This window comes from Spodoptera frugiperda, chromosome 31, assembly GCF_023101765.2.
Source record: "Spodoptera frugiperda isolate SF20-4 chromosome 31, AGI-APGP_CSIRO_Sfru_2.0, whole genome shotgun sequence".
NCBI classification, from domain to species: domain Eukaryota; kingdom Metazoa; phylum Arthropoda; class Insecta; order Lepidoptera; family Noctuidae; genus Spodoptera; species Spodoptera frugiperda.
The window spans coordinates 3,076,413-3,198,308 of record NC_064242.1 but is presented as its reverse complement, the minus strand read 5'-3'; the positions used below and the strand labels follow the sequence as shown (position 1 = coordinate 3,198,308).

At 36.7% G+C, this 121,896-nt stretch overlaps 11 protein-coding genes across 11 annotated transcripts; 1 reads left to right on the top strand and 10 right to left on the bottom strand.

Annotated features, from left to right (window-relative positions):
* Nucleotides 1-2,151: 2,151 nt before the first annotated feature.
* On the bottom strand, nt 2,152-4,132 carry LOC118276021 (peroxisomal catalase 1-like). The gene is made up of 2 exons (XM_035594149.2): nt 4,013-4,132; nt 2,152-3,717 (listed from the first exon to the last, which is right to left on the bottom strand). The coding sequence occupies exons 1-2, from the start codon at nt 4,130-4,132 to the stop codon at nt 2,152-2,154; spliced, it is 1,686 nt and encodes a 561-aa protein (XP_035450042.2).
* A 1,013-nt stretch (nt 4,133-5,145) lies between these two features.
* LOC118276022 (catalase-like) lies at nt 5,146-7,445 on the bottom strand. Its single transcript, XM_035594150.2, has 2 exons — nt 7,326-7,445; nt 5,146-6,923 (listed from the first exon to the last, which is right to left on the bottom strand). Exons 1-2 carry the CDS (start codon nt 7,443-7,445, stop codon nt 5,358-5,360), a joined length of 1,686 nt encoding a protein of 561 aa, XP_035450043.2. The 3' UTR covers nt 5,146-5,357.
* A 2,762-nt stretch (nt 7,446-10,207) lies between these two features.
* LOC118276023 (catalase-like) lies at nt 10,208-12,098 on the bottom strand. Its single transcript, XM_035594152.2, has 2 exons — nt 11,979-12,098; nt 10,208-11,776 (listed from the first exon to the last, which is right to left on the bottom strand). The coding sequence occupies exons 1-2, from the start codon at nt 12,096-12,098 to the stop codon at nt 10,208-10,210; spliced, it is 1,689 nt and encodes a 562-aa protein (XP_035450045.2).
* Nucleotides 12,099-16,546: 4,448 nt separating this feature from the next.
* On the bottom strand, nt 16,547-18,436 carry LOC118276024 (peroxisomal catalase 1-like). The gene is made up of 2 exons (XM_035594153.2): nt 18,317-18,436; nt 16,547-18,112 (listed from the first exon to the last, which is right to left on the bottom strand). The coding sequence occupies exons 1-2, from the start codon at nt 18,434-18,436 to the stop codon at nt 16,547-16,549; spliced, it is 1,686 nt and encodes a 561-aa protein (XP_035450046.2).
* A 7,101-nt stretch (nt 18,437-25,537) lies between these two features.
* Nucleotides 25,538-27,434, bottom strand: LOC118276025 (peroxisomal catalase 1-like). The gene is made up of 2 exons (XM_035594154.2): nt 27,315-27,434; nt 25,538-27,103 (listed from the first exon to the last, which is right to left on the bottom strand). The coding sequence occupies exons 1-2, from the start codon at nt 27,432-27,434 to the stop codon at nt 25,538-25,540; spliced, it is 1,686 nt and encodes a 561-aa protein (XP_035450047.2).
* An 852-nt stretch (nt 27,435-28,286) lies between these two features.
* Nucleotides 28,287-31,422, bottom strand: LOC118276026 (catalase-like). Its single transcript, XM_035594155.2, has 2 exons — nt 31,291-31,422; nt 28,287-29,813 (listed from the first exon to the last, which is right to left on the bottom strand). The coding sequence occupies exons 1-2, from the start codon at nt 31,420-31,422 to the stop codon at nt 28,287-28,289; spliced, it is 1,659 nt and encodes a 552-aa protein (XP_035450048.2).
* Nucleotides 31,423-35,774: 4,352 nt separating this feature from the next.
* Nucleotides 35,775-38,147, bottom strand: LOC118276027 (peroxisomal catalase 1-like). The gene is made up of 2 exons (XM_035594156.2): nt 37,955-38,147; nt 35,775-37,760 (listed from the first exon to the last, which is right to left on the bottom strand). The coding sequence occupies exons 1-2, from the start codon at nt 38,099-38,101 to the stop codon at nt 36,219-36,221; spliced, it is 1,689 nt and encodes a 562-aa protein (XP_035450049.2). The 5' UTR covers nt 38,102-38,147; the 3' UTR covers nt 35,775-36,218.
* Nucleotides 38,148-40,792: 2,645 nt separating this feature from the next.
* LOC118276028 (catalase-like) lies at nt 40,793-43,248 on the bottom strand. Its single transcript, XM_035594157.2, has 2 exons — nt 43,129-43,248; nt 40,793-42,307 (listed from the first exon to the last, which is right to left on the bottom strand). The coding sequence occupies exons 1-2, from the start codon at nt 43,246-43,248 to the stop codon at nt 40,793-40,795; spliced, it is 1,635 nt and encodes a 544-aa protein (XP_035450050.2).
* A 2,823-nt stretch (nt 43,249-46,071) lies between these two features.
* Nucleotides 46,072-48,017, bottom strand: LOC118276029 (catalase-like). The gene is made up of 2 exons (XM_035594158.2): nt 47,834-48,017; nt 46,072-47,580 (listed from the first exon to the last, which is right to left on the bottom strand). Exons 1-2 carry the CDS (start codon nt 47,951-47,953, stop codon nt 46,072-46,074), a joined length of 1,629 nt encoding a protein of 542 aa, XP_035450051.2. The 5' UTR covers nt 47,954-48,017.
* A 1,483-nt stretch (nt 48,018-49,500) lies between these two features.
* Nucleotides 49,501-51,439, bottom strand: LOC118276031 (peroxisomal catalase 1-like). Its single transcript, XM_035594159.2, has 2 exons — nt 51,320-51,439; nt 49,501-51,009 (listed from the first exon to the last, which is right to left on the bottom strand). The coding sequence occupies exons 1-2, from the start codon at nt 51,437-51,439 to the stop codon at nt 49,501-49,503; spliced, it is 1,629 nt and encodes a 542-aa protein (XP_035450052.2).
* A 42,217-nt stretch (nt 51,440-93,656) lies between these two features.
* On the top strand, nt 93,657-95,752 carry LOC118276032 (catalase-like). The gene is made up of 2 exons (XM_035594160.2): nt 93,657-93,785; nt 94,214-95,752. The coding sequence occupies exons 1-2, from the start codon at nt 93,657-93,659 to the stop codon at nt 95,750-95,752; spliced, it is 1,668 nt and encodes a 555-aa protein (XP_035450053.2).
* The last annotated feature ends 26,144 nt before the right edge of the window (nt 95,753-121,896 follow it).

Here is a 121,896-nt window from a genome sequence, read left to right as displayed (position 1 = left end):
TTGGACACAAGTCTTCCTAACTTACAATGGAATAGTAGTTAGGATTACGGCTTAACTTTAGTGAACATCCAATTTCCAATGGAGTATATCCACAGACTACTCATCCATAGCGATTGGTCTTGAGCTTCACGCTTCACCTCACTGCATGTCATTCCGATGCTAACTATATGTATGTACCAACACAATGCAATGCCAGGCACGATGGTTAACGGCGATGCTTCCTTTACCCCGAAGATTCCAATCCAAATCACAACACAATACACATTTGCACGCAAACATTCAAGCAGGATGTTTGCAAAGCATATGGTGTTGTACTTGTAATCCCATCATTAATTGCGAAGCTGGATTTGATGGTTGATTGGTATCTTGTGATATTTTGCAGATAGCACGTTGATAATTACTGAGCGTATTTCGGTTTTTCGAAAATTTCTAAGTGGTAGCACTGAGTCTGAAAATGTGCTTAGTATATGGCAATAGGCTCACTCCCCCATTACTATGATAATTTGATATTTTTATCCAAAGATTTTGAGTTTGATTGTATGGATAAGTTTCAATCACTAAATATTGATTTGAATATTATTAGGTATAGATTTTGAATGAAACGACACCTTCTATTACACTAGAAAAATAATTCAAGTAAGAACCTAATAAATGGCGCGCTTGGCATAGTATTTTTGCGTCCATACATAATCAAGAAAATCTTACATCACACAACTAGAGCCGATTGAATTTTCTGATGAACAAACCTACAACAGCAGCCCATCAGACACGATGAACATTGTTTCTGAACAGGTCTGAGTGAAAAAAGAGTCCTCTCCAAATTACTTTACTCCATATAGTTTTACTTTACTCCATTCCAAATTACTTTATTCCATATAGCAAGGCAAGTTAAGGTGTATTTTATTCTATAAAAAAATATAGGTCTTAAAACATTGACGCTTAAATCAACAAAATGTATCGAACTAGGTATTTAATTATTGTAGTACCAATTATTCATTATGACAGATTTATGAAAATCAAAGAAATTAATTACTATAATTACATTAAAGTTATGCATGCATTTTGCTCAATTAGTAAGCTATAGTACTACTTAATAAAGCTGAATAGTTTGCTTGTTTGTTTGCACTTAGGTTCGAAATGAATAATTCTTTTTATGTTAGATAGTCCATTTGTTATGTTGTATTAAAAATTAAGTGAGTGAAACCACGCAGGAGTAGCTAGTAGTACGGTACAAAATATTATGTTATAGCTTGGTCGAAATAGACATTAATTCCCAACAGGCAGCTATAAGTCAGTAAAATTGATCGAAATACAATCACAAACAAAATGTAAAAATTATCTCATGTGCAAAAACGGTTTTTCACGATTTTCAGCGAAGTGGTAGACATGATGACCATATTATAACTAGGACAAACAAAAATGGTAGACCAGATATTTATTTACAAAAATGTTTCTATTCTAAGAATAGAAATATATTCGTTACAAACAAACAAAACATTTGTTTGTAATGATAGGTATAAACAAGTAGGTAATTGAATAAATTAACCATGTTTTGCAATAATAAACTTGAATTAATTGTTTTGCTAATCTTCTTACAAATTGAGTCATGATTTATTGGCCATAACTACATCGTATTTTAATAATTAACTGAAAAATTGTTCAATTATCTGTCAATTACGTACAAAAATTTGCAACTTTGTCTTGTAAGAGTAAGGAGTTAAAATAAGGCCCTATGGTACAGCACGTCTGCCAAATAACAATCTATTCCTTGGGCCTTGAAGATGCCCATCCGCCTATCGCCCATCTTTTGGGAAACCAACTCTAGCACAGTATTCCACTCACACTGATTCGCTTCGTCGTTCACGACGTTTTAACATAATTATGTTTGCCACCGAAAAGTCAGCACCGGCTTACCCACCGCTAAAAGGGCTACTGTGTGTGTAAAGGGCTTAATTTAACTTCTCTGCTTCGGAAGATTTCGACATTTAGTCCATGAACTTTATAAAAAAATACGAAATGACTGTTTGAAATTACCGAAAAAGGTCTTGGTATATCCTAAAAAATTAATGAAATAAGAGAAGAAGAAAAATAGATTTAATTTCATTTATTCAAAATTGAAAATGAAATCATTAACACTTGCAGTTTAAAATATTAATAATGTTCATATGAATGATGTTCATGGTGAAAACCTAGACGATAAACACTTTTTGTGTCGTTGTGTTTAGGAGGACCGTCAGCGGTTGGGTAATTCCTCTTAGGTGTCACAGGCACAGGTGTTGTCGCTGCTTGCTGAGCCGCCGCTGCTGCAACTGCTATTTCATAAGCAGCCCTAGTACGTTTAGCCAAATCTTCATCAATCAAATGCAACATTTTAAACGCTTTTTGAATCACCGGTGGTGTGACTGGTGCAAGGGTCATGGCAAGATTGGTAATAAATCTTTGTCTGTGAGCCTCATCTTCCAGAATATGGTTATAAAAATACCATGCTGGTTCCAAATCAACAGCATTACCTTCCAACACCTGCAACTTCTTCCACGGCCTGTGCTCATCCACATATGGAACTGGTCCATGGAATGAATTAGGATAATAGTTGGGAGCGTTCTTCATGTTAAGCCTGGTTGGTGGTGTCCCATCTCGTATATACGTCTTCTGGTACAATGGCATGTTTACCAAAATCTTGTTATTGTTTCTTCCCACACGATAATTTTGAGTGTCCCTGTAAAATACTCTTCTACCGCGGAACAAAGAATCCACCGGCCCAGGAATACCAGGCACTAAATGACCGGGATTATATACCGCTTGTTCCACATCTCTGAACTGATTTTCAACATTTTTGTTTAGTACCAACCTCCCTATAGGTACAGTGTGAAACGTGCCATTTTTCCACAGTCTTGTGACATCGAATGGATTATAATCCAGTTTTTGTATATCATGTGCCGTCATCACATCCATCTCTAGTTTCCATGCAGGATAGTCTCCTGAATCAATTGCGTTATATAAATCTCTGGTAAAGTAATCCAGGTCTACAGCTTGAATGGCGGCCGCTTGAGGTGTCGTGAGTGGTGTGAAACCCTGTTCAGTTCTGAAATTGAATCTCACATAATGCGTCTCTCCATGTTTATTTGCAAGCTCAAAAGTATGAATGGGGAAAGCATCCATCATTCTGTATCCATTCGGAATACCATAATCAGACAATGACCAAAATAAGAAGTGAATACCCGTTGGCCTTAATACTACCCTGTCATAAACGGTCGTGAAGTCAATCAAACCAGTCTGAGGATTTCTCTTTAGTGCATGTGCTACATCTAAAAACGCCAATGGGTCTCTATATAGGTAGACAGGTATGGATAAACATAAGATATCTAGGTTTCCCTCTTTCGTGTAAAATTTGACGGACAGTCCCCTCGGTTCTCTACCAAGATCAGTGCCTCCCATGTTTTGTAATGCAGGTGAGAATCTGACGACCAGCGGTGTTTTCTTCCCCTCTCCATTAAACACATCAGCGTATGTATACTTAGAGACATCGTGCGTAACTTCGAAGTAGCCGAAAGCTCCTGTACCCTTGGCGTGTACCACACGTTCTGGTATTCTCTCGCCATCATTTGTGGAGAAATTGTCTATAAACAGCTGGTTGTTAAATTGATCAGAGTTAATTGACACGGTGTCACGAATATCAACTGGATCTCCTGCGTTTTTGGTCCAAAGTCCTATTGGGTGCTGAAAATGACGTGTAACAAGGTCAGTTATTGTTATGCAATTTGGATTTTCTTCAACGTTATAATTCAAGGCTCTCACTGTAAAAGCTGTCGGGGCTTGAAACTTGTACAGCAATCTTCACTGATAATTTATTTGCGCAAGCCAACAAGCCAAATTATTATTTTCAGTTATAAATTTTAAATCACCTTTTGGTACACGTTAAATAATATTATTAATTCTTACTATTTTTAAATGTCTGTATTGATGTTCAACATTTAAAAATACAAAATTGTGTATAAACCAAATTTTTACTCACAGGGTGTTCCTTCTTGAAATCCAATAGCTGCCTTTGGGCGGGTTGATATGTGACATTTACGTAATCATCACTTTTCACATGTATTATTATAAAAAGCAAATACACTAGAATCGACTTCATTGTGGTATCGATTATTAGTACCTGTCGTTCAAACTGACGACTAATATTTTGCTTTTATACCGATTTTTAGTCATTAATAATATACCTAATTACCAAATGAATCCGTTGTAGTAATAAATTATCATTATTACAAATAAGTAGGTACAACCGCTGTTTTTTCCTACCGGGAGCGTCGAACAAAAATATTGAAATCATGTAATTGACAGGAAGTATGATTTACATATTATATAACTGATTTATTATATGGTTCTTCATATACCTATCTGTAAATAGAATTTCATACTTTTATATTTAGCTTGAGTTCTTGTTTGTTTGATTGTGTCATATTTAACCCCTTCCTGACGTCGTATCGACCTGATATTTGGTACAAACTCTTAATTTTGAAGACCTTACAATATGACTTTATTAAAACGTTTATCATAAAAATATATAGTTAGTTAAAAATAAATAGTAAATAGCAGTAATTATAGTAGTAAAGATATAATTATTATATGCATGTGCAACAAGAATGGGTCGGGTCGCCCAGTAAAATACCACTCTCTCATAGGATATCCGAGAAAAGTATGTTGGGATTTATATTTTGAATCCAGTTTGTTATATTAATAAAAAAATAAAATAAAAAAATGAATAATAATAATATAATAATTTATAAATGAGAGTTCGGAATATCTAAGCAATTAATTTTCTCACAATAAAGAAGTTTTATTAGTCGCACTATCATTCAGGGTCACACTTTTGGAAACTTTCAGAAAATAGCAATTATTCGTTCGTACATTAGAAATGTGCTCCCCGAAAATAATGGTTAAAAAATAATTCATGAATTTCCAGCATCACGAACAATTTTTTTACGCAATGAAGAAAAGTAAATTGTATATACTAAGAAATAAAATACTATACAATGCACACTAGTTTATAAAATCGATTGAAGCAGTAAAACAATAAAATATTTAATCAATAAAAATATAGATTTGCATTTTTTTTATAATCACAGCAGCAACTAATAGAACTTTTTACATACAAACAATATAAAAAATTCTTCTCATTCCAATGATTTGTTAGTTTATTGCTGATTTTACATGATCGGGTACCAGTCGTCTTTTACACTATCCGACAAATGTCGGATATCAGGAGCCGACACTGACAAGTTGAGATTAAAAAAAAGCTGATTGTGTAGTTTCTCGAAAAAAGCCGATAAATTGAATGTTAGCATGCTATCAAATGTCATTTAATGGTGATAGTCATGCTCATGATGAATACCCAATCGGTAAACACTTTTTGTGTCGTTATGTTTAGGAGGTCCTTCCGCGGATGGGGTATTCCTCTTGGGTGTTACAGTCGCATCAGTTGCTCTGGCTGCTTGTTGAGCCGCCGACGCTGCTGCAACCCCTACTTCATAAACAGCCCTAGTACGTTTAGCTAAATCTTCATCAATCAAATGTAAAATTTTAAACGCTCTTTGTACCACCGGTGGTGTGACTGGCACGAGACTCCCGCCAAGATTGGTAATAAATCTCTCTCTGTGAGCCTCATCTTCAAGAATATAGTTGTAAAAATACCATGCTGGTTCCAAATCGACAGCATTATTTTCTAATACATGCAACTTCTTCCACGGTCTGTGCTCATCCACATATGGAACTGGTCCATGGAATGAATTAGGATAATAATTGGGAACGTTCCTCATGTTAAGTTTAGTCGGTGGTCTCCCATCTCGTACATACGTCTTCTCGTACAGTGGCATGTTTACTAAAATCTTATCATGGTTTCTTCCCAGACGGTAATTTTGAGCATCGTTATAGAACATTCTTCTACCATGGAACAAAAAGTCCACCGGCCCAGGAATACCAGGCACTAAATTTGCGGGATTATATGCGGCTTCTTCGACATCCCTAAAGTGATTCCCAACATGTTTATTTAATACCAAGCGCCCAATCGGCACGGTGTGGAACGTGCCATTCTTCCACAGTCTTGAGACATCGAATGGATTGTAATCTAGTTTTTGTATATCATGTGCCGTCATCACATCCATCTCTAGTTTCCATGCAGGATAGTCTCCTGAACCAATTGCGTTATATAAATCTCTGGTAAAGTAATCCAGGTCTACAGCTTGAATGGCGGCCGCTTGCGGTGTTGTCAGTGCTGAGAAACCTTGTTCAGTTCTGAAATTGAATCTTACATAGTGGGTCTCTCCATGTTCGTTTGAAAGCTCATAAGTATGAATGGGGAAAGCATCCATCTTTCTGTATCCATCTGGAATACCATAATCAGACAATAACCAAAAGAAGAAATGAATCCCTGCTGGTTTTAATGTTAATATGTCATAAAGACTCGTGAAGTCCATCAAACCAGTCTGAGGATTTTTTTTAAGTGCATGTATTACATCTATAAACGATAAAGGATCGTTATATAGATAGACGGGTACTGATAAAGATAGAAGATCTAAGTTGCCGTCTTTTGTGTATAATTTTACTGACATTGCTTTCAGTTCTCTGAAGACTTCACTGCCCCCTAAGCTCTGAATTGCTGTTGAGAATCTAACAACCACCGGTGTTTTCTTTCCCACTTCATTGAACACATCAGCATATGTATATTTGGAGACATCGTGCTTAACTTCGAAGTAGCCAAAGGCTCCTGTACCCTTGGCGTGTACCACACGTTCTGGTATTCTCTCGCCATCAAACGTCGATAATGAGTCTATAAACAGCTGATTGTCGAATTGATCGGAGTTAATCGTTATGGTGTCACGAATTTCCACTGGATCTCCTGCGTTTTTGGTCCACAATCCTATCGGGTGCTGAAAATAAAATTAAAACCATGTAGCCAGACCACGTATACTCTTATGTATCTTACATCTTTAGAAGTTATTGTTAAAGTAAAAAAAAATGTTACGGGATACAAGCGTACTCATAGGCAAAATGATATCTGTCACTGTACCGGTTACTGTATCAAATTTTATTGAAATCGGGTCATTAGTTTGAGCGCCTCAAAAAGGCACCAGACCTCCACAGATGGGGCCCGGTAGAAATAAAATTACTTTACATAAGTAAGTAAGAGTTTGACACTCTTTCTTGCCTTGTCATTGGATGATTCTGATGATGACTGTTAGACAAATAGATGTTTTCACATTTATAAATTAAGGAGATTATTATTACGTCAAAAATTCAGAATACGAAAAGTAAAGGTATGTTCTACTTACTAGATGTTCCTTCTTGAAATCATATAGTTGCCTTTGAGCGGGTTGATATGTGACGTTTACGTAATCATCACTCCTCACGTGTATTATCAGAAAGAAGAGATGCGCTACAATCGTCCTCATGGTGATTTGTTTGCACCTATCTTCAGAACTTTGGTCTTCATATTCTTTTATACTTACCGGTAAGTAAATAATTGCCTATAAATCCATTATGATGATTATGATGAACAATATTAGAACATAGAGCCGCAGAAACTTTTTTTTCGTTAGGCCTCCATTAGTCCATTAGGTAATACATGCCTCATTTCTTGCACGGTTCTCTACATATTTTTTTTATAAAATTACTTTTTTTAAATTATTTAGTTCAAAAGTACATATATTATGTACTTACACATTTTGACATTTATTTATTTATTTAAGAACAAAAGAAAGAGAAAGAAATACATTGAGTTAAGAACGATACAAAGCAATAAGAAGTTGACAAAGCTCATATTTTATTTACAACATCACATCATATCACATCAACAACCTAGTAGTGGCCACTGCTGACCAAACCACGTAGTCATTTTTTGAGCTAAAATCGTCAAATGATTCCTACTACCCTGGTTAAAGTAAAAGGGAGCATCAGACTCTTCCTGGCTAAAAACCACCCTGTTCCAATTTCTTTTTCGAGCTGGAGCCCAAATAACCTCTGCTGTTGTCCGCAGATAGCCTGGTCTTCTGACAGGACATTTTTTTTTTCAGGACAAAATTTCAATACAAAATACAATGAATCCTAAAAATATGGCGCGTAAATCAATAAGTCATCAATAATAATCGAGGAACTTACTTAAATCTATTTTGTTGTATATGTATAATATACAACAATACAGGTTAATTGCATTTAAGCTATGCCTGTGGCGTTGTTCAAGTAATATAATAAGATCTACTTATTTATATCAGGATGAAAGACTCTAATAAGAATAAGGCTGTTATCTGGGAAAGTCCATTACAAATGTGGCTAGGGGCTTAAAATGTTTTTTTTTTTAACGTATTGTTTAGTCTTTATACGGTTAATACTGGTAAAATAATTTATAATGATTCTTAATATCACTTAAACCACCTTTGTAAAAAGAAATTATTATAAATCAACCATAACGTAAAAACAGTCCACAGCGTCTTCATTTTCTTCTGTCTTTGCTACTGCAATTGACGCTACCTTTCTGTGTTGTGTAAGAATGAGTTTCACATTCATTTTTTTCCTGCAACATAGGGTGAAATTGAACATATGTACGTAGTATTGAATAGCTTAGACTTTTAATCGTTTCAGTTGTTTTAAGGCTATTGATTACAAACAAACATACAAAAATATTGTATTTACCGTGTTAGCTATTGGTAGCTAATCGATTAATGAAGTTAAAACTATTGTGTTCTATTTGTAAGTTAATTAAATACAAAGTAAATTAAGAAGCATTTTCAATTAATCAAATGCACTTGAAATTATTTTAAGTTTTTTGTCAGTCCATCCGTTTAGAACTAAGCACTTAAGGAAATTATAGATTTGCATGTAAAAACAAGGAGAATAGGAACTCGAATATTCGTTCATACCTACTTTGTTGTCGATTGGCTGGTAAAAACGCATCTGGCAGGTACATTTAAGTATCATGATATGACTATGAAATGACATGACACTAAAAATCACATCTAACTCACGTAAATTAATGGAAACACAGCAATAATGCCAAACTTATGGGCGGCTGCCCATAAGCTTTTTTTTAAGGGGAGAGGGAGTGTCAGACCATTACTGACTAAAAACCACCCCGTTCCTACTCCTGATTTTTGAGCCGGAGCTCCCGTAAACCCGTTAGGTAGTCCGCAGCTCCGGAGTTGCCCATAAGCTTGGCATTACGTTACTTTAGCTGCATTCTATATGCAGAAACATGATAATATTTACGTAAGTTGAAAACGACCCGAATGCAGTTAATTAGAAGTCGGTCCAGTTTGTTGAGCAGATTTGCATTCAGGTCGTAGCAACAGATATCAGCGTAATTAATAATGGAGAAAATAAAGCTCTGCGCCACAAAGTTAGAAACAGAAGACGGATATATTTTTTTTTTTTGATTCTGCAAAATCACCGCCTTGGCCGAGGCGAGAGGGAGTGTCCGACTCTTACTGACTAAAAACCACCCCGTTCCTTCTCCTGCTTTCCCAGAGCCGGAGCTCCGCTAACCCGCCAGACAGTCCGAAACTCCCATATTCGGTAAGCACCTATGTCAGGCGGTAGATGAGAACATCTCTCAAGCACTTCCTCAAACAGGAGACTTACCGCTGCAATGACAACAAGCCCAGAGCTGGTGATTTTAATAATAAATATGATAAATACGAATGTTTGTGACTTTGTGTTTGTGTGTACGGTATGTCTTTTACTCAATTGCTGAAAGGATTGAGATAAAATTTGGAACAGGGTAGATTATTGGCCAAACCAATGTTTTCATTTGCAAAGAAAAAATATAGAAAAAAATGATTAGAAGAATTTCGGCGTTGATAATCTAATACTATTTTAATTAACAGTACGCAAAAGCGTACAGTTCATTCTACTAATTTATAATGTGTAGCTGTCAAACATAACATTAAAAAAAACCAAAACAAAATGTGCGCGGAAAACGATGAAATAAAATAAAGGCCACATAGAGACACAAATAAGTATATTAATGATATGAATAAAGCTATATAACGGAGGATAGAACACAAATCAAAAACGAGAGAACATAAATAATACAGCAATTTGTCTATTCTTCACCTGTGCAAGCAAAAATTTTACTTAGTTGTATTTCAAAACAATAAAATCATTAACATTGCATAGATTTAATAATAGCAAACAGCAGTGTTTGCTATTATTAAATCTATCAATGATGATCCATGAAGACATGTTCTTGATGAATACCCAATCGATAAATACTTTTTGTGTCGTTATGTTTAGGTGGACCTTCCGCAGTTGGGTAATTCCGCTTAGGACTTGGATCAGTTGCTTTGGCTGCTGCTTGTTGAGCCGCTGACACTGCTGCAACCGCTACTTCATAAGCAGCCCTAGTACGTTTAGCCAAATCTTCATCAATCAAGTGTAAAATCTTAAAAACTCTTTGTATCACCGGTGGTGTAACTGGCACGAGACTCGCGGCAAGATTGGCAATAAACCTCTGTTTGTGAGCTTCGTCTTCCAGAATATAGTTATAGAAATACCATAAGGGTTCCAAATCAACAGCATTACTTTCTAATACATGCAACTTCTTCCACGGTCTGTGCTCATCCACATATGGAACTGGTCCATGGAATGAATTAGGATAATAGTTGGGAGCGTTCTTCATGTTAAGTTTAGTCGGTGGTCTCCCATCTCGTACATACGACTTCTCGTACAGTGGCATGTTTACCAAAATCTTATTATTGTTTCTTCCCAGACGATAATTTTGAGTGTCCCTATAGAATATTCTTCTACCGCGAAACAAAAAGTCTACCGGCCCAGGAATACCAGGCACTAAATGGCCGGGATTATATGCCGCTTGTTCGACATCTCTGAACTGATTTTCAACATTTTTGTTTAGTACCAACCTCCCTATAGGTACAGTGTGAAACGTGCCATTCTTCCACAGTCTTGTGACATCGAATGGATTATAATCCAGTTTTTGTATATCATGTGCCGTCATCACATCCATCTCTAGTTTCCATGCAGGATAGTCTCCTGAATCAATTGCGTTATATAAATCTCTGGTAAAGTAATCCAGGTCTACAGCTTGAATGGCGGCCGCTTGCGGTGTTGTGAGTGCTGAAAAACCCTGTTCAGTTCTGAAATTGAACCTCACATAATGCGTCTCTCCATGTATATTTGAAAGTTCAAAAGTATGAATGGGAAAAGCATCCATTTTTCTGTATCCATCCGGAACGCCATAATCAGATAACATCCAAAAGAACTGGTGAAGATTTGAAGGTTTTAATGTTATAATATCATAAAAGCTCGTGAAGTCCCTCAAATTTGTTTGAGGATTTCTCTTAGTACCATGTGCCAGACTTGGTAATTCCCCTGGGTCTCTATATAGGTAGACAGGTAGTGATGCACATAAAATATCCAGGTTGCCGTCTTCCGTATAAAATTTTATCGCCATTCCCTTAACTTCTCTGGCGAGTTCACTACCTCCCGCGTTTTGTAATACACTTGAGAATCTGACGACCAACGGTGTTTTCTTCCCCACTTCATTGAACACATCAGCGTATGTATACTTGGAGACATCGTGCGTGACTTCGAAGTAGCCGAAGGCTCCTGTACCCTTGGCGTGTACCACACGTTCAGGTATTCTCTCGCCATCAAACGTCGATAATGAGTCTATTAACAGTTGGTTGTCGAATTGATCGGAGTTAATCGTTATGGTGTCACGAATTTCCACTGGATCTCCTGCGTTTTTGGTCCACAGTCCTATTGGGTGCTGAAAACAAATTAATATCATATAATCAGATTTTATACTCGCTTATAATAATAATGATAGCTAAATGTTACCTAAAACTGTTTACAATTTTTTTGAAATAGATTTTTTTATTTAGACGTGATAGCGTAATATCATTTTAAACGTATGTAGTTCTTTATTATATTATTGTTAAAATACAAAAGCAGGTACGTATGTTACTTACTGGATGTTCCTTCTTGAAATCATATAACTGCCTTTGGGCGGGTTGATATGTGACGTTTACGTATTCATCACTTTTCACGTATAATATCAGACAGAAGAGAAACGCTATAATCGTCTTCATGGTGGTATTGCCTGTTCTTGACTTAGAAACAAATGATTGAATTTTTCTTTTATATAGGCAAGTAAATAAACATAAATCACTCATGAGAAGTATAATGAACACTCTACAATAATGTAGTACGGCCTCAATCCTTTTTTTCAGTTATCGCTTCCATTAGTTACAATAACTTACCTACTCAATTCGGGGCATGGTTCTTTATGCTTTTAATAAGATGATTATGATCCACAATATAACATTTAACCTTCAATCAAGAGCATCTCACAGAATTTTTGGCAAGAAGGATTTAAGGGGTGCATATTATAAGATTTATTTATTGAAATTATATTTTAATGACCGTAAAGGTATTTAAAAGTTCCGTAGCAATCCGTGTCAGCATTTGCTCCGAGACTCATAAAATTGCTGCCTAAAGTGTTATAAGACTGATCACTTCTGTCAATCACCTTTTGAAATGTATCTGAACTTCTCAAGTAGACTAACATTCTTTGGATAGTTCTATAAGCACGCAGTAAGTCTATCTATCTATCGGGTAGACGTACTCTATCGTACTTATCGCGTCATCACTTACCATCAGGTAAGATAGCGGTCAAACATTGACCCATTAAACGTAAAAAAATAATCTTTTTGCATACTTTGAATGCAGGAACTATTGTAATATAGGAACAGGACAAATGTAAATAGTAAGGTTTAAAAGACGCAAAAAAATAAATAATAAAGGAGCATTTTTATTGCATACAAATTCAATTTACATCACAAATAACTATTAAAAACGAAACTAAATTAACCAATTATGACTAAGGAATTTCTTTAGTATTGTGTTTTGGATCCTCCTGAGATGTTGGAATATTTCTGGGGTAGTCAAGCGAAATGTATGCATAGATCAAAATAGGGAATAACACAGCTACTTCTTGGGCAACCAGCGCTACTTCAAAAGCAGCCTTGACACGAGTAGCTAAATCCTCATCAATTAAAAACAAAAGCTTCAGAATACATTGGATTTTTTTTTTTTGATTTATATTGAAGGCTGAGTCACCCTCGTCCGTAGGAGAGCACCCATAAAAATGAATCCCTACACGTGGCCTCTGGGTGGTGCTAACCAGGTGACACTTTGGTGGTAGGCTTCGGCCGACGGCATTATGACCACCCACCGAGCAAAACCGTATCGCCAAGCGGCCTAGCCGTGTTCCGCCACGATGCTCGGTGACGCCGTATGAGAGGATGGGTCGAAATGTTTGTTCCACTATGGGTAGACCAGTCTGGCGCGCGCTGGTGTGGCTGCCTCGGGTGGTCAATCGCGGAGGGTAGCGGGATCCGAGGCACGGTGCACCGCTGGCCGACCGCAGATAGTTGGGGGCCCAATTAACGTGCTAGCCACACGTGAAAGGCTGCCCCACCATCTAGCGAAAAATTCCATGGATACGCCATCGTGCCGGTTGGCGACCGGACGAGAGGGCCCGATGGACATTCATGGGGGGGCTCGGGCGTCCCCGCAGTCTCCAGGCTGGCCTCCCATTGATGTAGCTAACTCGGCTCTCGAAGGATCTCGGCGGATGTGGCGGTACAAGTCAGCAGATTGGGATGGGATGCGATCTTTCTTTGCATCCTATCCTTGGCGGCCTGTTTGCTTCTCATCCAGTGACCCGTCAGCTTGTGCGGATGCCGTAGCGGGGGTGCTGCGTCAGGGCATGGAATACTACATCCCATTCTCGGACGCAGCATCTTTCGGTGGCACTCGTCCATGGTGTGATGCCGACTGCGGACGTGCTGAGGCGCGAAAGCATGCGGCATACTTGGCATGGGCGGATGCCAGGTACCGTAAGGCTGGCGATACTCCTCAGAAGAAGAGAGCCTTCAACCGGGCTGCCAAGTCATGCAAAAAGGCATTGCGGATGGCTCGGTTCAACCACATTGGCCGAATAGGGAACAAACTGGCTTCCTACCCAGCGGGCAGTAAAGCGTTTTGGTCCCTGGCCAAGGCGGTTGAATCGAACTTCTGCCGCCCCTCACTGCCGCCTCTCCTGGGGTCTGACGGGACGCTGGCTCACACCGCAGTAGAGAAAGCGAACTTGTTTGCTTCTCTATTTGCGGAGTCTTCACGTCGTGATACTGGTGGCGCTATACCTCCTTCTCTACATAACGTATGCGAGACGAAAATGTCAAAAAATCGCATCCGACAGAAGGAAGTGTATAAGACGTTGCGTAATCTCGACGTGAACAAGGCCAGTGGACCCGACAGCATCCCAGCCGTGGTTTTAAAAACCTGTGCGTCAGAGTTGTCTCCAATCCTGACACGTCTGTTTCGCCTTTCCTTGGAGACGGGTCAAGTGCCGGTTGCATGGAAGATGGCCAACGTGCAGCCTGTGCCCAAAAAAGGTAGTCGTGCCGACCCTAATAATTACCGACCTATCTCGGTCACGTCCATACTCTGCAAGAGAATGGAACGTTACTGCACGTTATGGAACGTGTGCTTAACAACAGGCTCCTTACATACCTTGAAGGAAACGACCTCCTCAGCGATCGGCAGTATGGGTTTCGCCGCAACCGATCTACTGGAGACCTTCTTGTGTATGCCACTCACATTTGGAGCGAGGCCATCGAGAAGCACGGGGAGGCATTAGCGGTCTCGCTCGATATATCTAAGGCCTTTGACAGGGTGTGGCACGACAGCCTTATCGGCAAGCTTCCTGCATATGGACTTCCCGCTGATCTGTGCAGATGGATTGCAGACTTCCTGAGGGATCGGTCAATTCGAGTAGACATCGAATGCTTAAGCCCGGTATCTTTGGGTATGCAGATGACAGCACAGTTGTTGAAAGGTATGTGTCCGATGCGCGGACTAGCGGAACACAGATCCAGTCTCTAAGAGAATCCATGGTCGAACGGTTGAACTCGTCCTTGAAGGCGGTCTCCGATTGGGGTGACGCCAACTTGGTCAAGTTCAACGCTACCAAAACCCAGGCGTGTCTATTCTCTGCCAAACGGAGTCAATTTCCGCTGGCTCCTACTTTCCGAAATGTTCCAATATCGGATCATCTAGAGCTTCTTGACGTAACTCTATCGCCAACGCTAAACTTCGGCTCTTATATAGAGTCGAAGGCGCATCTGGCTGGTAGGAAGTTGGGTATTCTCTCGAAGGTGAGACGGTACTTCACACCGAAACAACGCTGAGCCTGTACCAAGCGCAGGTTCGGTCATGTATGAAGTACTGTTCTCACCTTTGGGAAAATACCAGGTGGATGCGCTCGAACACATTGAAAGTCGTGCCAAGAAGCTCATCAATGATAATGCGCTTGTGGAGGCCCGGCTTCAAAGCCTTGAACACAGGCGCAAGGTCGCAAGCCTTTCCGTTTTTTACCGGATACATTTCGGAGAGTGTGCGGGGGAATTGCACAACTTGATTCCTCCTAGTCCTTTTCATCATCGAACCACAAGACAATCGGCGAGGCGTCACCGATTCATGGTGGATATCCCAATCACACGCACGAAGCGCTTCGCTTCAAGCTTCCTTGTGCAAACTGCTAGGGAGTGGAACTCCTTGCCGGAGTCTGTGTTTCCTGATGGGTATAACCCGGGTGTCTTCAAAGCCCGAGTGAATAGGTTGCTTATGGGCAGACGTGCTCCACCGTAGGCCGCATCATCACTTACCATCAGGCGAGATAGCCGCCAAACGTCGGCCCATTTAACATTGAAAAAAAAAGTAGTCTTTGAACCACTGGTGGTGTTACTTGCGCCAGAGGTACGGCAACATTAGTAATAAATCTCAATCTCTGGTCTTCGTCGTTTATGATGTGGTTATAGAAATACCACAGTGGTTCCACATACACTGCATTATTTTCTAATACTTCTAACTTCTTCAACGGTCTGCGTTCGTCCACGTATGGAACTGGTCCATGGAATGAATTAGGATAGTAGTTGGGAGCGTTCTTCATGTTAAGGTTAGTCGGTGGTCTTCCATCACGTACATACGTCTTCTCGTACAATGGCATGTTTACTAAAATCTTTTTGTGATTTCTTCCGAGACGATAATTTTGAGTGTCCCTATAGAAAGTCTGTCTACCTCGGAATAAAAAGTCCACCGGCCCAGGAATACCAGGTACTCTAAATTTGCAAGACTAAGTATAGACTGCTTGTTCGACTTCCCAATCGATACAAACTGCAGTTTTCAAAATTAGTTAATAGCGTTAAGGCAAATAAAAATATTGTTGTCAGTCTCTTGTCAGCAAAAAATCCGGCGTTGATAATAATTAATCTAATACTAAAAAGCATACTTTTCATGTATGACAGAGCTACAAATTATTATTAGAAAAAAAAAACAAACCTAGACGTGCCAGGAAAATCAATACAGCAATTTGTTTATTCTACACCAGTGCCAAAAACAATTAAATTTAGTTGTATTTAAAAACAATAGAATCAATTACATTTCATAGATTTAATAAAAGCAAAAAGTGCTATCAATGATGATCCATAAAGACATGTTCTTGATGAATACCCAATCGATAAATACTTTTTGTGTCGTTATGTTTAGGGGGACCTTCCGCAGTTGGGTAATTCCTCTTAGGACTCGGATCAGTTGCTTTGGCTGCTGCTTGTTGAGCCGCCGCTGCTGCAACCGCTACATCATAAGCAGCCCTAGTACGTTTAGCCAAATCTTCATCAATCAAGTGTAAAATCTTAAAAACTCTTTGTATCACCGGTGGTGTAACTGGCGCGAGACTAGCGGCAAGATTGGTAATAAACCTCTGTTTGTGAGCTTCGTCTTCCAGAATATAGTTATAGAAATACCATAAGGGTTCCAAATCAACAGCATTACTTTCTAATACATGCAACTTCTTCCACGGTCTGTGCTCATCCACATATGGAACTGGTCCATGGAATGAATTAGGATAATAGTTGGGTGCGTTCTTCATGTTAAGTTTAGTCGGTGGTCTCCCATCTCGAACATACGATTTCTCGTACAATGGCATGTTTACCAAAATCTTATGATTGTTTCTTCCCAGACGATAATTTTGAGTGTCCCTATAGAATATTCTTCTACCGCGGAACATAAAGTCCACCGGCCCAGGAATACCAGGTACTAAATGACCGGGATTATATGCCGCTTGTTCCACATCTCTGAACTGATTTTCAACATTTTTGTTTAGTACCAACCTCCCTATAGGTACAGTGTGAAACGTGCCATTCTTCCACAGTCTTGTGACGTCGAATGGATTATAATCCAGTTTTTGTATATCATGTGCCGTCATCACATCCATCTCTAGTTTCCATGCAGGATAGTCTCCTGAATCAATTGCGTTATACAAATCTCTGGTAAAGTAATCCAGATCTGCAGCTTGAATGGCGGCCGCTTGAGGTGTTGTCAGTGCTGAAAAACCCTGTTCAGTTCGGAAATTGAACCTCACATAGTGCGTTTCTCCATGTATATTTGAAAGTTCAAAAGTATGAATGGCGAAAGCATCCATTTTTCTGTACCCATCTGGAATGCCATAATCAGATAACATCCAAAAGAACTGGTGAAGATTTAAAGGTTTTAATGTTATAATATCATAAAGGCTAGTAAAGTCCATCAAATTAGTCTGAGGATTTCTCTTTCCACCATGTACCACATTTGGAAATATCCCTGGATCTCTATATAGGTAAACGGGTACTGATAAACATAAAATATCCAAGTTTCCATCTTCCGTGTAAAATTTTATTGCCATTCCCTTAACTTCTCTGGCAAGATCAGTACCCCCCGCGTTTTGTAATGCAGTTGAGAATCTGACAACCAGTGGTGTTTTCTTCCCCACTTCATTGAACACATCAGCGTATGTATACTTGGAGACATCGTGCGTGACTTCGAAGTAGCCGAAGGCTCCTGTACCCTTGGCGTGTACCACACGTTCAGGTATTCTCTCGCCATCAAACGTCGATAACGAGTCTATAAGCAGCTGATTGTCGAATTGATCGGAATTAATCGTTATGGTGTCACGAATCTCCACTGGATCTCCTGCGTTTTTGGTCCACAGTCCTATTGGGTGCTGAAAACAAACCAATAGCATATAAGTGGGTCTTATACTCTTACATATTTGTACACTAATATTTTTAGTATCCCTTGGCTAAATGATAACTGACATTGTTGGTAATTTTATTGAAATAGATTTATTAATTTAGACGTGATTATTTATTATGTAGATATGAGGATGTTATGTTAAAATTCAAAAGTAGGTACGTGTGCTACTTACTGGATGCTCCTTCTTGAAATCGAATAACTGCCTTTGGGCGGGTTGATATGTGACATTTACATATTCATCACATTTCACTTGTATTATCAGACAGAAGAGAAACGCTATAATCGTCTTCATGGTGGTATTGCCTGTTCTTGACTTAGAAACAAATGATTGAATTTTTCTTTTATACCAGCTAGTAAATAAACATAAATCACTCATGAGAAGTATAATGAACACTCTACAATAATGTAGTACGGCCTCAATCCTTTTTTTCAGTTATCGCTTCCATTAGTTACAATAACTTACCTACTCAATTCGGGGCATGGTTCTCTATGCTTTTAATAAGATGATTATGATCCACAATATAAGATTTAACCTTCAATCAAGAGCAACTCACTGAAATTTTGGCAAGAAGTATATAAGGAGTACATAATATAAGATTTAATTGTTGAAATTATAATTGTAATGACCGTAAAGGTATTTAAAAAGTCCATAGCAATCCTTGTCAGCATATGCTCCGGGACTCATAAAATTGCTGCATAAAGTTTTATAAGAATGATTACTTCTGGCAATCACCTTTTGAAATATATCTCAACTTCTTAAGTATTCTAACATTCTATGGATAGTTCTATAATCGCAGTAAGTCTATCTATCTATCGGGTAGACGTACTCTATCGTACTTATCGCATCATCACTTACCCTCAGGTGGGATAGCGGTCAAAGGTTGACGTATTATTACCATTAAAAGTAAAAAAATAATCTTTTTGCATACTTTGAATTTAAGAACTATTAAAATAATAGTAACAAGACAAATTTAATTGGTAAGGTTTAAAAGACGCAAAAAAATAATAATAAAGCATTTTTATTGAATAAAATTTCAATTTACATCATAAGTAACTATTAAAAACGAAACTAAATTAACCAATAAATAAATGGATCCTCCTGAGATGTTGGAATATTTCTGGGGTAGTCAAGCGAAATGTATGCATAGATCAAAATAGGGAATAACACAGCTGCGTGTTGGGCAACCAGCGCTACTTCATACGCAGCCCTGATACGTGTCGCTAAATCCTCATCAATTAAAAACAAAAGCTTCAGAATACATTGGATTTTTTTTTTATTTATATTGGAGGCTGAGTCACCCTCGTCCGTAGGAGAGCACTCTGGGTGGTGCTAACCAGGTGACACTTTGGTGGTAGGCTTCGGCCGACGGCATTATGACCACCCACCGAGCAAAACCGTGTCGCCAAGCGGCCTAGCCGTGTTCCGCCACGATGCTCGGTGACGCCGTATGAGAGGATGGGTCGAAATGTTTGTTCCACTATGGGTAGACCGGTCTGGCGCGCGCTGGTGTGGCTGCATCGGGTGGCCAGTCGCGGAGGGTAACGGGATCTGAGGCACGGTGCACCGCTGGTCGACCGCAGATAGTTAGGGGCCCAATTAGTGTGCTAGCCACACGTAAAAGGCTGCCCCGCCATCTAGTGAAAAATTCCATGGATACGCCATCGTGTCGGTTGGCGACCGGACGAGAGGGCCCGATGGAAATTTATGGGGGGGCTCGGGCGTCCCCGCAGTCTCCAGGCTGGCCTCCCAATGATGTAGCTAACTGCAGTGCGCGTCTGGGGTCGCCTGTGTGGAGGAACATTTCACTGCCATCCTCTCAGCAACCTCACACTCCTTCCATGAAAACAAGAGCAAAGAAAAGGGTTAAACAGCGGCTGCACTCCTCTCCTCAAAGTGCACCTCTCTAATATCCGAGGCTTGCACTCCAATCTCAATGCGGTCCAACACCATCTAGAGACCGAGAACCCCACGCTCTTGTTTCTCTTGGAGACCCAGATCAGATGTCCGTCCGACGCTTCGTACCTAAACTACCCAGGTTTTACCCTGGAGCACAATTTTGTTGCCCATGCAGGCGTATGCCTGTACATCCAGGACGACGTCTGTTACCGGCGTCTCCGAGACTTTGAAGACCCCAGTTACTGTACATTGTGGATACTGGTGGACACAGGTATGGAGAAAATTCTCTATGCCTGTGTCTATCGGTCGCACAGCGGAGATTTGGAGAGGATCAGATTAGCGCAATACCTTGAGGAGGCGGCGGATACGGCTCGGCGGAGGTACCCTTCGGCCCAGTTCGTGTTACTGGGGGACTTTAACGCCCATCACCAGGAGTGGCTGTTCCCATACCAGTGCACTGACCATGCTGCGAGGGAGATGCGTAAGCTTGCGCTGACGCTTGGCCTGACTCAGCTGGTCCATGAGGCCACAAGGGTGCCTGATGTCGATACGCAAACTGCCAACTGCTTAGACCTTCTGCTGACAACTGATCCAGACAGCTACTCAGTGTCAGTTTCATCACCCCTGGGTAGCTCTGACCACTGTCTGGTGAAATCTGTATCCACACACTCCCCGCAGGATCCTAGTCCCAGAGGATCTCGGCGGATGTGGCGGTACAAGTCAGCAGATTGGGATGGGATGCGATCTTTCTTTGCATCCTATCCTTGGCGGCCTGTTTGCTTCTCATCCAGTGACCCGTCAGCTTGTGCGGATGCCGTAGCGGGGGTGCTGCGTCAGGGCATGGAATACTACATCCCATTTTTGGACGCAGCATCTTTCGGTGGCACTCGTCCATGGTTTGATGCCGACTGCGGACGTGCTGAGGCGCGAAAGCATGCGGCATACTTGGCATGGGCGGATGCCAGGCACCGTAAGGCTGGCGACACTCCTCAGAAGAAGAGAGCCTTCAACCGGGCTGCCAAGTCATGCAAAAAGGCATTGCGGATGGCTCGGTTCAACCACATTGGCCGAATAGGTCCCTGGCCAAGGCGGTTGAATCGAACTTCTGCCGCCCCTCACTGCCGCCTCTCCTGGGGTCTGACGGGACGCTGGCTCACACCGCAGTAGAGAAAGCGAACTTGTTTGCTTCTCTATTTGCGGAGTCTTCACGTCTTGATACTGGTGGCGCTATACCTCCTTCTCTACATAACGTATGCGAGACGAAAATGTCAAAAATTCGCATCCGACAGAAGGAGGTGTATAAGACGTTGCGTAATCTCGACGTGAACAAGGCCAGTGGACCCGACAGCATCCCAGCCGTGGTTTTAAAAACCTGTGCGTCAGAGTTGTCTCCAATCCTGACACGTCTGTTTCGCCTTTCCTTGGAGACGGGTCAAGTGCCGGTTGCATGGAAGATGGCCAACGTGCAGCCTGTGCCCAAAAAAGGTAGTCGTGCCGACCCTAATAATTACCGACCTATCTCGGTCACGTCCATACTCTGCAAGAGAATGGAACGTTACTGCACGTTATGGAACGTGTGCTTAACAACAGGCTCCTGGCATACCTTGAAGGTACCTCCTCAGCGATCGGCAGTATGGGTTTCGCCGCAACCGATCTACTGGGGACCTTCTTGCGTATGCCACTCACATTTGGAGCGAGGCCATCGAGAAGCACGGGGAGGCATTAGCGGTCTCGCTCGATATATCTAAGGCCTTTGACAGGGTGTGGCACGACAGCCTTATCGGCAAGCTTCCTGCATATGGACTTCCCGCTGATCTGTGCAGATGGATTGCAGACTTCCTGAGGGATCGGTCAATTCGAGTAGACATCGAATGCTTAAGCCCGGTATCTTTGGGTATGCAGATGACAGCACAGTTGTTGAAAGGTATGTGTCCGATGCGCGGACTAGCGGAACACAGATCCAGTCTCTAAGAGAATCCATGGTCGAACGGTTGAACTCGTCCTTGAAGGCGGTCTCCGATTGGGGTGACGCCAACTTGGTCAAGTTCAACGCTACCAAAACCCAGGCGTGTCTATTCTCTGCCAAACGGAGTCAATTTCCGCTGGCTCCTACTTTCCGAAATGTTCCAATATCGGATCATCTCAGCTTCTGGGCGTAACTTTATCGCCTACACTAAACTTCGGCTCTTATATAGAGTCGAAGGCGCATCTGGCTGGTAGGAAGTTGGGTATCCTCTGGTGGGTGAACGGTAATTCACAACGAAACAACTGCTGAGAATGTACCAAGCGCAGGTTCAGTCATGTATGAAGTACTGTTCTCACCTTTGGGACGGCTCGGCTAAATACCAGGTGGATGCGCTCGAACACGTTGAAAGTCGTACCAAGAAGCTCATCAATGATGATGCGCTTGTGGAGGCCCAGCTTCAAAGCCTTGAACACAGGCGCAAGGTCGCAAGCTTTTCCGTTTTTTACCGGATACATTTCGGAGAGTGTGCGGGGGAATTGCACAACTTGATTCCTCCTAGTCCTTTTCATCATCGAACCACAAGACAATCGGCGAGGCGTCACCGATTCATGGTGGATATCCCACCCACACGCACGAAGCGCTTCGCTTCAAGCTTCCTTGTGTGAACTGCTAGGGAGTGGAACTCCTTGCCGGAGTCTGTGTTTCCTGATGGGTATAACCTGGGTGAATAGGTTGCTTATGGGCAGACGTGCTCCACCGTAGGCCGCATCATCACTTACCATCAGGCGAGATAGCGGCCAAACGTCGGCCCATTTAACATAAAAAAAGTAGTATTTGAACAATTGGTGGTGTTACTTGCGCCAGAGGTACGGCATCATTAAGTCATAATAAATCTCAATCTTTGGTCCTCGTCTTTTATGATGTGGTTATAGAAATACCACAGTGATTCCAAATCAACAGTATTATTTTCTAATACTTCTAACTTCTTCCACGGTCTGCGCTCATCCACATATGGAACTGGTCCATGGAATGAATTAGGATAGTAGTTGGGAGAGTTCCTCATGTTAAGCCTGGTTGGTGGTCTCCCATCACGTACGTACGTCTTCTCGTACAATGGCATGTTTACCAAAATCTTGTTGTGATTTCTTCCGAGACGATAATTTTGAATGTCCCTATAGAATAATATCGGAAATATATCGGGTAGTACTTCTGACCCCACTAACTTTAGACCTATTTCAGTACTACCTACATTCAGTAAAATTTTTGAAAAAATTATTCTACATCAGTTGCAAAGATTCTTTAATAGAAATAAATTATTACATGGAAACCAGTTTGGTTTCACAAGGGGTCGTTCAACAACTGATGCCGGTGTTGAACTTCTTAATAACATTTATGATGCTTGGGAGGACTCGGCCGACGCATTGGGTATTTTTTGTGACTTATCCAAGGCGTTCGATTGTGTCTCTCATGAAACACTGATCAGGAAGCTATCCCATTATGGAATACGGGGCAGCTCTCTGGATCTTCTTATTTCATACTTGAGTGATAGGATTCAGAGAGTCGACATTAACGGAAAAGTTTCCTCCGGGTCTATTGTTAGGATGGGTGTTCCGCAGGGGTCAATTCTCGGCCCGTTTCTTTTTCTTATTTATATTAATGATTTACCTTACCTTGTGAAGGATAACCATGGGATAGTACTGTTTGCTGATGATACATCTTTATTGTTTAAACTCAAACGTGGACAATTAGTCAGTGATCATGTAAATAGTGCTCTCTCAAAAATAGTACGCTGGTTTAGTGCCAATAATTTATTACTTAATGAATCAAAAACTAAATGCATTAAATTCACAACACCAAATGTTAGACATGTGAAAACCAGCGTGCTAATCAAGGGCGAGGAGTTGGACCCTGTAGATTCAACTGTCTTTTTAGGTATAACTCTGGACGCTAAGCTACAGTGGGCTCCACACGTAGATAAGTTGTCGAAAAGGCTCAGCTCTGCAGCATATGCCGTTAAAAAAATTAGAAATTTAACCGATGTAAATACAGCGCGATTAGTATACTTTAGTTATTTTCATAGTATCATGTCATATGGTATCCTCCTGTGGGGAAATGCTGCTGACATTCAGTCTGTCTTTGTGCTGCAGAAAAGAGCCATTCGATCAATTTATAATCTTAGTCCGAGGCACTCTCTTAGGGAACTATTTAAAGAAATGAATATATTGACTGTTGCTTCTCAATACATTTATGAAAATGTAGTGTATGCTCACAAAAACATTAATTTATTCAAAAAGTATTGTGATATACATAATATAAACACTAGAAGTAAAAACAAATATATTGTTCCCACTACTAGACTTAAGAAAATAAGTGGTTCGTTCAGATGTCAATGCATACGCTTTTACAATAAAATTCCCAGCGATATTCAAAGTTTGAGCCTGAATAAATTTAAAAATGTTATTAAAGAAAAACTGTATAGTAAAGCTTTTTATAAAATTAAAGACTACTTAGATGATAGTCAGGCTTGGGAGTGAGCCGCTATAATGTCCACACAGGTCATGTTGACATGTTTGTAACACAAGTTACATTTTTATACAATTTGACATGATATACATTAATATCATTCGATATTTATTTATTTTTTACATATTGTTTTTAAAATTGTTAGTTTGAGGACCGTGCGAGAGTTTGCCTAGTCATTTCACTTTTAGTTAATTATATTCTGACAGTGTGAGCATTTGTGTGGCCTACCCAAATGTTCTTTTGGTTAGTATTGTTCGTCGAATCATTCAGCAACAGCCGTCAGCTGAGCTAATTGTAAACTGACACATGCGTGCTGCCATCTGAACAGGTCCGCTCAAACTGCTGTGGTTCTTTCCTCAAAAGACCACTACAGAATAAACTTGCACGGTTCTCCGACATCTCTAATTGATTTTGTCTGGACTTTAAAAGAGACTATGACCTCTGAGTTTGTTTCGGCATTTCTTCTCAGAGTAGTCAGATAGGAAATGCCGGCCTCATCTAGCTATTTGAAATATTGACGTGTAAAAGTGTTATTTTATAATCTATTTACAGAAATAAATATCATTTATCATTTATCATTTAGAAAGTCCGTCTACCTCGGAATAAAAAGTCCACCGGCCCAGGAATACCAGGTACTCTAAATTTGCAGGACTAAGTATAGACTGCTTGTTCGACTTCCCAATCGGTACAAACTGCAGTTTTCAAAATTAGTTAATAGCGTTAAGGTTATTCTTTGCTCTACCAGCAAATAAAAATATTGGTGTCAGTTTCTTGTCAGCAAAAAATCCGGCGTTGATAATAATTAATCTAATACTAAAAAGCGTACTTTTTATGTGCGACAGAGCTGCAAATTATTATTAAAAAAAAAACAAACCTAGACGTGCCAGGAAAATCAATACAGCAATTTGTTTATTCTACACCAGTGCCAAAAACAATTTAATTTAGTTGTATTTCAGAACAATAAAATCGATTACATTTTATAGATTTAATAAAAGCAAAAACTGCTATCAATGATGATCCATGAAGACATGTTCTTGATGAATGCCCAATCGATAAATACTTTTTGTGTCGTTATGTTTAGGGGGACCTTCTGCAGTTGGGTAATTCCGCTTAGGACTTGGATCAGTTGCTTTGGCTGCTGCTTGTTGAGCCGCCGCTGCTGCAACCGCTACTTCATAAGCAGCCCTAGTACGTTTAGCCAAATCTTCATCAATCAAGTGTAAAATCTTAAAAACTCTTTGTATCACCGGTGGTGTAACTGGCGCGAGACTAGCGGCAAGATTGGTAATAAACCTCTGTTTGTGAGCTTCGTCTTCCAGAATATAGTTATAGAAATACCATAAGGGTTCCAAATCAACAGCATTACTTTCTAATACATGCAACTTCTTCCACGGTCTGTGCTCATCCACATATGGAACTGGTCCATGGAATGAATTAGGATAGTAGTTGGGAGCGTTCTTCATGTTAAGTTTAGTCGGTGGTCTCCCATCTCGAACATACGACTTCTCGTACAGTGGCATGTTTATCAAAATCTTATTATTGTTTCTTCCCAGACGGTAATTTTGAGTGTCCCTATAGAATATTCTTCTACCGTGGAACATAAAGTCCACCGGCCCAGGAATACCAGGCACTAAATGACCGGGATTATATGCCGCTTGTTCGACATCTCGGAACTGATTTTCAACATTTTTGTTTAGTACCAACCTCCCTATAGGTACAGTGTGAAACGTGCCATTCTTCCACAGTCTTGTGACGTCGAATGGATTATAATCTAGTTTTTGTATATCATGTGCCGTCATCACATCCATCTCTAGTTTCCATGCAGGATAGTCTCCTGAATCAATTGCGTTATATAAATCTCTGGTAAAGTAATCCAAGTCTGCAGCTTGAATGGCCGCCGCTTGCGGTGTTGTCAATGCTGAAAAACCCTGTTCAGTTCTGAAATTGAATCTCACATAGTGCGTTTCTCCATGTACATTTGAAAGTTCAAAAGTATGAATGGCGAAACCATCTATTTTTCTGTATCCATCCGGAATGCCATAATCAGATAACATCCAAAAGAACTGGTGAAGATTTGAAGGTTTTAATGTTATAATATCATAAAGGCTCGTGAAGTCCATCAAATTAGTCTGAGGATTTCTCTTTGCACCATGTACCACATTTGGAAATATCCCTGGGTCTCTATATAGGTAAACGGGTACTGATAAACATAAAATATCCAAGTTTCCATCTTCCGTGTAAAATTTTATCGCCATTCCCTTAACTTCTCTGGCGAGATCAGAACCCCCCGCGTTTTGTAATGAAGTTGAGAATCTGACAACCAGTGGTGTTTTCTTCCCCACTTCATTGAACACGTCAGCATATGTATACTTGGAGACATCGTGCGTAACTTCGAAGTAGCCAAAGGCTCCTGTACCCTTGGCGTGTACCACGCGTTCAGGTATTCTCTCGCCATCAAACGTCGATAATGAGTCTATTAACAGTTGGTTGTCGAATTGATCGGAGTTAATCGTTATGGTGTCACGAATTTCCACTGGATCTCCTGCGTTTTTGGTCCACAGTCCTATTGGGTGCTGAAGACAAATTAATATCATATAATCAGATCTTATACTCGCATATTTGTTCAATAATAATAGCTAAATGTTATCTAAAACAGTTTACAATTTTTTTGAAATAGATTTTTTAATTTAGACGTGATAGCGTAATATTATTTTAAACGTATGTAGTTTCTATATTATATTAATTTTAACATAATATAAACAAATAGGTATGTGTTGTACTTACTGGATGCTCCTTTTTGAAATCGAATAACTGCCTTTGGGCGGGTTGATATGTGACGTTTACGTATTCATCACTATTCACGTATAATATCAGACAAAAGAGAAACGCTATAATCGTCTTCATGGTGGTATTGCCTGTTCCTATCTTCGAAACAAATGATTCAATTTTCTTTTATACCGGTAAGTAAATAAACATAAATCACTTATGAGAAGTATTACGATCACTCTAAAATAATGTAGTACGGCCGCAATTCTTTTTTTCAGTTATCGCTTCCATTAGTCAGAATAACTTACCTACTCAATTCGGGGCATGGTTCTCTATGTTTTTTTATGGGATAAGCCGGTAAACGTGCAGGCGGATCACCTGATGGATCAAGCAATCAAACAGCAAACATAAGAATGTTTGAACTGTCCATGAGCGGCGGCGTTACAAGTGCGTTGCCGGCCTTTTGAGGGTTAAGAATTTAAGGGTTTTGGGGAATCGGGGATTGGGCAGATTGGGAAGGGGGTAATTGGGCCTCCAGTAACCTCACCCAATTAATGAAACACAACGCAAGCGTTGTTTCACGTCGGTTTTATCACTCCGGTCAAGCCGGCTCATTCCTGCCGAAGAATTCATGCCGAAGGATTAAGTACATATAAGATTTACTAGTTAAAACAATAATGACCGCATAGGTCCTTAAAATTCCATAGCAATCCTTGTCGACATATGCTGTACTCCGGGACTCAAAAAATGACTACCTAAAGACATGCCTAGTCATTTCTGCCAACCAATTTTTGAAACATATCTCAACTTCTTAAGTAGGCTAATATTCTTTGGATGGAAGTCCATCTCTTTTTAGCATATTTTGAATGTAGGAACTATTGGAATATAGGATAGTAAATATACGAACAAGACAAACCTTATGGTATAAAAAAGAAAAAAATATTCTTATTAAATCATAAGTATTTATTAAAAACTAGTAATTAAAAACAATTATGACTTAGGAATTTCTGTGGTATTGTGTTTAGGAACCTCTTGAGTTGTTGGAATATTTCCTGGGTACTCAATCGAAGGTGTAGGGACTAACGTAGCTGCTTGTTGGGCAACCAGCGCTACTTCATACGCAGCCCTGATACGTGTCGCTAAATCCTCATCTATTAAAAACAAAAGCTTCAGAAGTCTTTGAACAACTGGTGGTGTTACTTGCGCTAGAGGTACGGCAACATTAGTAATAAATCTCAATCTCTGGTCTTCGTCTTTTATGATGTGGTTATAGAAATACCACAGTGGTTCCACATCCACAGCATTATTTTCTAATACTTCTAACTTCTTCAACGGTCTGCGTTCATCCACGTATGGAACTGGTCCATGGAATGAATTAGGATAGTAGTTGGGAGCGTTCCTCATGTTAAGCCTGGTTGGTGGTGTCCCATCTCGTACATACGTCTTCTCGTACAATGGCATGTTTACCAAAATCTTGTTGTGATTTCTTCCAAGACGATAATTTTGAGTGTCCCTATAGAACGTCCGTCTACCTCGGAATAAAAAGTCCACCGGCCCAGGAATACCAGGTACTAAATTTGCAGGACTATATGCTGCTTGTTCGACATCTTTAAACAAATTTTCTACATTTTTATTTAATACCAACTTCCCAATCGGTACCGTATGGAATGTGCCATTCTTCCACAGTCTTGTAACATCAAATGGATCAAAATCAACTTTCTGTATATCATGTCGAGTCATCACATCCATCTCTAGTCTCCACGAAGGATACTTTCCTGAATCAATCGCATTGTACAAATCTCTGTTATAGTAATCCAGATCTACAGCTTGAATGGCGGCGGCTTGAACGGACGTGAGTATTGCGACACCCTGCTCAGTTCGGAAATGGAATCTTACATAATGTGTCTCTCCATATTTATTTGCAATTTCGAAAGTATGTATCGGAAAATAATCCATTCGTCGATAGCCATCAGGAACACCAAAATCAGACATTACCCAAAAAGCGTTATGGGCTAGACTGGGCCTAAGTGTTAGCAAATCAACGGCGGATGTAAAATCCAACCTTATATTACTTTGGGGATTTACTTTGAAACCATGTAGCACTTCTCTGACAGTCATAGGATCTCTGAACTGAAAGACGGGTGTAGATAAACATAAAATGTCTAAGTTTCCTTCTTCTGTATAAAATTTCACCGCCAAACCTTTTGGTTCTCTGCTCACGTCACTACCTCCCACGGGTTGTAATGATGTTGAAAATCTGACGACTACCGGCGTTTTCTTACTTACTCCATTGAACACGTCAGCGTATGTATACTTGGAGACATCGTGCGTGACTTCGAAGTACCCAAAGGCTCCTGTACCCTTGGCGTGTACCACGCGTTCAGGTATTCTCTCCCCATCTAACGTCGATATTGTATCAATAAGCAATTGGTTGCTAAATTGATCGGAATTAATGGTAACTGTATCACGTATGTCAACTGGATCCCCGGCATTCTTGGTCCATAATCCTATCGAGTGCTGAAAATAGATACAAAAATTAAATATATTCTTTTTACCCGACTGCCAAGGAAGGGTTATGTTTTTCGCGCGTATCTTGTATGTATGAGCCTAATATTCTTTATTACCTCATTTCTTCGAAACGGCTTGATGGATTTCGACAATCAGGGTATCGTTGGATTCGTCTTAATTACCCAAGTGTTCTTAGATATGTGACGTAAAACAAAAACCAACATGGCGGCCGTGAGGCGCCCTAGATAGGAGTAAAAAAAAAAATTTTTTTATTTGCTACAATATGGGTATCCAATTAAAGAGCTCATCATGAGGATTCCAAAATGGTATATCACTGACATATAGAAAAAAAAATACTATGTGCAATTATGTTCTTTATTATCCAAACTAAATACTCGTATAGGTACTACGCGACGCGATTGACTAGCGGTGTCTGAACTTAAAAGTGAAAAGTGATAATAAAAGTACGTCTTAACTAAATTATTTACAATGAATTTATTTATAAATAAAGGACTAGCGACCCGCCCTCGCTTTGCTGAACGTTAAATAAGGAATCTATCTACATAGTCGTTTACCTATATCCCCATGCGACGCGTCAACTGTAAAGACCGTTTTTTGTCTAAAACTAGTAGAAATTTTGAAACAGTGTAAAGAGCAAATTTTATCTTCATTTAATGTAGAAAATTAATAGACTATTTAAAAGGATAAGGATTAATACTATTACGGACAAAAACCCCTCACAATAAAAGATCCAAAAAAAAAATTAAATAGTCCACACGACGAAAATTCTTTTAAAGAATTAGACCGTTTACGAAATTTGTAAATAGTAAATTTTACTGCCCTTAATCCTTCTTCTTTTTCTAATTCCTTTACTCTCTTTGTGTTACGCAATCAATCTAAAATAACTGGATCGACGTGTGTTATTTTTTTATTATCTTGGTATTGGAAGTAGTTCTCTCGTGTCGCGGGTGAAATCTTGAGAAACACATAGCCGTATTATAACTAACTAAAAAGTGTTAAATAAAAATAAATAAATTTAAAAAATTAAAAAACCCGACTGCATAAAAAACACTTTAAATAAAAACTGAAAAGTAAAAAACAAGCTTAGTCTAAAAGTGTAGATAGCAATGCTATTACCACAAAATTAAATAATTTCATAATCAATACACAAAAAATAATAATCTTATGCGAAACATAATTGAGTGTAACAGTCGGGACCCATTAAATAAACTAGACTGAAATCATTCAATATGGGTCCCGACTGTTGCACTCAATTATGTTTCGCATAAGATTATTATTTTTTGTGTATTGATTATGAAATTATTTAATTTTGTGGTAATAGCATTGCTATCTACACTTTTAGACTAAGCTTGTTTTTTACTTTTCAGTTTTTATTTAAAGTGTTTTTTATGCAGTCGGGTTTTTTATTTATAAAATCTGCCAGGTCTGAACCTGTTTCAGGATTGTAGAAAGCATGTTTACAAACCGGGTTTTTTATCTTAAAGTCCAATAACTGCCGGTGAACAGGTTGATACGTAACATTGTCAAATCTTTTCGAATCATCACTTTCTACAATACGTAATATCACACAAAATATACAAGCCACAATCGCCTTCATGATGTAACGAAGAAACTGGTGTATTATATTCGCGCACCGTATTAATAAAGCTATAGCAGATTATTATAATTGTCTATACACAATAAAATTACCAATTATTTATTGTATAAATAGATCATTAAACACGTTATGTATTGTGTAACTATTATAATTGCATTCTTAATACATGTATACTTGAAATTAAAGGTAATTATAGTGCTGTGTAAAGGCCTACTAAAAATAGTAGTAAAAAAAATATTTGCTAAAAAATATATGCACTATTATATTCTAGGTTCATCAGAGAGCGCTAGTACTTAGTTTCATCCAAACGTGTTGTCCGTTAGCCGGCTCATTCTACACTAACAATTAGAAGATGCTTGACGTAACGTACTAAAGACCTGCATCTTTGTTTATCTGTATAATAAAAGTATCATTAACACATGGAACGCTGTGGTGGTCACCGGTAACCGACATTAGCGGAGCATTTACTTTCTACAGTTTTCTATTGGCAGTCAAAGACTTAACCACATATTTTTGGAAATATTATAACTAGCAAGACTTCTGTGGCAGAACAAATTGAATATACTTTAAATGCTCTAATTTATCATTAGAATTTGAGACGGGATATCTACTTTGATCATGGCGCTTGCAACAGTGCCGAAATATCTGAAACTAATAGATATTATATTATAATGATAGTATTAGTTCCCATTTCAGTTTGAAAATGCTCAAGTTTAGTTTCATTAAAATCTAAAAGTGTAGATATATATTTTTTGTACAATGTTCTCTATAATTACCAAAAAGGATATCAATAACTTATATTAGTATATACTTTTTAATTACAAACAAATTACAAGCAAATTAATAACATAACTAAATGTAATACATGTAATTATTCATGTTCGAAATCTTTTCAGTAATTACATTATAATTATGATTTATATTCGAGTGTAATTAAATATTTGAAAATCATAAATTCAGTTATCCGTATATCCGTCCAGGACGTTGTTTATCATCGTTGTGTATATAAAATATCGTAAATATGGATTTGAATGTTTGTTTATAACTGCCTCGTTAGTCAAGTGGTAACAAAACGTAACCCCCGAGTGTACTGGAATTGAAGTTTTGTAACCATACAGGTCGGACTCTCTGATCCGGAGCTGCGGATTACCTAGCGGGTTTACCGGGGCTTCGGCTCGTAAAGCAGGTGTAGGAACGGCGTGGTTTTAAGTCAGGAAGAGAGTGACAATTCCCTCTCGCCTCGCCTATGGAGGGAGAAGTCATTGGATAAAAAACCACCCGTAAAAAAACAGGTCTCATTTCTAAACTCCTTGTTAAACATAATTGAAAATCCAGGTAATACTTTTAACTGCGGCTGCAAAAACCAGAAGAGTTATCATGACTCCGGTTTGCGGGAGCGGGAGTTAAAACCAAGGGGAGTCAGTAAGAATTTGACAGCCTCACCTTACCCAAAGCAGGAAAAGTATTATTTTGATATTGAACATGAGATCCCTAGCTTAGCAGTCGATCTTGCGATCATCTTAGACAGTTATTCATGTTCCTGGAACGCGCGGGATAACAGTGTCCCAATTAACCATGCTTACAGGAGTTGCAGCGGTTTTAGAAGGTTGAGACGGGCTTGTCTCATTAAAAAAATAGGCGATCTTGCGAACAGTAGCGAGGCAAGTAAATTTGACGAAACAACACGGAACTCTTATTGGTACACAATAAATCAATCAAATATAAAACACATTTTATGACCAAAGGAAATATAGGTTTCCAACATTTAGGTAATGTATACCAATGCATACTAAAAGCCATATTTCATTAAAATTAATTCTTAATGATAGGAAATTAGTACGCATTTAGCTGCTCCAGCTAATGCAACAATTGAACCTTGAATTTTAATTTATTGGTAGTAAATATATATATAGAGAGACAGTAAATCGTCAGTTGAGTATTGGTAATCAAGTTTACTGGTTTAATCAACCAGTCCTTTGAGCCAATATACGAGTATTATAATACTCAATATTAGGCTTGATACTGTCATGTAATGCCCCAAGTGTTGCAACCGTCCATAGGGCATGGTAACCACGGTACCATCGGGGACCACGTGCTGTTTTGCCACCGTCCTGGTAAAAAAAACAATGTCGAAATATACATCAAGTCCATCCACTGACATTTCTATTCACTTAGTCTATTTTTACATATGTAAATACTATTTTATTTAAACTACACCTGTTGCAATTAATTACCAATCGAAATCCCCAAAATTTTTGACGTCGACCTAAATCCAGTATAAAAAAAAAACTGTTTAACCAAACAACAAGATAACCATAACAAAGAACTATATTTGTGTCTTTACGTCTGTCGTAAATAAAAAATTAAAATGACAACTACATTCTAATCATCATTATGTAAGAAAAATTATTCAAATGGCCATGCTTCGGCACGAATAGGCCAGCTCGACCAGAGTGATACCAGGTCTCATAGAAAACCGACGTCAAACAACGCGTGCATTGTATTTCGTTGTGTGGGTGAGGTTACCAGAGGCCTAATTACTCCTCTTACCAATCTCCGATTCTCCAAAAACCCGTTAATTCCCAACAACAGGCGGGCAACGCACTTGTAATGCCTCTTTTCTCCATGAGCGGCAGCAATTGCTTACCATCAGCTGATCCGTCTGCTCGTTTACCGGCTTATACCATAAAAAAAAACATTTTTCCTTAAAAAGTTTTCGAGTTATGGACGAGGCCGAAAAACTAATAAACTTCAATTAGCTTATTCCTGACTTGGCAATCAAACCCATTACTCCCACACAGTAGCACTTTGCAAATAACCGACTTACGAAGCATAATTGAATGCCCTATTCATTTTTGTTGAGCAAACTACAAGTTGAACAGAACTAATATTAAATTTCAAAGCGCCTATGGCAATATTCATAGCATCACACCGATGACCGCTATGCTGAAAGTAATTCATCACTTCTGACATTGTAATCGAGCGTGATTGATTGGATCTGTGGAATACGCACACACCATCCATTTATTGTACATTATATTAGTTGTCTTACATAATAGATAGCCATAGTTAAATTTCAAGTAGTGATTTTAACTTTTCAAGTGCTCTCCGAGTTTAAATAACAATAAAATATCTTAATAAATAATCTTCTTTGATCGTTTCACTTTGGTTTCCACACGATGTTTTCCTTCATCGCTAGTCTGTGGTGTCTAAATAATGTTAGAGAGTACATATAACTCGGAAAATGTGTTGATGACCATCTAACTCTTGATACTTCTGAAAATGTGGGAAAGGGGATTTCTCAAGTTCCTTAATCAAGCGTATCTAGTCTTATAGACTATTAATAAAATTGGGGTTTCTGTTTGTAATATTGAAACAACCGATTTATACTACATGCATATGAGCATACGTACAATAAATACACCAACACAATATATTTTTAAAATTTTTGTCTGTCTGTTCTCCTTAATCTCTGAAATATTTTGACCGATTTTGACGGAACTTTATAGGCAGGTAGCTGATGTACTAAGGAGTAATTTAAGCTATTTTTATTAGTCACAAAGTACGTAATATATGCGAGCGAAGCCTCAGGACTAAGCTAAGCTAAGCTAAGTAAGTAGTATAATGGATAATACGTCGTTAATTTTATAACACCTGTGACCTAAACAATCGATGTCGAATGTCTCTGGTTTCTATTTCAGGAACAGTATTCGACGAACCGTAAATTGGCTTTATCGTCTTAGTTTTAAGGTCGAAATTTCAGTGGAAACCTACATATATGCATATTGACCCGAGTTGTATCGTGAGCAGAAATGGGTCAGGCGGGACGCTGTCTCACTCCAATACTTTTTAATTGATATACACGTCGATTGGGTGATCGATACTGGCTCAAACAAACATTGGGTCAACAGTTTGTGCCTAAAGCAAAAAAAAAGAAAAGTTTTATATGTAGAAATGTTCTGAATCTGTCTAATAATATTTTTACAAACATTGGGTCAACTGTTTGTGCCTGAAGTTAAAAAAGAAAAATTTTATATTATTATGAACAAATGTTCTGAATCTATCTAATAACAATATATCATGTACTCTAAAACCTCTCTTGGTGTGTAAAGATTGTTCTACAATAATTTCCGTAAACTTAAAACCTAAGGAAGCACATAAATAAATACCATATTTTCTAAAAAATATTTATTGTACTGTTTGCACATTGTATAAAGTTGCAGCATTGCAGGCCAACTTACTGCTAAAATGTGTACAATAGGCTTCTGAGACAATACAACAAGAGAGAACAAGGCAATAGATTTCTGAAAATGCCTTAAATTATTCTTTTCAAGAGAAGAATTTCATTGGCCAAGTAAGTTTACATTCAGTAAAAATAAATATGATTTGAAATAATAGCAAATATCATGGTTGCTACTCCGAGTATTCCTGGATTGCTTAATAATTTTGAGATCAATCAAATATAATAATAGGGATGATGACGAGGTATGAAAACTAAAAATCTATTTAGTCCGTCAGTTATGTAATGAAACAATTTTAGTCACGTATTTTCATATAAGGTTACAATACTTAGATAAAACCACAGAATAGAGACTTCTTTTTCTCTGTTCTGTGGATGAAACGAATCGAAGTTTAGGAGTGGAAGCAAATACGTAATTTCTGCGTATAAAGCGTACCTAGAAGTGACGTCTGCGAAAGTATTTGTTTCCATAAGCAAATAAAAAAAAACCTATCTAATGTTTTAAAATAATCTTCAAGACGGACATTGAAATAAAATTAAGTCATCTACCCTATCATTAAAGCTCTATTTTGTAAACACTTCCCATGTTGTCATGTTCTGGAGGTCCCTCAGACGTTATAAGGTTTCTTTTAGGTCTCGGTACAGCTGAAGCGGCTCGGGCTGCTGCCTGCTGCGCCATAGCTCGTGCAAGCAATATCTCATGAGTAACCGCCACGCGCATTCCCAAATCATTATCAACCTGGTGCAGCAGTTTCAGTGTCCTTTGCAACACTGGTGGTGTAACAGGAACAAGAGCTGCGGCCCAAGTATTTATAAACCGTTGTCTGTGAGCATCATCTTCTAGAATGAAGTTATAGAAGTACCATGCTGGTTCCAAATCCACAGCATTACTTTCTAATACTTGCAACTTCTTCCACGGTCGCTGCTCATCCACACATGGAAGTGGTCCATTAAATGAATTGGGGAAATAATTTGGAGCATTTTTCATGTTAAGCCTAGTTGGTGGTTTCCCATCACGTGCATACGTCTTCGAGTACAATGGCATGTTTACTAATATATTATTGTGGTTTCTTCCCAGACGGTAATTCTGAGTATCCCTATAGAACATTCTTCTACCACGGAACAAACCTTCCGGTGATCCCGTAATACCAGGTACTAAATGACCAGGATTGAATGCCGCTTGTTCGATATCTCTGAAGTTATTTTCAACATTTTTGTTCAGTACCATACGACCAATCGGAACGGTGAAGAATGTTCCATTCTTCCACAGTCTGGTAACATCAAACGGATCGTAATCGACTCTTTGTATATCGTGTGGTGTCATCACATCCATCTCTAGTTTCCATGCAGGGTATTCTCCTGAATTAATCGCGTTGTATAAATCTCTATTAAAGTATTCCAGGTCTTGACTTTGAAGAGCAGCTGCTTCCTCATTTGTAAGTATTGCAACGCCTTGCTCCGTTCTAAAGTTGAATCGCACGTAATGGGTCTCTCCATGCTTATTGGATACTTCATAAGTGTGAATGGGGAAAGCATCCATCTTCCTGTAGCCATCGGGTATGCCAAAATCAGACATCACCCAAAAGAAGCCATGAATAAAGGCAGGTCTTAATGTTATAAAATCAAAGACACTAGTCGGATTAAATAGGGTTGTTTGTGGATTTCTAGTGAATGCATGTAACAAATGTTTAAAGAATATTGGATCCCTATAAAAATAAACGGGTATAGATAAACATAATAGATCCAAGTTTCCTTCTTTCGTATAAAACTTTACTGACATGCCCCTGTGTTCTCTGGGAAAGTCAGTGCCCCCTAGACCCTGTAATGCATTTGAAAATCTTGCAACTAACGGTGTTTTCTTCCCAACTCCATTGAACACATCAGCTGATGTATACTTAGAGACATCGTGCGTGACTTCGAAGTAGCCAAAGGCTCCTGTACCTCTGGCATGTACTACTCGTTCAGGTATTCTCTCGCCATCAAATGTAGAGAAAGTGTCTATAAACAGCTGGTTGTTGAATACATCGGAGTTAATCGTTGTTGTGTCACGAATTTCAACTGGATCACCGGCATTTTTGGTCCACAATCCTATTGGATACTGAAATTTACAATAAAATACACATATGTAGAAAAAATCACTGCGAAAACGCTATTTTTATACCAGACTTCTTAATCCTAAATGACATTCTGTTTCACATTAAAAAATTATGCTTTATATGAAACTATTCCAATAAAATTGCTGTTTATTAATAAAAACTGACGAAAAACTGTACCATTTACTAATCTACTCACTGGATGTTCCTTTTTAAAGTCCAACAACTGTCTATGAGCGGGTTGATACGTCACATTAAGGTATTCATTACTTTCCACTAGTATTATCACACTAAACAGACACACTGCAATTGCCTTCATGATATTCATTGCGTTCTTTGTACTCATACAGCATTAAGTATGCTTTTATAGACGATTTGTAATTACAGATAATCACAAACGAATTATTTATAATACCAAAGCGCGATAAACGCGAATCGAGTGCTTATATGCCGTTTTTCTGTATTATCTGACATTGAACTGTTGCTTAAGCGTTTAATAAGAATGAACTACTAACATGGTTTACAGCTATAAATCAGCATCTACTGTTTTAATTACCCATCCCCACTATAATCTAAGTACGCATTAAATCAAATTTTCAACCAACGTTTAGTTCATGTATAGGTATTGGCATTGAATTTTAACTAGATAGAGTTAAGATTCAGTTCTGACAATGGCACTAACAAAGACTGTTTTTATTGATTTCTGTATAACCCAGATAACACAATACAGACTAGAGCTTAAAATCGCTGCGAATATGAAGTACAAGACCTTAATTTTGATTGCTGTACCAGATAGTTTTAACACGATGAAAACACGTTCCTTTTTCTTCTTTTAGATCAATATACTATGGTATAATATAATTGTATACGGATATCAATTCTGTACTTAAGTTCAACCTAATTATCATACCCCTTGTTCTGAACACCCCCATTTTCGAAGGAGGGGGGGGGGGAATCATCCAATCTCTTCTCGACTGACTCTTACTGACCCATTCAACAGATGGGGCTCAGTGGGGCTGATGATAGGTGAACAATAGGATGTCAGCAAAAGTCATATAGAAGGACCATTAAATAATCTTATATGATTTCCAATAATTCCACACATCTTCTAACACTTCAACTTCTAATTTCTGACAAGAAGTAAAAACCATTTAAAGACTCTACACCTTAAGGGAATTATAATGATTTAGGATAATAACCGGGACCCGGGAATCGAACTCTATCCGAGACCCCTTGCTCGGCAATCGCACTTGCGACAACTCGACCAACGAAGCAGTTGTATTTGCAGTTTATATTTGTCTCGAATAGTATCCAAATCTATCCTGTATTAAGTATTCTAATGCACCTCTGTCTACCCTGACGTAGCATATTTTATTATTATCGAGCGCTTTATTGGCAGAAACCACTAATTCCTCGATAATGCGGATACCGTTAATATTGTAACACCTGTGACCTGAACAATCGATGTCGAATGTCTCGGGTTTCTATTTCAGGAACAGTATTCGACAAACCGTAAAGACATTTTATCACCTGCGTTATAAGGTTGAAATTTCCGTGGAAACCTATATACATATTGACCTGGGATCGTGAGCAGAAATAGGTCAGGCGGGGACGCTGTCTCACTCCATTTCTTTTTAATTGATGTGTACACGAATAACTAGACAGAATCTTGGTTTAACCTGTGTATTATAGAAAAAAATATCAAAACTTTTAGCTCTTCTCTTTTAGTTTCTGCAGTAATCTCAGATCGCATTCCCAACCTAATTGAAACTAATTCAAGCCAAAAAGTAACTTTCATGCTACTTCATCATCAAGCCCCTAATGATAATCATACCTCATCAACATCATATCAGCCATAAAACGTCCACAACTGAACATACATACTTCCAGATAGGCCAGTTGTAAGTGACCTGCATCCAACGGCTACCTTTTTTTTTTTTTTTTTTTTTTGAGGGGGAAAATCATCCAATGACTTTTCTCGCCTTGGGCGAGGCGAGAGGGAGTGTCAGACTCTTACTGACTAAAAACCACCCCGTTCCTTCTCCTGCTTTTCGAGCCGGAGCCCCGGTAAACCTGCTAGGTAGTCCGCAGCTCCGGATCAGGCATCAGCCCTATTAGGCCCCATCTGTGGTGGTCTGATGGCTCTTTGAGGCGCGCGCGGAACGCGACGCGCCGCACGCACGGGTCTGGTTCTGTTCGGGCGGTGAGCTACCCTTGCTCGCCGTCCGCAGGCCCGCACTTACGGTGGCCGGAGATCGTCTCGGGATCCCCTACGCCTGATCCAACGGCTCCCTGCGATCAGACCTCATCTAGGTGTCATGTGTATGTGTATGTGAACTTGTATGTTTGTAAACGCACCCACGACACAGGAGAAAATCCTAGTGTGGGGCAACGTTTTAAAAAAAAAAAAGTGAAGTTCTCATCTGTACAGATATATCAAATTCAAACGCAAAATAGCTGCTGTTAACTGTTGAGGAAATTCCTTAGCTACTACATCATTATTCTTCTTATGACAAATACACCCACTTTATGTGTAAAGTAGTCAATACAAATCATTCAAACCCCAACATGGGGTAGTTATTGACAATAATTATTATCGAAATTACAGAAAACCGACGTGATTCATTGAGCGAGTTGTGTTAGCGGAGGCCCAATTACTCCCCTTCCCAATCCTCGATTCTCCAATAACCCTTAAATATCTATCGCTCAAAAGGCTGAAAACGCACTTGTAACGCCTCATATGTTTTGGGTGTCCATGGCCATCGGCGATTGCTTACCAGGTGATCCGTCTGCTCGGTTACAGACTTATACCACAAAAAAAAATCATGCTTCAAAAAATTTTATTAATCAGAATTACCACCAATTTACAATTTTTCTAATGAAAGATTCACAAAAAAAAAATACAATCATTATTGCAATTTATTTAATAATATGATACTTTAATTTAGGGTCTAAACATTATTTCTGTTAATACAATGAACAATAAAAGTCAGTTTTGTTACATAACAATAATTATTTTTTTCGAATTCATTGAAAATTACCGCGGGTCAGACATTTGTATAGGATGTCCTTCCGCAGACGGAACTCTTCGGAAGGACATAGTTTCAGCAGGAGTAGCATTAGCCAGTGCTTGCTGGGCAGCTAGGGCTACTTCATAACCAGCCTTGACTCGCTCACCCAGATCCTGGTCGATCAAGTGCAACAGTTTCATGGCTCTCTGAACAACTGGTGGAGTGACTGGCACAAGAGTCAAGACAATATTAGCTATAAACCTCAACCTGTGAGCTTCATCTTCCAAAATGTAATTGTAGAAATACCATGCTGGTTCTAAATCAAAAGCATTAGTTTCCAATACCTTCAACTTCTTCCACGGTCTGTGCTCATCCACATATGGAACTGGTCCATGGAATGAATTAGGATAATAGTTGGGAGCGTTCTTCATGTTAAGGTTAGTCGGTGGTGTCCCATCTCGTACGTACGTCTTCTCGTACAATGGCATGTTTACTGAAATCTTGTTGTGGTTTCTTCCCAGGCGATAGTTTTGAGTGTCCCTATAGTACATTCTTTCGCCACAGGATAAATAGTCTACTGGTCCAGGAATACCCGGTACTAAATTACCAGGATTATATGCTGCTTGTTCGACATCTCTAAAGTGATTTTTAACGTTCCTATTCAGTACCAATCGCCCAATTGGCACCGTGTAGAATGTACCATTCTTCCACAATGTTGTAACATCAAAAGGATTGTAATCAACTTTTTTTAAATCATGCAGCGACAGCACATCCATTTCAAGTTTCCATGAAGGGTACTGTCCTGAACCAATAGCGTTGTACAAATCTCGAGTAAAGTAATCTAAATCTAAAGATTGAATGGCGGCTGCTTCAGCAGTTGTTAAGTATGAGAAACCCAACTCAGTCCTGAAGTTGAACCGCACGTAATATTTCTCTCCGTGCTTACTCGCAAGTTCATAAGTGTGAACAGGGAAGGCGTCCATCTTTCTGTAGCCGTTCGGAATACCATAATCAGACATTAACCAAAAGAGAGAATGAGCAAAGATAGGTCTTAGTGTCACTATATCATAAAAACTTGTGAAATCATACATATTAGTTTGAGGATTTCTGTTAAATGCATGAGTTATGTCTCTCGACAACATAGGATCTCTAAATGCAAATACAGGAATTGAAATAGATAGAAGGTCTAAGTTTCCTTCTTGAGTGTAAAATTTTACTGCCATAGTTTTCAAATCTCTAGCAAGGTCAGAGCCTCCTTTATTTTGGAATCCCGATGCAAACCTGACGACTACCGGAGTTTTCTTGCCTACTCCATTGAAAACGTCAGCGTACGTATACTTTGAGACATCGTGTGTAACTTCGAAGTAGCCGAAGGCTCCAGTACCTTTGGCGGTAACCACTCGCTCTGGTATTCTTTCGCCAGCTACTGTCGATATTGTATCAATAAGCAATTGGTTGCTAAATTGGTCGGAGTTAATTGTTATTGTGTCACGTATGTCAACTGGCTCTCCGGCATTTTTGGTCCACAATCCTATCGGGCGCTGAAAATATTAAAAAGTCACAATAAAATAACAAATACTTTTTGACAATAAAATAATACAATTAATAACTTTCCGAGTTACACATCTGCAAGCACATTACTTATATCCTTACATTGGTAAGGGAATTTGCTATTAATAAATAGTATTAAGAGCATATTAAATTATCATATTATTTTGTTAACCTGAAGTATTTTTAGAAAATCATATTTTCGAAGGGCTAAACCATGAAGCAAGTACAAAGAGGAGATGCCAAAATGTGGTCGTGCAATGTGATACAAAAAATCAACCCTGCCCGATGATATTATAAAAAGGTATAGATAGAGGCCAAAAGCGTTAAGAAAATGGCAAATCAAAATGTGGACAAGTGGCCACGGTTTTTGGAGTATAGGAACGTTTTATCGAAAATAGATAGGGCGTGGTTTATACCGCCTAAAGGGAAACCCAGTTATCACATCTCCTTTTTGTATTTGCTTCATGGCTAAACGATACGATAGACTTGGTATAAATTAACCTGATTATGAAGGGATTCTACATAGTCATCGTATTGCTGAATTTGGTCAATCAAGCGATTGTTGCAAAACATGTATGAACCTATGAACCTCTATTTCCATTCCTCACGCCAATGAAGTAACCGTTAATTTTTTTGATAGGAGACAAATGAAAGTATTTTGGAATGATAAGAATAAATTACTGGACAAAATCAGAAAACAGTACCCAGAAGAAGTCGTGTTGTCAACAATAACTCGAAAATAAAGAAACACTTCGAGAGATGTAGGACAATTAGCTATTAAAATTAAGTATGACAATACACTTTTACTTACCGGATGGTGCTTCTTAAAGTCCAACAACTGCCTTTGAACTGGTTCATACGTAACATTGTAATATTCATTACTTTCCACTTGTATTACCACATAAAGTAAACACGCTATGATCGCCTTCATGTTGGATAACGATCTTGAGCAATATTTTCACAATACCAATTTATATACCAAATTAAAAGAATCCTAAAAGCTAATTAGTAGGTACTTAAATGAAGAAAATAAAATATAGCTAATAAAACCCATATTAGCTGTACAGGATGATGTAACCAATAAACAGTATGTAAACAAAAACGGTGCAGAATCTTAACTTGAAGCTTCAACTACTAACTTGACTTACCGCGAAATATTTTACTATTAATCTTCTAACCTTTTTTTGTTATGTAGATGGAGAAAGCCAATTGAGCAAGAGATAAATGTGTGTGTGTAACTATGTACCAGGTTTATCAAGATGCATATAAGTCACAAATCATAGGACACACTGTATCAGGCTGCGGACGTTCTTGCAGTTTACCAGAGCTCCGGCTCAAAGTAGGAGTAGAAACGGGGTGGTTTCAGTCAGCAAGAGCATGGCCCAGCGCAACACAGCTGACAAGTGATGTCTGCGTCTGACATCTAAGAGTCTGACACTCCCTCTCGCTTCACCCAAGGTCATTTGATGAGTTTTCCCCCCTCAAAAAAACAACACACACTGTTGAACATAGACTTATGGTTAGCACCTTAATGTCTTTCAGAACCCTTAGTACGAGTTTGCTTTACGGTTCAAGTAACTAGTTGAAACGAGCACGTTCAGAGCTCTGATTGGCCGGCTCGAATAAACCATCCAATCAGAGCGCTGAACAGATAAACCGATTGAAAGCAACCTGCATCGAACGGCTCCCTGTGCCCTTTATTAGACTTAGACCTAAACACCCTATACAAACAAGTTATGCAGTTAAAAATATAGCAATTTCACAAAGTTGCATTGACCTGAAAAATAATTATTGCTGTTAATTAGTTGTTAAATTTGTCGTAAATCAATTAATTAATGTTCAACTATCAACGATTGGAGAATTTAGTCGTCATTAACATACACACTACCTCGAATAACTAAAGGCAGTGTAAAGCTTTTTTTTTGAGGGGGGAAAATCAGCCTATATCTTCATTCATCAGGGAGTATCAGACTCTTACTGACTAAAAACCACCCCGTTCCTTCTCCTGCTTTTCGAGCCGGAGCCCCGGTAAACCCGCTAGGTAGTCCGCAGCTCCGGATCAGGCATCATCCCTACTGGGCCCCAGTTGTGGTTTTGTGTAAAGCTGACATGGTATATAAGATCGAATTAATATGGCAGTGGCTAGATGCGGAAATCTGTTGGGAAAGCATATGTCTATCAGTGAACAGTAATTAGATAAAACTTAATATAAAATGGACACTATTTATTCATCTATATTATGTCTACAGGGTGTCCCTGAAGTCGACATCCAATAGGCATCAGATGATCGGCAAGGTTCCAACTGTATGTGAAAGACTCCCTGTATGTGAAAGAATCTAATCCACTACTAAAATAAAAATGAATTGTTCAATGTGTTGCTGAGCGCAAATCTCGAGAACAGCTGAACTAATTCCACTAATTCTTTATTTTTCTCTATTAGCTTTGTTATTATTAAGAAAATATTCTTATGTGCTAGTATTAAAGGTACCTACGTATACATCTATATGATTTGTTATGTGATGCTCCTTGTTTGATTTAATAGCAATATTAACCTACGATGCGATAACTCGAAGTATTTCTTTAGGCAATGTTCATGGTTACATTTTTTTAAACATCTGGGCTACGTAGTGTACTGTCCTGCAGTTAGGTGAAGTGATGATATCCGCAAGGTAGTTGGTAGTGGTTGAATGAGAAGAGCTAAAGATCTTGTTCTCTGGTACAGCACAGAGCAATTTCCAGTTTTTACATCATAAACAAGCGGATCCCGTGAACTTTGCCACGCATTAAAAATTTTCTTGCGCATCTATATTTTTTATTCTTATAATTTTAAGTACCATTTCCAAATAATAACAAAGACAACAAAACAAGAATTTGTGAAATCGGTTCAGCTGTGTTCTAGATTAGCATTTAGTAATACATTTAGCGATATTTTTTTATACAATAGACAAAAAGGACGAATTACCCCCTCCCCAATTTTCCCAATACCCGAATCCCCGACCCTTAAATTCCTAACCCCCAAAAGGCCCGCACGCTCTTGTAACGCCTCTGGTGTTTCGGGTATCCATGGGCGGCGGCGATTGCTTACCATCAGGTGATCCATCTGCTCGTTTACCGACTCTCATTTAAAGAAAATCATCAGTAAAGTAATATATTGTATTACAGATTTAAATAATGTAGATATGTATTTGGCATCAATACAGAGAATTAATAAAGACAGTTTTGTAGTTGCTAAGCGTATTTTTTCCTGCATTATAGATTTAGAAGATAGAATGTGGTTTTCGTCAGCATTATTGTTCTGTTCACCAATCTGAATGAAATAATTCATCGTATTTAAAGGGGGTAATGGAGCCTCTGGTTACCTCACACAACGAATTGAGTCGTGGTTACTCCGGTCGAGCCGGCCCATTCATGCCGAAGCATGGCTCTCTCACACTTAAAATGTCACGTTTTGACATACAAAACATCATTATTTCCCTTTGACAATCCTATCCTATCTACCATAGCAGCATATTCGGTGCATATCATAACTAAAACATATTTAATTAATAAATATTTAGATGTCACTAAGAAAGTACCTAACAATAGAATAGTACATTTGGCATCCTTGAACGAAAACTTTTATTTGGTGGGCCAAAGTTCTATAGAATTTCTAGCATTGCCCTTTACACAATAAAAAATCAAGTACTTCTAAAACAATACATTTTTATTTTTTATACATAGCATTTTTCTAACTACATTTTGTTTACATTGAAAATTATTTTGAATCACGTTTAGGAAGACTTTGTGCCGACGGAACTCTTCTTGACGAAACAGCTGGAGGTGGAGTGGCCACAGCCGCTGCTTCCTGGGCAGCAATGGCTGCCTCATAACCAGTCCTGACACGCTCACTCAAATCATCATCGACCAAGTGGAAGAGTTTCATAACTCTCTGAACGACCGGTGGAGTGACTGGCACAAGAGTCATGACAATATTAGCTACAAATCTCTGCCTCTGAGCTTCATCTTCCAAAATATGATTGTAGAAATACGACATCGGTGCCAAATCTACAACATTATTTTCTAATACTTCTAACTTCTTCAATGGCCTCTTTTCATCCACGTATGGAACTGGTCCATGGAATGAATTAGGATAATAGTTGGGAGCGTTCTTCATGTTAAGGTTAGTCGGTGGTCTCCCATCTCGAACATACGTCTTCTCGTACAATGGCATGTTTACTAAAATCTTGTTGTGGTTTCTTCCCAAGCGATAGTTTTGAGTGTCCCTATAGACCATTCTTCTACCACGGAACAAAAAGTCTACTGGCCCAGGAATACCAGGTACTAAATTACCAGGGTCAAATGCAGCTTGTTCGATATCTCTAAAGTGATTTTTAACGTTCCTATTCAGTACCAATCGCCCAATTGGCACCGTGTAGAATGTACCATTTTTCCACAATGTTGTAACATCAAAAGGATTGTAATCAACTTTTTTTAAATCATGCAGCGACATGACATCCATCTCTAGTTTCCATGAAGGGTATTGTCCTGAACCAATAGCGTTGTACAAATCTCGAGTAAAGTAATCCAAATCTAAAGATTGAATGGCGGCTGCTTCAGCAGTTGTTAAGTTTGAGAAACCCAACTCAGTCCTGAAGTTGAACCGCACGTAATATTTCTCTCCGTGCTTACTCGCAAGTTCGTAAGTGTGAATGGGGAAGGCGTCCATCTTTCTGTAGCCGTTTGGAATACCATAATCAGACATTAACCAAAAGAGGGCCTGACCAAAGCTAGGTCTTAGTGTCACTAAATCATAAAAACTTGTGAAATCATACATATTAGTTTGAGGATTTCTCGTGAATGCATGATTCATGTCTCTCGTCATCATGGGATCTTTGAATGCAAATACAGGGATTGAAAGAGCTAGAATATCTAGGTTTCCTTCTTCAGTGTAAAATTTTATTGCCATAGTTTTCAAATCTCTAGCAAGTTCAGAGCCTCCTTTATTTTGAAATGCCGATGCAAACCTGACGATTACCGGAGTTTTCTTGCCTACTCCATTGAAAACGTCAGCGTACGTATACTTTGAGACATCGTGTGTGACTTCGAAGTAACCGAAGGCTCCAGTACCTTTGGCGGTAACCACTCGCTCTGGTATTCTTTCAGCATTTTTTGTCGACATTGTATCAATAAGCAATTGGTTGCTAAATAGATCAGAGTTAATTGTTATTGTGTCACGTATGTCAACTGGCTCTCCGGCATTTTTAGTCCATAATCCTATCGGGCGCTGAAAACAAAAAATAAAGTCACAATAAAATCACCATTTTCTTTTTTGGTTTCAAAAGTTAATGAAATCCAATTAACAACTTTCGTAGTTGCACATCATTAAGCACCTAACCGGCTTTTCTTAAATTGGTAAGAGATTTTTTGGAAATAAGAAACAGTGCCTAGTGGAGGCTACAGTAAGTCCAAAATAAAGAAACACTATATGAGATGAAAGATAATTAGGAATTAAAGAAATTCAATACAGTCTTACTTACCGGATGGTGGTTCTTAAAGTCCAACAATTGCCTTTGAACTGGTTGGTAGGTGACGTTGGTATATTCATTACTTTCCACGAGGATTACAACACAAAGCAAACAAGCTATGATCGCCTGCATTGTGGATCACGATCTTGTGCAATATGGTTACAAAACCGATTTTATATACCAAATTAAAGGAATCCTAAAAATCGTAATTAGTTAGAACAAAATCAAATATATTACTATATCCTATGCTAGATCTACAGGATGATGCAATCAACAAAGAAGCTTCAACTACCTGATTTAGCGCTCGTTTCACCACCTTCATATAATTTCCGGATAAACTTAGATGAAAGATGGTGCATACAAATTACGTTCTTAATACAAAGTTAACTGAAACATTTCGGCCATCCAGACATTAAGTACTAAATTTTGGTATTAAACTTCTTCTAAACATTTTTTTTTTTGTGGAAGTCAATCTCAAGACAGACTAGCCAATTGAGCAAGAGAGAAATGTCATAGTCCACAATAGTGTGCATTTGCGATAGAAAATTTCTATGTTCATCAAGATGCATTATCTTTTCCCTTTCTACCATTATCCAATAGGCCAGCAATTTATCTCCATCGAACCAACTTTAGGTGCTGAACCTAATAACATCCAGTTTATCAGGTAAAACAATAAGCCAGATCTGCTTCGGGTTTCCTATAGTACAATCTTTTAAAAGACAATAACCATCCACAGTTTTGCTGCGTCAGTCGTAATTGGAAAACGTGATAAAATACAGCTTCATTAGGTTAGTACGCTCGAAAAGATCTCCCATTTCTGAATCCCACATCATCATCAGTCATCAGTCACAGGATTCGACCAATGAAGATGGTCCGATTGGAAGCGACCGAAATCCAGCAATGTCCCTGTAAGACCTGAAGAGAACACCCTATACAAACAAATAATGTAAAGACATAAAATGTTGCAATTTCACAAAGTTGCATTGACCTGAAAAAAAAAAATTACTGGTTCAAATAGCTGTTATAAAACAATCGAAGTAATTATAGAAATAGTTTATAATGTTTAAATACAAAAAAAAATCTTATGAACATTTATAAAAATGGCCCTTTGTGAAACAACCATTACAACAATAAGAAATTGTGCAACGGCTGAATTCCATCATCCATGCTAATGCATCTATGGATTACGATCGATATTTGAGGATACAAGTAATTTAATTTTTTGTTTCTTTTTTTATTTATTATTAAAAAAACTTCCTACACTCTCATAACAAGATTTTTCCAAAATGTCTTCCCGCTCTAATTAAAATAAATTATTTCGAATTTGACTATGATATTATTTGTAACTAGCTTTTGCCAGTGATTTCGTCCGCGTAAAACACTGAGTTCTGATAGAATTTGGAATTAAAGATTTTTTTCCAAAAATTTATATATTTTCTAAATAAAAGCAGCCAAAATTACTCCTTAGTATATCAGCTACCTGCCAAATAAAGTACCGTCAATTTCGATCCGGCCATTTCAGAGATTAGCCGGAATAAACAGACAGACCGATGAACAAAAATTTTAAAAAATGTTTTGAGTAGGTTTTATTGTTTGGTACGGTGAACAACAACACAAAATCTACTTTAAATACTACTTTTGTATCGTAACGTTACATCAGATCATCAGAATCAGTGTAATCATTTCGTCTCTTTTTTAGGATTCGCCTGCGCAGAAGGAACTCTTCTTCCAGGAATAGGGGGAGGAGGAGCAGCCAATGCTGCTGCTTGCTGAGCAGCAAGTGCTACTTCATAAGCAGCCTTTACTCGAGTACCCAACTCTTTGTCCACCAAGAACAAGAGTTTGAAAACTCTTTGAATTACCGGCGGAGTAACGGGCAAGAGAGAGATGACTATATTGTCTATAAACCTCTGCCTGTGAGCTTCGTCTTCTAGAATAAAGTTGTAGAAATACCACATCGGTTCCAAATCCACAGCATTATTTTCTAATACTTGCAACTTCTTCCATGGCCTACTTTCATCCACAAATGGAACTGGTCCGTTAAAGGAATTAGCGTAATAGTTTGGAGCATTCTTCATGTTAAGTCTAGTCGGTGGTCTCCCATCTCGTACATACGTCTTCTCGTATAACGGCATATTTACTAAAATGTTATTGTGGTTTCTTCCCAGACGGTAATTTTGTGCATCTCTATAGAACGTTCTCCTTCCACGGAACAAATAGTCCACTGGTCCAGGAATACCAGGTACTAAATGTCCAGGATTAAAGGCAGCTTGTTCGATATCTCTGAAATGATTGTCAGGATTTTTGTTTAGAACCAACCGACCAATCGGCACGGTGATAAAAGTGCCATTCTTCCACAGTTTTGTGACGTCGAACGGATCATAATCAACTTTTTGTATTTCATGTGGCGTCATCACATCCATCTCTAGTTTCCATGCAGGGTATTCTCCTGAGTCAATCGCGTTGTACAAATCTCGAGTAAAGTAATCCAAATCTTGAGATTGAATGGCGGCCGCTTGAGCGGTTGTGAGTGGTTGGAAACCCAACTCAGATCTCAGGTTGAATCGTACGTAATGTGTTTCTCCGTGCTTATTTGAAATTTCAAAAGCATGAATGGCAAATGAGTCCATTCTCCTATAGCCATTCGGAAGTCCATAATCTGACATAATCCAAAAGAGATTATGACCAAGCTCTGGCCTTAGTGTTGTTATATCATAGACACTCGTGGAATCAGCCATATTAGTCTGAGGATTTCTCTGGAATGCATTTACTAGGTCCCTAAATACCATTGGATCTCTGAATGGAAAGACGGGCGTCGAAATAGTTAAAAGGTCGAAGTTTCCTTCTTTGGTATAAAATTTAATAGCCATAGTTTTGATTTCTCTGAGAAGTTCAGTTCCTCCCAAATTCTGTAACGCTGCTGCAAACCTGACGACCAATGGTGTTTTCTTCCCCACTCCATTGAACACATCAGCGTATGTATACTTGGAGACATCGTGCGTGACTTCGAAGTAACCAAAGGCTCCTGTACCCTTGGCAGTAGCTATTCGCTCTGGTATTCTTCTTCCATCAAACGTCGAGAATGTGTCGACAAACAATTGGTTGTTGAACTGATCGGAGTTAATTGTTATTGTGTCACGGATTTCCACTGGATCTCCGGCAAGTTTGGTCCATAGGCCTATGGGATGCTGAAAATAACAATACACGTTAACATAAAAATACAATCTGTTAATTGTCGATAAGCAGATGGGGGTATTTAAAGTCTTATTTAAGTTTTGTTTGTTATTTAAGAAATAGCTTCTTGTACTAGAGATTGAAATCAGAATTTGACAATAGACTCACGACCACTTCAGAAAGACACTGACAGAAGTATCAATTAAAACAATATTCGTTCTTAAAAACGTTTTTAACACATGAAACGCCGTGAAAGGCAAAGGTGACCGGATGATTTGCCTTCAACAGATTTTTGTTTGCAGTCAAAGCCTTAACTTAACCCACCGGGTGTTCCTTCTTAAAGTCCAACAACTGCCTTTGAACAGGTTCATACGTCACATTAAGGTATTCATCACTTTCCACTAATATTATCACACAAAACAGACACACTACAATCGCCTTCATGATGAATTGCGATCTCGTGCAATGATCCTAAGAAACTGGTTTATATAATTGATCAGAAATCATCGATAACCACTTCTAATTATCAGGCGAAAAACAAACAAATACGTTGTATCCTACGCACATACTCATACAGGATGATTGGATCGCATTATACCATGTAAGTTTCATAGTTTGACAAAGTAAGGATTTGAGTAATTAACGTAAGTCATATGATTAGCACCAGAAATATCAACTGTTGATGATTTTCCACCGCTTTTTTATGTACAAGTACCTACTCAAAAGCCCAGCAATACTTTAGCCGACCCGGGAATCAAACCTGAGACCCCTTGCCCGTCGTTTTTCAATGAAACAATCATAATATAATATCGCCATATAAATAACCACATAATATAACCAGACACCCTGTATGTCTACAAACAAACATTGGATTTTTACAAAATTGCGTTGACCTGAAACGGTAAGTATTCGGAATAATCATGTAAAAATAGAAACTGTCAGTCAGTAGGCATCATAATAATTTTGGGAATAATCCACGATCTTGGTGGATATATCATGAACTACAAGTAATTCAAAAGTGAAGCAAAGGAAGCGTCGGCGAAGTACTAATACCTCCTTAACTCTAATTTTTTCAAAGTTAATCGAATAGCAAGTAATCTATGAAAACCTAAGAAATGTATCTTTTTTTTCAGTTTATGTAAAATTTGACAATTAGAAGGTATTGGTGACCAGAACCAGACCCGTGCGTGAGGCGCGTGGCGTTCCGCGCGCACCTCAAAGACTCATCAGACCACCACAGATGGGGCCCAGTAGGGCAGATGAATTATTATAAAAAAAACTATAATATACTAACCGCAATCTTAAAATACGCCACCGTAGAAACAACATTTTCTCAAAATCAAACAATAACCTTTGATCCAATTTTTTACTTATGTTTCAATGTACGAAACTTTTAATAAAGACAACAATCACTTTGTACACATATCACATAAAAAGAAACATTAAAAAGATGGATGGACAGATGACGTTAAAACTTATTTTATTCACAGCCATTTGTAAAAGAGAGCTGTCCGTATGTTACTATATTATTTAGTGCATTAGCAATCATTGTATTACCAATGTTTCGTTTAATAACAAGGGCAGTTTAATATTAATAATGATTTATTGAATTCTGTCTAATAGTAAATTACTTCATATTATTTACTTTATTAACACCCGTGGCTTTACTCGCTTCCACTAATATTTTAATCGACCAACTATTCAATGCCCAAAATTATCTGGTAAATAAATGGAGAAAAATATTTTTCCAAAACCATAATATTTAATTAATGCATTTTTTAGCCGTTGCCCCACACTAGTAATCTCCTGTGTCGTGGGTGTGTTCACAATCATACAATTTGACACATGATAACCAGACCAAGAATAACAATTTGTGCATCACACAAATAGTAGCTTCGTGTAGAAATCGAACGACAACACATTACGCAGCAGCCGGTTACCCAGCCACTTCGCCAACCATGCTGTAAATTAAACACATTTTTTTAAATGGCGAAAATCATCCAATTGCTGCTCCCACCTTGGGTGAAGCGAGAGGAAATGTCACACTCTGACTAAAAACCACCCGTTCCCAGTCCTGCTTTACGATTCCCCGGTAACCCGCTAGAAGAAAACAAGAAGAATAATTTTTCAATAACTTAACATTCAATGACCCTAGACTGCAAACAACTATTACAACGCTCAAGCAGACAGGTAATTAAAAACAGTAATTAACACTTGATCGATTTATTGTTCCGAATTCTTGTAAAACAACGTAACAAAGTAACACTGTTTTAATTACAAAATATCGGAAATATCCGTCGTTTCCTTCCACTGCATAAATTCACGGCTATTCGACATAAAGTAGGCATATTGTAAGTACATACAGATATATTTAATGTGTAATATTACTATTTAGAAGAACATTTCACATAAGGAGTAACTAATAACATTTAATCTATACATACATATAAAATTGGGAGTGTCTGTTTGTGATATTGAATAATGATACATTTTTGTAATGTTTTCCCGTAACAATCTTTCTTCGGCTGTTATGACAATAACGTCACAGCTAATAACAGTGTAAACAAGGTTAAAAATACCTCATAATTACATCCTAAAAACTCCGGTTCTTAGAAGCTTAGTACAAATCTTAAATAAAGACCTCCCATCAAAATTTTAAAGCAAAGAATTAGCATTCAGAAACCCAATACTGTAAACGTTAATGCTTTGACTAAAATAGCACTGCTGCCATCTAAAATTTCAAAAGGCTCGTTGGATCACCAGCTGTCCAACTTAAGAAGAACTCCCTCCCTTCCCTTCTTTAAAGAAAATGTAATGTATCGGGGGGAAAATAATAAGTTCATGCGGTTCAACTTTAAATGGTTTACGTCACGTTTGTGTAGTCAAGACATAAAGACTGACTGCATTTACACCGTAGTGTAATTTTGGTGCATTTGATGCGATAGCGGCATACAACTAAAAGTATGATTTGGTGATAAGTAATCAGCAGCGCCTATGAACACATGAATTTAGTTCATTATTTGAACGTAAAAAGAACAGAGACTTGAGAAGAACGTAAAAATAACATTTGGGTCATCCTAAATGTCAGGCTAAAATTGGTAGCAGTAGACTATTTATAGACTGTTATATTCAAAGAGTATAATACTCTTTGAAGATGTAATCACAACTTAAAGCTTTTTCTATCATCGACTATTATAATATAGAGATTAAAAAAATACTACATACCTATTGTATAGTATTTTAGTTAGTTCTCAGCACACGAACGCCCACAAAAAATGATACGGTGTAACAGGTGGACCTTTTAACGAGGATTTTACAGCTACAAAATATCTGCGTCGAGTTTTGCGATGGCAATATAAATGCCAATCACACTGCGCTTTTATCTTTCAATTGTAAACATAACATTTTTATTTGAAACCGTATTTTTCGAGTACGTACCACAAACGGATACAAATGGCTTCTTTTTACGTAATTTATGCTGATATCGTAGTAATATTTTGGAGTTTTGATCATAGGTATATTTTAAAACAAGTAAGTGATGAGTGACGGGTAGCAACTACCTCCAAATAATCAGTGATCTAACTGCGAACCCCAAGCTGTTTGTTTGGAGTGGGGTTACAGAACGCACGACATTTTTTCGTGATGTCTATCTACTACTTAATTTTAACCGACTTCAAAAAATTGAGGTGTGTAATTTGACCTGTATGTATGTTTGTGTTAGTGAAGCGATTTTTAGCTTAGCATTTTTCAGACTTAGAAGAAGGTTTTAGGTATATGAGAGTTTAAAAAATTGAGGTTCACGCTTAACATTTTGAAGGTGGTTGCCTTTAAAACAAATGTTTTCTTTCTTGAATACGTACGTCATAACGTACTTAATATAATTACGGTATGAAAGTACGCAGCACCTCTAAATTCAACCCTCCGTATTTCTCTGTCAAAAATTAAGTCTATGAACGTGCACACGTCCATACATCAAGTTAAACATAACCAGTATAAACTAACCGTTGAATGTGCGAAGGGATCATACAAACTGAGACCAAGTTAAACTGGTTTTGTAATAGGTGATGTGGATGGTTTCCAAAGAACACCATAAGGAAAATTCACAAAATTTATGGGTTCTACCTTTTTATTGCTGCATAAAGTCCCAAGTTACAGCGTAGGTATTCTTACTTAATGACATTTTCTCTTTATTGTTTCGTTATAAAAGCGGGGTTATAAACGGAATCTATAAATGGGGAACATTTTGAACTCTATTGACTGGCGTTAAATTTTAAAATGGAATTTGCATAGCATACTACTTTTATTGTACTTAAATTGGGAATTGGAACCTCTTCTTTGACCGTAAATAAAAGTAAATATTTTTTGACTAGGTACTACTAACTAACTGCTAATTTCAATAACCGACCACAATCCAAAATCTTTAGATCGATCCTTATTTAAAAAAAAAACTCTATAAAACTAATGTCTAAAATCGATCTTAATCTAAAAATTTTGGATTGACGCTTTTTTAATGAAACAAGCCCGCCACAACCTCCCTTACTGCTGCAACTCATGTAAGCCAGGGTCTACAGTAGATACACCCATGAAAACCCCATTGAAATTGCTTATTAAAATCAGCAGTAAGTTAAAAATACGAAAGAGTTCAAAACACTGCATTTCAGTCCTTAAAGCTACTTTCTATTGGCGTATTAGTTCAGTAAAATTTTCCAGTAAAAAACACCTTATGGAAAAATAGAACTTTCAATAATTTCACGTCATTCAAGCCTGGCAAGACTATTGAATGTAATTATCAGTGAGTGACAGTTATTATGTTAGGAACAATATGAAGGCCTGAGGACGTGACTGGAAAACTTATGAAACTGGAAAATTATTGGACTAACACACCAGTCTTTGAAAACTGGAGTCGATAATGAGTTTTGTCATGTGAACAGTGTATGTACATATGCACACCCGAAATGGACACCAGAGGCGTTACAAGCGACCTGGAGTCGGGAATTGGGGAGATTGGGGATTGGGGGTAAGTAGGTAACCTTACTCATGATTATTTCTCGTCGGTTTTCTGTGAGGACGAGGCATGACTCTTCCACACTTAGTTGAACAAAAGACTAATTTACATAATCAATTTCCTAAACGAAACAGAAGTAGATCGACCACAATACATACATCTCCTAACAAAAATATCCACAAAATAAATGTACCATCGAAAAAGGGATCTCATCAATTCTTTCCAAAGGATATAAATTACCATTTAAACCTAGCAAGGAAGCTTGGCAAGAAAACTCCGTTCGTTCGCACCTCAGTATACGAAATACCGAATTCAGCTACTCGTATTGTCTTTCGCAAGCTTAGTATAAAGTTTTAGTAATAATGATAGCGAGTGGAATGTGCAGAAAATAAAGAGGGAATAGGGAGGTTGCTTACAGGTTGACATGATCTGTTATAGGGCGCAACATCGCTTACCAACAGGCTGTGACAGCCGTCAGATACTGGTCTTTAATCAGCACGCTTGCTTAGTGCGGATTGGTGACATCAAAATTATAATTAGAAATTAATAGCAAACTCAGCGAACTCTGTTTCGCCACCAATGATTTTCCGTTTTTCTGCTTTTCTCTTGATTTTTTGCCTGAAATTTCTTACCTATAGATCTAATGGATCCCGAGACCTTTCCAATGAATGCAAAACCGCAAAAGCGTTCTGGGGTTATAGCGTCAGGAAGGAAAACCTGACTTATTTCTATATTATGGATTATCCCAAGTTTCCTTATGGGGCTTTCCTTCAACATTTGTCAAGGGAGTCTAAATAATATTAGTAAGTACACAAAACTCGGAAAAAGTCACATTGCTACTTACCGTTAGTAGATTTCGAACCCGCATCTCATGCCTAAGAAGCGGGCATATTAAACCTCCGGCCACTACGACGCAATTCTCATGTAGCATCAAATATTCATTAAATCTCGTTCACTACGACCGCGCCTTTATCGTAGGCTTGTCTTTAAACTGGGTGGGCGGCGAGGGTGGAGCGCCCCGCTTATGACGTCACTCCAAGATCAAGGCCGACTGCGCCACACACATTTTTTTCTCTATTTCAGAAGCTAAGCACACGTACTACGCACTGGGTTTTGTTCTTTAGCATTTTTTGTGTGTATGGATAAATGTATTTAATTTGTAGTCACATCTTGAATTATATTTCAATATTGTATTTAAGCCCAGCACATATAAAATATCACGGAATTGAGGTCCATAAATATATAATTACTAGCAACCCAATGATTTTCCCTGTTTTCCTGCTTTTCTCTTGATTTTTTTTCAGAATTTTCTTTCCAAGGAATGCAAAACCAGGGAAATAGGTTCGTGCATTCTGGAGTTATAGCGTCAGGAAGAAAACCCCGAAAAATATTTTTATATTATAGATGTAACAGACCCATTACTTGATGGTATGTAATCAGCGCCGCCCATGTCACCAGGAGAGTTACAAGTAAATTGGCGTCCTATGAGAGGAAAATTAAGCCATCAGCCACTAGTATCCTCATTCACACGGTGATACATAATACAAGCGTTGTTTCTAGTCTTCATTGAAGTCGTAGTATCACTCCGATCAAGCCGATGATTCGTACCAAGACGAAGCATAGTTCTCCAATATTATAGGTATAAAAACCTCATGACAAGAAAATGTTCAATGGTGAAACCATTATAGGTAATTTTATCTAGGTCTTAAACTGTAGATCACTTTGAAACCTAAGTAGGACAAAGAAGTAAAGTTTGTTAGCTTACCTATAGTTAATGAGTGTTGGGTCTAGCGCTCTCTAAATTAGCCTGCCCTATACTTTGGCACTTCAGAGTTAATTACAGACTGACTATTTAAATAAAAGAGAGGGAAAACGTAATTTACATAAATTAAAGGAACTAGTGTTAAAGAAAATGTAGGTACTTATTTTCCATTTAGGACATTACATTTTGTGTTTATCTAGAGACATTATATTTTGTTAATCTATAAGATAAATATGATCTAGGAAGAAACATATTTATTTAATAAATATAAATGTTTTTCATAATGGTAGCCCGTAAACGAGGCGATGGATCACCTCAGGGTAAGCAATCGCCGCCGCCCATGGACACAAAAACACCAGACACGTTACAAGTGCGTCGCCGGCCTTTTGGGCGTTAGGAACTAAAGGATTGATGGGGAATCAGGGATTGGGAAAATTGGGAAGGGGGGTAATTGAGCCACAGTAATGTAAGAGCAATAATATTAAGTTGCCCATTTCATTAACCCTTCAATATCTTAAACATAATAATGCAAACATTTTATTTGTACTTCTATATTTTTTATACTATCAAGAAATCAGTTTATGCAAAAAATTGTAATATGATAGGTAAGCTTAAATTGGCCTTAACAACATAAGCGTAGAATAAACAAAATAACACGTAAAATTCTTTTTCATTCGACAGTACCATATTATTCTCGAAAATACGCCAAACCACACAAACACGAGAATATGAAACACCCACACGCAACACAAACCGTGTGGAAAGCGAGAGAAGTACCCAAGTGAACCGCTAGAGGGCGGTAGGGTGGAAATTTTACCACGTTTATCATAAAAGCTCTTTTATTACTCCTTTGACGGTGACTACACCTGTACTTAATGGTACAAAGACCCCACATTTATTTGGGTTTTTAACTCTAAATGTGACTGTAATTAGTAAATGTATGTATGTAATTAACAGAACCACTATTTATTAAGGGGCGAACATCAACCAATGGCTTGCCTTGGGCGAGGCGAGAGCGTCAGACTCTTACTGACTAAAAACCACCCCGTTCTTACTTCTGCTTTTTGAGCCGGAGACCCGGTAAACCTGCTAGGTACTCCGCAGCTCCGGAGTAATCCGCAGCTTCATAACAGAATAACTTGGGTATAGGTACCTAGTAATTTTATATCTGTCTTATGTCAGCTCAAGCTGTGGAGCAAATAGGCAAGGCCGTCTCTGTCTAGATTATGATGGGTACTGAATGATGCCTTTTGAAATATATAATACAGTTAATAATACAGTTAATGTAGTTAGATAAAACGCATCAAAGCGTAGAAGTGGGATCAAATATGTCATTCCTACGTAAAAAATGTACATAGAAGTTACGTCTCGCGATATTTCAAATCGATATATTATCTCCGAAAGTATTTGCTACCGTAAGAAAATAAAAAGTACGTGTCTATTGTTTTAAAATATTTTACAAGGCAATATTACAATATTTTACAATTTTTATTTTAATGTCAATTAAAATAAAAATCAGTCATCCACCCTATTCCAGACACTATGCTGTTGCTAATTCTAATCAATCATACATATAAAATTAGACTAAAAAAAAACACCCTAAAAATAAATCAGCATATTGACATCATTATAATTACAATCACGTTCAATCACAAACAAAGTAAATCTTTCTGGGGTCCAAAAAACATTTTGCGAACTGAATTAGCTTATTACACACTTAAATAACGCGATCCAGACCCTAGAGGTCACGGGGCGGGGACAAAGGGATTTATGGGGTCCAACTTTCAAATGGGTTTTAAAATGAACTTATTAATACAGAGATGTTTAATTTAAATGTAGATTTTTGGAACAATGTAGAGGAATGAAGGAGATTAAAACATGGTTTTAATATGTAAAAGTGAATGTATGGTTGTAGCTATATGTATGTTAATTGAGTTTATGAGTGAAGTTCATAGATAAAAACACCTGTTTCTCTTTATATAGACAACATAAGCAGCACATACATCACCAGGCATACTCTTAGACTATCACTACGAATTTCTTAAATAAAAATATGGCTAAAATAAGCACAAAATTGTCTTAACTAAGCGACAAGATCTTACAAAATTAATATGCCTGTATTAGGAATATTCCTGTGTCACAGGCGATAGGAGCTCTAAGAATATTCTAATTATAAGACATCGTATTTATAATATAAACTAAATAATATATAACAAGATAGATAGGTACGATTGATATTCCGGAGCTGCGAATTACCTAGCAGGTTTACCGGGGCTCCGGGTCGAAAAGCAATAGTAGGAACAGGGTGGTTTTGAGTCAGTAAAAGTCTGACACTCCCAGTCTCTATTAAAAATAAGATGATTTTCTTCCATCAAAAAAAATGGGCAAGATTGATATCTATAATCAAATCTCGATATCAAAAAACTTCTAATAAAAAGAGTACTCGTGTAAAACAATTAATTAAAACTAATATTAGCAGACAAGACATTAGGCATAAACTCATAATGATTCTTATCCCCCATTAAATCCAACGAAACAGCCATAACCACCCACATATTGTACAAACTAACAATATGAACGGTAATAAAAACTCACCGTGACCTTGGGATTTGACCGACGCCATAAAAAGTACTATAAATAAACAAAGCCATTAAAAATATCATGGGATGTAGTCCAAATGTTTTCACGCCGCTACTTAGAGCATCTATTAAAAAGTTTTCCATGTAAATTCCTGTAAATGTGAGACATTAAATCATACTGTCGCTATTTTCGCTTATAACGTACTGGAGTAATGTTTTTAAGATGAAATATTAGTTTTTTTTTTAAGACTATGAACAGAAGAAATGGTTTAGAAAACTTTACTTGTTTAGCAAAATTTATGAATGTGACGGAAGATAAAGAAGTATGTAAGGATAGTAGTATCTATGTAGTCCTACATGATTTCTATCTCATCATCAGCCTATAGCAGTCCACTGCTGGACATAGGCCTCCCCAATTGTTCGCCACTTTGCTCTATCACTAGCGACTGATTTCTATCTAATGAATAATAATAAATTCTTATGTTATCGGCTTACTCACGTAGTGTTTTGACGTCTCACGAAAGTTACAATAAAATAATAAAATGATTTATTTAAAGTGACCAAGACTCATAAAAAAGTTAGTAAAAGGAGATGGCTAAATGACTGACCCAGGCATACACCACAGATGGGGCCCAGTAGGGCTGATGCCTGATCCGGAGCTGCGGACTACCTAGCGGGTTTACCGGGGCTCCGGCTCGAAAAGCAGGAGAAGGAACGGGGTGGTTTTTAGTCAGTAAGAGTCTGACACTCCCTCTCGCCTCGCCCAAGGTGGGAGAAGTCATTGGATGATTTTCCCCCTCAAAAAAAAAAAAAAAAAAAAAAGGCATAATAACAAGAATACGAATTTCACGCTAACCCGTATCATTTAAATATTCACTTATGAATTATTTTGTGTTTAACTAATTCTTATAACTTGGTGAACAAAAATTAACAAAAAATAAGTTTCATAATTGATTTTTTTCTGTTGTGGTTTGACATGACAACACGGAAGTAGGTACTGCAAGCTATTATTAAGACATTAGTTTCTCCGAAAATCAAATCAAAATAATTAAACGAACATCAATTTTTAATAACGGTAATATAATGACTTTTTTCTGAAACCAAATAATTGTAAATGTTTTGATCGACACAAAATGTATATTTTGTATAAGATTGCACAATCTTACTATATATTTTGTGTCTGTCCTTGGTTACTTTGTGTTCATTATCTAGTATAAGCAGAATTGTTTACCTATCTACCTCATATATAAATAACTTTCGGCTCAGGTACATCAAAACGCCTTGGTAAAAGTTCACAGCAATGTGTTGTAGTTTCAAGTTTTTGTAACGTTGTTTGACGTAGGAACGCTACTTTATTTTCAGGATTGCGCAGATATGCCAAGTTTCTGGACCTTCTTAATTACAAAATATCAATTTTTAATTATGCGGCTTTATTTATTGCTAGGTACCATATTTATACAATATTTATTTGTACGGGTTACGACGTCCATACTTTGGTTTAGCCATGTCCTTTACATCTATGTTAGTAGTTACATTTTGCGTCTTATATTATGCCCTAATCCAGTCCTGCTCGCAATAATGCCCAGGTTACTGTTGGAGCTGGCTCGCACCCAGCTCAACCACGGATGCACACCTTTTGATTATAATATGGAGTGAAATATAATTTAGTAGATGGACATAATGATATAATCCACGATCACACCCAGACCTTGCTAAACTTACCTCCAAAAAGAAAAGAAAAATATAAACAACCACATTTCTACCTCAAGCAATCACATTTCATAATCACCTACACAAAAAACCTAACGTAAAATAATGAATTCCCACACAATACACACGAAGCAATCTTTCTAAGCAAACAAAATATAACGAACACGGCACATTGTGTTGTAATATGCAAGTAACAAAACGTGGAACGTGGTCTATCGATCTTACCCTTCGGCTTGACGGCGCCCTTACAGAGATCAACAAAAACGCGCCTATAAGGCAGGGCGCAAACGTGACCACTTTTTACTCTAGTGTTAAACACTAGCTTCCAATGAATATTTATTTATTTACATATTAATATACATCCATATAATAAAATAAATAGAATGATAGAGAAAGAATAATATTGTACATTTTTGAAATAATATATTTTGAAATAAATAAAATCTGTTTGTATGTTCGTACACGCTAAGCCCTGGAACTAACGAAAGGATTACAATGAAACTATTTTCGTTGTATAGCTAATAAGCCTAGGCAACATGCATTGAGACACGCGAGTAAAAAAAGCTGCATAAAGTATCTATTCTACACAGATAAAGTGGGCAGAAGCTAGTAGTCAATGCTTTTCAAAAGCCGTCGCGAGAGACACTCTGGGCATCGGGGATCGAGGGGAGAAGTCAGGAGTAAGTAGGATGATTTTCCCACCTAAAAAAAATGTTGTTCAAAAAGTATTCGGTCCCGATGACTGGAAACAAAAAGTATCTACGTGTGCGCACCGCCTAACGCAGTGCCTAGCTCGACGCGGTGAAAATACACCTGAGATTAAATGGGCGTACTGGAATTCATAACTTCGGTTACGTAAAATTGTTTATATAAAGACAAAGAGTTATTTTAACACGGTGGGGATATTATTTTCGGAGCTGGTATTTCGTTTATAATCTGAAAATGGAATACGTAATAGTTATTTCAATTAAGTCTACCTATTGCATAATGTTAAAACTTTTTCAGTGGTGTAATGTGAATAAAACTGACAACAATTGGGATTGTTACTCAATGTGTTCACAGTTAGAAAATGTTTTAATCATTGATAATGTTAACTAGTAAACTTTTTTTTTTTTTTTAAATCTTTATTTTATTTAATTTTTTGGGGTTTAACTAGTAAACTTAATTTTTTATTTTATGTAAATCCTTGGCATAGTAATTGTAGTGATAGTAATTGTTTTAGTGATAAAACATGTTGCAGTGTGACAGCGCCATTAAAATAAAGTCAGCTATTTATTCTCTACGTTCAATAGGGATGATGACAGGGTATGAAAATTAAAAATCTAATTAGTCCGTCAGTTAGGTAATAAAAAAATATTAGACACGTATTTTTTTATTTTGTCATATAAGATAACAATACTTAGATAAAACGAATCAAAGTTTAGGAGTGGGAGCTAACTACGTCACTATAGAGTATAAAACGTACTCTAAAGTGACGTCACGCGATATTTAAAATGGATATATCTTCGAAAGTATTTGTTTCCGTAAGAAAATAAAAAATACGTGTCTAATATTTTTAAATAATCTACAAGACGGACATTAAAATAAAAATTAGTCATCTACCCTATTGCATTCGTTTAAAACATTACCAAAACCTCGCTTCCTGAATACAACAAAACCATTCCAAAAACAAATCAGTCGACACTACAAAACATACCATTCTGATACTAAATTATGATTTAAAACCGTCATTCAGTACTCTATCTACAGAAATAAAGTAAGTCTTCAACGAAAATTCAAGTTCAATTTTAAGTACCTACATTACTTCTTATTCGTACATTGAAAATGCGTATTTAGTAACTACGCATTAAAGTTCACAGCTGGTTGGGCACCGCCCTCTCAATTACAGCGGCCTACTGCTCTACAGCCCAATCTTACATTACAACTGGATTTTGTGAGACGCAAAACGTTGGAACAGATTCCCCTTTTAAAATCGTTAAGATGTCTACGTTCTTACGTTTTCTTGGAAAGTTAATTCTTTTAAACTATTTTTTTTTCTTTCTTCTTTGTGTTTGTTGAAGTTTTGAAATCAAGGGAGTTGTCATTTGCTTTTTTGTAATGAATACTGTTACGACTTACCCAGCCAGCTAAGATGTAAGAGTACAACGTTTCACAACAAAGCTTACAAAATGCGAGTTGGCAATTTTAAACTTATAATTACGATGTTTCCTTCAACATTTGTCAGTGGCATCTTATTTTAGAAAGTACATTTAAGTCATAAAATATAAAAATACATTGTTTACAAAATATAATTACCTGTTTAAACTTATAATTACGATGTTTCCTTCAACATTTGTCAGTGGCATCTTATTTTAGAAAGTACATTTAAGTCATAAAATATAAAAATACATTGTTTACAAAATATAATTACCTGTTTATACTCAAAAATGATATGCAGGAATGTTACAGTAGATGTACTTTTAGCTGGTTTTCTTTAAGTTTCTATAAAAATCCTTTTACATTACACATCGCCTCTACCTGTACCTGCAAAAAGAAGCAAACAATTTATTGTTCAATTTATTTTTCGTCGATTCCTAACAAAACGTGTAGAACGAAATAAATTGTCAATATGCCACCTACGCGGCTACGGGCTACGAGATCTCTACGAGCTACGAAGTGGCTACGGAATTCGAAAACCGTAGCACGTAACATACTACATGAAAATTTCAATCAATTTCGGTGTATTTTTTGAGAATCTATGTTGCCATTATAGACTCAGTTAGTGTGTAAGTATTTTTTTTATTAAAAATAGGCATCCAAACGAGCTATACTTATGAAATATCGTGTAAACATACTTTTAGTAAATTGGTGTGATAATTATAAACTAATATCTTCATTTAAATGTTTTGGAATTATTGAAATTACAGTTACGTGACTGATATCGTGATTTAATAGAGTTCAAGTAACACAATGATTCACACATATGTAATGACTTCAATTGACCTCGCGTACACGATAGATAATGATCGATGTATAACGAATAACGATTGTTCTAGATTATTCTAGAACTTATAAAATATTTGGAGACAAAAAATTAAGTTTTTATTTGTATGCGAAACCAGTATAGCTTGTATGAGTCATGAGTACATATTTTTTATGTTTGATGTGTCGACGTTTGGCCGCTATCTCGTCTGATGGTAAGCGATGATGCGACCACCTTAGATTAAAACACTTGTTTTATATTCCTTACTGTCTAGCGGACTCCGCGAACTTTGTTTCGCTGCAAACGTAATTTTTTAACATTTTTTTTTCTTACATAAGAACAATAACATAACTTTATTACTAGTGGCTAATGTGGATGGAACTACAGATATGCCGTATGGCTATGACAATCAACTGATATATACATTACATATAAGAAAGTTATCCACGACAATCGATAACAAGATGCTAAATGGACACTCTGTAACATTATAGTACCAAATTTGTTTTATTGTATACTACAAATATGTATAAGCACATATCCTTACAAATAATACCAAACCTAGTTACAATATAAACCATGTTCTGTTCCTAACCAAAGTCCAAGTCTTTACATACAGACCTATATACTACATAGATATATATATTGCTGAATTTATATACAGTTGGCTGTATTGATCTGGACCCACTCCGCCACATTAGCATATTTTAGCTTTGGATCGCGATTCGACAGGGATACTCCTGTGTATGAGTAAGAAATAAGAACTACCAGTTTTTTATATATTATGTACTTATTCTTAGGAATGATTGAATATTATCTCCAAAGTATATATAAGTTCACTCTTAAAAAAAATAATTTAAGTATCTGCTACTATGAGAAATAGTAAATATTGTCTTACAAAGACCTCCACCTACTACTTTGACTGAATATAATTAGTGTTAAATCTATATATGTATACTGATATAAAAGCTGAAGAGTTCTTTATTTGAACATCTCTAATCTCCGAAACCACAGGTCCGATTTGAATATTTCTATTTACGTTGCATAGTACATTTATCGAAGAAGGTTATGGGGTATTGGTTATAAATCATCATGGACCAATAGAAGCCGAGCAGTAATTACAAAAATATATAAATACTAAAGTAACTCACGTCTCTGTCTCTGTTTACGCCTAAAACACGGTACCGATTTGAGTAATTATTTTAAATTATATAGTCCATTTGTTGAGGAAGGTTATAGGCTATATAACATCACGCTACGATCAATAGGAGCTGAGCAGAATGGGTGAAACTGCGTGGACGTAGCTAGTAAGATATAAAAATAGATTTTCTTCACAAGAAAATCCTAAAGTGTTTAATAATAGAACTAAACGAAAGTTCAGTTTTAATATTATTCGTAAAGGTCTGTTATTTTAGGCTAACGAGCTAAAACCAGACCTTACTACGTGTTATTAGAGGTACTAATTTATGTAAGAGACTACTGCCCAACTATATTTAGCTTGGAGGGCTAATAATATCTTTATTTTAATTATATGTTAAAAGCAATGTATATTTTAGAAAAGACTAGCTGTTAGACTAGACGGACATAAAAAGATCAGATTAGAGTACAAGTATATTAAAGAAAGGCCGAATTAAATGAGCATGCATGAAAAGACTGATGACTGTTGATGAAGCGAAAGAGGTGTGTAAGATTTGTAGCAATTGGCGTTTCATTATCTCTGCCTACCCCCATAGGAGACAGGCGTCAGGTTATGTATGTATGTATGTACTAGCTGTTACTTGCCATTTGCTGACGTGGTCAAAAAAACAAAATAGCAGCATGCAACGCCATTTGACAAACTAGATCGTTATAAAGTGCAAAATTCAACTCAGTGCAGGAGATTATAAAAACCCTTCTTTTGTAGAGAAGATACATAGTCCAGGTGTGGAATTTCACGAGCTATTCAATTATGTATTCTATGTATGTATACATATATGGTATGTTTTAGCACACACGATGTATCACACGAAACGTACACAGTTCGCGTTTATTCGGCATTGAGATTTAATTATCTTGGTGAGGGAAAATACGCGAATGATATATTTCTACATATCTATATATGTATGTTCATATTTATTTCTAAGCGTGTCGACGGAAATAGCACAATTGATTTTAGCCCAGAATGTAATTTTGGAAGGGGATGGTAAAAATACGTACCATATTCTTAGGGTGCTTTTCAACCAGCAATCTGCTATGTTGCTATGCTACAAGGATATAAAAGCTAAGCTGTGAAATATTATATAGGAATTTTGGAATAATGAATTCTTTAGAACACATATTTCTAGACGTGCCTATCTTTTAGATGGTCGTTAAAAAAGGTCTGTATTGAAAAATATTTCTTATAAAGATAAAGATAAAACTTTTGATAAAGATGTATATCAATTGACTTGAAGAGTTGAAACTTACTAATACACTTTTTAAGGGCGAAAAATCATCCAATAACTTCTCACATCTTGAGCGAGGCGAGAGCCTGTTCCTACTCTAGCGCTTCGAGTTAGAGCCCCGGTAACTCACTAGGCAGTCGATTACTAATATACTTAGGAGTAGAGCATGCGTGATCAGCAAAGAACATATTTTATTTTATGTTTTTTCTATGGAATTAAAAGAACTCATTACCCTGTGTCACACGCACATCAAAATTGAGAAATAAACGATATCTTCTATCTTTATACAAGTCTAACACGATAACGTGTCATATTTTCCTTCAATTTGCTATTAAATTAATAACTACAGTAGAATAAGGCATGAGAACAATGTGCCTACCGAAAATTAATCGCACGCGAAACATTTAATAAACGGTGCTATGTGTTTCTATGTAGGCGTCAGACCCGCTACAGTTGTGGCTAATATTATTATAGAACCCTCTCTATATACCTACCTACATTTGATATATAAATGTATTATATTTTGTTCATAATATACATAAGCCCACAACGATTTCGTCCCATCGCCTACGCTGTGAAATCTTTCTAGTAATATCTACTTATGTAGATGATATTATATTACCGAAACTAGTCCTTGACTTACCAAACGCCTTCAACATAACATTCTGAAATATTAAAAAAAATAATTTATCCTTATCTCACTACAACTATATTTCCATGAAAATGTAGGTGGGTAACAGTGGGTGTTACATACCCTCTTTGTGTTTGATAAAAACCGAATTAATTTTATTCACAAGCGTTATACGATTATGAGATAAATTATTCAAAATTACAAAGTCTAGATTAGTGTTCATATTATTTCAAAGTTATAGAAATTGTTAGGTAAATAAAATACATATAGAGACTAAGTTTTTGACTGATTTATTTTACCATTATCTTGAACCAGCCAGGTACCAACCAACCCAATAAGGTACCCAACCAAGTAAGAATAATAAACTATTTGCATGTGTCCAGAATTTGACTATAGGATATAAAGAGTGTATGTATGTAAGTCCATCCGCAAATAGAATAGAGTCAGGCGTTACTTTGCGGAAATCCGTGCTACATTAACAATAAAATATACAGTTTTCTTTCTGTACAATACATCTACATCTGCATGTTGCAAATACATCAGCACCGCATGCTGAAAATCCCGCAGTTCCGCTTCGAGTCAACACCTTCTGAAGACGCCATTCGTATCTGTTTTAATCAAAATGTAGGTGTTTGCTACAAAAAAGTCTATGTTTTCTTACATACAGCTTTGATACTATTTCAGTATCTCCTCGTATGAGAAGATACTAGTATAGTTGATAGATAATGCGTATGCCAAAACAACGTAAAATGGGAAAGATACAGGTAGTTATAGGTAGGTAAAGGTAGAACTTCGTCCATTAAGTACTTATGTTACAAAACCTCACCTTCACCTTAAACAACTAACAATCCTCATAAAGAAACTCAAAACACACAAGCTAGTTCAATACTCCAGACCTAAAAATGCTACCCACCAGTTCAATTCAGCAGATGTTCAGTAAATTACAGCACGACTCGTAATACGAATGAAAACGGTTCGTGAAACAAAAGTCTTGTGTGAGTTCTCCGAATCTTTCTCTCTGAAGGAGCTCACTCCGTCGCCACGAATATCCAATAGAAAGGGTGCTGGCTACAGTAGAAGCTATGCTAATAAGATATTCACATTACAATAAATTGTATATGGATGGAAATGAAAAGAACTGAAGGCAGGCCTAAGAAGTATAATAAGTTAGTAGATAACAATTTCGGCTGAAGTTATCAAGAGACGAGAAGGCACGTAATTTATTAACAACTTATTGTAAATCTTCTACCTACCTAACTAACTTACTTGTGCCAGCGATTTCGCTCATGTGTGATAAAATCTTATCACCCAAGTCAGCTCATACCTTGTCTGTGTACCAAATTTCATCAAAATCCGTTCAGTAGTTTCAGCGGTATTGACCGACAAACATCCAAATAAAAAAAATCACTTTTATAATATTAGTGAAATTGCTGTTGCTAAGTACACAAAACACAAAATAAAATAAAAAAAATATTATCACACACAAGAAAATAATTAATTATTTTTAATAAATATTATTACACAAAGGAAAATAATTAATTATATTTATATTTTCTTCAAATGCCAACAAGTTTCGCCGATGGGGAAAATAACAATGCATTTAAAAAAGCGGACAAATATAAAACAAAACAAAACAGAACAATGGCATAATTTTGCGTTGACTTTCTTCAGTAACTCTTTACATAATCACCTCTTGCTGTGTACCACAAGCTTGTCAATTCGCACGTTCTGATCAGCCTTTTCTCATTACCGTAGGAAACTCTTCAGACGTGACTGCACTATCTAAATTAACAATAGCCGATGTTGCGCCTTATTTTATTACATTATTAAAGGCAGTATTATCAAGATGGCCGCTGTGCCTCATATTGTTTGTGGCTGATGGGATTAGTATATTGAGTATTGTTTTTCTGTATTGAAAGAATGTGTAAAGGTTTGTATGAAGAAATAAGTGCATTATACAAAACGCATCACGCCTTTTACGAACGAACGAACAAACTTATTTCCACGAAGGAGTAGGCAACGCACCAGTGACTCCTCTGGTGTTGCGGATGTCCATGGGCGGCGCTGATCGCTTACCATCAGGTGATTCGTTTGCTCGTTTGCCTCCTATTCCATAAAAGAAAGGCAAAGGCGTACACTACGGCACGTAATGCCGCTATACAATGTACACCCACATTTCGCCACTTGTGTTATAAGTCCCATTTAATAGGGACTGAACCTATTGCCATATACTGGGCACAATTCCAGACTCCGTGCTACTAATGAGAAATTTTCGAAAATCTGAAAATTACCCTTTGACCGACCCGGAAATCGAACCCGAGACCCCTTGTCCGGCAATCGCACTTGCAACCACTCGACCAACAAGGCAGTCTAGTGTGGATGCTACTAAGAATACATTATTTTGTCTCCACCCCTACTAAGAATGTCGTAAGAGCTAAATAAGGGACTAAACATTAAACATACACTGAGCAACAATTGTAATTATTCGTTTCCAGGCGAGGTGATCGTGCCTGTCGGGTTTTCTGTCCAACAGTTGTTCGTTGGGATTATCCATGTTTATTCATATGTACACTTCACATGTGCGCTGTAGGATTTATGACGTCATTCGTTGATTTATTCGTCGATAGTCTATGTATCACTTCTGTCATGTATCACTTGTCATAATTATATCACCACTGATTTACCGAAACCTAGATTTTTTTATAACTGTGGTACCCAAACTGCTTACCTACCGTGATTATTATGTAAAGGAAAAACATTTTATAAGGAAACCTTTAGGTCCATCCATAAAATTTTAAATTACGGGAATCATAATGATGAGGAGATAAATTGTAAATCATTTTGCAAAGAAAGACAAACATTTTGTTGTTTAAAAAACAAAACGTTGTAAATTCCGCTTAGATACAAAAAAAAAGGAAATTATAGAGAGCATCTAAAAATTCAAACAAAACATTCCCTTTTAAGATGCGCTAATTAAAAGCTTTGTTCCTCAAAAAAAGAGTTCTCAACCGTATCGTGTTACATAACACAAAATCTTAGAATTTTCCCGAAAAAGAATTCTGGTACCAGGGCTTAATAGTCGAAAGGCTTTTAACTAAAGTGATTACGCCAAAGTTTTAGCATTGGGCTGAGGAAATCAGCTTCGAGTCTAATGGTCAAGCTTAGAGGTAGGTACTAGGGCAGCAGGCTGGAGCGAAGTTAAAGAAGATCCCCGCCCATCCCCACTCCTTTCCTGAATTACGTCACTACGCAACATCGATTTAGGTTACGATGTACGCCGCTGGAAGTGACATGTGTTTTTGTCGGATTTAAACAAGACAAAGGATAAATTATCGTGTATTTTTTTTTATAAATCTAAATAAAGAACTATTATTGGTTTTTATCTCATGTTAGTTTCAGTAATTTGTATAGGTTTGTATATTTTACAAACTTACTTTTATGAGTTCATGTGTTTGTTTGTTACTCAATCACGTCAAAACGGCTGAAGGGATCGGAATGAAATTTGGAACAGGGGTAGATTATAGTCTGGAATAACACATAGCATACTTTTATCCCAAGAGAATGCCGGCGAAGCTGAAATAAAGCATTCATAAATATAAATATGACAATTAAAATTTTACATGCAAAGCTGTTTTATGCAGAAACACTGTTAACAATGACATTTTTGATTAAGATCAAGCTACTTAAGCTACCAAAACACAGCCTAACAAAACTTCAATTTCAAATGACATTGACCTCGCTTCACCACAATGGGAAATCAATACTGTTAACCTCCTTACTGAAACTTGACGTTGGATTAAACGGTTTTGTTCTATAAATAGCTTTTCGAACTTACCTATTTATTTTTTTACTGCCTCATTGGTCGCATGGCCATGTTTGGTTCTTGTTTCAGGTACCTATATATGTATAGTGTTATTGAATATTCGTACTAATAACTGGTGAAAGTTTATATTGTGTACCTCTGCCAACGGGTGCTTTTCCATCAGAGATTTTGCTTGCCTTATGACCTTATGATTGGTACACTTAGCACTAGTGGAAACGGGCTCAGCTAAGCTAAGTTTTTCCATGGAAAGATGTGTTATGGATATGTCCTATAAATGGCTACTATCGATACATTGCTTACTAGATGCATCTTCCTCGTCCAGTTGCATAGCTTAGTATTTATGGAAACGATCACATAGTTTTACATCCTAGGCATGACGATGTATGTATTCATTTTGTTGTACCTATATTGTTTGTTAATGGTGTCGATTCTCTCGTTGTTGCTTAATTACCTAATTAAAAGATAAATAAACTCATGAATTAAAAAAAAGACTTAATCATCTCTATCCATAAATTCATTTCACAAAACAGATCATACATAATAAAGACAATTAAATTGCAAATTTATAAACAAACTTTTTTTGAAGGAAAACCAATCTTATCTGACTGAATTACGGTCTCGTTTAGTATGGCAAAATCTGTCAAATTTTAGAGCATTTTGAATCATTAAACTGAAGGTTATGTTCAATACAAGTTTCCTGGTCATAATATACCGTAATGTTTCCGTAAATGTTGCCATTAAAGTAATAACCACCGTATTCGAAGGACGGTAGAATATAATATTAAATATCATTGTAGTTTACGTGTAAATTACGAAAAAAATAAATCTGACACATATTTATTTATAGCTACGTTTTCTTCTTATGTTTTTGTGAACGAATAGTAATTGGGAATTTCTGAAAATATTTCTTATTATCATTAAATGAATAATATTTTCTAATAAATGCCATAAAATGCAATGAAACTTTTACTATGCGTAACTTAATTATCTATTATTTGTATTTGTTGACAGTAGTATCTTGCAAATCAAACAAAGGTGAAGCTTTTTCTGAGCAAAAGTACAATAGAATATTACACTCAATATAAAATTATATTATCGCTAAAAATGACACTTTCATTAGAATAAAACTGTACCCATTACATACAAAAAAAAATCGAACTTAATAAAAACAAATCCACTTTTTAAAAAAATATCCTTACAACCTGATACCACATCCATAAAAACTAACTCCGCAATACAATGTCCTTTCAAGGTCACAGTCGATCCCTAGGTGCGTTCCGAAACGTCACGAGCGCTCCACCGATATCCCGAGATATCCCGATTATTCCGAAACATCCCGATTATTCCGAAACATCCCAGACTTGTGCCAGCTACAATAAACCGATTTACGATGTTATACCTATTAATAATGTTGATAGTTATTACCGATATAATTACGATATTACTCGTTATGATATTCGAACGCTGTTAACGTACGTGATATTTGTTTGTGAACCATAAATAAACATGTTGTAAGGTAGGTAATCCTGAGGGAAATTAACTTGTTTGTGGAAGAAAATTGGATTAGAAAATAAAAATGGTCGTTTGTAGTATGAAGATTACATAATTTTGAGATCACATCTGGCTTCTAGAAAGGGAAGCAGGTGGTTTGCGCACCTGATCGTTAGTCGGCTATGAATTCCATTTCAATTTGATTCACACAACAAAGAATAATTTCAGGCTCAATGTATTTAGAATAGGGATGATGACGGGGTATGACAATTAAAAATTATTTAGTCTGTCAGTTAAGATTGTCATATAAGATAACAATGCTTAAATAAAACGAATCAAAGTTTAGGAATGGGAGCAAATACGTAATTTTTACGTATAAAACGCACCTAGGAGTGACGTCACGCAATATTTCAAATCGATAGGTATTTCTTCGAAAGTATTTGTTTCCGTAAGAAAATAAAAATTAAAATAAATAATAATCATCTTCCCTATTTGAAAATCGATAAATTGTGTACTACTTACCCGAAAATCAATAAACCCCTAACCTTGAATAAGGTACGGTAATCATATTTATGTGCAATCACGAACAATCTAATGTCAATTTTTAAATTTTATTGTAAACATTTTTGGCATAAGTCTTCTTATGCTGATGCCACACTAACGGGAAATGCCATTAATTATCCCAATAATGGGCATAGACGTTAAGTTAAACGTTAGTGTGGCCCCAGCATTATAAATATGTTTTAATAGCGTATCTAAGCGACGTAGTACGAGGGCTTTCTTCGACATAAATTCAAGGTCGTTCACTGAACTCCAGGGTTATTTAATTTAACGACCTCTTTTTGCGATACTTTATCTTGACTAGGAGACTAATCCAGAATGTTAGACATTCATAGGAGGCTCATGATATTAAAGATTTAGGGAGATCATTTTTTTTGTAAATGAGCGGACGCATCACCTGGTGGTAAGCAATCGCCGCCGCCCATGGACACCTGAAACACCAGAGGTGTAACGTTACAAGTGCGTTGCTGACCTTTTGGGAATTAGGAATTTAAAGGTTGTTAGAAAAAAGAGGAAGAGAAGTTAGAGTTAGGAGTTAGGAACACTGAAGTCCGACGTCCCAGGGAAATGAATGACTGTCTTGAATCCCGCAACGAAATAAATCAGAAAATATTATTAGAGGAGAAGAAAAAGAAAACTATAGTTTCCACTTCCCTCGGTGAATTTAATGCAGGAGACAGAATAACTTAAGCCCAAAGGCACAAAAGAGACTGCACAACTGGGAGAAGCCCAGTCGCCAAGCACCACGGAAATTAGACTTAAAACTAAACTAAACCTCTGTAAAATACAGCAAAACACAAAACAAACATAAATTATAACTAGCCTAACTAATAGCACACATATATTAATATTATACGAAACACCCGCATAATCCGACGAGCCCTGGACGGTACTCAGCATACAAAGTCCATCAAAGTAGTTACAGTACTGGAAGGCAACACTAAACTTAGTTACATGTGGTTCGACCAACTTCTGCAAACAACATTGGAATCAGATGTAAGTTCTGCTCATGCGCTGTGCGATGGAGTGTGAATATGTACATAGATTTATTGTATTAGAAGTTATTGCTATGCCAAAGTTTCTCGGAATAATAAAGTGATATTTGGCTTACAAAATGTTTAGTAATGATACGGAACTGATCAGAGGTTTAAATCAGTGACACATTTTGTAAAAAAATAGAATTATGTACTTGTTTTTTTGAGAGAGTGAAATCATCCAATGACTTCTCCCGCCTTGGGCAAAGCGAGGGAGTGTCAGACTCTTACTGACTAAAAACCACCCCGTTCCTTCCCCTGCTTTTCGAACCGGAACCCCGGTAAACCCGCTAGGTAGTCCGCAGCTCCGGATCAGGCATCAGCACTGCTGGAAATAAGAAAAACATAAATAAATGAAACATCATCGCGGAACTACAGACCGTGGTCCTCGCACTAAAATATTTGTTTTTAATTTGTTTAAGGTATTTCTGCTGTACTCAGAGTAATTTAATGGTTACTTACCCCAGTCCTTAATAATTATTACTAAACTGTTAAAATACAACAATTTATATAAAAAAAACGAAATCATACAGCTATCTAAAATGATTATATCATAGGGAAGTCACATACAGTTAATTTACTACTAAATCATAAACTTAGTATGAACCCTTTTTACACACTTTTGTAACAACTAAATACTTAATTATACCGTGCATTGTATTCAAGGGACGCTTCCAAAACTATCCCACTAAATCACGCGAAACAATGAGATACACAAGTCATAAAACAGAATAATAAGAGAAGGTTTAATGTATAATTCTTTTAATCTTTAAATCTTCTTTAGTTTATTAAATTATCTATAACTTTATCACGTGGCTCTAATGGCGCATCCATACATGCCCGGCGGTACGGCTGACGGCAAGTCAGTCATGTAAAATAGACTAATCACCACTCCTAAACACCACGTACAAATACAAGCATAGCATCTTAATTAATTTTAATAAGTAATCGCCGTACATCAGCCGTATTTAATGATTAACTATTACTTTAGTAACGTTTTGATCATTCATTTATTTCTTTTACTTGGTTGTTACATTTTTAAATATTAAATTAAAAAGAAAAAAAAAGCGTAACGTTTTTGTTACGAAATCAATTTTAAGGACTGGGTAAAATAACGATTAAAATACTCTGACTACGGCGGTGAGACTTCTGTATCTAACTCGACAATAACTACTAAAGTAAATGATAACCTTACGTTTTGCGTCACAGTACGAAATTGTAGCGATTAGTCGTTCAGTACCCTATTTGCGAACTAAATTACCTAAGTGTACTAAAACAATGGACATTATTTTACCCACTCAATTTGTTCGAAGATAAATTGCTGAAAAAAGCACATAATCTTTGCTAATGGCCGCTTGGGAAGGACTGGATTAAATTGTGATGTTTCTGTGTTTAACTATTCTGTTCTGTATAAATGTTTTTGGAAATACTGACAAAGGTTTTCCTTTATTTTGATGTTACAAACCGACCAACCAAATGAGAAGTGCTATTAGATAATACATAGAGATAAAAATTAAGGGAAATTAAGAATCTTACACTAATAATACTAAACCATATATATGATCCAAAGCTGCGGACTACCTAGCGGATTTACTGGGGCTCCGGCTCGAAAAGTACGAGTAGGTACAGGGTGGTTTTCAGTCAGTAAATCTGACACTTCCTCTCGCATCGTTCTCAAAATAAATAATATTTATTTAAAATTTTCTAAAATTACTACATATAAAATTAAATAATATAAATAATAAAATAATAATAGCTACCGGTGATTAGGGCTCCGAGACAGAAACCTTCTCACAATGCGTGCCGTTTCCAGGAGAACTACCTTCTAAAACTTCTAAAAATATCCTGTAATAATTTGCTCCAACCCTGAATCAGACTGATTGTCCTTGTGCCACTCGACTCATGACACAGCCCGTCACTGTCAGCAAGTCTTAAAAACAAAGTATAGAACAATTCTTTAAGTGTCACAGAAACTGTCCATCACAAACATTTCGACCCAAACAAGCCCGTACATAATTGAAACAAGTTTCTGTAACCTCAAGTTTGTTCTCAATTCTCGATCGATCAAAGATTGCTACGGAATTCGTTATTAACTAATGAATCTGTGGAAATAGAGAACCTAGTACGATAATTTTAATGTCAAAACGTGACCACGTTTAGCTCTCTGATTGGTCGGTTGATTGGAGCTGGCCAATCAGAGCGCGTGACGTCATAAACGTGTCGGTTTAGCAAGCTCGTACTAGGTTCTAAGTCCCCAACTCCTTTGCCACCCTCTCAAACTGTTTTAATTGATTTCGACGAATCAACGAAGTTAAATATATTGATTGATTGAATTAAAGTTTCATCACTTGAGACTCGTTCTCAGGGGATGATGAACAAACTTCGGTGTTTGCTGAAGTTTTCAATTATTGTACATTTCGTTTTATTTGTTTATATTTGAGTAGATTCTGTTGGTATGGAACCGTGAAAGGAATTATATTTGTCCAGTTGTGAATAAAATATGAACTAGTGATTTTTTGTTTCGGAGTAAAAATAATGAGTTCTGGTCTCAAGTTAAACTAACTTTTACTGGGAGTTTCCATCTTTCAAGTAACAACACAATCAGCAGTTCAGCCACAGTTGGTGCGGTGAAGGCGACTGGCTGCCGGGCAATGTGTCGCAGGTTCGATTCCCGCACGAAGCTACTCTTTGGGTAAACCACAAATTGCTGTTTCGGTTTTGGGCGTGATGTGTATGTGAACTTGTATGTTTGTATACGCATTCATGATACAGGAGAGTATCCTAGTGCAGGTGTTTAAAAAAATCTGTTAAACGATCTCTGTTGGTATATTTAATTAGCTAATATATGCAAATATACTAAGACATACCTAAGCTAAACCTAAAATAACAAACAAGAATAACAATAAATAATCATATTCCAATATTAAAAGTAAAACTTCACTACAATTTGCATCACCATTATCACATGACAAAAGATTAAACACGACATCATCACGTCAGCATACTAACACACAACCGCACACACATACAAACAAACACAACTAGAGATATTGTTTCATTTATTAAATTAATTTTCTGCGTGCGTCTTGTAACACAATGAGATCGCACGATGTATTTACTTCATTACTGTTAGTCTTGTGTTCACGCTTAATGAGAATGCCTTAGCTACGCAATTTTCTGTTTCCTCAACTAGTAGTATTGACAGTCTGCTGTACATTTTATGTTGTCAGGTTGTGACAATATACTACTGAATTATTAATTTAACCATTATACGCGATCAAGTCATTATCACCCACATAATGAAGTTTACTTCATTATAATATCTACCTCTACTTCGTCTAGCCCAATCCCCCAACAACCCTAAAATTCCTAACTTCCAAAAGGCAACGCACTTATAACGCCTTTGATGTTTCGGGTGACCATGGGCGGCGGCGATTGCTTGCCATCAGGTGATACGTCTGCTCGTTTACCGGCTTATACCATAAGAAAAGACCAACGACTTATTTCAAGAAAGTACTGAAATAGTGTTTAAACAAAATTATAATATCTCAATGACCGTAATTTAATTTCAAACGTGCGTAAGTAAGGGAAATAAAGCTTTACGAACGAAACTAGGTTTTGGTCTGAATTATTGACTAGCTTAATAAGTAGGCCTCCGGGTTTTGTCGTCTTGTTTACTGAATTATTTTATAGTAGGTTGTTTAGACTTAGTAGTAGTACTTTTAATTAATTTTGTGAACAAAATATTAAAAAAGTAAAGACGTTTTCATTAGCGTTGTACCTCTCGGTCATTCGAAGTTATCATGAGGTTACCTAGAAAATCTTACTAGTAGATGGATCACCTGATGGTAAGCAAACACCATAGACACTTGAAACACCAGAGGCATTACAAGTGCTTCGCCGGCCTTTTGGGGGTTAGTAATTTAAGTAATTTAAGGTTGAGGAAGAGGGGTTTTGGGCCTATGTTCGTGTGTATGTTTGTTACTGAATCACATCAAAATGGCTGAAGCGATCAGAATGAAATCAGGAACAGGGATAGATTATTGTCTGCAATAACACAAAGGACTTTTTTTTATCCCACGTGAACGCAAGTGAAGTCGCTGGCAGAAGCTAGTACTCTATAATCATACGACTAACTGAATCAAATCCCCTTCGTCAGCAGTAATATAGCGCTTGTGACCTCTCAACCAGAAAACAAAGTAAATATACATAGGTATACCTACACAATTTTTTAATAAACATTTGCTATCTCATTGTGTGTGGGCCCGTATAATTTACCTCCCACTTTCTTTTATACAGCAGACATTCTATTATCATTTCATATACAAAAAAAAAACGGAATAAATTCAGTATATAGAAAAAGCCAGGCTTCATAAGAATTTCTGTTTGATATAAAATCTGCTTTGGAATATGACACGTCTAGGTAACCTAATGATAAACACTAGAATAATTTCAGCATTTGGAAAAATGACTGTTAGTTTAATATTTCCAAATGTTTTTGGCAGTCCCGAAAGAATATAGATAATATCGTAAACTGATACCAACTAGAAAATATGTTTATCACTTTCAGACCAGAGGCACTAAGAATAGCCTCTAGTTTCAAAATGTTTAATATAATTTAAGACATAACTTTAATGACCAGATTTAGTATCAACAAGAGTTCTGGATCTTAATCTTAATGACAGATAGCCTAAATAAAAAAAAATGTTAAGCATTTACAGTATGCCTTACATTATTTAATCTCATTCTCAATATTTACATTTAATATTGCATAAGAGATTTACAAAAATCTTTGTCTAGCCTGGTAAAGAAGCAAATAATGTGTCTCCCAGTTTTTGGGGGGAGACGAGCTCTTTACCATACCTACACCAAGCACATTTCCAAACAATTTAAACTACAAATTATAATAAAATAAGATCTAACACCGACCTTAACATAAACTCCGAACGAAAGTTCAACCAGAAACGCCTAATAAATGGTCCCTAATTATGCTTAAAACTTGTGTCAAAATTAAAAGCGATTCTTGCAAGAAGATAACTTTAATTACCATAATTATTTAGCGTTATTCTGTCTCGAGCTGGCGAGAGATGGTAATTACTAAGGGACAGCCTTATATTTCTCGATTTCTTTTTGTTTTTAAAACTGGAAAACCTGTGTAGTATGAGTGATTGTAGTAAGTCAACATCACTTCATAGTATAAAACATAGTCGCTTTCCCTGTTCCTATGTCCCTTTGTATGCTTAAATCTTTAAACTTACGCAACGGATTTTTATCCGTTCTTTTTAATAGATAGAGTGATTCAAGACGAAGGTTTATATGTGTAATACAGGCATAATATATCATCATTGCACCCATGAGCAGCTGGAGCGGGTCCCTAGTTGGTGATAAAATACAATGTAAAGTTTTTATATTTTTTGAATTGCAAATATTTATAAGTACATATGTTTGCTCCGTTGGTTTTGTAGAACAAGAGCGTACCTTTATTGAGTTTATAGTTTAGATAAAGGAAACCCATAATATGTTGATATCAACGATACTCTTAATACCATTACTGGCTGAAAGTGCTAAAAGCCGTCAGTACTAGTAGTAGTCACAGTACTGCTTACCTCTCAGAGGAATAAGAGACGAAATGATATGTAACATTATTAATAAAGCCATTCAAAGATAAACGTATGTAACCAAGGGATTCTAAAGCAATTGACTGAATCTCGAAGATTCTGTATAAAATTCCTTTGTGTGATTGAATACATAGCTTTTTAGCTGAAAATGATTTCAGGATTTAATGTACTCAACCTCTAATTTAATTTGAATCGTTTTTGTAGACCCCAAATCTGCGTTTTCAATTTCAAAGTCAAATCATTTATGTAAATTGTAGCATCGCGCCTCACGGGAGGTTGGGGTTCGCTGTTTGAAAGGTCACGTTTATCAGAGAGCGCTGTTTCTTCTTCTTGTGGTGCCACTTCATTCCTGAAGGTTGACCGTCAGCTTTTTAACACGTTAACTGCCTCGTAGGTCATCGGTGACCTACGTTAGTGAAGAATTTACCTTAAACAGTTTTCTAATGGCAGTTGAATGCTTAAATTGCTTCTTGTCATTGGCTAGGCGGAAAAGTTGTTCGACAATGTTGATACCAGTCCAGTTACGGGTATTGCTTTTTAGTGTTTAGTTTTTAGTGTTTAGTGTGTACATGCCGACGGACGCGGTGGACCATTTACCCGAATTCACGGATTGTTTTAGCGAGGTATGTGCCATAGTTGAAAACTATTCCATAGAAGCTGTATATGTGCTGGGTGATTTTAATGCGCACCCAGGTGAACTATTCGGTACAGAGCTAAATAACCTATGTGCTGACCAGCAATGGATATGTGCTGATATTAGTGTATTAGGTAATGCGACAAATAACTATACGTTTATAAGTGATGTACACGGGTGCACTCGGTGGCTCGATCATTGCGTTGTGAGTCAGTCCGCGTGGCAAACGATAAATAATGTTACCATAAAATATGACACGTACTGGTCAGATCACTTGCCGCTTGTTATTCAATGCAATTTAAACCTAATTATAAGCAAAACGAATTTAAAAACAGATGACAATAGTAGCATCAAAAATTGTGTTTTTTGGGGTAATAGAACTAATGAAGAAATAGAGAAATATAGGGATTGTTGTAATAATAGTCTTAAATTAATAGATTTTCCTGAGGAATTTAGGCAATGTAGTTTTAATATCTGTAATAATATGGATCATAAAAACCTATTAGACTCAATGTATTCGAGTATAATAAATATTCTGAAAGATGCATCTATCAAATGTAACAATTTATCAGCTAAAACAAAAACAAAGCGGCATGTGATAGGGTGGAATAAACATGTGCGTGGGGCACATAGGGATGCCAGGCTTAAATTTCTTAATTGGGTTTGGTATAATAGACCAAAAGAAGGTCGTTTATATGAAGAAATGTGTGAAAGTAGGAAACTGTTTAAAAAGAAATTGAAATGGTGTCAAGACAATAGTGAACAAATTAAAATGAATATAATAGCTGACCATCATTCATCAAAAAATTTTGGTGAATTTTGGAAGGCAACGAACAAGTTGAATATTAGGCCTGGCATCCCTGTGAGTGTGGGAGGTGTGAGTGACAGTAAGAGCATAGCTGACTTATTTAGGGAACACTTTGGGGTGAGATCACCACTTGGTCCTTCAAAGATGATGCCAGATGCTGATCCTATCGTGACTGGTGACTTGTTTAACGTGTCTGTTAAACAAGTGTCAGGAATAATAAAAAAGATGACCCGGGGTAAGTCGCCTGGTCATGATGGGCTCAGCATCGAACATTTAAAGTATGCTGGAGTCCATTTACCACGCGTTTTAGCAATGTTTTACACATTATGTCTAAGTCATTCATACTTACCCGTTGACCTCATGCGGACTATTGTGGTACCAATTGTAAAGAATAAAACTGGTGACTTATCAGACCAAGGCAATTATAGACCTATATCGTTGGCAACAGTGGTGGCCAAGGTGCTGGATGCTGTGCTTGATTTAGAGCTGGAAAAACATCTCCATATACATGATGCTCAGTTCGGGTTTCGGCCTGGACTTTCTACTGAAAGCGCCATCTTAAGTCTTAAGCACACTGTCCAGTACTACACACGGAGGGGTACACCTGTGTATGCATGTTTCCTCGACCTGTCAAAAGCATTTGACCTAGTGTCTTATGACCTGCTGTGGGAGAAGCTTAAGAAAACGGAAGTGCATGCGCAGGTGCAACGTCTCTTTCGCTATTGGTATGCTAACCAGACTAATAACGTTAGATGGGCAGGCAGCCTCTCTGACGTGTACAGGTTGGAGTGCGGAACGAGACAAGGTGGTTTGACGTCTCCCAAGCTCTTTAACCTGTATATAAATGAGCTGATGGTTGGGCTCAGCAGCGCGCGTGTTGGCTGCTCGATCGACAATGTTTGTATAAATAATATCAGTTATGCTGACGACATGGTGCTGCTGAGCCCAGCTGTCAGTGCGTTGAGGCAGCTCATAGGTATTTGTGAAAATTATGCTCAAAGACATGGTCTCTTGTACAACTGCATGAAAAGTGAGTATTTGGTTTTTAAGTCTTCGGGTAAATGCCCTGCTAGCGTGCCCAAAATTAAGCTAAATGGCATTGAACTTAAGCGAGTAAATCATTTTAAATACTTGGGACACTATGTTACCGAAGATCTTGATGACCAAATGGACATAGAAAGAGAACGCAGGGCGCTGGCGGTCAAGAACAATATGCTGACTCGCAGGTTTGCTCGTTGCAGCGAGCATGTTAAGATCTCTCTTTTCAAGGCATACTAAACCTTCTATACAAGTAGCCTGTGGGTTAGTTATACTCAGAAATCGCTCGGTGCCCTGCGAGTTCAATATAATAATGGCTTCAGGATGTTGCTGGGGCTGCCCCGTTTCTGTAGTGCGTCTGGAATGTTTGCGGCGGCTCGCGTTGATGGTTTTCATGCCATCCTTCGCAAGAGGACCGCCTCCTTGTTGCGCAGAGTGCGGGGCAGCACTAATAGCATCCTGAAGGTAGTCGCTGACAAAGTCGACTCAGCAATGATGCAAGCTTTCATGCGGGTTCTAGTTGGACAGTATGAATTATAAAACTGGGCCTGCATATAAGCAACATAATTTAATCTGTTTTGTTTTGTTCCGGTTTTATATTTTTCCAGATGTTACTAACATAGTTTTTAAGATTTTGTAGTACTAACTAAATATGGACATCTATCCGAAATAAACGTTATATTATTATTATTATTTTTCTTTTCCTTTTTATTAGCTCGGCTTCTGGGCCGGATTTCAGAGTTAGTACGGGCCAAAGCCAAGTGCTAACTCACATGGATGTATCAATTTTGGGTGCGGGTGAACGAAACATTATCTGTTTCGCTTAGGAACTTTCTGACTATGTGGCATGTGTTTAAAATAGCAGCTTTCTGTAGGTTTTGATATGTGTAGGACGGCAGGTCGAGGGTTTTTATGGACTGATGAAGCTGTTTAGGGATGACTCCTGTTGTTGACAGTACTATAGGGACTATAGTGACGCTGTTAAGTCGCCACATTCGGGTGATTTCAATTTTGAGGTCCGTATACTTAGACAGTTTTTCAGCTATTGTATTTTGGAGGTTGTGGGTGTTTGGTATGGCTATGTCTATAATTTGTGCAGTTTTATTGGTTTTGTCAATGAGGGTGATGTCAGGTCTGTTGTAATGAGTTGTTTTGTCAGTGAGGATGGCTCGGTCAAAGTATAATTTATGGGACGAATTTTCAAGCACAGTTTCCGGTTGATATTTATAATATGGTACTGGCGGGGTAGAAATAAGGTTATATTTTAAAGCTATTTTTTGATGGATGATATTTGCTACTTGGTCATGCCTGTGCTTGTAATCAGTTTGAACTATGGATTTGCAGGCGCCTGTAATATGCTGTATGGTTTCCGATGCACTATTACATCGCCTGCAGGTATCGGTTGGTACTGGAATACGCATGATGTGCTTTTGATAATTACGCGTCTCTATTACCTGATCCTGAATCGCGATCATGAACCCTTCAGTCTCGGGAAACAATTCACCACGCCTTAGCCATTCGTTCGATGCAACTTTATCGACGTTAGGCTGGCTAAGGTCGTGGTAGTGTCTCCCATGTAGTGACTTCTGGATCCACTCGGAGATTTTGGTTTGTCGGTCAGTTTGTTTTTCATTACTTTGTGTCGCTTGATCGGCCATATTCAGCGGTGTTAGTTTTTTGTCAGATTGAACTATTGCTCTATGTAAGTTTGATACAGTGCTTCTATTGAAAAAATATGATCTAAGTGTAGTGATCTGTTTGTTGTGTAAATTTGTGATATCTATGATGCCTCTCCCACCGTCGTTTCTTGGAAGAGTGAGTCTTTGCACGCATGATCTCGGATGATGTCTCCTGTGTTTTGTTAGGGTGGTGTTTATATTTCGTTGCAGGTTTTGGAGTTCGGTTTTGGACCAGTTTATGATGCCAAAAGAATACGTGAGGATTGGTATAGCATAAGTGTTAATGGCTTTTATAGTGTTCCGGGAATTTAGCTGAGTATTGCATATTACTTTTAATCTATGTTTGAACTGCTTTGTTAGTTGGGATTTAATTTGTTTATGTAGAATTTGTTTTGATTGTATATAGCCTAAATATTTATATGTTCCGTTTTCGTCCAAAGACTCTATATTTTCACCTGACTGTAGTTCGTAAGAGTGTGTATAGGTTTTTCCTGCTTTTACTGAGTTAATTTTGCATTTGTCTATTCCAAAATCCATTTTTATATCCGTTGAAAATCTTTCGGTCGTGTCTGCTAATAAATGTAGATCTTCCGGGGTAGTTGCGTATAGTTTTATGTCATCCATATATAGTAGATGATTTATTTTACAGTTTTCTTGGTCGGTCTGTACAGTAGACATTGACTCCCTATATTGAAATTGCATGCCAGATTCTAAAGAACTTAACTTATTTGAGAGGGGATTTAACGCTAGACAGAACCATAAAGGGCTAAGTGAGTCTCCTTGGAAGATACCTCGCTGGATCTTTATGGATTCTGTTGCTATAGTTCCTGTAGGTGTATTTAGGTGAAGTCGGGTTTGCCATGTCCTAATAATGTTTTCCAAAAAGTATATGATATGTGGGTGTATTTTGTAGATGTTTAGAATTTGAAGTAACCAGGAGTGAGGCACTGAGTCATACGCTTTTTTGTAATCAATATACATTGTATATAGATCTTTTTTATGTCGTTGTACGTCTTTAAGAATAACCGAATCTATTATTAATTGCTCTTTACATCCTTGGCTGAATTTCCTGCATCCTTTCTGTTCTTCAGTTAATATTTTTTGGCTATCAATGTGTTTATAAATGATTTGAGTTAAGCATGACGTCATTATTTTATAAATTGTTTGCAAACAGGTTATTGGTCTATATTTGGCGGGGTTAACTGTGTCATTTGGGTCTTTCGGCAACATGTAGGTAATTCCTTCGGTTATGTATGAGGGGATGTTACTGGGGTCTTTAATAAAATCGTTAATATGGTTATATAGGTGTGGGTGAATAGTTGTGAATTTCTTGTACCAGTAGTTGTGAATGTGATCGGATCCTGGTGCTTTCCAGTTGTGGGCCTTATTGAGAGCATTATGAAATGTTTGAATGTCAATTTGTTCGAATGGCATTTGCTGGATATTATTATGTTTAGTTATCTCGGCTTTTATCCACTCTGCTTCATTATTATGACAGACAGAGTTTTCCCATATCCCCGCCCAAAATTGCCGTAGACTTTCTTGTGTAGGGAATGATGTTGTTGTGTTATTTGATAGTGTGTTGTTAGTTGTTAAATTTTTTAATGTCCGGTAAAATTGTTTTTCGTTAGTTTTAAACTGATTATTTTGTGTTTTTCGTAGTGTGCATTTGGTATATCTACATAATCGACTTTTGATTACTATAAGTTTTTGTTTGAGTGTGTCTAAAAAATGTGTTAGTTGTGTGTTAGGTTCTTCATGTGTTGTGTGTGTCCTGTAATCTCTAAGTATCCTGTTAACCTCTTTCTCTAATTTCCTACTCCTATGGCCCTGCATGTAGTACGTCAGTCTTCCTACTTTAGCTCTAATTGTATCTAATTTGCGTTCTAACCGTTTTTGCCATTTGGGTTTGTAATCTTTTCGCAGGTTTATTTGATCTTGAGCATATGACAAAGTGACCCTACTACCATTAGCTTTGGCAGCTGTCCACGCCGCACTGTATATAATAGTTTGTAATTGGTTAAAATCTGTATTTGTACTAACATGTTCTGGTAATATGACTTTGTTAATATAATCTACTATTTTTGCTAACTTTTTGGACGTTTTTTGTTTTGGTAAATAACATCTATTGGTCGGGTGTATATCGGTAAAGTATTGTAAAGCTTCTAAAAATTGTTGATCTATTTCAGGGTTCCTTTCGTAGTTTTCTGTAGTATGTGTAGGTTCTTGGTTCGTGGTTTGTGGTTCTATAATGTCATTTGTTTCTCGTAAAATACTGAATTCCGTCGGTTCTGAAGTCATAGGTTGTGTATATGTGTTTTCTATGTGTATTTGTGATGCTGAATGTATATTACTAGTACTTGTGTGTGAACTTGAATTATTCAGTCTGTCTGGGGCTACCGTACCTGATTCTCGTAATTTTTGTTCTACTGTTAATTTTAGTATCTGCATGCGTGTATCTGATATCATTTTATTGTTAATTATTACTCTTTTCTGGTCCGATATGCGTTGTTCAGAGAGGTGTGACAAGTGGGGGTAGCATTCTACAAACTTTTCTTTCAGATTTTTTCGCCAAACTGTCATATCCGTTTCCATCTTTGTGACTTCAAAATAACATTTAATAAGTGTTTCGTTGAGTTCGTTTGACCATTTCATCCTAGTTTTTGAGTGTGAATGTGTGTGTGTTAGTGGATCAACTTGTGGTATTGTTAGGTGTTGTGATTGATTTTGATCTTGATGCATTGTTCTATTTTGTGTTTGTAGGTAATTTCTTACTTCTAGTCTAATTGCATCCAGTGTCGTAGTTGGTAATAACTTATTGTTGATTATGGCCCTTCTTTGATCACCTATTCTTTGTCTGGAGACTACCATGTTTATTATTGCGCACACACGATTTTTTTTTTTTGCCCAGCGCTTATCTTCGCTTCCACCTTTCCCATTATCATAAGATGTTGCATGTATCTGTCATGTCTCATTGTGTGACAGAAAGCATTCCTGATCTCTGTTAAATATGTAGTCCTTTAATTGCCTCTTTGACACCCCTTAGTTACTCCGTGCGAGAATCGAACCCGGTACACATTGCACGGCAGCCAGTTGCCCAGCCACCGCGCCAACCTTGCAGTCAGAATTATCATCATCAAACATTGCTGTTGAAAGTCCACAACTAAATTACGGGTCTATACCGCAAAAGTTTAAGTTATGAGGTAAGTACTTGATCCTAAAACAATACCTGTAACTCTGTAATCGTACTTATAAAGTTATAACCACTCCCCAAACAAGCAGTAAAAATACGACATATAAAAATAAGTGACTTCCGAAATAAACCGCGTTTCTTATTTACACCCCCTTGTTTATAGGGTTGCAAATATAAATGAGAGAGAAAAAGGTTTAGTAAATACGAGACATGTTTTCACAGGCGCCATTTTTTAAGGCTTCATATAAATAAAGACTTTATTTTATATATGTACCAGTATCAGTAGGTATTTACTGTCACAGTGCCCGGAAAATTCGCTTGGGATCTCTTTGAGAAGGGTAGATAATGATAGAGGCAGTGACACTTCGCCAAATGCTAGATTGTACCCACTATGTACTAAGTAATTGTAGTATGTCACACTTCGACTTATAAATAGCGTTCTAACAGAGATGTGCTATGTAGCTATGCTACGAAGATGTGATAGGTAAGCTGTGAAACTATGTGACCGTTTCCACTGATACTAAGTTATTTACTTGTGCGAGTAAGTTGCGCACCTTGATGGAATTATGCAATGTATCGGTAGTAGGGAAGCCATCCATAGCACGCATCTTTACATAGCTTAATTAAGTGCGTTTCCACCAATGCTAAGCTACGAGTACTACTGAATATGTTTGGTCGACGCTAAAATCATTCTCAGTAACGTATCGTACTCGTAGCACATCTTTAGTTAAAAACAACCTAAGATATGTTGGACACTTAAAACTCTTTCTTTTGTAGATTATGGTTCATAGTCCTACAATGGAGTTGGACTGTCTCGGATTTTTTATGACGATGATCGATGTAAATTGAATAAAATGTAAATTAGACTGACTGACATACTTAAAAGTAACTTGATATAAAATGAGTTCAGAGAAATTCGAATTAAAAAAGAAACTAAACCTGTGTTAGGTCTATGAACCGTAGCGTGCCTAAATGGTGTATTGTGACTAAATACCTACTTAACTAAATGTGTCCCAATAGTTTTTGGGATCATTAATGAAGTTGAATTATGTCATTACTTGGAGAAGTTACATATTTTTATTTTAACATCATTAAAAATGTATTTTTTATTAGATGAGGTGACGATAACTTAACAGACGGATCACCTGATGGTAAGAGGCCATCAATTGACATCACCCATGGACACTAGCGACACTCGAGAAAGAGTTACTCGTGTGTTGGTTTTGGAGATTAGGGACTTGAGGATTGGGGAATGGCAAAGAAAGATTCGGTCTCCATTAACCTAAGTTGCTCTCTGCCAGTTTTTAATAGATTACGTTTTCAAATATTAAACTCAACACAGATACGTTAATTTAAAATAAGAACAAAAAATATCTAATTCTGAAATCATCAACAGCACCACTCCAATCCAGTAATAAACGTCATTTAAAGAACATTAAATGTTATGCCGTAGATAATACAACGCGTGACTCATAATACAGCGCACTTACAGCATCTTCGTATCGTTTCCAAAGCAAAAATCGTCGTACCGCAGCCATCCCTATCCGTCTCTTATGTATGTGGTAATCATTATAATTTACAAGCAATGCGCATCAAAATCCAACTTAAAGTCACATTTAAACCAACTAATGTATTTCAGAATTCTCTCACCAATTATTATATAATAGGTGTCTACAAAACCCTTTAATGTTCTTGATTTATTGGAATCTCTGTAGTCTTTGAGTGGTTTAAACGTTTAGTAGAACAGTGAATTATTCGGAGAATCGTTGGAATTTTGTTCGCTGAATCTGCAGTACTGGAAAACTGTGTTTTGGCGAGGCCTTGCGCTGGTAAAATGCTGACGAATTGTTCGGAATTTAAACTGACCGTCCATCATGTTTTGTTTTGGGTGTGCTATTTCTTTTTTTTTTTCTTTTATTGTATTCATTATTTTTTCGGTTTTTCGAAAATTTCTCAGTGGTAGCACGGAGTCTGGAAATGTGCCCGGTATATGGCACTACCACCACCTATTACATGGGACTTACAACATAAATTGTGAAATGTGGCATTACGTGCCATAATGTGCACCTCTGCCTGCTCCCTGGGGGATAAAAGGCGCGAAGTTATAAAAAAAGTATTCATTCTATTCTCTAGAATGCCTATCACGGCTATCTATAGCCGTGCTGAATGTGTGAGTCATCTGTATATTACCAGGCAACTTAACTCTTAATTACTTAATTACAGCCCAGAGTTTCGGATCAATTCTGTTTAGCCATTATTGTTAAGAAAAGTCATAAAGTAAGCTCTGATTTTGTATACAAATACAAAAAAAAAATGGCGCATTTAGACAAAAAGGTTTCTCAAGGACAGTAAATAATAGCCCTAAATTCCAGACTTGATTAAAACGAAACAGAACCTAATAAAAACCTGTTTTACAACCGAAACAAGTCTTCAAAAGAAAAAGGGGTGCAAGTACCCTTTTCTACTTTATTTACGCGCCAACCCTAATTTTGGCGCCCAACGTGGTACTCAAAATTTATCTTATTACGAAATGTACGGTAGCAGTAACTCTTTTAATTCACGTTTCTTTTATGAATTTTGGTGACGTGCTTCATATTTTAAAGGGTTTATGTGATATACTTGGTATTATAACTGTTTTAGGTAGGAAGAATATCTACGAGTAAGATCAGGTCACCTTAAAAATAGATAGACCGACAACATACTTGTGACAGACATAAAATGATATGAGATATAGCATGCTATCATGATCATAAAAGAAAAAAAACCATATAATATTTTTTAATTTCGGACTAATTTATACCTACCGTATTGTCTCCCCAACACCTAAAAGTTGACAAGAAAGAATGGCTATGCCTACTTAAATTGTGCAATAAGTTTAAATAAATAAATAAATACACAGGATGCGGGCGTTCTACAATTTTTCGACCGAATAAAAAATTACATAACCGTAATGAATGTTAACACATTAATTCTAGAAAGTTCTAAATCCCTTCTTTGTTCCACATCTCTACAAGTTTCGACGGTCTACAGAATAGAAAAGGCACCCGTTCTAGGGTCTCGCGTGTTCTCGTTTAATCGATACTCATATTTTGAGTGTTCCGACCTCCTTCCGACACTCAATAGAAACGTTTTGTAAGAACTCGGTCAATACTCTGCACTCTGTCGAATTTCTTCTTAGGAGTTTCGACTTTATCGCCTTTGTGATAGAATTGAAATTTATCTAAATAGATTTGTCTGTTTTGAGTAGCTTCATGTACTGGTATGTGATCTTTTAGTTCAGGAAATGCCATACTTTGGCTACTTGTATCACCTACAGATGTGCAATAAAATAAAGTCGCATTGAGAACTTAGATAAAATATTTGTGTAGCTCAGCAGTAAGGAGTAGTCAGGGCAAAGATAGCAGATATTAAACCCATTTTCAAATAATAATCAGTATTAAGAATTAAGCTGTGTAAAATCATATTTCTCATCTTATTGTCTTTTTCGGCTTCCTCATGTAACAATTTGACGAGGTACTTGACTAGTTTCAAGCTATGCTCGAGGCTCTATTTTTTTTTTTTTCTATTTATATTAGTTCTCCACCGACTCTTGTTCCGTGCAGTTGTCGTACATACATTTTTCTAGATAATGATGATACAGGCTTATATTCATATAATTCAATTGAACACCAAAATCCCTATAGTAAACAAGAGAAGAAAGAAAAGATAATAATATATAAACAAGTTATATCTACTAGCAAACTAAACATAAACATAAACACTGCTATACTGAAAGACTGCACAGCACACAAAAGGCGGGCATTCTTCAAAGTAAGTACCAGCTATCCGTTTTCATAGACAGCTTAGACCATCCCACCTTATCCCCCCCACCACTTTTCAAAATGGCGGCACTCCTAGTGGCTTTACTAAGTGTTTTATAAGACCGCTGTTCTGCCGTCCTTATAGTTTAGTTTAGTTTTTTTGTATAATTTTAACGACTTTTAATGCAGTTTTGAGACTAATGAAGTCTGTTTCAATCACAGGGTCTATCACAGATGAGGCCCAGTAGGACTGATGCCTGATCCGGAGCTGCGGACTAGCTAGCGGGTTTACCAGGGCTTTGGCTCGAAGAGCAGGAGCAGGAACGAGGCGGTTTTTAGTCAGTAAGAGACTGACAGTCCCTCTCGCCTCGATGGCATGTAAAAACGAAGATCGCAATATCATGAATCCAAAGGATATGGTCTAAGAAAAAATGGGTCCTTTTATCACTCTGCAGCCTCCTCAGACGAAACAAAAGCAGAAACAAAAAATATTTTTAAAATAATAATTATTATTCATTATAACGATTGGTTATAATCAGACCAGCATGGTCACGCTACGAAAATGTTTTCTCCCCAGATAGTCTAGGTTATAGAATCAACTCCACCTGCTACGCAATAGCTACAGTATGTTATGTTTTTCTTTAAAAACGCAATGTAGTTTCTTACATGGCCAGGTTAGTAGCACACTCGTGATGCCTTTAGTGTCGTGAAATACGGTGACTGCGAATCAGACGACCGACAAGTTTGGCAGCTACAAAACACTGTTTAACTAGATATCTGCATACAAAACACAGAAATTACAACGATTATTCAGATAACAAGTAGATAATTTTACGTTTTAATTCATTTTCCTTGTGTTTATAGCTGTCTATAATTGGCTTTAATGCAGTACTAATTAAATATCCGGACCGACACACCTTTTACAATGTAGAATATAATTAATGTTTGATTGGATTAACAATGTACGTATCATACGTTTCGTTCAAGTACGTAGTAGCAGTGTATCTATCTAGCGATATTAAGTGTACTTAATTGGTAGACTTTATTAAAAAATTGTTTTATAGAAACTAATTTGTCAGACATAGGTATTGTTTTTTTCGGTTATAATTTTATTCTAGTTAATTACTAGTTATAACTTCCTGTTATTTTGTATTATTTTCATATCATCGGTGTTCATTATATGGAATGCAATAAAGTATTGAATATTGAGTATTTATGTTAAACCTTTCATTGGAATTAGTGTCTGTTCATAAATTCAATTATCAACTGAATTTTAATTTTACTTTTTTTATTTACATCGACATTTAAACTTTCATAATCGAGTAGATTTTTTATTATTTTTTAGTTTTAACCATTGCTAAACTACTTCAAATACAGTTCACTGGTTTGTAACACAAAAAACAGAATATTGTATTTATCATATCTATAGTTATTGTCCATTGGTGCCACGCCCACCTGCATTGAACATGCTCAAACTCTCTCCATGTGAGAAGAGGCGTTTGGTCAACAGTGGCCACTTATAAATTGATAATGTATGAAAATGTATTGTCCATTGGTAATAAAATAGTATAATTTAGAGCGTCCTTTCCGATTTCAACAACGAATTTCATGAAGTAATAAAAAGATGGAGAAATGGTGAGATTAATAAAACCATAGCTTTAGTCTGATATTAGCGTTGTCAGGCTGAAGTGCATGGTAAGTATAAACATTACTTATAGTATAAATCCTATCTATCCTAGTATTATCTTCATTATTCACCATATTTTGCAGGAGGTGGCAAAAAAAAATAATGAGTATCCTGAATGATTTACTAAAGTAAATAATTAGTAATTTGTGTTGCGTTTTTTCATGATTGAGTAACGTATATAACGTGTTCAAGCAATGATTGAATTGTTACTTTGGTTCCAAAAATGAAGCAACTTGTTGTTTCTGTGGTCGTTTGTGTAGTGGTACATTGTGTGGCAGCCATTCGGTACCACAATGAGACCAGACCAAGTCCTGTTTACCGACAATTATCTGAATTTCTTCATGAACATCCTGTAAGTACAATAAACAACACATAAATTAGAAATATCATTCATCAGTACGTATCATACATAAGGTGCAATTCCAGAATTAGTTATTTTTGCTATCGGTACCTTATTTGTTACAACATCACGACTTTTAACCTCGAAGGGGTAGGCAGAGGTGCACATTACGGCACGTAATACCGCTATACAATGTACACCAACTTTTCACCATTTGTGTTATAAGTCCCAAGTAATAGTATTGAGCCAATTGTCATATACTGGGCACAATTTCAGACTCCGTGCTACTGAGAAATTTTCGAAAAATTTAACAAGCCCAGTAATACATGAACGACCTGGGAATCGAACCCGAGACCCCTTGTGCGACAGTTGCACTTGCGAACATTCGACCAACGAGACAGACCTTTTTTCATAATTACATAAAATCCTTTTGTTTTTAGAAACCTATTGGAGTATTCACCAGGCAAACAGGAGATCCGATGGACATAAGAGACACAGTTACTATGAACACAAATATATTAGACAATAAGAACTTTTTTATAGAAACCAGTAACCTGGTCAGAGAGAGAATACCAGAGAGGATAGTACATGCTAAAGGTTATGGTGCTTTTGGATATTTTGAAGTAACGCACGATGTTTCACAATACACCAAAGCTGATGTGTTCAATGGTATTGGAAAGAAGACACCGCTCGTTGGACGATTCTCTACAGCTATAGAAAACCTTGGTGGAAGTGACTTACTTAGAGAAACAAGGGCTCTAGCTCTCAAAATGTACACCAAAGAAGGAAACCTAGACTTTTTAAGTTTACATGTTCCCATATTTTTATACAACGAACCTTTAGACTTCATCCGATTTGTTCACGCCATGAAAAGAAATCCTCGCACAAATCTCTTTGATAATGCCATGAGATGGGACTTCTTCAACCTTAAACCACAGTTTTTGCATACAATTCTTTGGCTGTTATCAGATTTCGGTTTGCCTGCTGGCTATCGAAGGATGGACGTTTTCCCAATTCATGTTTATGAGATATACAATAAGCATGGTGAAAGATATTTTGTCAAATTCAATTTCCGGACCACTCTTGGTTTAAGTAACCTGACCAATGCACAGGCAGCTGCCTTAAATCTTGAAAGTCCAGACTCTTTCAACATAGACTTGTACAACGCTATCGCTGAAAAGAAGTATCCGTCTTGGAGATTAGAAATGGATATTTTAACAAAAGAAGACTTAAAAAAGGTGGACTACGATCCCTTTGATCTAACGAGACTTTGGAAGAGAGGTACTTACCGAACTGTGACCATTGGGCGAATTGTGTTCAATGCTAATGTGGATAATGCTTTCAAGGACATTGAACAACTTGCGCTAAGTCCTGATAACCTAGTACCTGGCATTTTGGGACCACACGATGAAGTATTTAAGTCAAGAAGAATTTCCTATCCAGACGCACAAAACTATAGGCTGGGTGGTAATCACCTTAATATACAAGTGAATGCTCCTTTGTACGATAAAACATACAATAGAGACGGAATGCCACCAGTGAGAGGCAATATGAAATATGCTCCAAATTATTACCCGAACTCTTTCCACGGACCAATGCCGTATGTGGATGAAGCTCGTCCAACAGAAATGTTGAAAATTTTACATAGTAACGCTATTGATTTACAACCTCTAAACGAGTTTTATAATGAAATAGTTGACACTGATGCGCATAGACAGAGAATAGCAGATAATCTTGCTGAAACAATGATCAATTTGCCTGCGGGCTTACTAAAAAGATCTATTTATGTTCTCACTCTTATTGATATAGGTTTAGGACGGCGAGTGAGAAATGCATTACAAGTTTTAAAACATGTAGATCAAGAAGCAAGACGAAATCAAATTGCAGAATGTATAGCCAATGTGAATGAAGCAAGTATGAGACCAAGAAATAAACTGCAAAAGACTTACTTACTGCCTTACAGTCATGGCCGTAATTAAAAAAATATCAAAAAAAAGAAGCACAAGACAAAAAGAAAATGGTGCACCTACATTTGGTAAAATGAATTATTTTGCAAAATAAACTACTAAAAACAATAATTTTATTGTAATTTTCGTGAGACATACTAAATTAATTATTATATTATCGGCTTACTGTCGTGAATATGAGCCTCTAGCATGGCTTGAAACTAGTCGAGTTCTTCGTCAAACAATTACGTGAGTAAGCCGATAACATAATAATTACTACAAGGTGAAATGTATAATATATTTAAGCTTCAACTCTTAAATTGATGTTTCTTGATTTTTTTTTTAATGGCACACTGACCGAGCAAACTGCTATCAGTTTCAAAAACATAATAAATAAAGTTAATACACAGCAAAAGTAATTAAGTTGTACAATAACAATTACTTATGTATGTATGCTAATGCTCCGACTATTCATCAAACGGACACAAATAGGTTTAAAAACATAATTTACGTATTTCCGTTTGAAATACATGCAAAAATAATGATCTGTAACTCAATTAAGTACTTATTATTAGAGATTTATTAACGTTTTCATTGCCAATTACAAGTGTCTGTTACCTGTATATTTTCACGCTTCAACGCCACTGACTTTTATTAAAATAATATGCATAATCAAGTATAATTTTTGTTAATTGCGTATTATAATTCTAAACTGTTAAAGTCTAGTAGTACAGTTGCCGGAGTTATAGACTGCCTAGCGGGTTTACCGGGGCTCCGGCTTGAAGGGCAGGAGTAGGAAAGAGTCTGACACTCCCTCTCGCCTCGCGCAAGGTGGGAGAAGTCATTGACTGATTTTCTCCCCATAAAAAAGTAGTACAGTTGGACCATGGATTGGATTACTATTGATGTTTAAATCAAAATTTTCAAAATCATAAATGGTTAGGTCTGAAACAGTTAATAGTAGGTACTTGGTAATGGACTTTACTTGACTACAAGGTACTTATAATAAAACAGGTGAAAATTTAACTAAAATGCACTTGGGAGTAAAGAAACGGAGCCAATAGTGCTTTTTTTCATTTTATGGTAAATACATATTTTTTTATACAATTATTTTATTAATTGACTAGCAAACCAGGCGAACTCCGTTACGCCTCCAATGATTCTCCCGTTTTTCCTGCTTTTCTGTTGAATTTTTCCTGAATTTTCTTTTCTATAAACCTTACGGAGCCCGAGACCTTTCCAACGAATGCAAAACCGTGGAAATCGGTTCGTGCGTTCTGGAGTTATAGCGTCAGGAAGGAAAACCCGACTTATTTTTATATAATAGATAACGTATGTTTTATGAAAATTAAATTGTATTAAATTGCCTTCAAAATGAGAGTAGTTTGTTCTAAAACAATTTTAATATTTTTTAAGTTATAGGGGGTTTTTAAAGTTGAAAAAGCGCTAGTGACTCCGTTTCTTTGCTCCCAAATAGATATGTGAAAGCAAAAACAAACTCTATCTTAAAGTTATTTGAAATCAAAATAAATTGAATTCGCAGTTCGAAGTTAGATTACTCTCGAGTCTCGACACTGCAGTCGCTTCTCCGTATAAGCTGCAACGATTGCATCCGATCTACTTTCTCAAGTTTTCTTTGATACAAAGAGAACTCAGTAATGAATTTCCTAGCAGATCCATAAATAAAAAGAAAATTTAGATGCATCTTTGTACCATACATAAACAAACAAATATTTTAATCCCCAAAAGATTAAACGCTGGTAGATTTAAGGGGGATTGCGTCCAGTGACTTCTTATCTTGGGTGAGGCGAGAGGGAGTGTCAGACTCTTACTGACTAAAAACTACCCCGTTCCTACTCCTGCTTTTTGATCCGGAGCCCCGGTAAACCCGCTAGGTAGTCCGCAGTAGTGGAATGTAGGTACCAAACGATTTTTTTTTGACTAGTTATGTTATGACTAGTTATGAGTCCCATGACACAGTGTGTTTTAAAATCGAGGTGTCGTGTTTGCCAGTCGCACTTGTGAACACTGCCAACGAGATAGTTTAATAAAAGAAAATTATTGCAAAGACAAAATCCCAATCGTCATACTCGGCAATAGCAACTCATAACCATTCGAATAGCGAAACACACAATCACACAGCTATTCCAAGAAACATTTACTATTCAAGCACAAGTTGTTTGCCAAAATCAACTCGGTACCGAACAGAGCATAAAACTAACTTATTATAATTCGAAATTCAAATATTTACCCTAGTCGGAGAATTCCTGTAGTCGAGCCAACAAAGGCACAATATATGAATGTCAGCGCCACCGCTGGCGTTTAAACGAAATAAAATTTCCCCTGAGACGCTTTTCCCGGGTTTTTCTTGCTGCAGAGCACGGAGTATGTAAGTCATGGAGTACTTACTTTTAGAGTATGTTATAACATATTATCTAAAAGTTAACACAAAAAAAATTAAATCCAACTTTACTAAAGTTTAGAATTTAACTTACACTTAAAAACTTATTCTTAACACAATAACTTATTCTTAAAAAGTATACCTACTTGCTATATTTTCCTATTTCATATTCCACAAATATTTCCAAATTATTAAAGAAGAAAAGTTATCAAAAAAGACTTAAAAATAAAAAAATACGATCTTATACGTATTTACCCTCTCCCTAAAGTGGTAACTCCAATTTCTTTTACATACACAGAGATTACTCCATTTCTCTATACTCCATGCCACTTACGTGAGATGGTTATGTGTGCGTGTGTGTGAAAGAGTGAGTGAAAGAAAGATCCCTTTCACACGTGACTCTTTCAACGTCTTAGCAATTTGGAGCGGATCACTGTTTCCTAGCTATGTTTGTACTGCATTGCCACTAAAAGTGAATGGAAGACCTCTTATTCTTAGGAAATAAAGAAAAATAATTGCTAAGAGTGAACGCTGAATAACTACGAATTGTTTTACTATAAAAGTATAAAATATTTAGGTACTGGTTTAAGAACTATCTCTTGCTTGAATTTGTCAAAATGGTGTAAAAAATATAGGACGTCGTACTACTCAATTTTTCATTAATAAGCTGTGTATTACCTTCATTACAACGTCACGCCTTTTATCTCCGAGAAGGTAGGCAGAGCTGCACATTACGGCCCGCAATGTACTCACTTTTCACCAATTATGTTATAAGTCCCATGCATAGAGGGTGAGCTTATTGCCATATACTGGGCACAATTTCGGACTCCGTAAATCCGTCCGAAATTTTCGAAAAACCGAACCTTTTTAATATCAAAATACTTTAGTAACTTAGTAATAGTAACACTTGGCACACAAAATCCAAATTCATATCTACCCTTAAACAACAAACATTTTAGCTTAAAACCTTATTAAAAAAAAAGAAAACAACTGACACAATTTCTCTATTCCATTTTCAAGTTTGGGCGCAGTTGAAAAAAGACAAAAGGCAGTCGGAACAACGGAGCCCGCGTTTTTTAATTAGTCCCAACCCTACATATCGCTTTTGTTACAAGAAATGTTAGGGTCAACTCACACCGAGACGCGACGCGACGCTGCGCGCAGATTTTACATAGAGCGAATCAAAAAATACTTTATTTACTATACGAAACGATACATTTTTTTTTATTATCTGTAGGTTCACGCTTGACCACTATCTCACCTGGGCCCTTAGTCTGCTATTACAATTGTGTCACAATGGTCGATCAATAGCCGGGTCCACACCAAACGATCCATCGATCCCGCGATCCGCGATCCAGGATCGCGGAGCGTGGATCGTGGATCGTGTTAGGCCGATCCACTTTTGGAAACTTGCGATCCCAAATATGCGCTCCAAGCGATCCTAAGGCGATCCGTGATTCAGCCAGTCTAACTCTTGTACGATATGGAGTCACACGTACAACGGCGGCGTCTTGCCGTTGCAGCAGTAACTTTTATTTTGCTTAAATGCTTGCGCAAAAAATCACAAAAAAGAAAACGACGGTTTTGGGTGAAACAAATTTACAAAAATCGCTTGGAATCTGGGACTCAGCTGTACGCAGAGTTAGTGTCAGATAAAGTTGAACACAATTTTGCAAGAATGAATGCTAATCAATTTGAGATATTGTGTTCATTATTGAATAACAAGCTAAGAAAGAATGATACAAATTATAGAGATGCCATTACTGTGAAGGAAAGATTATTACTAACATTGAGATTTTTAGCAACTGGAGATTCGTATGTCAGTTTGCAGTATCTGTTCCGCATTTCCAAACAGTCTATATCGATAATTATTCCTGAAGTTTGTGAAGCCATCATTGACCTGTTAAATGATTATGTAAAGGTAAGTAAAACCATACTTTATTACTCAATAAAAAAGTATTGTATTACAATCATAATTTAAAGAAGTGGATCGCGCGAACCAACACAACCGTCCACACCGCGCGCATCACGCAACTGAGGCACCTTTGATGCTGGCACAAAAACCGACCGCACACGGATCGCGCGAGGTAGGGAGCGCGCGCTCCAATACGTGCGCATGGATCGCGCGCGGCACGTCTACACCGCCTGCATCTTTGGATCGCGCTGCTGCCGCGCGCGATCGGATCGCGATGGATCGTCCGGTGTGGACCCGGCTATTGAGCAGTGCGAGAGGGACGGAGCTATACAACCTACATAGCTCTGTCCCTCTTGCACAGCTCAGTGATCGACCATTCTGACACAATTGTAATAGCAGACTAAGGCCCCTGATGGAAAGCGACGATGCGGTCGACTATGGAGCGCGTTTACCTAGAAGTAACCTATTCACTCTTGACTTTAATTGTGAGAATTCAGATACGTTGCGTTGCGCAGCGCTGCACCTCGAGACGTTACGCGGCGCACCGGTGAAGCGCAGCGTATCGCTGCACGGTGAGGCGTCGTTGATGGTACGATTTTAAGATGCGTCTCGCGAAGCCGCGTCGCGTCGAACCACGTCAAAGTCAAAGTCAAAATCATTTATTTCAAATAGACCAGGAAGGCACTTTTGAACGTCAAAGCAAATATAATAATATTAATAACGTCTGTCTATCAGTCAGTCCTCTAGTAAAGCTATTTGCTCGTTCCAAATTCCTATGGAGAAGAACGAGCCAGAAACTCCATAGGTTACTCTTTTCAATCAGATTTACAATACAATTCATAGTTACATTGTTTCGATTACTTAAACTATGTGAGAACAATGTAAAACTAATATACAGTCAAAGCGACAGAAAAAGAAAATAACCTAGACGACAATAAAAATTAATGCAGTCCGGAGCTGACCAGTCCCAATTGACAACGCCCGTTCACGAACATGACACGTCTCGGTGTGGGTTGACCCTTAGCGAATACTTTTATTATAACCTTCCTGTAGCCCGCGGCAGAACATGGCGTCTATACGTAAAGGAACATTTACTTTGAAACATCATAATCGTAAGACGACTCGGATAATTCTCCAAATTTAGGCCGAAATCTGTTTTGTTTATTTGTATTTATCTATTGAACTAAACCTGCATTACATTTTGACTGATAGGGTTGTTATTAGGGTAAACGTGTTTGCTGTGGGGCATGTCAACTCTTGGAAAATACTTCTTGGTAAAGTTAGTTTCTGACCTAGTTAAATAGGTACTGTCGTGGTGGTCTGGAGGGTTTCGAACCTACAAACGGCAAGTACTAATGTGACTTTTTCCTTCTAACATTATTTAGACACCACTGACAAACTGTGCGCATTGAGCAATGTGAGAAGAGGCCTTTAGTCAATAGTAGCCTTTCATGGGCTGTTGATGTTACAAACAATATTAAAATCTTACGAATTATAATTGATATAAAATAAGACCAAGTGAAGCATGCAAGCAAGAACCTACTTTTAAAAAAAACACCAGAATAACTAAAATCGAATTTCCATTTGAATTCACTAACACACATTATATTACGTAGACCACAAAATATGGTTCAATAAACATTTGATTAAACCAAAGCGAAAGCTTTGCAGAAGACTGCCAAGCAAGCATTAATCGCAAACTCAAAAGAAACGCGAAGCTAACTTGATTACGAATCTATTCAGAGATCCTAGTACGAATTCGTTTTACGTTCAATTCATTTGATTGGTTGGTCCATTCGAACAGGCCAATCAGAGCGCCGAACGTCATAAACCACATAACGTAAAACAAAGTCGTACTACGCCCTCAGAGCTCGTCGTTTGAATCCCATTCAGTGAGACGCATTTGAAAATGGAATTAATGTCATTTGAATGAACTAATCTCATTTGTTCCACGGCTGATGGGAGATGGGAGCAGGTGATTAAATCTCTTTTGTTTGAACTCAGTCGATTATTGGAATGTCTATACTTTTCTATTTTTGTAAATTCAATTGTTCTTTGTATTGATTTAAAAGGACTTGTTTTCTTTTATTTTATTTTTGTGGATTAGGCGAATATGTTGTAAATCTGAAATTGCATAATTAGTCCAGTCATTTGGTACATAAAAAGGGGGTTACCAGGTAAAACTACCAAATGACTGGACTAAATGTGACAATGAGAAAAAAGTGAATGCATAATAAGTACAAGTCACTGCTCATCATACTTCTTTAGCAATTATTCTTATTATTTGTTACGATGTAAGAAACTTTCTCTATGATAATATGTCTGTGGTAATGCGCAGCCAAAACTATTGAACCAAGGAAACTGAAACTTGGCATTTTTTTTTTTTTTTGAGGAGTATGAGGAGCACTAAGAGAGAATATTTTTAATTCCTGAGGGCCAGGAAAAGCGACGTCGTGCAGCCTACTCCTAGTAGCCTAAGACTTTAATCCTAGTAAGCTACGCGACATCGCCGTATCTGCGGGCACGGCTCATGATGAAGAATCTGTCTGTAACTCGAAACTAGTAGAGATTATTCTCCAGATATTTACGTGTGTAAAACCAAAACAACAACATTCCTCACAAAATACGATTTGAATATTATAAGGACAATAACTTAACTACAAAACAAAAAGAGAAAAATTGTTTTGTGTTTAGATAATTTCCTTTATTGAAAATGTAAGGGAATGTAATTAAACCAGTAAGCGGTCTTAATAAATTACAGCGAAATGTAATTAAATCCTCCTTTAAACAAACGTTTCGAGGGAAAGTGGCTTAAGTCGAATTTAATTGTTTACCATACCGTACTTTTTTACTTAAATTGTTTTCATTGTGTTCAATGGTAGTTTCTTATGATAAATTTTACGTGTTATCACTACATACATAGTATAAAACAAAGTCGCTTTCTCTGTCCCTATGTTCCTTTGTATGCTTAAATCTTTAAAACTACGCAACGGATTTTGATGCGGTTTTTTTTAAATAGATAGAGTGATTCAAGAGGAAGGTTTATATGTATAATACATGCATAATATATCACCATTGCACCCATGCAAAGCTAGGGCGGGTCGCTAGTTTTTATATAATGAATAGTTAAGTTCTACTCAACTACTACTAAACAGAAATAGTTAAATACTACAACTACTAAATAGAAATAGTTTCATCATTTCATTTTTAGGGTTCCGTAGCCAAATGGCAAAAAACGGAACCCTTATAGATTCGTCATGTCTGTCTGTCTGTCCGTCTGTCCGTCTGTCCGTCTGTCCGTCCGTCCGTATGTCACAGCCATTTATTTCCGAAACTGTTGGGCCTACATAGTTGAAACTTTGTAAGATGGTGTATTTCGGTAACCGCTATTAGAATTTTGAATAAAAAATAATAAATTTAAAAATTAAAGGGGGGCACTCCATACATGGAACTGATTCAAAAAAAAATTTTTTTCAGCTTACATATCCGTGATGGGTGTCTATGGATAGGTCTTTAAAAAAGACATTAAGGTTCCTAAAACCACTTTTCGTCACAAATCAATCGTTTGAATATTATAAGGACAATAACATAACTACAAAACAAAAAGAGAAAAATTGTTTTTCAATGTTTAGATAATTTCCTTTATTGAAAATGTAAGGGAATGTAATTAAACACTATGTAAAACCAAGTCTTACAACTTTTAAATTACTACGAAATGTAATTAAATCCTCCTTTAAACAAACGTTTCGATCCCACCTGATGGTAAGTAGTGATGTAATCTTAAGTCGAATTTAATTGTTTACCATACTTTCGTACTTTTTTTACTTAAATTGTTTTCATTCTGTTCAATGGTAGTTTCTTGTGATACATTTTATGTGTTATCACTATTGCGTCATAACTCATAACCTTAGAACCAAAGTATGAAAGCGACATAGAAATCAAATTAAATGGAATGGTCCTTCGTGAATCAATATTTCCCAAATAGTGGGAGCCACCGTGTACTAGTACTATAGTATGTAATGTATAATAAATCAATAACACTTTTATGAATAATAAATTAGAAAATTTGTAGACGTTCAACTAAACTACTTATATGTTGTTGCCATGTCGTGCTTCGTAGAGTAAGGGGTGACACGGAGTGCTACAAACATGGAGGGCTAATCGTGACCTTATTGGACCGTCATGGAAGCTTACAATTTATTATTGTAATTATCCATCCCACAAAACAGCAGTCCGAAGCTTCAAGTGCTTTAAGTACCTATATCATGAAGTTGCCAATTTTTTTACTTAACCCACTAAAGGTAAAAAATAGAAAAAAAAGTTATATCTTTAAATGTATTTATTTATTTATACTATAGAATACAGTAACGTTTCTACTCTAAATAGAAATTTGAATCCTATTTAGCACATCAACCAAAAATGTGTTAAATTAGACTCTCATTTTTGTATACTCTATGTCGCTGAAACATCGATACTAGAAATATCCAAAATATGGTTAAGTAAAACTTGAATGGGGTACTTATTTTCGGCTAATCATAGGTTCTCGATTTATACTACTCAAGGGTTGAGGCCATAGCTTAACCATATACTTACTATAAAGACATTGTACCAACACACATAAGTCACATCATATCATATCACATATTTAGTTTTCATATACGTACATACATACATAATATATAACCTCACACCTGTCTCCTATGGGAGTATCGCAGAGACAATAGAACGCTAATTGCTACGAATCTTACATACATTTTCGCTTCATCAACAAGACAACGGTCATCAATATTTTTATGCATGCTCGTCTGTTAAGGGTACTTAATTTCCATATACGATATAAATAAATATAAATATATATATATATATATATATATATATATATATATATATATATATATATATTTATGGAGGCTAGTAGTAGCTAACAAAGTAGCTGTACGAGGAAGATGCGCAGCTCGAGTATGCGATGTATAGATAGTAGGAAAACCATCCATAATAGCACGCATCTTTCCATATAAAAAGCATATCTTAGTTGAACCCGTTTCCACCAGTTCTAAGCTATGTGTACCAATCGAATATGACTGGTGGAAGCCAAACGCATCCACAACAACGTAGCATAACACATTTTAGGTGGAAAACCACCATAATTATAAAATATAAGTGACGATAAACCAAGGAGTTTAAAACCGACGCTTTCTTGGAAATTGACACCTCAATTTACGATGGTAAAGTTAAAATTTATTTGACACTTCTCGGAACGCATAAACTTTAATAGCGTCGCGGAATAGATGATAATATCATTAATAGTAAACACGTTGGATATATGGAACATTTGATATTCATGTGTGGGTGTATATATGTGTACTTGATACATAATTTGTGTGTGTATTATGAATAAGTAGTGAAGCTCATTTCCTTAATCCGATTTGAAATTATCACTTGGAATCTATTTAGACTGAAATAATTAATTTCACATAGGTATACGTTTTTAACTTGAACATTTCAAGTTCAATAACCCAATAAAAATGTATTCAATAATGGTGCCCCGTGCTGAAATTTCCTTCTGAATCGTCGGTGCGTATACAAACATACTTACACTTATTGGCTTAAGCTGTAAAATTATGCATGTTTTTTTTCTAAATAAATAATACCCAGACCCGAAACTCGAAACAACCATTTGTGAATCATACAAAGAGTTGCTTCGAACACGCTACACGATGCACAGCAACCGCGCCAAACCGTGCAGTCAAACCACAGAATAGAGTACCTAGACTTCATCTTATATGTAGGTATTTACATTTAGACTCAATCTGATATGTAGGTACATACATACATACACATGTACCACACATTCGACAATCACACTCAGAACTACACACACACCAGTCACATTAAATACAATTCCCATTCAATTACAATCTATTTAACAAGACTGGAACTCTAATGAAATACAAAGAGAGTCAAGTCGTCGCCGCTTTAACTTAATAGACTAAGTTGGGAGTAAGTAACTGCAAGTTCTTGATTAAGTTCGTAATGAGATAAGTGCAATGTAGCTACGTTATCTTCGTCTGTATGTATCCTGCTTAGAATGTTATTTAAGTTGACTGTTTTAATTAAATAACGTATGAAGGTACCTATAATATTAATCAATTTTAAAATGACATAGAATAATACGAGTATATGTATATGCCTGTTATTCTCTGAAAACGTAATTTCTCTGTTTCTGCTTCTATAGTCAGTATTAAAAATTATATCACCCATTCGGGAACAATCACCCTATAAAATTTCTCATTATATGGATATACTTGTTAAATAAAACCACACCTTTGACTTACAGTATTTTTATATACAAATTAATAATACTAAAACATATCAACATAGAGATAGAAATGTAGAAAATACATACATACATACATACATACATACATAAATAAAACAATAAAAAATATATATAAAGAATACAATAAGGCGTTACCTACTTTGCGGAAATCTAAGCTACACTAACAGGGTTTTTATTTCGCAGTAGAAATCAATTTGCTGCATGTGGTTTGCAGCACCGCCCTCTCGCCCTAACCAAATGAGTAGAAATGTAACACAAAACATACACACAACACGCAACAAAACACTCGACATAATAATATGTTTCGCTCCTCCCGAAGCATCATCAGGAGTTGTTGACTCGGCGGCTGGGGGAACCGCTGTTAATATGCAGTTGAAAATATTTCTCTATAGCTAATTAATAATAAATATATTACCTACTACTACACAAAGATCACGGGTTTTGATTCTCTCAAGGACCAATAATATAAACATGTGACTCTTAAGTTCCGGAGCGACCTATTTATCATATACACGACAATTTGATAATCGTGTTAGGTATAAGATGTTATGATGCAAGAATATCACAATAACTGAGTTATAGAAAAACAAAAAGTTTAATTATAAAGGCCTTGTATATGGTACATTATCATGATTTCAATTATTTTAATGTTAAATGAACGAACTATTTATCTTCTATCTGAAATCATGTTATGTTTCGTTGTGTGAGTGAAGTTACCGGAATCCCAATTACACCCATTCCCAATCTTCCCAATCTCCGATTCCTCAACAACCCTTAAATTCCTAACTTTGGTGTTTCAAGTGTCTATGAGCGGCAGCGATTGCTTACCATCAGGTAATCCGTCTGCTCGTTTACCGGCTTATTCCATAAAAAAGTCAATACCTTTTTTGAATCTGTACTCTTAAATATGAGAAATGTGTTTGTACGTTTGTCTGTACTCAACCTTAAGCTAATTATCATCATTATTACCACATCGACAGATAGATTAAGTAATCTTAACTAAAATCTATAGATATCTATCTAAAGAAGAATTTACTTTTCAATCAGTGGAACGTTATCTTTTTTCAAAAGAAAAGAAAAGAAAGAGAGAGATAATTATTGAAGGTAATCTTAATTTACTTTATCAGATCATTCTGAGGAACGTTATCGTTTTTCAAAAGAAAAGAAAAAAGTGAAAATAAAATTTTCTCTTTTGCTCTATAACTTTTTTTTACATTTTATAAATAAATGACTTCAGACCAATCTTGTAGAATATGTTTCGAGAAAAATTTTTCCCTACAACTGTTTTCAATTTCATTCATTAGAAACTCAGTTACAGCGCTCCGAAGTTAACCGGGTTCGTCAAATTAGTCCAGTCAAACAAGCTTAAATTAGGTAAGAATCTCGGAATGCGAGATGACCAGCTGTGATTTTGTATATACTTGTATATTGATCCCCTAAAACTTGGCTCCAAACCATGGTATATATGGTAGGGTGTAAGCAACTCTTAAAATTCAGGGTCAAAGGTCCCAAACGTTTTTTTTGCGGTTTTTTGGAAATAACTCATTTCCTATGGGTTTTTGGTATTTGTATTAATTATCAATATTGTAGAATACAAAATTCTCTACAACTTTTGTCTCATTTTTTTTTATATGGTGAACCGTTGTCGAGTTAGAGGGCGGAGAGAATTTTGTAAAACCCACATATATACCATGGTTTGGAGCCAAGTTTTAGGGGATCAATATACAAGTATATACAAACTTACAGCTGGTCATCTCACATTCCGAGATTCTTACCTAATTTAAGCTTGTTTGACTGGACTAATTTGACGAACCCGGTTAACTTCGGAGCGCTGTAACTGAGTTTCTAATGAATGAAATTGAAAACAGTTGTAGGGAAAATTTTTTCTCGAAAAATATTCTACAAGATTGGTCTGAAGCCATTTATTTATAAAGTGTTTAAAAAAAGTTATAGAGCAAAAGAGAAAATTTTATTAAAAAATTCACTTTTTTACTTATAACTTCTTTAATTGTTAATTTAGGGCAAAAAGGTATATAAACATATTTGTAGGCAAAATAATTTTCTACAAATTATGATTTTAAAATTTTTATTACGATGCATAGTTTCCGAGATATAGCAAAAAAAGTGTTTCCATCCCTTTTTCCAAGATGGCGGCCGGGGGACAAGGGTGGTGACCCCACAAACTTCAAGTTAAGCTTCTATTGACCCCCCCTACATGATCAAAAAATAAAATTGCGTCCTCTAAAAAATGTAAAACTCATGTAACATTTCAATGGACAGCAAGTGGCAAGTGATCAGCGTCGCCCATGAATACCAATTTAGGGAACAGAGAGTAAAGTTCCCTAAGAAAAGGAGGACCCTCCGACCAGGCGAGGTGATCGTGCCTGGCGGGATTTCTGTTGTTCGTTGGGATTTTCTATCCGTCTTAATTCGCATGTAAACTTCATATGTGCGATGCAGGATATTTTGTGACGTCATCCGTTGATTTGCTCGTCGATAGTCTATGTGCGACTTCTGTCATCTGTCACTTGTTACTTGTCAATGTGTCGCCACACCAACATCAGAAGAGTTACTAGTGCATTTATCGGACCTCCTCGGTTATCTCACTCACAAGGTTAAACACACCATAAGCGTAGTTTCACGCCAGTATTCTGTGAGGCCGTATCACTACGGTCGAGTGAGCCCAATCAAACCGAAGCATGGCTTTACCACATGTAAAATAGGTCAAGTTGGACTTGATGAAATTTAGACCAAACCCTCCATAAATTGACGAAACTGTTATTAATTTGCACAGCAAATAAAAAAGTGTATCATTTACCAATTAGCACAATTTGGTGACGAAAACCAATTATTGTGATGGTTACGTGACAAAACGATTACGACGATTATCTCGATTATACCGATTACGATTGTATCGATAACTACTTAGCGAGTTAGTACACTAACCGCCGCACTCAGAGTAATTTAATGCCTACTTAATCCAGTCTTTAGCAATCGTTTGCGGAAGAAAATCGATACTAAGCAATGGTTTCAGTAATCATTAAATGTCTCTGACTGCGGCGGTAAATATGGTATGTTTGTACTTCTGTATTAAAGATTAATGTATGTAATTACTTACTGTTACTTTAAGACTAGTCGTGCCCCTTACTCGCTCGAGTGACTGATACCTGAAAATATCCTCAAGTACTTTTTTTAAGGGGGTGAAGTTATCCAATAACTTCTCTCGCCTTGGGCGAGGCGAGAGAGAGTATTAGACTCTTACTGACTAAAAACCACCCCATTCCTACTCCGGTTTTTCGAGTCGGAGCCTCGGTAAACCCGCTAGGTAATCCGCAGCTCCGGAATCCTTAAGTACTAGGTGACTTATTTAAAAAAAAACAAAACGGAGCCTCGGTAAACCCGCTAGGTAATCCGCAGCTCCGGAATCCTTAAGTACTAGGTGACTTATTTAAAAAAAAATGCAAAACCATAGTGTTACCTTTTTGGACTATTATTATTGGTAAGTAAACATCGGTAGTAGTAAGAAAACACAGGGTATAATATAATATAATATAGATACATATGTATATAAACAACGGTGTACAAATAAACAAACAAAATGTCCTTTTACGAGTATATAGCAATCTAACCTCGATCGAGGTAACCATCTGGCGCATACATCTCCTTATTTCTCTAGGGGAGATGAAATAAAACAAGAACAAACATTGTTCCTTAATAACCTGAGATGGAGTAGCTATTTGATAGGAAAAACAAAGGAAAATGAGCCTTAATACATCATCATTATGATTAACCCGTTTGCGTCTTAATCTAGACTATCTAGGTCTAGTCTAATACATAAAGTTGGAGTGTCTGTTTGTAATATTGGAATAAACGCTTTTTACAACATGCATTTTCAATTTTTTTCTGTCTCTCTGTTTGTTTCAGCTAATCTCTAAAATAGTTGAACCGATTTTGACAGGACTTTTCTTGGTAGATAGTTGGTATACTAAGGAGTAACTGAGGCTACTATTATTTCAGAATAGAATCAGGCGTTACTTTGCAGAAATCCATGCTACACTAACAATATAATTGTGAATACGATAAATAACAATATACTACTATAAGCAAAACAAAAACTAAAAATATATGAAAGAAGTCATTGGCTGATTTTCCCAGACAGACTGACGGACAATTCAATTTGACGTTTCAAAAGTGCTTAATTTAGGATTAATTGAAATAAATGCTTTGACTTTGGACTCTGTCAGAAGTTATTATTCTACGCGGACGAATTCGTGAGTAACAGCTAGTATCCAATATAGTAACAGTGATGGATATAGGAATTATTACTGTTACACCTTTTTTATCGCTCCAATAGCAAGCTACGGAACCCTACATAATAAGGGTGTTTTATACACCTGTGCACCAAAGATGTGCTATGTAGCTATACTACGAAGATGTAATAGTTAAGCTATGAAACTATGTGACCGTTTCCACTGATATTAAGCTATGTAGCTGTGCGAGGAAGATACGCAGCTTGAGTATACGAGTATGTTGGAAAGCCATCCATTGCACACATCTTTTTATATTCAAATTCAAAAGTTACAACGGTATACAACCAATTAAAGTAACTTACATACATAACTAAAACATAACATATAAAAAACATAGCTTAGCTGAGTCCGTTTCCACCAGTGCGTACCAGTAAATCTGATTGGTGGAAGCCAAATTCATCTAGAGCAACATAGCATATCTCTGGTAGAAAAGCACCCTAATGGAATAATTTAGAAAGATAACACGTAGTTGACTAAAGCGACCACATGTGTATCTAGAATGTTCCAGAACACACGCCTAACAGCGAGTCTTGTAAGAAAATTATTTGGAACCGGAAAATTTATACGAAGAAGCACTCCGGACACAAAACTCACAGTTTATTAAAACTTTCAAAAGCCTCTTATTGAAATCGGCTTAAAAAGTGGAAAACCGCAGACGTATACCGTAAAATGAGGTTTAGAGGGTAAAAAATGTTGTCTCAAGGAAATCTTGCGACGGGGAAAAGTGAACTTTAAACGTTGAAAGTGAGGGTTGAATTTTCAGTGGACGTTTTTAATAGTATTGGACAACAACTAGTAGTTCTGGGTAGGTTTTCCAATTCAGCTAAAAGGACGTTTTGTTGTGGAAAAAGGTGCAATAGAGGAGTCTCATTGGTAGTAGAATTGACGACGTGTGTTGGAGAATTCGTAAGAGCACTTACGTGGATTTCTATCGTTGTACTATTGTATAGTGGGGATAAAACTGTGAGTTATTTTGTAGCTAGAAGTCTAGAACGCAATTTTATATGCGGTATTTTGGAGGTTTCTATACAAGTTTTTATAAAGGCTACTTATACACTATACAGGGTGTAAACGGAACGCTCCCAAACGCCGCAAACAGGTGACCTGTCAATGGCGGGAGAAGTCATTGAATGATTTTGCCCCCTTAAAAAAAGTAATCCAATGTTTAATAGTTGTAATCAACTGCTTAAGGCTGATGTTGCAAAATAACACGAAAACAAAAACGATTAAAAAATTTGTTGCGTTTTCGGGAACTTTGCGTTTACCTGTATAAGTATTATGTTGCATTTTAATGTTGTATTAAAACAATACAGTGACAAAACAAATTGTTTTTATATCACCTTGTTGGTATTACGTTTAATCTATTGTTGAGGACATGGTTTGAGGATCAAAATTAAAGATTAGAGTTTATAAAAATGCCCATAATCCTCAAGGATGAGAAGCGCGACCACACAAGTCCTTTGAAACCCACACCTTATTATCTTATATCAATTTAAACAAGCATTAGTAGTGCGTTACCGGCTTTTTGGGATAAAAATAAATACTAAGTACTAAAGCACTAAGTGGTATGTAATGATACAACGTCTAATAAAAGGTAACCTCTTTAACTACAGAATGCCAATCTTCTATACATATAATAAAATCGTAGAAAAGTGCTGTCTGTACATTGAAAATAAAAATAAAAAAAATAGCAGGGGTTATTGTTATGTCGATGTCGAACCCAAAAATGTAATTAACTTTTTTTTTGTCTGTTTGTCTGTTTGTCTGTTTGTCTGTTTGTCTGTTCGTCTGTGCGCGCTAATCTCAGAAACGGCTGATCCGAGTTGGATGCGGTTTTCACGAATATATTGTGGGATGCTTAAATTTACATTTAGTGTTTGTTTCATGTCAATCGGTTCATAAATAAAAAAGTTATGTCAAATTAAATAATCACGTCGAACATTCTATGCTTATACCATTAATCTCCGCAACTATTTGACGGATTTGGTTGAAATTTGGTACAGATATAGTTTAGAACCTTAGAAAGGACATAGATATATTTTTATTTCAAAAAATTTTATTTAAATAACAATAAAATTATTAAAATAAAATAAAAATAAAATAAAATGAAAATAAAATAAAAATAAAATAAAATAAAAATAAAATAAAAATAAAATAAAAATAAAAATAAAAATAAAAATAAAATAAAATAAAAATAAAATAAAAATAAAAATAAAAATAAAAATAAAAATAAAATAAAAATAAAAATAAAATAAAAATAAAATAAAAATAAAATAAAAATAAAATAAAATAAAAATAAAATAAAAATAAAAATAAAATAAAATAAAAATAAAATAAAAATAAAATAAAAATAAAATAAAAATAAAATAAAAATAAAATAAAAATAAAATAAAAATAAAAAAAAAATAAAATAAAAATAAAATAAAAATAAAATAAAAATAAAAATAAAAATAAAAATAAAATAAAAATAAAATAAAAATAAAAAAAAAAAAAAATAAAATAAAAATAAAAAAAAAATTATTCCGGACATACAGCGCCATCTATTCCTATGTCGGGCTGTTCCTATACTCCGTAGATAGATGGCGTTGATCGCGCAATGGTGTAATTACAATTGTTCAGTTCATGTTATTGTTTTAATTCATTGGAAATTTGTTTTTACAAAATAGTAAAAAGCAATGAAAAATATAACATAATACAACTTTTAGTACAAAGAAAACGCTCTAACGGAGTATAGATAATTCTATGTCGATCGTTACACGACTTCGGTTCATGTTATTGTTTTAATTCATCGAAAAAAGTTAACAAATAGTAAAAAGGTATGAAAAAAATTATATCAATATAATTAAACTTTTAGTACAAAGAAAATGCCCGAACGGAGTATAAATAAATAATCCAAGTTGTCTTTATCCTCGATAGATGGCGTTGGGATCGAAATAGATTGCGCTATGGTTTTGTTACAATTATTTGGTTGGGTATCGGCCGAGCGCTTCGGTACTATTGTAGAAAATGTGTATTATCAGTCGTATGATTATTTGTCTGTAGTGGTCCTGCTGTTTCGTATATTCTAAATTGGTTTCGTTGTATTTGTCAATTAATAAGTTTATTTGTTGGGTTTTCCTGGTTTTCTGGTTAAACTTTTTAACGTAGGTTTAGTTTGATATCGATTATTAGTAGTTACTGTAGTTAGTTTTTTTAATAAAATTGTAAGTCTAATTTATAAATTAATTAGATTAGATTTAAGTCGTTTCTTTTAAATTATTTAGTTTAAGCTTGGTTATTATAGCATAAAGGATAGGTTCTAATATAATTTCTTTTTTAATTGTTATAAATTCGTAATTCGTAGCTTTCTTTAGTTTTAAGTTAGTTTTCATCTTAAGTTCGGAAAGATTATAATATTTCTTTAGTTAAAGTCCGTTTTTAAACTATTTTTTCAATGCCCTAAGTGAGTATACATCTATTAAAATCAAACGCAGAGCTCATTATGTTGATTTTTGAAGAGTTCCCTGGAATATCTTCCACATCTCATTTTTGAAAAGATCCCGCGAGATCGGGAACTCATCATCATCATCATCATCATCAGCCTATAGCTATGGGAACTATGTGGTTAAAACCAAAAATTTGCCGGAAGTCACTATTCCACGCGAACGAAGTCGCGGGCAAAAGCTAGTTAAAAATAAATCACGATCCATTTTATTTACGTAAAGTCTATTTACTTTGAAACCTCTTCAAGTAAAGTATTTTTATTTTAAAAATGTTTCTGTAATAAATATTAGCTATTTAGTATCAATACAGTACAAGGAAAATTATATTTACTTCATAATTTACTTTGAAATATTGGTTAATATAATAATAACGTTCTTTTTTATGGTATAAGTCGGTCAACGAGGTGACAGATCAGGTATGCAATCACCGCTGTCTATGGACATCCGAAACACCAAAAGGGGTAGGCAGAGGTGCACATTGTGGCTCATAATGCTACTTTACTTTGAGTCCCATGTAATAGGTGGACAAATGAGCCTATTACCATAAACCAGGCATATTTCCAGACTCCGTGCTGAGAAATTTTGGAAAATCCGAATAAAGCCCAGTAATACTTCGCCCGACCCAAGAATCGAAACCGAGACGCCTTGCAACCACTCGGCCAACGAAGCAGAGTAATAATATCACATACAACAATATATCCGCACGGTCGACAGGTGTACAAAAGCCATACAAATCACTTTACATGAATATAATTTTATAATAGTCGGTTTGTGGTAAATGACAGCCGCAGGTGTCGACTGATGCAAACGTATTTGTGGACAAATGATAGGAAAGTTACAGAAGATCCACTCCACACTTAAAATGATCTAATCCGGAATTGCGGATTACCTAGCGGGTTTACTGGGACTCCGGCTCGACAGGCAGGAGTAGGAACGGGGTAGTTTTAGTCAGTAAGAGTCTGACACTCCCTCTCGCGTCGCCCAAGGCAGGAGAAGTCAATGGATGATTTTCCACCCTCAAAAAAAAAAACACTTAAAATAATAGAAGTGAAGAGGCATGAAACCATGAGCCAATCTACATTCCACCTATTAATACGTTTTAAGTAAAAAACACTTGTCCCAGTAATGGTTTGAATCATGATGGGACTATCAATAATAAGATATATGCTATGATGTTATTGCCATATTATATTAAACATACTAGCTTCTGTAAGTGGCTTCGACCGCGGTCCCTTGGTATAAAAGTGTTATTCCAGACCATAATTGACTCCTGTTCCAAATTTCATCCCAATCCCTTCAGCCATTATGGCGTAATAGAGTAACAAACATACACACAAACTCACAAACCTTCGCATTTATGTGTAGGATTTCTAAAATTACTAAAGGTTTAAATCCTGTAGTTTCTATTGAATAAAACAACAACTGAAGTTCTTTTAAAGTGTGCAACTTGACACCACTGTCATACACCACAGTATTGATGTCTGCATTAGTTCGTTGACCCATTTGTTTGTGGGTTTTTCACAATTTTTATGGCTTCTAAAAATCTAAAGAGGAATATAATATATTGCGAGACAAGATATTCTTGTAAGTTTTTCTGTCAAACTTTATGCTAAACAAAATGAACACTGAGTAACTTTGGTAGGTGTTAATGCAGGCTCACTTCACGTAGTATGTAGTACTATTTACTTGACAGGCCTTCAATGCTTTAAGAGTTAACCTTCTATCTAATTTGTATCTTACCCATCCATGACGTAGTCAGCTTTTAATAAAATTAGCTGCCAAACCCATTGTTTTCATGTTTGCTAGAAGCGAGCGATTTTTTTAGATCTATGACGTCATTAATGTATGACAGATAATTGGCAGACTACACACAGCTTATATATTAGCTTATTGGTCTGTTTAATGTACCGTTTGTAAAGCCCTTAGCAAATATGCTGTTTTGCCATTTGATGCTATAGTAATACAATGGCTTATTATTATTTAGTTTCAGCCGTGACCGTCCCACTCGTGTTATCCTCTTTTTTTAATCTTTTATTTTATTCTTGGAACATGCCAGCCCCGTTGGGTCATAAGTAAAAAATACAAGAGTCCCTAGAATCTAGGGCATAAGTAACAGAATATCACGGACGCGTGAACACCTTATCCTCTTACAATAACTTATTGGTTTATTCTTTAATTTAAAATCAGAATCGAGAAATGGTTTATCATGTTCATCAACAACAACTAATTAAAAATCAATCAAAACAAACACGTATTTTTTTTATATGTATACTATTCATAGATCTGTATCAATTCTACTACCTAATATTAAATTTAAAGGGAATATTGACACATTTTGAACGTTACTTTTTACGATAGTCTACGTAAACAACGATATTATTAGTTAAACAACGCCATTAAGTACCACTACCAGACACGCTCAATATTCCAACACCTACAAAGCGCAGTAAAAAAGAAACTTTAATCAACTCGAGTCCCTTAGGAGCAGATTAAAAGGACTTGGAACGAAAATTATACAAATTATGTTCAATGAAAATTAACGACATGGCATTCAAAAAGTTTTTATCGAGTTTCGTCATTAAATTGTGCCGTAGAGTACTTCATTTAGACCTTACTTCACTTGCTCTGCAGTTCAAATTACCATTTTTTAGTGCTATAAGTCTTCAGGGAATGGCTTAAACTAAGCTTTAAATAGTTATGTTAGTACTATGTTGAAAACTTTTAAGTCTATAAGAGTCACTCGAAGACAAAAGACACTTAAAATCTATGTACCTATATCTTAATTCAATTTGCACCAGTTAACACTAAATTAACGTGTAACTCCTCTGGCGTTGCAAGTAGCAATGGAGTTTACTCTCTTATCATCAGGTGATTAGTGTTTATTCGGGCCCATGCGTACGGCGCGTTGCGTCAAAGAGCCATCAGACCATACAGATGGGGCCCAGTACGGCTGATGCCTGATCCGGAGTTATAACTACATAGCGCGTTTACCGAGGCTCTGGCTCGAAAAGCAAGAATAGGAACGGAGTGTGTGGTTTTTACTCAGTAAGAGATTGACACTCCCTCTCGCTTCGCCCAAAGCGGGAGAAGTAATTGGATGATTTTCCGCCCTCAAAAAAGAATGTGTCCATTCGCTCTCTATGCCATAATATAACATGGATACCAAGTCCAGCACCCACCCCGTCAGCCAAAGGATTTCAGCAAAGCATCTTCGGACTGAAGATAATGAAGGATCCAACAACATCCACACCTTATAGGTATTATCTAAAATTTCTAGAAAGAATTGTTTTGCAGGCTTATCAATCAATTTAAACCAGTGGTAAACGGGATCAATTGCATTAAATTATGACACATGTCACGCCTTAATCTACATAGGCTTATGCAATCTTCTTTAAACAGCAAGGACAGAGATATGTAATCAGACAAAAGAATTATAATATTAAAAAAGACGTATTATCTACATGTATAACTGTCGGGTTATACGTGTGGTTGCAAGTGCGAAACAATGTTAGGTTCGGTAACATTGTGAACTGTGTTAGGTTCCCAAGTCGTGCATGATATAATTTTGTATTTCGATTTTTTGAAAATCTGTTTATAATTGCACGGTGTCTAAAATAATGCCTGACGTATAGCTAAAAGCTGATCTCCAATAACACGAAACATACCTATAACATAACACAAAAAAGAGGCGTTACAATTGACAAAGTTGGCGGTCGACCATCATTAGTTGATATTCGCATGCACTCGCTGCGAGCGATCAAAGGGAAAACGCCCTGTAGATAGCGAGTTTCCCACAGGATTTTCTATAAAAAGTATACTACCGTGAACTTTGCCGATAGTACATAATAATTATTATAAAAGAAGGGACAATCGCGTGATGTTGTGTTTTGTTATGTTATGTTATTGTTATCATACGGACTTCCCAAGTTCAAGAATTACAACACAAAGAAAATTTTCATGAACGAACATAATAGTTTTACAACTGATTATACGTTGATAACATATCTCGTGTAATGCCTAAAATAGATTAGGAGTGGGCAATAACAATGATATTATTGTAATAATGTATGTAATTGCCACTGTAGTTGCGGGTCTGCGGACGGCGAACAAGGGTAGCTCGCCGCCCGACCAGAACCAGACCTGTGCGTGCTGCGCGTTGTGTTCCACGCGCGCCTCAATGAGTCTGACCACCACTGATAGGGCCCAGTAGGGCTGATGCCTGATCCGGAGCTCCGGGCTTCCTAGCGGGCTACCATGGCTCCGTAAAAACAGGAGTAGGAACGGGATGGTGTTAAGTAAGAGTCTAAAACTCCTCTCGACTCGCCCAAGGCGATTTTCCCAGCTTAAAAAATCCTTCTTGTAATGCATCATGTCCGTTTAACTTATGTTTTATGATTTTAGGGCTAACGCGCAGACGGGTCAGTGGGGTAATTACAACCCTAGAAGGGTTGTAAGTGCTGTGCCGGTCTTTCAAAAATTAGCACGCTCTTTATTCTTGAAGTATGACTATGATACTTGATGTAACTTTATTATGAAAAATCGGGATTCTACAAACCTCCAAACTGTTATCTTACTGTGTGTGTTTATGCGTTTGTGTGTAGTTATGTTTGTTACTCAATCACGTCAGAACGGCTGAAGGGATCGGAATGAAATTTGGAACAGAGGTAGATTATGGTCTGGAGTAACACATAGGATACTTTTTATCCAGGAACACGGGCGAAGCCACTGGAAGAAGCTAGTAATTTATAAACGTTGTACGGTATTATATTAATATGAGAAAATCTCTCGATGATATCATACTTCATACCGAATCATATTTAACAATGTACCGGGGAAAAACACATCAAAACATAAACTTCTAATATCAACATTAAACTCACCGGATTTAAAGATATAAGTAATCCTCTGGCTTATTCTATTTTAAAATCGATATGAAAATCGATTTTTAAGTCCTTCATAATCCTTAGTAAGTACAGTACAGACGTAAAAACAATAAAACAATAAGTCAAAATAGTTAACAATCATAATGCATTTTTGCATAATGTATACCAACCAATCAGAGCGCCGAACGCACTGTCGTTTCGATCTCGTTAAACGTAAGGATACGATATCTTAAAATCAAACATGCGACCAATCATTGTGGTCTAGTCACACAATAACGATACACATACATACATATCGTCACGCCTTTTATCCCCGAAGACGTAGGCAGAGGTGCATATTATGGCACGTAATGCCACTATACAATGTACACCCACTTTTCACAATTTTGTAAGTCCCATGTAATATGTGGTGGCCTATCGCCATATACCGGGCAAATTTCCAGATTCCGTGAGAAATTTTCGAAAAACCGAGAAAAGCCCAGCAGTACTTCGCCCAACCCGGGAATCGAACCCGAGACATCTTGCCCGGCAGTCGCACTTGCAACCACTCGGCCAACGAGGCAGTAACGTAAAGGTACTATATCTTTAAATCAAACCTGTGACCTCATTGTGGTTTAGTGACACATAACGATATATACTACATAATTACATAGTTCTTTACTTAGTAAGAGACCTTCCACATAACATGAGGACATTCTAAAACCTTGCATTTTATAGTTTAACTTATGATAACAATTATAAGATAATAGGCCAATAATTACTTGACAAAGTAATAACAAGATTACCTTAATGTAGTAAAACTACTGTTTTAGTATGTTAATAATAAATATTCGCGCGTTTCCATGGAATAAACATAACCCTCCTTCTGGCGCAGTCGGGTAAAAAGGACTTACGTGTTATTCCAGACCATTATCTACCCACGTTCCAAATTTCATCTTAATCCCTTCAGCCGTTTTGACGTGAAGGATTAACAAACAAACAAAGAAACATACAAACTTTCGCATTTATAATATTAATAGGATAAAATTATTAAACAGATAAAGAGTTTTAAACAAAGGCACCTACCTAATCAAATTCCTAGATAGCCGTCTTTCCAATTTCAATCCTAAAATTACTGGGATTAATGGTTTAAAATTATTCAGTGATTATATCATATAATTATTTCAAGTGTCAGTCGTATAGCGGTGTCTATTTATATCGTGAATGATACATTGCAATGTTACATGATATGTCTGTGTGATCGTGTAATGGTTGGATCACATGGCAAATAAAATGCTACTGCAACACGAAACTGTTTTTAAAATGTTCAAATGAAACAATACACAGGTGTGTAAACTCATATTTTGTTCCAAAGCTAATGGGAGAACCATGAAGCAAATACAAATATATAATCCTCTGGGTTTCCATTCAAAGTTCTTTCTTTAAGGGGGCAAATCGTACAATGCCTTCTCTCGCTTTGGGCGAAGCGAGAGGGAGTGTCAGACTTTTACTGACTAAAAGCCGCCCCGTTCCCACTCCTGTTTAGCGAGCTGAAGCCCCAGTAACCCGTTAGGTAGTCCGCAGCTCTGAGTCCCTTTAACATTATGTGTGTCACGACACAATCACATTATGTCATCTCCTATTGGTACTTGCTTCATAGACAGAACCGACACTGCAATTCTTCCATACTTTCTTAAAGGTACCGACTAATCTGCTTATCTAGACAATAATGTAACTCTGTTCCAAATTTCACTATGACGTTCAAAAGTGCCTTCCTGGTCTATTTGAAATAAATGATTTTGACTTTGACTTGACTTTCAGTCCGATCCCTTCAGCCGTTTTGACGTGAAAGACTAACAAACATCCATACTCACAAACTTTCGCATTTATAATATTAGTAGGATTTATTCAAACAATTAAACCATTTATAATGAACACTCCAAATACAGTGTAACCCAAGCTGCTATTTCTATCCTGTATTTCAATTCAGTTACAACACACCTTACGTAAAAGTTACATAAAAAGAGCAGAAATAAATACCTTTAAACAATAACAGAGATTACGTCTCACGAAGTTTTGAAACCATTAATTAAATTTTTGTAAAACCATTTCAATGAAAAACCCGCCGTCATAACTGCTTTTTTTATTATTTCTATGAATAGCAATAAAGTAAACAAACATGGATGTTTAATTTTTTATATAGAAGCGACAACATAAGTTCAGTCGATTTTTTTGTAAGGTGAGCGAACTTGGTGCATTTATTCGCTTAAAATGTGTAAAGGTATATCTGATCTGAGGCGTATTAGGCAATATTGATCGCCTGGTTAACGTAGATGTAAACGCAACTACTGAGAAAGGCTGGATACGATATGTATAGTAAAACGAACTTAGGGTTTTTTTAACGGCGTTGTTACATTATGAGATTATTTTGTAGATAACCTTTTTGATTTACGGAGAAAGTATGCCTATTTTCTGTCAAAGTGTTGGCGAGCCATGCTTCACAGAAAACCGACGTGAAATCACGCTTGCGTTGTGTTTCGTTAAGTGAGAGAGAATAGGCCCAATCCCAATTCTTCCCAATCCCAGATTCCCCAACTAACTTTAAATTCCTTATGATGGTGATCCGTCTGCATGTTTACCGGCTTATACCATAAAAAAACCTTATGACTACTAATATCAGAAAGCTGTCCTGAATAACATTCAATTAATTCTAATCACAACATATTCACACAGAAAAACAGACATAAATAGAAACTGACTAAAAGGTTAATCCGAGCTTCAATAATTGCGTGACCTCATAATAAATGACACATTTAATTCTATTTAGAACTCATGCGGCATCTAGTCAGAGTCTATCTGTGGTAAAC

Bases quoted from the DNA above. Each gene is read 5' to 3' on its own strand.
- LOC118276021 (XM_035594149.2), bottom strand. From the start codon at position 4,132: ATGAAGTCGATTCTAGTGTATTTGCTTTTTATAATAATACATGTGAAA. The intron at 3,718-4,012 runs GTGAGTAAAAAT...CGTCATTTTCAG, and splicing joins ATTTCAAGAAGGAACACCCT to CACCCAATAGGACTTTGGAC.
- LOC118276022 (XM_035594150.2), bottom strand. From the start codon at position 7,445: ATGAGGACGATTGTAGCGCATCTCTTCTTTCTGATAATACACGTGAGG. The intron at 6,924-7,325 runs GTAAGTAGAACA...TTTTATTTTCAG, and splicing joins ATTTCAAGAAGGAACATCTA to CACCCGATAGGATTGTGGAC.
- LOC118276023 (XM_035594152.2), bottom strand. From the start codon at position 12,098: ATGAAGACGATTATAGCGTTTCTCTTCTGTCTGATATTATACGTGAAA. The intron at 11,777-11,978 runs GTAAGTAACATA...ATTTGTTTTCAG, and splicing joins ATTTCAAGAAGGAACATCCA to CACCCAATAGGACTGTGGAC.
- LOC118276024 (XM_035594153.2), bottom strand. From the start codon at position 18,436: ATGAAGACGATTATAGCGTTTCTCTTCTGTCTGATAATACAAGTGAAA. The intron at 18,113-18,316 runs GTAAGTAGCACA...GTTTGTTTTCAG, and splicing joins ATTTCAAGAAGGAGCATCCA to CACCCAATAGGACTGTGGAC.
- LOC118276025 (XM_035594154.2), bottom strand. From the start codon at position 27,434: ATGAAGACGATTATAGCGTTTCTCTTTTGTCTGATATTATACGTGAAT. The intron at 27,104-27,314 runs GTAAGTACAACA...ATTTGTCTTCAG, and splicing joins ATTTCAAAAAGGAGCATCCA to CACCCAATAGGACTGTGGAC.
- LOC118276026 (XM_035594155.2), bottom strand. From the start codon at position 31,422: ATGAAGGCGATTGTGGCTTGTATATTTTGTGTGATATTACGTATTGTA. The intron at 29,814-31,290 runs GTTTGTAAACAT...ATCTATTTTCAG, and splicing joins ACTTTAAGATAAAAAACCCG to CACTCGATAGGATTATGGAC.
- LOC118276027 (XM_035594156.2), bottom strand. From the start codon at position 38,101: ATGAGTACAAAGAACGCAATGAATATCATGAAGGCAATTGCAGTGTGT. The intron at 37,761-37,954 runs GTGAGTAGATTA...TGTAAATTTCAG, and splicing joins ACTTTAAAAAGGAACATCCA to TATCCAATAGGATTGTGGAC.
- LOC118276028 (XM_035594157.2), bottom strand. From the start codon at position 43,248: ATGAAGGCGATCATAGCGTGTTTACTTTATGTGGTAATACAAGTGGAA. The intron at 42,308-43,128 runs GTAAGTAAAAGT...TAATATTTTCAG, and splicing joins ACTTTAAGAAGCACCATCCG to CGCCCGATAGGATTGTGGAC.
- LOC118276029 (XM_035594158.2), bottom strand. From the start codon at position 47,953: ATGCAGGCGATCATAGCTTGTTTGCTTTGTGTTGTAATCCTCGTGGAA. The intron at 47,581-47,833 runs GTAAGTAAGACT...TTTTGTTTTCAG, and splicing joins ACTTTAAGAACCACCATCCG to CGCCCGATAGGATTATGGAC.
- LOC118276031 (XM_035594159.2), bottom strand. From the start codon at position 51,439: ATGAAGGCGATTGTAGTGTGTCTGTTTTGTGTGATAATATTAGTGGAA. The intron at 51,010-51,319 runs GTGGGTTAAGTT...TGTTATTTTCAG, and splicing joins ACTTTAAGAAGGAACACCCG to CATCCCATAGGCCTATGGAC.
- LOC118276032 (XM_035594160.2), top strand. From the start codon at position 93,657: ATGAAGCAACTTGTTGTTTCTGTGGTCGTTTGTGTAGTGGTACATTGT. The intron at 93,786-94,213 runs GTAAGTACAATA...TTTTGTTTTTAG, and splicing joins AATTTCTTCATGAACATCCT to AAACCTATTGGAGTATTCAC.